Source organism: Aquarana catesbeiana, linkage group LG04, assembly GCF_042186555.1.
Source record: "Aquarana catesbeiana isolate 2022-GZ linkage group LG04, ASM4218655v1, whole genome shotgun sequence".
Lineage (NCBI taxonomy): Eukaryota > Metazoa > Chordata > Amphibia > Anura > Ranidae > Aquarana > Aquarana catesbeiana.
The window spans coordinates 192,748,788-192,892,966 of NC_133327.1; the positions used below are offsets into that span (position 1 = coordinate 192,748,788).

General features: G+C 43.4%; 2 protein-coding genes across 2 annotated transcripts; both read right to left on the minus strand.

Annotated features, from left to right (window-relative positions):
* Window positions 1-7,522: 7,522 nt before the first annotated feature.
* AADAC (arylacetamide deacetylase) lies at window positions 7,523-108,913 on the minus strand. The gene is made up of 5 exons (XM_073626056.1): window positions 108,565-108,913; window positions 79,939-80,161; window positions 30,621-30,690; window positions 27,452-27,623; window positions 7,523-16,110 (listed from the first exon to the last, which is right to left on the minus strand). The coding sequence occupies exons 1-5, from the start codon at window positions 108,700-108,702 to the stop codon at window positions 15,502-15,504; spliced, it is 1,212 nt and encodes a 403-aa protein (XP_073482157.1). The 5' UTR covers window positions 108,703-108,913; the 3' UTR covers window positions 7,523-15,501.
* Window positions 64,100-69,392, minus strand: LOC141139685 (uncharacterized). The gene is made up of 2 exons (XM_073626055.1): window positions 64,520-69,392; window positions 64,100-64,439 (listed from the first exon to the last, which is right to left on the minus strand). Exon 1 carries the CDS (start codon window positions 68,967-68,969, stop codon window positions 67,212-67,214), a length of 1,758 nt encoding a protein of 585 aa, XP_073482156.1. The 5' UTR covers window positions 68,970-69,392; the 3' UTR covers window positions 64,100-64,439; window positions 64,520-67,211.
* Window positions 108,914-144,179: the final 35,266 nt, after the last annotated feature.

The window sequence follows — 144,179 nt, forward strand, 5'->3', positions numbered from 1 at the left end:
GCAGGCAGATCATGGCTGGTGGGAGGGGCCAGGAGGGCACTGTACACTTCTTCTTGAAAATATCACAGCACCCTCAGCCATGATGCATGCAGTGGGCTGGCTCTTGGGAGGAGTTATGCAAATATCAAAATACCTTGATGGGTCTGACTCAGTCTGGTGAAGTGGAAATCCTAGGGAGACTCCATGCATGTGTAGGGATCTTCTGCTCTCTACTGTTTGTATTTGTATATTGCTGTGCTGCTTATCACAGATTTAACTATGTATAGCACTCCCGGTCTATGGGTTGGTGGATTGGAAACTCCAGAAGGAGGAATTTAGGAGAGAGAGAGAAAGTCTGAGACACATGCTGAGACACCTTGCTGTATGTTAGTAGTTGAACCTGTTTATTGCAATGGAGTTTATATGCAGCTCTTGGGTTTTTTAGTTAACCCTGTCCTTTCTGATGTGGGATTCTATAGTTAGTGTCAGGGCTCAATAAGCAGCACAGGCTAGAGCCAGGTTAGGCAGTTGATAGCCGCTTAATAGTTAGAGGTCTGAACACATAACAGAGTAAAAGCTGCTAGAGACTGAGATGTAGAGTACAATGGCTAGAGGGTCTGCTCATCATCGTAGAACTTGTTTTCAGGTCTCTGACGCCACAACAGACCCTGCTTCGTGATCATCCTCAGGGGCCCCTGCAACTGGACTTTGCCGCAACATTCATCTGTTAATAACTATATGTACCCGGGTATATGTGAACAATTCCACTAGGACCCTTGTTGGGCCCTTTGCTGATAATACCTGTTTGTCTATTGGATGCATGTACGATTCCTAGTGTTTTCTAACCTTTTTCTATATATGTAACTTGTACTATTTCCATACTGGTGTGCATCTATATACTATACTTATGGTTAATGTTATATGCTGATTGCAGTAATTCCTTTGCTCCCTATTACTTTGATTAGATTACTAGTTAATTTCCCAAGAAGAGAAGAACCCTCTCTGTTCATAGAGGTCCTGTCCTGGGTGAAGGCACTGCCAACGTTATTATGAATCCCACTCTTCCACTTAGCGAAGGTTCTGTTATTTACCTACAGGTTTAGCACAATATCCTGTTTGGGGAGCACTATTTCTCATAACCCTCCCCCCCCCAAGAGAGGCCTACACATCTTTGCTCCTATTCCTAGTAACTTCCCTGGTGCAGCAATAAACTTTGCACACAAATTGCAGTTGTTATTCACCCTTAATGTGTTACTAAACCAAGGACGCTGCAATCACCATATCAGGTCTCCTACAGTACACAGAACATGGAAATGCAATTATTTTAGTAAATATAAACTGCTAAACACCTTTTCTCATCAGCTGTATATAGCAGTCTTATGACGTCTATCAGTGTCTGCTTAAAGCTTTATAGGAGGAGTTTTCATTCTCCTCTGACTGCCCTATGAGGTTGCAGGACCCCTGATCCTCTATCTGGACAGTGCTGATACACACCAAACTGAGCATGTGCAAAGTGCCCCCAAGGCTCTATACTATCAGCAGATGGATTGGAGACTGTGGAAGAAGAGGAGGATCAGAGAAGACAGGATCAAATGGCCTTTTTACACAATGTGGAGGATTAACCCCTTAGGTTCCACAGTGAGTATAACAAGCATGCTTTACTGCATATACGGAATGATTTTACTGTTGTGGGTGTAGTAACACTTTAATCACGTCAGCCCCAGAAGGATTTACCCCCTTCCTGACCAAGCCCTTTTTTGTGATACGGCACTGCGGTACTTTAACTGACAATTGTTCGGTTGTGTGACTTTGTACCTAAACAAAATTGACTTCCTTTTTTTCACACAAATAGAGCTTTCTTTTGGTGGTATTTGATCACCTCTGCAGTTTTTATTTTTAGCGCTATAAACAAAAAAAGAGCAACAATTTTGAAAAAAAAGCAATATTTTTTACTTTTTGTTATAATAAATATCCGCAAAAAATATATATAAAAAATTTAATTTCTTCCACAGTTTAGGCCAATATGTATTCTTCCACATTTTTTTGGTAAAAAAAATAGCAATAAACGTACATAGCACTGCACTGTTTTTGTTATATTTGCTTTTTGTGCCTACTAAACAAAAAGAAAATAGCGCTGCACTGTTTTTGTTATAAATAAACGTACATTGATTGGTTTGCGCATTGGTTAATGCGCCTTCAAAATAGGGGATAGATTTATGGCATTTTTATTATTATTATTATTATTTTATTAATATTTTTTTTTATTAGTAATGGCAGCGATCTGAGATTTTTATCATGACTGCGACATTGTGGCGGACAGATCGGACACTTTTGACACTATTTTGAGACCATTGGCATTTATACAGCAATCAGTGCTATAAAAATGCACTGATTACTGTGTAAATGTCACTGGCAGGGAAGGGGTTAAACACTAGGGGGCGATCAAGGGGTTAACTGTGTTCCCTCAGCATGTTCTAACTGTAGGAGGGGGGGTGGGCTCACTAGAACATAACAGAAATCACTGCTCCCGATCATTGGGAGCAGTAGATCCCTGTCATGTCTTGATTGCTAATTGAAATCCACCCACACCCTACCCCTATCAGTGTATATATATATATATATATAAGCTTCTCTTGGGGGAAGCATTTGCAGGGGGTACACATTTGCAACTTGGCTCTTTCTCAAAGTGGCAATTTCTATAAGTGGAATGCACTTCTGACTCTGCACTTCAGCGAATGTACAAAGCGAAGGGACACAAGATAAACACTTTGAAAAACAGCACACAGACATCAGGTGAACTTGTTTACTCCTTTAGCTCTTTTTCCTTGTAACATGCATTCTCTACCACTGCTTTTGACAACTCTGTCCTCCATCCTAAAACTATCTCTCCTTCACCCCTCTTCTCCCCCCCACAGCATATATATATCACCCTCACTCCTGTCCTGTCCTTATTACTGCACCCACCAACTCCTGCTAATTCTAAATCCACATACACTAAAAATCTCCAAGACCCTGGGGCATGTCACTTCATATAAATCCCACTCCCATATTACCTCCCTCACCCTCTTGCTTCTCCTAACCTCTGGAGATATATCCCCAAACCCTGGGCCTCCATCATTTAACTGTACCCCATGCACCCATCACCCTGCACCCTCTGGCAGCAGCCGCAATCAACAAAATGTAGTTCCCATTTCTATTCTTCCCAAGACCAGACTCCCTTTCTCTTGTGCCCTTTAGAACTCCCGCTCTGTCTGCAACAAACTCACCTCTCTCCATGACCTCTTTATTGCCAACTCATTTAACCTACTTGCCATTACTGAAACCTGGCTCCACAAATCCGACACTGCATCTTCTGCTGCCCTATCCCATGGTGGTCTTCTCTGGACTCACTCCCCCAGATCCAGCGGACGTAAGGGAGGAGGTGTTGGAATCCTTCTAGCCCCACATAGCACCTTTCAGGTACTTCAGCCACCTCCCTCTCTGTCACTCTCCTCTTTCGAAGCACACTGCATTCGTCTTTTCACTCCAATTTCTCTAAGGATAGCTGTGATCTACAGGCCCCCTGGACCAGTATCAACCTTTCTTGAAGAGTTCTCTGCCTGGCTACCCTACTTTCTTTCTTCTGAAATCCCCACAATCATTCTCGGGGATTTCAACATTCCTATTAATACTAACACTCCTTCCACTTCCAGACTTCTTTGCCTAACATCCTCCTTTGACCTGAAGCAGTGAATACATGCTCCAACTCACTCAGAAGGCAATATCCCTGACCTCGTGTTCTCTGACCTTTGCACTCCATGCAACCTCTCTAACTATCCATTGCCTCTCTCTGATCACCACCTTATTAGTTTCACTCTCTCCCTTTCCTTTACCTCCTCTCCCTCCAACCACCTTAAAGTTACCCGCAGAAACCTACGTAATCTCAACCCTTCTCTTCTCTACTCTGCAATCAACAACCTCTACGACAAAATCTCACCCCTATCCAGCACCAACCTAGCCACTTCTGATACTAGAAGTCTGAAAAAACGTAGTCGTGCTCTTGAGCGCCTGTGGCGTAAGACTAAATCCCAGAGAGATTTCAACCGATATAAATCTGCCCTCCAAAAATACAATTCCAGCCTCCTCTCTGCCAAGCAGACCGATTTTACCACTCTCATTAGCAACTTATCATCCTGTCCCCTGTCAACTCTTCTCCACCTTCAACTCTCTACTTCGTCCTTCACCGCCTCCACCCCCCAACTCACTCACTGCCCAGGAGATCGCCAATCACTTCAAACAGAAGATTGATACTATTCGCGCGGAGATCTCTACTGTGCCGACACCCTCCACGCTTTACACTTCATGCCCACAGGCACAATCATTATTTCCTTTTTTCAACCCCACCACTACAGACGAAGTTGCTAAACTACTTGCTAATGTCCACCTTACCACCTGCCCTCTGGATCCTGTTCCCTCACAAATGCTACGTTCACCCTCTGGCCCTATGCTACACTCTCTAACCCACATCTTCAATCTCTCCCTCTCTTCTGGCATCTTCCCTAACTCTCTAAAACATGCACTTGTCGGACTCATACTTAAAAAGCCCTCACTGGACCCATCCAATCTTAACAACCTACGCCCCATCTCCTTGCTCCCCTTCTTTTCCAAACTCCTCGAACGTCTGGTCTACAACCAACTGAGCGTCCACCTCGCTGATAATGGCCTTCTTGATCCCCTTCAGTCTGGATTTCGTCCTCAACACTCCACAGAAACTGCTCTCCTAAAACTAACAAACGATCTACTAACGGCCAAAACCAATCGACACTATTCTGTACTCCTACTCCTGGACCTCTCTGCTGCCTTTGATACGGTTGACCACCCCCTCCTCCTCAAAAAACTACACGCCTTTGGTCTCCGTGACTGTACACTTCACTGGTTCTCTTCCTACTTATCCAACCGCACCTTTAGCGTTTCTTATAACTCTACTTCCTCCTCTCCTCTTCCTTTCTCTGTTGGGGTCCCTCAGGGTTCTGTTCTTGGACCTCTACTATTTTCAATCTACACCGCCTCCCTGGGTCAACTAATAGCCTCCCATGGCTTCCAATACCACCTCTACGCTGATGACACCCAAATCTATTTCTCTACCCCTCAGCTCACTCCCTCTGTCTCCTCACGAATCACTAATTTACTCTCAGATATATCAGTCTGGATGTCACACCACTTCCTCAAACTCAATCTAGCCAAAACCGAACTTATAATTTTTCCTCCCCCATATGCCTCTTCCCCTGATCTCTCTGTCAAAATCGATGGCACTATAAGCCCATCCCCACATGCCAAGGTTCTAGGTGTAGTCCTAGACTCTGAACTCTCCTTCAAGCAACACATCCAATCACTGCCCAAATCCTGCCGCCTCAACCTCCGCAGCATCTCCAAAATACGCCCCTTTCTAATCAATGACACAAAAAAGCTCTTAATTCACTAGCTGGTCATCTCTCGCCTCGACTACTGCAACTCCCTTCTCATTGGCTTAGCTCTACACAGTCTATCACCTCTTCAATCCATTATGAATGCCGCTGCCAGACTCATCCACCTTACCAATCGCTCTGTGTCTGCCACTCCTCTCTGCCAATCCCTCCACTGGCTTCCATTCGGCCAAAGAATTAAATTCAAAATTCTAACAACTACGTACAAAGCCATCCACAATTTCGCCCCAGCTACATCACTAGCTTAGTCTCTAAATACCAACCTACTCGCTCTCTTCGTTCCTCTCAAGACCTCCTGCTCTCTAGCTCCCTTGTCACCTCCTCCCATGCTCGCCTCCAGGCCTTTTCCAAAGCCTCTCCAATCCTATGGAATGCCCTACCCCAATCTGTCCGCTTATCTCCTACTTTATTAGCTTTCAGACGATCCCTGAAAACCCTTCTCTTCAGAGAAGCCTATCCTACCCACACCTAACAACTGTATTTTCATTTTTTCCATCAGCTCATCCCCCACAGTTATTACCTTTTGTTTCCACTTGACCCTTCCTTCTAGATTGTAAGCTCTAACGAGCAGGGCCCTCTGATCCCTCCTGTATTGATTTGTACTGTAAGTGTACTGTCTGCCCCCATGTTGTAAAGCGCTGTGCAAACTGTTGGCACTATATAAATCCTGTATGATAATAATAATAATAATAATAATGTTGCTAGGCAGAACAGGGAAATGCCTTGTTTACATAGGCATCTCCCCGTTCTGTCTCTCTTTGCCGCGATCGCGGGGCACCAGCAGACATCAAGTTCACTGGACCCGCGGGCACGCTCCCGCAGCAGGCGCATGCCCACTAGCCGTGGATGACACAGCGACATACAGGTACGTTGTTTTGCGCACCCGTGCCACTTTGCCAACCTATATCGGCGTGAGACGGTCAGCAAGTGGTTAAGCAAGCTGTTTCTGTAAACTCAATGCAGTCTGCTCTGATGAAGGATACTGGATCTCCACAACATTGTATACCAAATCTGTCTGTGCACTTCACATTATCATTAGTGTTACTAAGCAGTGTTCTTAGTCTGGACTTTTTTTTGTGCATTCAGATCCACAATATAGCCAATAGATGAGGCAATGGCAGTAAGCTATGTAATGCAGAACAACAGTAACATAGGAGAAATTGGGATCCATGCCTGGAGTCGCTGTGAAGAGGATAATGATAATTTGCCGTGGTGGAGGGCCAGACAATCAACACTGTTTTTTCACCCAACAATCAATCCATTAAAAACAGATTGCTTTTTGCTGTTTGAAAAAAATTACTTTTAGCTAGCTTTTGGTATTAAAGAAGTTCTATGGGCACGGCATTCAATTTAATTTTATAACATCTGCATTGTAATACCAATACAAACAATAGTTATTTTTGACAATCCAATATAAGCTTACTTGAAAATTATCCTTTCAGATTGTGAGTTCTGCCTGTCTGCTGACCATCTCTTTCCACAACTTCCTGGATTCCTTGCATGCTTTGCAGCTTCTCCTCTGTTGGTTACTTTCATTTTCTAAGGATTACATATCCCATGGTTCCGTCCTGCCTGCAAGCTGTGATTCCTGCACTGACTCTGCCTCCTGAAACACCTCATGGCAGCACCTTTGTAGCTCAGAAGGCAGGCTCTGTGAAAGGTGTGACACAGCAGTGCTACTCACAGGACATAGTGAATATGTGGCACAGAATTCAAGTGAGTAAATGTGTGGGGATCTTAACAAAGTTTACAAACATCAACAATGTTTAAATTAATAGGAGTTCTATGTGTTAATGAACATGTATGGTTGTCCTTTATTTATAAATTTGACCATTACTTTACACAGAAGAAATAAAAGCTTACCAAAAGCTTTCGTGGGGGCTTGTGGAACAGTAAATTCTATGCATCAGATGACACAGCTTTCCACAACCACTAGTTACCAAGACTATAGTTATGTGAAGAATGAAACGTTCATCTTTTTATTTACAATAAACACGACCATAAAAAATGCTAAAATTATATTTTAACAAAAGAAATACCGCCAATACTCAAGTCTAAAAGCACAGATAACATACCACAGGTTTTACCAGGATATTTAATTAAAAAATGACATACATTTCAAACATTGACCAGAAACAGCAGTAAAATATTGTAATGCAGTGCACACATAAAAATAGACATTTAATTTGTCAATAAAAATGTGGTTACATTTATATGATTTGCGCAATACTCCTATTTTGAAATCTTGGCAAAGTAAAAGTTATTGCACACACAGGTCCATGCTGGCCTATAGTGAAGACATTTTAATGATCAAATTAAAAAGTAAAAACAATAGATCATAAGAAAATGATAGTCAATATTCTCCACTTCCATTATTCTGAGTACCTACTACAATATCACAGATTACAGGCTCAGCAATAGCCAACAGCATACCTTGGGCTTTGGGCTATACACATTTTACTGCCTTTGCCCCCTTATAAACCAGGTTTAACCATTCTGCAGTGCAATTGTTGGTAAATGAAACCTATACTGAGATAAAAACATCCCCTACCACTTATGTTTTCTCATTCTATAAATACTAGTTGCTTGCCTTTTCATCCTCATCATTTGCTTGAGTACATTCTGAGTCATTGCCTTTGAACAAGTATCCAGATTAGGTACTCTTGACTACAGTTGGGCCTAACTCACTTAATAGCAATGATACACCCAAATCTCTCTACCTTTCACTCCACCAGACTCAGATGTCTGCCCACCACCCAATTTATCCCTGTTTTATGAATTCAGATTAACAGAATTGGGGGCTGCACTGTAGGCTCAAATCCCTTAGCTAAGGATCAGTACAAAGCCTGCTTAGGCTTCTCCTTCTAATGCTTTTCACTCTGCAGTACAGCTTAGACATGCTTCAAAATACAAAAGCCAGAAACAGCCAGGCAACTTGCATTTTCAGGAGAAGGTGAGCAATTGCAGTGAACCTTTACATGCTGGTGCCTAAGAACTGGCATTTTCAAGTGTCAGTTTGTTAGCTACTATATTATAATCTTCCATTGGATTAAAGTGCTAGCAACAACCCAATCTTATGCAGATTTAGTATTTAGTTTGGTGCAAACTGTAGTTTTTGTATAAATCTCTGTTATAACCAATTTGGATTTCCACACGGAATATTTTGGCAGTGGGTACAATAGTTCATTCTTTCTTGCACCTTAATTTTAAAACCATGATCCCACTTAAAAACAAAAAAAATGTTAAGTGGCATTTACCTTCTGAAAGCAGAAATCTAACTTTACTCCAGAGGTTCTGTTCTTAAAGTGGTGTTCCACACAAAAAAAATGCATGAATGTGCCTAAAAAAAATAAAAAAACATTAGGAAACATTTTCTTTTGAACTCACCTCTAAATGGCTGTTGCTAGGGGGTCCCTCGTAGTCTGCCTCCTTCAGTGCCTCGGCTGGTGACATCACTTCCCCTCGGTGCAGGAAGGGCTCAGCTCTGCTCCCTCCCTCTTGTCAATCATCTGGGACACATTACAGGTCCCAGATGACTGAGCGGCCAATCACGACGTGCGGCGCCGCTCGCACATGTGCAGTGGGTGCCCGGCTGTGAAGCCACAGCCGGGCACCCACATTTGCAATGCTGGTGCCGCCAAACGGAGGGGGAGACGAGCGGGGCTTTTATACCCTGCATCGCTGGACTGTGGGACAGGTAAGTGTCCGATTATTAAAAGTCAGCAGCTGCAGTATTTGTAGCTGCTGGCTTTTAATTTATTTTAAAAAATGGGAACTTCTCTTTAAGTGATTGCAACCAACAATAACATCAGCTTGAAGACACCAGCATGGGGATGTCAACAAATGAATAATGCAAATTGCTGTCTACAGGTTGCTTTGATTTTTACATTAAATGGAATTGTCAGCTTTAGTTACAAATAAGTGCCCTGGCCACAGTTGAGGTGATCTGTTTTTAGATTAAGAACAGTTCTTCAAGCCATAGTGATCTCTCTATTTCTAGCAAAATAAAACTACTGTACTTCCTTATGAACACTGCCCCGTATAAGCCACATGCAGAAGATTGGCCCTGTTAGGCTTTGCAACAATTTTTTTCTTTTTCCATGTTGGGGTGGTTAGCCCCAGGAATCAACCCCCAGCCTGAAGATAAAGGGTGCCCTTGTCTGCCTCATTGCTGGAGATCTTCCCGACATAGCTGACCATAGTGATAGTTAAGCTAACTTGTATGGGTCTCAGGACCATTTTGACTGTAAACAACACACCACTACATCAAAGTAGAAATACCCTTTCGGCAAGATATTTATAGAGGTTCTGAGCTGCCATATGCTGCTAGGAAATACAACATTTTATGTAAAAACAGAAATATATTTAGGAATGTTGTTCCAACTATACATACTGTAAACTCATGACTCCACTGAAGCAGAATGCTAAACCATTATTAAAAACAAGAAGTGATTGTATACAGCTACATGAAACTATATTTACACTAAGATAATTAGGCATGCATCAGTTATAGGTCTCACCATCTATGGTATTGACTGAAAGCTTATAACAGTTATAGTTCTCACCATTTATGGTATTGACTGAAAACATATAACAGTTATAGGGTCTCACATCTATGGTATTGACTGAAAACATAAGAGTCATAGGTCTCCCCATCTATGGTATTGAATTAAAGCTTGCACATCTAAGTCAGAAGGCTGTTTGTTCAATATGTATCCTAATGTTTTGCTAAGCCGTTATAAAATAACCTCAGCTATCATGCTAAACATGAACTTGTTGGTAGGTGTTTATATAGTCACCATATTCATGTATGTTTTAAGGCCCGGTATCAGTGGAGTTAATTGCATGAGGTGGTGCATTGACTAGTGGGGAGGTCACTCCCCATTGTGAAGGTATATAGGGGAGTGTTCTATGGAAAAGGTGGGAAGGCTACACATCCTGCAATGTGATTGTTATTGGAGGAGGGAATCCACCCATGACAGGACCTGGAGTTGGGTAGTGTAAAATTACCAGCCATATGTATGGGAAGTATATGAGCCAAAGGTATGCAAACCATTGTACAGCCTGCAACATTGTACCATTGTACAGCTTAAAACAATGCTTAGTCTAAGCTACCTCAAGGAAACTATTGTTATCAGTAATACCTACACTACAGCAAAGTTGTGTGCCCTACCGTCTCTTCAACGAATGGGTTTGTTATTGACTAGTCAGTTGTATTGGGAATGAATGTGAAGACGGCATGTCTGATTGGGAGCATTCTAACCATGTGCTAATATTGTGAATTAATCCTCGGTATACGAGTTCATTTTTGGTCTGGTCACCTAATGAAGGTAAGTGTGCTCTCACAGCTTATGCAACAAGGGGAATGAAGTGTAAATGATTAAGAGTGATTACGAGTTCTTTTGTAACATCGATGGGGATGGTGGTGGCCTGTGGAAAAAGGTTCAGGTCAAAAGGGTTGTTTAGTGTTAGTCTAAATATGCTCTTCTCAGCAGTGAGTCCCTACCTTAAGACTGCTACAGTATGGAGCTTTCCTAGGGGCAGGGCCTGAACCACTAAAGAAGCAAAGCTTTACAAGAGAACAATGTCCCCTTCAACACCAAGGGTTGAAGCAAGACAAGTGTACAGTGCTGAAGAAATGGAGGAGTTAGTGTTCTGCACTGTTAACCTGAAATGACTCTGTTAACTAGTGCTAGCACAGGTAAGAACAGATCAATGTCATAGAAAAGACGCTGTCCTGACGTGAGGCCTGGTGGAGAGGTCTGAAAAATTGTTGTCATAGGGTGTCAACTAACATTTATTATTTTTAATGTAGTGGGGTAGGCGGCATGGTTACCCCTTGTCCGCAGGCAGTGGTGCCCATTCAGTATCTCCCTTCAACATGCTGATGAGTTAGCTAAATACTAATAGACATGCAAATATATGATAAGCCACTTGTGTAATGTTAGTGAGTTTGAATTGCTTAACCAAACATGCTAAGTAGATTCAGTAGGCAGGAAGGAGAAAATGATACCCACCCAGAGATACCAGTTGTAGCAAAGCATTACTAGACTAATCACAACACTTCAATGCTTTGAAGTTCCTTGCTAAATTAGAGTGAAATTTGGGAAATAACTTATAGCATAGCATCTTGTGTAATTGATTGCTCGAAAGTCTTCTTCAGAATGAATATGTTTGTCATTTTTTTTAGTCTTCACCTGAATATGTGTGGTTTAGGTGTTTATGTGGACGCATTTGGTTTAGTCTTTTCTATGACTGTAGAAAAAAGGATGACCTCCTAGATAATAAGTATTTCTATAGGCTTAAAGTCTAGGCACCATGTGATAACATAGATTTTTTTTTTTTTTACTGCCGTTCTTTCATTTCCCACCCACCTGAATATTGCCCTGTCAACAATACAATGAATACAGGTAACAAAAGAAATAAAATATGTAATTATGAAGGAATCTAATAGTCTACCAACCCTTGAGCTACAGTTAGCCATGGTTACTGACTATGGGATGTGATGTTATCTCTAAATAAATATTTTTGCAAAAGATCAGCTCAGGAACTTTAAGAGTTTCCTGTTACCAGCTTGATAAAAAATGCAAGTAAAATCATTGAAACATCAAATATTATTTTTCTTACTTGCAGTGTTTTCCCCTTCAACAAATCATTTTTTTTTACTCACTTGCCTTTAAGCTTACTAGAAAGTTGACTAGTCAAGGAAGAGTCAATTCCCTAGCACAGCCCCTTTTCTCTTCTGTGGGTGTCAATTTACTCTCTGTGCTGACCCAGCTCCTGTGCCCCTCCTTTCATCTCTCTACACTATCTTTATGTACAGTTGTGCTCATAAGTTTACATACCTTGGCAGAATTTATGATTTCTTGGCCATTTTTCAGAGAATATGAATCATAACACAAAAACATTTCTTTCACTCATGGTTAGTGTTTGGCTGAAGCCATTTATTATCAATCAACTGTGTTTACTTTTTTTTAAATCATAATGACAACACAAACTACCTAAACGACCCTGATCAAAAGTTTACATACCCTGGTGATTTTGGCCTGATAACATGAACACAAGTTGATACAAAGGGGTTTATGGCTTCTAAAGGTAACCATCTCAACTGTGATCTGTTTGCTTGTAATTAGTGTGTGTGTGTGTGTGTATAAAAGATCAATGAGTTTCTGGACTCCTGACAGACCCTTGCATCTTTCATCCAGTGCTGCACTGACATTTCTGGATTCTGAGTCATGGGGAAAGCAAAAGAATTGTCAAAGGATCTGCGGGAAAAGGCAGTTGAACTGTATAAAACAGGAAAGGGATATAAAAAGATATCCAAGGAATTGAGAATGCAAATCAACAGTGTTCAAACTCTAATCAAGAAGTGGAAATGAGGGGTTCTGTTGAAACCAAACCATAGTCAGGTAGACCAACTAAAATTTCAGCCACAACTGCCAGGAAAATTGTTCGGGATGCAAAGAAAAACCCACACATAACAGGTGAAATACAGGACCTTCATAAAACGTGGTGTGGCTGTTTCAAGATGCACAATAAGGAGGCACCTGAAGAAAGATGGACTGCATGGTCGAGTCACCTGAAGAAAGCTATTACTACGCAAATGCCACAAAGTACCCCATTTACAATATGCCAAACAGCACAGAGACAAGCCTCAAACCTTCTGGCACAAAGTCATTTAGAGTGATGAGACCAAAATTGAGCTTTTTGGCCAGAACCATAAACGCTACATTTGGAGAGGAGTCAACAAGGCCTATGATGAAAGGTACACCATTCCTAATGTGGAACACGGAGGTGGATTGCTGATGTTTTGGGGATGTGTGAGTTACAAAGGCACGGGAAATTTGGTCAAAATTGATGGCAAGATGAATGCAGTATGTTATCAAAAAATACTGGAGGAACATTTGCATTCATCAGCCAGGAAGCTGTGCATGGGATGTACTTGCACATTACAACATGACAATGATCCAAAACACAAGGCCAAGTCGACCTGTCATGGCTACAGCAGAATAAAGTGAAGGTTCTGGAGTTAACCATCTCAGTCTCCTGACCTCAATATCATTGAGCCACTCTGGGGAGATCTCAAACGTGCAGTTCATGCAAGACAACCCAAGAATTTACAGGAACTGGAGGCTTTTTGCCAAGAGGAATGGGCAGCTTTATCATTTGAGAAGATAGAGAGCCTCATCCACAAACACCACAAAAGACTTCAAGCTGTCATTGATGTTAAAGGGGGCAATACACGGGGTATGCAAACTTTTGATCAGGGTCATTTGGCTAGTTTCTGTTGTCATTATGATTTAAAAAGAGTAAACACAGTTGATTGATAATAAATGGCTTTAGCCAAACACTAACCATGAGTGAAAGAAAAGTTTTTGTGTTATCATTCATATTCTCTGAAAAATGGCCAAGAAATCATAAATTCTGCTAGGGTATGTAAACTTATGAGCGCAACTGTAGCTGCTGGAGAAGGAGTAAAGGGGTGGGCTCTGAATCTGCTGGGCTTTACGATGGCTACAAAAAGGAGGTTTTTACTTATAGGAATATTTTTGTTGAAATTACTGGTCTGGCGATAAGGTGCCTATACTTGCTAGTTATTATCCTAGCCTACATGTTCTTGCATTGGCAATATGCAAATACAGCCTTATCTGTTAATGTGACATAATATTCATCACTTTTAAGTCAAAATCAGGCGCATCAGGTGACAATCTTAAGTCTATGAATACTTAAGGCTCTCTGTTTCAACTTTTTTTTATTAACTCTTTGTTCCCATTCTGCAACAGGCTGGCAAGGGATATGGGACATTTATCTCAATAAAGTGTGTATAGTCTCACTCATGATATCTAGGAATAATCTTGTAGAAGGTGGCTGGGTTCTCTGTGGCAAGTGCCCTGGATGTAAATATATCTCTTTCAACATATAACATTTTAAGCACATCTAAACAACTGGTGATGCTATTTAGATCATGTTTTTTCAATATAACATGTTCCCACTAATCAACCAGCCCATTGCCAGTGTCATTATTAATAGATAACTGGCTCGGGCCTGGAAAAAATAAAAATTTTGGGTATGCCTACAAATGAAACATATTTTTACTTTGTGGGCTTATTTGCACTATGCTTTCATTTATTTATTTAAGGTACTTATATAGCGCTGTCAATTTACGCAGCGCTTTATATATACATTATACATTCACATCAGTCCCTACCCTCAAGGAGCTTACAATCTAAGGTCCCTAACTCACATTCATACATACTAGGGCCAATTTAGACAGGATCCAATTAACCTACCAGCATGTCTTTGAAGTGTGGGAGGAAACCCACGCAGACACAGGGAGAACATGCAAACTCCAGGCAGGTAGTGTCGTGGTTGGGATTCGAACCAGCGACCCTTCTTACTGCTAGGCGAAAGTGCTACCCACTACACCACTGTGCCACCCACTTTCATTCAACTGTAATCCATTAGATGACATGCATGTGTAGAGCTACAGCATATGTGGGTAGGGATAGCATTCCAATGGAAAAAAATAAAAGAGTATTTTGGTGCTGTTGCTTGTGCAGATTATCTTTTAGTAACCACATAAAATGAAGACAGAACAACTTAATAGGTATCAAGTTTAAGGAACAACATGAATTGCTCATAACAAAAAAGATAAAGTAAATCCTAAATATTAGATTGTGGATGGCCATTAGGAAGGTATCTAAGCACTAAAAGATCATTTTTCACCAGATGCACACATATTCCTATATGATTATCAGAGCAGACATGACCTGTATATACAGTAGGTACTATACAGATTTATCATCCATAGTGGTGTTACAGGGTTATATTTGTTTTTTTAACATTCCTTACTGATAACCCATGTTAAAAAATTCCTGAATAATGGCCATCTTATGTTTATAAGAACAATAAACGGCAATATCAAAGGACAGTACAGCAGTATGCATGTATAGGGTTCTCATATTTTAAACCCTGCTTGAAAAGGTAGAACAACAACTCCCTGTTCTAATTGTCACACTTCTGGAGATGGATAAAAATTATAGTACATTTTTTATGCTTTTCACAGATTGTTACCAAGCCAGCCTAAATATTTTGCTATTATGTGGTGAGCTATTTCCAAATCAAAGGGCAATGTATTTAATAAAATAATGCCATGGAAGGTGTTATCATAGTGGTGGTGTATTACTTGTACCCCAGCTTGCCGTAGTCTTGATACATACATAAAGCCATCGTCCCTTAAGACATCATACATGCATGTTATGACATACGTTAACGGCAGACCTTTTAATTTGTCATCTTCTGTTAACAATGGAGATACTCTTGTGTCCAAAATTGCTGGGTATTTTTTAACAAAACTTGGGTCTCCATATTGAGGCTTGTGGTAAATGTGGTGGTTTTTCAGGCTATCGGGCAATAAAGTACTCCAGTTTATAAACTTAAATAAATGAGCTTCTTGAGATGGCATATGTCTGTTAGTGAACATGGCTTCAAATAATTTTTGATCAGTGGTAAAATATTCACTCCAAAAACGCACCATGAGTGTCCTGGACAGTATAGGCATATTGCCATTTTCTCGGTAAGATGGCGTGTTTAGATCAAGGCTCTGCAGAACTGGGTAGATTAATGCCTGAATCTTCAGTTTCACTTTGACTTCAGGGTCATGCAACAGCTGCAAAAGTCAAATCAATGTTATATTAAATAATTAAATCAGAGCTTGAATGTTTGCCCATATTTCACATATTAAGTTTATTTTTGTTGCCAGCATGAGGTGCATTTCATTTTAATGGGATACTGCAAACCTCTTACTTTATCAACTAGTAGAAGAATTGTGTGTGGCAGGAATACTGTATGGGAGTTGCCATGACTGATATTATACAGTAAATAGCTGTCATAAACCTGACCTAACCTGACTTTCCTATCTATTGAGTCACTGATGTATCCCCTTAATATGAGTACCTGCCATGATATGATATAAGGCAACAACTTAAATTCATCAAAAAAGCTCTACATTTTATTTGTTCAAATACTGTTATGCCCTGTACACACAATCTGACTTTCTGACAACAAAACCATGGAATTTTGTTCAAAGATTGTTGGCTCCAACTTGTCTTGGATACACACGGTCACACCAATGTTGGCCAACAATTACGAACGTAATGACGTACAAGACGTACAAGACGTACGGAGAGCCGATAAAAAGGAAGTTCAATAATCATGCGCCACCCTTTGGGCTCCTTCTGCTAATGTTGTGTTTGGTGAGCATTGATTCTGAGCATGCGTGTTTGTACTTTGAACTTTTGTCCGACGGAATGTGTCGGAAAGTCCGACAGCACACATTTGTTGCCGGAAAATTTGAGAGCATTCTAGCCAACATTTGTTGGCAGAAAGTCTAACAACAAATGTCTGATGGAGCATACACACGGTTGGACTTTCTGCCAACAAGCTCACATCCAACATTTATTGTCGGAAAATCCGATCACGTGTACAGGGCATTAGACTTAGATATTCTTCCATTACTTCTCATGATTTCTTAGATCACATTTCATCCTAACCTGCCCAACTTTTATTTTCTGAAATATCTTAAAGCTGAATGCCAAGATATAAAGGACACAAATTAAAGCAGCTACATAATACATCATGAAATGTATTTTGTTTAAATGCAAGAAGTGTGAGTACCTGCATTTGGCTTGTCTACTGTACAGTCTTTAGTGCAGAACACAAATTCATAGGTGAAAGGAGGAGAGTATACAGTAATACAGACCAGAGCTAATTAGAGTTCTGCTTTTCTTTTCACTGTCCAATCGTAGGATGTGTGACCTGTAACTGAAACTGCCGCATATAAACAGCAGCATAGGTGTGCTCAGCCTATTGCATTAGGGTGTGCACCACACATACATATACACACACTATTATAATTGAATGTAAACAAACTTTAACATGTATTAAGACATGGACAATGTCAGTAGAGCAGTAGACACTATCAGTAGGGCAGTGGATGGTGTCATTTTTTTTTCAATTTTTTTACATTCTTTTTTATAATAGTATTATTAATATTTTTTTTACAATTTATTTACAAGCCCTGTTGTGGGACCAAACAGACCCCTGATGTCTCACTTTTGAGATAGAGAAAGGGACTGAGGACAGAGATTCCCCAGTCCCTTTCTCTGTAGCCTCAGCTGCACTGGACAGTGAATGAATGGGAAGTGCTCAGTGTTGAGTGGCTTCCTGTTCCTTCACAAACACAGTTTCCAATGCTACAGTTATGAATGGACACAGGAGTGATCGGTATCGATCACTCACTGTATTCATTCAGTAAATGAAATGACATGGCAAATGACTCTCCATCCTGACACATCCCCTACAGCAGCTGACAGAAGTGGAGAGGAGGAAAGCCAGAAACGCTGTGGGTGGTGGGACAGCAGGGGGAACTGGTGCTGCACAAGGTGATTAGGGTGTGCCCAGGCACACCTGGCACACCCCCTGCGCATACCTATGAACAGCAGATCTCCACCTATGATAGACAGGGCTGTGCTGTGTGTCAGAGATGCTTCAGTTTTAGGGCTTGATAGGCACAAGTACAAACTCTATAGCAAGTAAAATAGCTCCTTTATATATACACTCACCAGCCACTTTATTAGGTACACCTTGCTAGTACCGGGTTGGACCCCCTTTTTGCCTTCAGAACTGTCTTACTTCTTCATGGCATAGATTCAACAAGGTATTGGAAACATTCCTCAGAGATTTTGGTCCATATTGACATGATAGCATCATGCAGTTGCTGCACATTTGTCAGCTGCACATCCATGATGCGAATCTCTTGTTCCACCACATCCCAAAGGTGCTATATGGGATTGTGATCTGGTGACTATGGAGGCCATTGGAGTACAGTGAACTCATTGTCATGTTCAAGAAATCAGTTTGAGATGATTTGAGCTTTGTGACATGGTGCAATATCCTGTTGGAAATAGCTATCAGAAGATGGTACACTATAGTCATAAAGGGGTGGACATGGTCAGCAACAATACTCTGGTAGGCCGTGGCATTTAATTGATGCATAATTGGTACTAAGGGGCCCAAAGTGTGCCAAGAAAATATCCCCCATACCATTACACCACCACCACCAGCCTAAACCTTATTCAAGGCAGAATAGATACATGCTTTCATGTTGTTTACGCCAAATTCTGACCCTACCATCTGAATGTGGCAGCTGAAATTGAGACTGATCAGACCAGGCAATGTTTTTCCAACCTTCTATTGTCCAATTTTGGCTTCAAAGTTCAATGTGCTGTGCACTCAGAGATGGTATTCTGCATACCTTGGTTGTAACGAGTGGCTATTTCAGTTACCATTGCCTTTCTATCATTTCAAACCAGTCTGCCCATTCTCTTTTGACCTCTAACATCAACAAGCCATTTTCCTCCACACAACTGCTGCTCACTGGACATTATCTCTTTTTCGGACCATTCTCTGTAAACTCGAGAGATGGTTGGGCATGAAAATCCTAGTAGATCAGCAGTTTTTGAAATACTCAGACCAGCCTGTCACATTCAAAGACACTTAAATCCCCTTTCTTCCCCATTCTAATGCTCAGTTGGAACTTCAGCAAGTCATCTTCACCGCGTCTAGATGCCTAAATGCATTGAGTTGCTGTCATGTGATTGGCTGATTAGCAATTAGTGTTACCAAGCAATTGAACAGGTGTACCTAATAAAGTGGCCAGTGAGTGTATTTCATCTGTGTACATTTCTCTACATCTTTGGTTACATTACTTACCTGTAATGATGTACATTCCACAATGTGCAGACTGCTAAAAATCTTCACTGCATGGCTGTCCTGTCTGTTAACAGCTTCGGTTCTCTGGACTCAGTTGCACTAAAGATAATCCAACTGGCACACGTCCCTTCTGCCCTCTCCTTCATTGCGAAAAGTTATCTCACTGATTACACTAGCTGTAACATGATTTGTTAATGAAGGAGAGAATCTTGTGACTAATCAGATGCTCCCCCATTCACAGATTGTTTCAGGCAGTGTAATGGAGATGACAAAGGGAGCTGTGAGCTTCAGATGCCATCCATCCATTCAGTGCTTCAGATTGGTGTCTTTCATCCGTCTACACAGTGGGGTTGATTTACTAAAACTGGAGAGTGCAAAATCTGGTGAAGCTGTGCATGATAGCTAATCAGCTTCCAACTTCAGCTTTGATTAAAAAACCTGGAAGCCGATTGGTTTCTATGCAGAGCTGCACCAGATTTAGCACTTTCCAGTTTTAGTAAATCAACCCCAGTGTGGCATGGTGTGTGGATCAGAAGAGTGACTGAATATAAACACAAATATTCAGGAATGTAGAACAAGCAATATATACATTATACTTTTCAAATGTCTGAAGACGTGGTTTGGGCCCAGGTTGACCTAAACTGGACAATTATCTCCCACAGACATATAGTATATAGTAAAAAAAGTGATAAAAAATAAATTCTGTACATCTATTTGTTTTCAGTTCTAAGGATGAACATACACTAAATTACCAACAGTATTGGGACACCTGCCTTTACACGCACATGAACTTTAATGGCGTCCCAGTCTTAGTCCGTAGGGTTCAATATTAAGTTGGCAATTTTTTTTTTATTTGGAGAATCTTGCAAACAAGAAACACATTCCAACTTTTTTTTTTATACAAAAATATAAAAAAATAAATATTATACATATATACATATATATATACATACATACATACACACATACATATATACATACATATATTTCCTTTTTTTTTTTTTTTTTTTTTTTAAATATGCATAACATATTGTATATACGACTAAACAGAATAATAAAGGCTTACTTCAACCTATAATATATGAACAAAAGGGTTTTTTTTTTTCAACCAAGAGGAATATCACTGTATTATATTATACTATATACATATATCACTAAATAGCACAGACATCTTCAACAATTCTACACATTACTCAACTTGATTAACATTCAGACCAAGAAACACAGATTATCATGTGTATGTAGCCTTTCTTCAAAATTATGTTTATCCTTGAAAATCTAAAGGAGTGTCCAGAGAGAAAACAGGGAAAGAACCCAACACCCAGAGATCAACAAACAGCAGCTACAGGCCTGATATTCCTCCACGCCTTTATCCAGACCCTTTGCTGCCATCTGTCTTTCTCGAGACCCCGAATTTTCCCTACCTCACCAAGAATCTCACACACCACCACCGGAACAGGAAGGACTTTCTGCCGAAGGGATACCTGACACCGTGCATTCCAGGTGTAATATCGGACTACTAAGCTGACTAGAAAAAGAGTGTCCAAATCAAATCCCTTGCGATTCTGCAATGCTCCATACACCCACTCAGCATAAGACATGCAAGGCAGGAAAGGAATATTCAGAGCCCTCCCCACCTTTTTATAGACTTCTATATTGAAAGGGCACTGAAGCAAGAAGTGGTCCATGGTTTCCACTTCACCCTGACACTCCACTCTTGGACAACCACGATTGTCCAAAGAGCGGCACTTCACGTTCCCCCTCACATAGAGCCTACCGTGGAAAGCGAGCCAGGCCTGGTCCCTAAATTTCAAGGGAATCCGCTCAGAATTTATTAAACGTAAACCCTCCCTCATAATATGACCTGGGCAATCCCTTAAGGCCAGTGGCGCATGAAAGACAGTACCCACGATCTTCTCCCCCAGGAGTCTCCTAGGAAGGGACCTGATATCCTCCACTGTCACATGCCACCGTTTAAGAATTTTCAGGCACAGGGCAACATAAGCCGGGAGCTTACCATGCTTGATCCTTAGGCTTTTCACTGGCCCGCCACTCTCCCAACAGCCCAGAAAAGGTCTAAACCAGATCTGGAAAATACCTACCCATCCAGGCGGTCTCTCTGCTAGCATGTTACCAAAATTGTGTTTCAAAAACATCAGAGAGAAGAACACAACCGGGTTGACCATCCCTAGGCCACCCTTCCACCTAGATAGGTAAGTCACATTCTGCTTCACAAGATTCAGCCTGTTCCCCATAATAATTGGAAGAAACAACTATAAATCCTGGTATAGCAAGACTCTGGCAAGATGCAAACAAAGCTGACATACAAAAAGGTAGGAATCAGGTAGGTCTTAATCAAGTCCACCCTTTCCCTCAAGGAGAGCCGCCACCCTTTCCAGCATTTCACCTTGACATCAGCATCATTCAGCCTGGCTTCCCAATTTGACTTACTGTAATCATCAGGACCAAACTCGATGCCTAATACTTTGACTTTCTGCTGAGGCCTCGGGAAGGTGTCTGGAAGTGCAAAGCTCTCACCTCCCTCGCTCATCCAAAAAACTTCACTTTTATCACGGTTGACCTTGGAGCCTGATGCCTCGGAATACTGCTCTATAACTGAAACCACCTCCTGTGCCTCCTCTGTCCCAGAGATAAAGACAGAAACGTCATCAGCATAGGGTACAACCCTCAAGGGCGGCTCACCAGTAATGCCCACCGGCACCCCGCACAACGGTCCGCTCTCTAGCCTTCTGATTAAGGGGTCGATTGCGAATACGTATAGCAAAGGGCTCAGCGGACACCCCTGGCGCACCCCCGATCCAACCCCAAAGGGCCGTCCAACCCAACCGTTAACAAGCATGAAGCTCTCTGCCTCTCTGTATAAAGTCTTAAGCCATCCAATAAACCCACCCTCAAGGCCATACTTGTCAAGGAAAAGCCAGAGGTACTCATGATTGACACGATCAAAAGCCTTCGCCTGATCCAGTGCCAGCAAATACTTTCCCCAGCCTTCAGCCCTGCAACGTTCCAGAGCCTCCCGGACAGCTAACACCGCTGAAAAAGTGCTTCTGCCCTGGACCGAACAGTGCTGCTGACGAGAAAGCAATCTGTCTGCTACTGACGACAAGCGCCAGAAAATTATCTTTGCCAGAATCTTTCTATCGACATTAAGAAGGCTAATGGGGCGCCAATTCTCAATCATCGAGGGATCCTTGCCTTTTGACAACAGAATCACAGCAGATTGTCTCATGGAGGGAGGGAGCGAACCCTCCTGCAGACAGCCGTTAAATACCTCCACAAGATAAGTTACCAAGCTGGATTTGAAAATCTTATAAAATTCAGCCGTCAATCCATCTGACCCAGGGGTTTTCTTAATAGCCAGACCATCTATAGCTTTGACTACCTCTTCTGCTGTTATTCCCCCTGTCAAACTTGCAAGCGGAATGTTATTTCCCAGACCTGGTGTAGAATCCAGAAAACTCAACATCTTTGCCCGATCGAGATACTTCTCCCCCAGAAGATCCAGATAAAAAGACCTTGAGACCTCCAGGATCCCTGACCTGGATTTCGTCAAAGAGCCCGTACTATCCCTTAGCCCAACAACCGTCTTAACTGCTGCGCTTTGTTTGCAGTTCTGATAAGGGTCGGGCGAGTGATATTTCCCGTAGTCCCTTTCCAGAACCAAAGAAGCATGCCGGTCATACTGATACTTCCTAAGGAGAAGTTACACCTCAGAGATTGCCCCGGAATCTCCACCACTCGAGACAAAGCGATCAAGTTTTCTCCGCAGCTGCTGGTAGGCAATGTACTTACCAAGCTGTTTCCTTTTTCCTATGGCTTTGAAAAACCCACTAATCCGGCTTTTGGCAAGCTCCCACCACTCCGACTTAATGCTACAGAAATCCAGGATGGTTACCTGAGCCTGAAAAAAATCCTCAAAAGATTGTCTTACCTCCTCGTCATCCAGCAGAGCCGAATTCATCCTCCAAATACCCTTTCCTTTAGGTGGCATATCTGAATCATTGAGAATCACAGACAGCAAAAGGTGATCAGAAAACTCCACCATACGACACTCAGGAGCCGAAAAGGCAGAGTCCCCTTTTAAAAAAAACCTATCTATCCTGCTCTCACAACTGCCTCGCCTAAATGTGTACCCCGTGCTGTCTGGGCAACGCTTAATATGCGCATCTTCCAGACCTGCTTCCCTGGCTATGGTATTAAGAAAAACGCTATCATATCTCAGGCTGTCAGTGGAGCCTTTCCTGTCTTTGGGCCTAGTAACGGTGTTAAAATCACCTCCAAAGACAACTTGCCGAGATGTAAAAAGGAAAGGCTCAATCTTTGTAAAGAGGCATTTCCTCTCCCATCTAGTCTGTGGTCCATAAATATTTATTAAACGCAGATCATGCCCCTTCACAGAGACGTCCAGGACCATTCACCTTCCAATCTCTACCTCGATAACCCGCCGACACGTTACCATGCCAGTAAAAAGTACTGCAACTCCGCTGTACGGCTCAGCCGCAAGAGACCAGAAGGAGGGCCCACGCCTCCACTCCCTCTTTGCCAGGTGGACATCGGCAAGTCTATTTAGCCGGGTCTCTTGCAAAAATAAAATATCAGCATCCATCTCGCTGAGCAAAAATAAGGCCATATTACGAGCCCTTACAGATTTTATGCTGGCAACATTAATCGTTGCCAACTTTATCAGAGTGGGAACTGCCATCAGGATGATTGAGGTAGGCGTTTCTTAGCCTGAGCTCCCTCAACCCTTACTGGAGACCTTGACCTCTTTAGAGAACACTCTACCTCATCTTCCTCCATCTGAGACACGGAAATAGAAGACTCCTCCTCCCCCTCAGATAAGGACCCAAACTTGTTTCCCAGTGGTAGATCATCTACCTCTAAGGATGAAACCGAGGAGGCAGAGGTCAGGACTACCTTATTCCTCCTTCTCCCCACCTTGGTCCACTCTCCCTCCTCCCCTGAAACATTACCCTGAAAGATCTCATCTACATTATTAGCAGTGGCAACTTCCCCCTTCTTCACCTTAGAACCTCCACTAGAGGTTTTACGCTGCCTTAGGGAAGGCCCTGATGAAGCTGCCACCTCAGATCTGCACGAATCTGCCCCTTTGGCAGCCTCAGACAATCTGGATGACTTATTTACTTTTGGAACACTGGGCACTTGAAACACTGGGGAAGAACACACAACAGAAGTAGACACAGGCACAGTAGAGAGCACAGACTGGGGAGCAGACACAGTAGGGATTACACCTTCAGGCTGGGAAACTGACACCTGGGGGGGGTCCTCAGGACTAGCTGAAACAGCTCCACCAACCCCTTGCTGCCCCCCACGTTCCTCCTCCTCCATCCTCAGAAGTTCTTCCACCACCTCTGGCTGATTATGGAGGGCTTCAGGGCAAAGACTATAGGGGTGACCTAACTTGTTACAAAGATTACAACGAATACTATTGCAGTCTTTTGCAACATGCCCTGAGCCCTGACAGAGGGAACATTTCTGCACAGAACATGAGCTTGAAAAATGCCCCTTTTCACCACAGCGATGACACAACTTTGGTTGCCCTGCATAAAAAGTAATAATCCTATCACGACCTATAAAGGCAGACAAAGGGATGTGCTTAACAACATTACCCGTGACATGTAGTTTTACCAACACCGTCCAACCTCCTGTCCAAATCCCCCTATCATCTACAACTTTCCTCAATGGAGCTTGTACATCAGCATATCTCCCCAACCACACCACCAGATCCGCAGCAGGAATGGACTCATTGCGTACTAGAATGGTGACGTTCTTATATAATGGCTGTCGAGAGATTACTTTGGGTGACAAACCTGCCCATTTTGGGGACTCCTTCCACCTCTGCTCATACCTCTCCCAAAAGACATCTAATCCTTCCGCCTTGACAAAGGAGAGGTCATACTCATATGACCCAACTGGGCTGATAAGGGCAAAAACCTCCTCTGCTTTAAAACCCATCCCCAGAATACGGTCCACCACATCTCTCCTATTTGGGGGGGGGCCTTCTCCAGTCCACCTCAATTGAACCACATTGCGGCGTTTAAAGGAGCTACCAGATGGTGTCAGATTGGCCTGACCTTCACTCACATCAGTCCTAGTGACCGCAGAATAACTGGCCCTACTTACCCTTGGGACAGGTGCAGCCACCGCTGCAGCATAGGAAATAACTGCACTCCTTGCAACATCCTGCACATCACTTTTAGTTACAGACCCCTCTTTAGATAAGTTAGAAACAACATTTTCATCAACAGATGGAACAGAGACTTCTGACACAGAAATATCATCTACATTACCCTTGGTAATTCTTACTTCATTACCAGTAACTAAAGGGTTACTAACAGCAGAGATGTCTTTATCAGCACTCTTCACAGCAGAGTCTGCACACCCCTCACTGGCTCTCTGTACACAGGTGGTAGTCTCAGCCAGATGAGCTTGCTCTCCACTGCCCTCTACAGCACCATCTATAGGAACTACATCTCCATTATGTTGTATAGACAAATCTTTAACAAAAACGGCTTTTTCAGCCAACCGATGTTTCAAAGGTTTTGGGGGGACATCACTATCCTCTTCTTCATCCTCAGATGATCCAGAACGGCAAACTTGCGACCATGCAAAGGGGATTCCATTTCTGTGATTAACTTAAGCATTCCTGCTCCCTTCACAGGCTCAGATGGATCATCTTGCTCCATAGCCTCCTGCTGCGGTGACAAGGGCACAGAACTTCCTTGGCCCAGTGGCATACTGGCAGTCAAAACACCTGACTGCTGATCACCCGCTGCCTGTGTGCCAGAGCTTTCTCCACTTTCTGCAGGCATACTGATACTTGGCTCAGAATGTAAAGATTTTCCAGCGTGCTGGCCAGAAACACAGTCCAAGCCCGAAGAAACTTTTTTGCTTTGCACTGACCTTTCTTTCTCGCACTCTGGTGATGCTTCTCCTCCACTGGACTCTATGGTCCCTCTGCGCATTGTATACGGAAGCGATCATCATTGCCATATTTCTCCTTGAAAGCTCCGCTGGTTTCTTTCAATGCAGCCACCAGCAGACTCTGCTTTTCCACTTTAGCCTCCAAAGCCATTAACTCAGGCCGCATCTGTCTTCTCTTAGAACTGTGAAGCCGGTCATTTGCAATTTTTTTATGTTTGAAGTCAAACTTCAACTTCGCCAGTACTTCCTCCTCCTTGGCAATTCTCGCAATCCTAGCACAAACCTTCTTTCTGTAGGCTGACAGGCTTTCACCTTTAGCTGGGCCATTTCCCAGGTCCTCAAACACTGGTATGGGAGGACCGGTACTCTGGCCATCCGGGGGATCCTCCCCGGGGTCCACCCCAGATTCCTGCATCCACTTTGGGTATAGGAAGTAATCAAGCTCCCTGGATCAGTAGGCCTCTCTGGAGCTCAGGAGATCAGCAGTAGTGCAGCCACACCCTTTGCAGCTGTAACAGCTTCAACTTTTCTGGGAAGGCTGTCCACAAGGTTTAGGAGTGTATCTATGGGAATGTTTGACCATTCTTCCAGAAGAGCATTTGTGAGGTCAGGCACTGATGTTAGATGAGCAGGCCTGGCTCAGTCTCTGTTCTAATTCATCCCAAAGGTATTCTATCGGGTTGAGGTCAGGACTCTGTGGAGTCTTGTCCAACATTAGTGCCTGACCTCACAAAATGTGCTTCTGGAAGAATGGTCAAACATTCTCATAGACACATTCCTAAACTTTGTGGATAGCCTTCCCAGAAGAGTTGAAACTGGTAAAGCTTCAAAGGGTGGGCCAACTCAATATTGAACCCTAAAGGACTAAGATTGGGATGCCATTAAAGTTTGTGTGCGTGTAAAGCATGGGTGCTCAACCTGTGGCCCTTCAGTTGTTGCGGAACTACCCATCATCAAGTGCCATCATGCCTCTGCCTTTGGGAGTCATGCTTGTAACTGTCGGCCTTGCAATGCCTCAAGGGACTTGTAGTTCCACAGCAGCTGGAGGACCACAGGTTGAGCACCCATGGTGTAAAGGCAGGCGTCCCAATACTTTTGGTAATATAGTGTACATACATGGGAAAAGATTATAATTTTAAGATTAGGTATCTTTGCATCAATGATAGTAACACATATTTTGCAATCATTTTAATGAATTCTTCCAGTAAGAATTGTTATGTTTTCCATCCTAAAAATGTAAATGAAATAATTTATTAAACTAAAAGTCGTACCTCTTGTGTTACTGCGGCAGCCAAGTTTCCCCCTGCACTGTCACCAGACACAGCTATCCGATTTGCATCAACTGAATATTTTTTAAGGGTACTCTGCTGCAGAAAGAACTTCACTACAATGTACACATCATCAAACTGTGCTGGAAAGTGGAATTTGGGAGCCAGCCGGTAGCTAAGAAAAAAAAAAGGAAATACACTGTAAGAACCATCTTGTGAAAAAGACTGTAATATCTTGGAATACATGTTTTTTATTGAAACTGCAAAGAAAGAAAGTGGATGCACCAGCCTAGTCCATTACCTTTATAAATAATTTTATTGTAGTGTTGAAAATAGATATATTCACAAACAGCTGTATATCACAAGCTCAACAGAATGATACACAATTCATGTTTCCCAATCAGCTCGGGAAGTAGCCATCTAGACCTCAATAGCTTACATGTTTCGAGGGAAGAGCCCCCTCTTCATCAGAGCCAAAAAAGGTTTTTGTTTGAAGCATGGATGAGTGAAGGTCTATTGGAGCCTGAGCATCAAATTTGAGCACAGTAAGTTGTTTGTATCTGCCTAACCACATGTTTTTTATTGTATGGCAGATTTGTGTACACAAAATCATCCAGAGTGTGAAATTTTAACTAGTGGTAGAAGCAAAGCTGGTGTTCTCAGGGTAAATTCACACCAGATGCAGTAGGACTGTGTTGGCCAGCTATTTCAGGACAGTCCCACCGCAAGACAAGGCAAAATGCCCTGTCTCATACATGGCCAGTTCACACCAGTGAGTTGCACTGGTGTGCACTAAAAAGAAGTACGCCAAGCCATATTTTCTCTAGGGCAGCACAACGCAAAGAAATCCACCACCATGCAGCGGTCAATAAAACTTAATGAATTGTTACCATGTAAATTAAATAAATAAATAAATAAAAAGAGAGAAAAGTGTAATGCACTACGATTGGCACATCAGCACTACTGTCATCCCAATTCATCCCTCTGCACACCAACGGCTACATTGTAATTCAGCAGCTGGTGTGAATGCACCCTTAAACAAAGATGTAAGAACTTGTGGGTTATTGAGAAGTTCGGGAATTGAAAAAAAATAAACAATTATACTCATCTAGGTGTATGCAGCATCACTCCGATGCTGCATCTGCTTCTAGACAACTCTAAGACCAAGAACTGAGCAATCAAAGACCACTGATTATTCAGTTTTTGGTCTTCGGTGAGCAGAGCGCTGTGACTGTCAGTCACCAGCTCTCTGCCCCTCCAGTGCTCACTGGAGCACCTGGCTGTGGAGGGGGCGGGAGCAGCTGGCTAAGTGTCCCAGCAGTGCACTAAGGGGCTCAGCCAGCCGCCAGCCCATTTTTTTTAATGTTATGTGAATGGAGACCCGTGAATGAATTGTTTTTCTTTTCTTTTATAAAAGTAAACATTTGGTGATTAAGAGCTTTTTCCATTGTGCTCATATATATTGTTGGATAACCCATATAACAGAGCTTGACTATAGTTCCAAGCCTAGTTTTTTTATTTCTTGTGATGTTGATAGATGTTAAGTAAGGGCTAGTTTACACTTCCTTCAAAAAATGGCTTCGGACAGGCTTTAAAAAGGTTAAAGCTCTCTGAACGCCAGTTTTCAGGGTAAAGTTCTTTGAACGCCAGTCAAAGCTCCTGTCACTAAATAAAATGGTTAGCTTACAGTCCTGTTTACACCTTGTTTTTGCTAGGTGCTTCGATGAGGCTTTGATGAGGCTTCGGTGGGGCTTTGATGAGGCTTTGGTGGAGCTTCGATGGGGCTTTGATGGGGCTTTGGTGAGGCTTCAGTGGGGCTTCAAGCAAGCTTTGCCATAGACTTCTATGGAGGCTTTGAAGATGCTTTGAAGCACCACTAAAGCTACATGGGGTATAATTTTTGAAGCAAAGCAAAAGCAGGTGTAAACAGGATTGTAAGCTAACCATTTTATTTAGTAACAGTAGCTTTGACTAGCATTCAGAGAGCTTTAACAAAACCTGTCTAAAGCCTTGTTTCAAAGCAAGTGTAAACTAGCCGTTAATGTGTGTTGAAGCTGAAGCAAGTGTAAATGAGCTCTCCATAGAGGTCTATGGTGGGTCCGTTCAGGTCCACCTACCCTGTTTCCCGAAAATAAGACCTAGCGTGATTGTCGGTGATGGCTGCAATATAAGCCCCACCCCCCAAATAAGCCCTACCCTGTTTCCACGAAAATAAGCCCTACCCCGAAAATAAGACCTACAAGAACTTTAACTAGGGCTTATTTGGGGGGTAGGGCTTATATTGCAGCCATCACCGACAATCATACTAGGTCTTATTTTCGGAGAAACAGGGTAAAAAACTGACAGGCGGACCTAAATGGATCGTTCATGTGAAAGAGGCCTAAGAGTTTTTTTTCTGAGAAGTAGTTATGAGAACATTAATTTGAAAGCCAGAAGAATTGCAGTATATGCATGGAGATTTGTCCAATCTGCTTAGAATCATAGAATACATGAATCACAATTGACTATTCCTGTGTAGCTCTTTGCAACTATTGTAAATAAAACAAGATGATTCAATGTTTTTCTCTATTTGATTGTGTGGTCCATGACTGTTGGGTTAAGTGCCCTGGTGTAAGCAAACATCAGTGAAGACCAAATTTGGTACAATGTATCTTGCAATGGCACAAAACCAGGTGCCTGTTTTTTTGTTTTTTGTTTTTTTTTTATCTGTCATGCACTGATTGTCTTGAGAACTGGTTATATTACTTGTGAATATCACATTATATAGTCAGCACTCTGGCTTTTATAATTAGAAATCTGAAAAGCAAAATCAAATTTACTTTAACTGGCTGCCAGGCTGGAATTAATTTCACACCTAGTGAAATCTTCACAGACCGGTAACAGTAGCAGAGACTTCATTGAGTGGAAATAATAAAAGCTTGGAGGCCCAGAAATTGATCTGTCTCTGAGAGATTATTGGGTTTTAATCCAGCTTTACCCTGCGCAAATGAACAAAGTTGCTCCAACATTTAAATTGAGTAAATTAAAAGCACATCATTTTCTATTTTTCTATGGTTATCTTAGCCTTGTTTAAAGGCACATTTATGACATACTTGTTTAGAATCTGCTCTAGAATAAAATTTAGTAAACAACTTAATGCATAGCTGTCATATGAAGAACAAACACAACCTACTTGATTGACACTACCAAAGCGTTGAGCTGCTGTGCTGTTTGTCTTGACAGAAGATCATATGGCTTCATGGCTGTAATTAAAAGGATTAGACCGATATATGATATAAGTAATAATCTGCATTCCAATACATATGAAAAAAAAATATGAGTGGGCTCCTTGATTTTTTGTTTTGTGCAGGCACACTAGCAAACATGTCCATATCCTGTGTAAATGTATTTCACAGCACATATAAAAGTTAGGCTTTACCACTGGCCCATTGTTTGGGCAAATTATTTTGACATACAGGAACATATCAGCAAGAACTGGCATATGGTCAATTATTTAGCAAGTGAGCAATGTTATCCCTACTGTGATTTAATACTATTTAGCCGCTATTTATGTCACCACATCCACCTCTTGCCCTGCCTGAAACATTACAGGCACCATTACATAGTATTCTAATAGGCTTATTAAATAAAGGCAAAAGCTATGTAAAAATTCCTAAACCCATACCAACTATGTTCATCTCTTATCTGACTTCAGTAAGGTAAAATTTGGTTTCTATGGGTTATTGCACTTTATGCTTCATCATCACTAGGGATGGGCCGAATGACCCCCTGTTTGGTTTGCACCAGAACTTTCTAACATCGCAAAGGTTTGGAACCGAATAACAAACCCCATTGAAGCCTATGGGACCCGAGCGTGAAAAATCAAAAGTGCCCATTTTGAAGGCTTATATGCAAGTAATTGGGCATACAATTGTTATGGGTTCCAGTTACTGTCCTGGGGGACATGTATCAATTCATTTTTTTTAAATGAGCAGTGATTTATTGATGCTTAAAGTGAAAGCATAAAAATGAAAATTTCCTTTCAATATAGTTTCCGGGGGTCCCCTCAGGCTCGGTTCACACTAGGACGACTTGTCAGGCGACCTAGGTCGGCTGACAAGTAGTGTCCCGTTCAGTACAACGGAACCATTCTAATCGGAGCGACGCAAGTTGCTCCGACTTAGAAAAAGGTTCCTGTACGACTTTGGGGGCGACTTGGGGCGACTTGCATAGACTTCTATACAGAAGTCGTTTTGCAAGTCGCCCGGGCAGTCGTGTGCAGGTCGCCTCGGTGAGGCGACATGCAAGTCGTGCTGCCTCTGGTGTGAACCGAGGCTTAGTCTACTTGTAAAGTAGAGCAGTGTGCTGTGAACAAAAAATATCATCCCTAAACATGCTTTCTGGACCATGTATCAGCAGTAACGTGGACTTTGCGGCTGATTTCCTTGCCCAATGATGCCACAACATTGCCTTCTATGTGATAGTAGAGAGCTGGAATGGCCTTACGTAAAAGTAGACATGTGCGATTAGTTTCGTATGAATCGAAAATTCGTACAAATTTCCGTAAATTCGTACATTCGGGAGGATCCGAAATACGAATTGCTATGCTTCTGAATTTTGTACGGAATGCAAAATTTCGTTTACGAATTTCGGATCCAAATTCCATTGCAACGGAAACGTGACTGGTGTTTTGTTGACCAATCAGAGGTTTTCTTCTGCTGCTGAGTGAGGGTTGGGAAAATTACCTTTTTTAATATGGGAGTGGGAGACTGGTACTGGTAGTCAATGGAAGATTCAGAATCGGACAAAATAAGAATGTTCGTTAATTACGATTATTCGTTATGATGAAGTTAAAAACCCAGGGAGTCAGCACAGCACAGGGATGGTGGGAGCCCCTCATAATGATAAATTCATCATAACGAACGTTCTAAATTTTTGCGAAAAGTTAAGGAACCGAACGAAAATTCGTATCTCGTACGAATCCAAATAGAATTTCGGACACGAATTACGAAATACGAATTAACGGCTAATACGAAACAGAACGAAATGAAACAAATTTATTGACAGTGCACATGTCTAGTAAAAAGAAATAGCGACTAGGAACCTGCCATTGTGGTACAGCACATTCTGTAAATTCACTGAAGGGGCAGAATCCATCAGGTGGAAAGGCAGAAGTTGTAGAGCCAGCAGCTTTCACAAGCTTGCATTTAGATGCTGGGCATGTGAGTGGCTGGGGCTGTATTTTTTTTCCCGCTGCAGCAGATGGGGCAGGGACATTTGTTGGCTATAGTCTACAGCTGGGGGTGTGCTGCTGACAGATGTGCTGCAAGGACCTGGGATACCCTGCGCTATACCATCATCCCTGTCAGTGGAGGCTGCCGAGAGGTATAGCAGGGGCAGATTGAGGTGAGTAAGGAGGAGGGACAGATTAGTGCCCATTTTTTGTGGCTTTTAGGTGATCTTGCCAACAGGCTGAATGGTGGGAGGTTAAAGGCCTTGTCAAGCATGTGGTACCCTAAAAAATAAAAGCAAATATACCGCGCTGTCTCCTTTAAATTTGTTTGGTAGCAGCCAGCACAGCACGGGATAAATTGCAAAGGTGAAATATGTGTAAAATAAGTGCAGCGATAATGGGTGGTCTCAGCATAAACTGAGGCTGAAAAATGTACCAAGTTTACACTGTGATATGCAGCGCAACCAATAAGTAGGTTTACCAAAACGATTGAACTCAAACAGGCATACACCTAATGAGTCAATCAAACTTGTGGTGTAACACACCGGGAAAAACCAGCCACAGCAAACACAACCTCCAGTTTGGGGATGTGCTCCAATGGTCCCTCTCAGTGACTCTCCAGATGTGTAGCCTGCAATAGGGGTTTTTAGAGGGGGGAGCCAGAAGAGAGGTTGCTCCCAATAGTGTGGTTATAAGGAAAGAAGAATGGGGCACATAGTGTAATTCCATTTAAAAAAAGGGTATTTAATGGACAAAAGGAACACTCCAATTTTTGAAGATAAAAAAGTGCTTGATAAAAAAATATGACGCAGTGACATCAGCAGAGCCCGTGCCGACGTGTTTCAGCTGCACATGTACTAAAAAAGGCCCAGACAGCCTTATCCGAGCATGCAGACTAGCAGGCCAGAAAAGAGAGGGGACGAGCAAGCGCATCCCCCCCCCCCCCCCGAACCATGCGGTTTTACCAAAATTATGTAGTAGAATACATATTGGCCTAAACTGATGAAGAATTTTTTTTGTTTTTTTCAATTTGGGGATATTTATTATAGCAAAAAGTAAAAAAATGTTTGTTTTTTTTTCAAAATTGTCGCTCTTTTTTTGTTTATAGCGCAAAAAATAAAAACCACCGTGCAATTGTCAGTTAAAGCAACGCAGTGCTGTATCACAAAAAATGGCCTGGTCATTAAGGGGGAAAATCTTCCAGGGCTGAAGTGGTTGAAAGTGTCCCATGATATCCATCCATCTTCAATCACGCCGCCCGACCAACCCGAAAAAAAGAAAAAAAGAAAAAACTCTGCTTCCATTCGCTTTGACAGCTCTTATATAGGCAAGGGCAGGGACACCCGCTGACGTAACTGGATGACCCCGTCCCCTCTGATGTCACAGAGCCCCCTGCCCCAAAGCACCCACCCCCATGTCGAGGACATGTGGCCTGGTATGGTTAAGGAGGGGGGGCATTCACTTGTCCCCCCCATCCTGACCTCCAGGCTGCATGCTCGGATAAGGGTCTGGTATGGATTTTGGGGGGACCCCACGCTATTTTTTTTTAAATTGGGCATGGAGTTTTTTCATTGATTTTTCATCTACATTGACAGGAGCCGGAAATACATTACAGCCTCGAGCAAGTTTAAATGCCATTTTTTCCTTTAGAAATGTAATTATTGCTGCGGCACTGTTCTACACATTGCACAGATGCGCCACTTTACATGCAGAAGGAATATTAATTTAAAGGAATATTTCATTTTTATTGTTTCACTTTAAGCATTATTAAAATCACTGCTCCTGAAAAAACTATCTTTTTAAAAACTTTTTTTTTTGCCTTGATGCATGTCCCCTAGGGCAGTACACGGGTTTTATGGCAATAAATAACATGCATATAAGCCTTTAAAATGAGAATTTTTTATTTTTCATGTTTGTGTCCCATAGACTTTAATAATAGGGTTCGCATGTTCGCTAGAACTTTTTGCCTGTTCGAGGTGTTTGGCCCATCCCTACTTACTACCTCAGCTATCCCCCGCGGCTTGGGACCATGTCTAAGCGCGGCTCCGCGGCCCATTCGGCACAGCACAGGACCATGCGACCCAAGATGGCAGATTACCTCCTCGACAGGCAAATGAAAAGTACAAGGAGGCCGCTCATACAGTGCCTTGCAAAAGTATTCATCCCCCTTGGCTTTTTACCTATTTTGTTACATTACAGCCTTTAGTTCAATGTTTTTTTAATCTGAATTATATGTGATGGATCAGAACACAATAGTCTAAGTTGGTGAAGTAAAATTAGAAAATACATAAAACTATTTTTCAGAAATAAAAAACTGATAATTGGCATGTGCGTATCTATTCACCCCCTTTGTTATGAAGCCCATAAAAAGCTCTGGTGCAACCAATTACCTTCAGAAGTCACATAATTTGTGAAATTATGTCCACCTGTGTGCAATCTAAGTGTCACATGATCTGTCATTACATATACACACCTTTTTGAAAAGCTCCAGAGGCTGCAACACCTAAGCAAGAGGCACCACTAACCAAACACTGCCATGAAGACCAAGGAACTCTCCAAACAAGTAAGGGACAATGTTGTTGAGAAGTACAAGTCAGGGTTAGGTTATAAAAAAATATCCAAATCTTTGTTGATCTCTAGGAGCACCATCAAATCTATCATAACCAAATGGAAAGAACATGGCATAACAGCAAACCTGCTAAATGACACCAAAACTCACGGACTGGTCAAGGAGGACATTAATTAGAGAGGTAGCACAGAGACCTAAGGTATCCCTGGAGGAGCTGCAGAGTTCCACAGCAGAGATTGGAGTATCCGTACATAGGACGACAATAAGCCGTACGCTCCATAGGGTTGGGCTTTATGGCATAGTGGCCAGAAGAAAGCCATTACTTTCAGCAAAAAACAAAATGGCATGTTTTGAGTTTGCGAAAAGGCAAGTGGGAGACTCCCAAAGTGTATGGAGGAAGGTGCTCTGGATTGATGAGACTAAAATTGAACTTTTTGGCCATCAAAGAAAACGTTATGTCTGGCGCAAACCCAACACATCTATCACTCAAAGAACACCATCCCCACAGTGAAACATGGTGGTGGCAGCATCATGCTGTGGGAATGTTTTTCAGCAGTCGGGACTGGGAAACTGGTCAGAGTTGAGGGAAAGATGGATGGTGCTAAATACAGGGATATTCTTGAGCAAAACCTGTACCACTCTGTGTGATTTGAGGCTAGGACGGAGGTTGACCTTCCAGCAGGACAATGACCCTAAACACACTGCTAAACCAACACTTGAGTGGTTTAAGGGGAAACATGTAAATGTGTTGGAATGGCCTAGTCAAAGCCCAGACCTCAATCCAATAGAAAATCTGTGGTCGGACTAAAAGATTGCTGTTCACAAGTGCAAAACATCCAACTTGAAGGAGCTGGAGCTGTTTTGCAAGGAGGAATGGGCAAAAATCCCAGTGGTAAGATGTGGCAAGCTCATAGAGACTTATCCAAAGTGACTTGGAGCTGTAATAGCTGCAAAAGGTGGCTCTACAAAGTATTGACTTTAGGGGAGTGAATAGTTATGCACATTGACTTTTTCCATTATTTTGTCCTATTTGTTGTTTGATTCACAATTAAAAAAAAAATCTTCAAAGTTGTGGGCATGTTCTGTGAATTAAATGATGCAAATCCTCAAACAATCCATGTTAATTCCAGGTTGTGAGGCAACAAAACACGAAAAATGCCAAGGGGGTGAATACTTTTGCAAGGCACTCTAAGTTCTTTGCCAAACCTGCTGCTAGACAGACTTGCCTACAGACCGCTTCTGCCAGTGATGGCAGCGGGGAACAGTCAAATGCGGATGCTACAGCTCCCCTGGATGACTCTATCCCCTATCTGACTGGGACACTGTAAGTACTGCATGCTACACCAGCCCAAGCCTCAGATGGACCAGAGCCCACACTCAGAGATATTCTGTCAGTGGTCACTGCTTGCAATGTTTCTATTGCTTCTTTGGCTTTGGATGTTAAAGGAGTTAAGGCTCAAGTTTATTTTATCCACCAAGATATGCAGAAACTCAGGGACCGTACTACTGCCCTGGAAGGCTGGGTTAGCACTCTGGAAGATGACATGACGTCTATGCAACGTGATCTTGCTTATACCTACAATGCAGTTAATAAACATGCTGCAAGACTGGAAGATCTCGAGAATAGACTTAGGAGGAATAATGTCAGAGCAATTGGGATCTCTGAGAAGGCTGAGGGGAAAAACCCAGTCACATTAATTGAAAAATGGCTTCTTTCTGTGTTTGGGAACGATGCCTTTTCCCCTATATTCTCTGTGGAAAGGGCACATAGAGTCCCTGGGAGCCCACTGCCACCGGGTGCTCCTCCTCGCCCTTTCCTCTTCAAGCTCCTGAACTGTAAAGATAGAGATGCCATTTTGTTCAGTGCGAGAACCCTGGGTGTGGCCCTAGTGATGGATAAGTCTCTCTATTTCCTGAATTCTCTGCGGATGTACAGGAGCAGAGGGCTCAATTCACTGATGTTAAGAAAACCTTGGATATACAATATGATATGCTTTATCCAGCCAGGTTATGAGTAGTGGCTAAGGGTGAAGTAAATTTCTTTGAAAACCATCATTGGCAGCACAGTGGCTTGATTGTGAGGAAACCGCTCTCCAGGAGTATGCTGCAAACCGTTGCCTACCTACCTGAGGATTATACCTTTTAAAGTTCCGCATTACTTTTTGGTTTGTGCCCCAGGCTCCTTTGTCGAGGCGGACATCTGCAGGAGCCTGGTGATTTTTCTGGAATTAAACATTATCCTATACTCCGTACATGTGAGGCCTCGCATACGGAGTGGGCTAGCTGATATGTTATCCCCCAATGTTGTCCTACCTGGACATCACCTTGTGACTTATTTGAGATAGGGGACCCAGTTGGTCCATTTGTTCTGTTTGTACCAAGTCCTGTCTACCTGCGCTCTACCATACAGCATTATTGTACTCTCTTGGCAGTGGATTTGTAAAGTCTCTATACTTACCTTGGTCATTGCTGTTCACAATAGACTTCCACTCGTTCTAACGACTGCCTACACTCTTCATCGTGGGGTTCACCTGCCCATGGAACCGGTTGACCCTGGTTGCATAAGGCTCATCTGGATAAATATGTTTTATCATGAACTCTATGGCTAAATGTTCTGTGATTCTTGGAATGTGAGAGGTTTGGGCATCCGGGTGAAGCGATTGGCTGTCCAGCGCTCTGCAAAACATCTTGGGTCTGCAGTGGTCTGCCTCCAGGAGACACATTTATTCCCTGGGAGTGATCCTCCATTCTCCCAGAGACTGTATAGCCACCTGTTTCATTCCACTTACTTCTCCTATGCCAGGGGGGTCAGTGTGTTGATTCCCCATGGTGTTCAATTTACAGTGCCTTGCAAAAGTATTCACCCCCCTTGGCATTTTTCGTGTTTTGTTGCTTCACAAGCTGGAATTAATATGGATTGTTTAAGGATTTGAATCATTTAATTCACAGAACATGCCCACAACTTTGAAGGTTTTTTTTTTATTGTGAACCAAACAACAAATAGGACAAAATAACAGAAAAAGTCAATGTGCATAACTATTCACCTCTAAAGTCAATACTTTGTAGAGACTAGTGATGGATTTGTGAGGAAAGACTGCACTACAACATAAATTAAATGACATAAAAAAAGGAAAAAAAAACAAAGCTGCCAACACTCAAACATACAAGTTTCTATGTGAATATTAAAGTGACAGTGTGGCGCTAATAGAAAAGTATGCGTGTATCCTGGATGTGTGTAACGAGCCCCTGCTCGCTCGATTCCACTCTCCTGACACTCCTCTGTGGCTATAGAATCAGATTGCAGATCGCAACATCTGATTGTTCGGGCATCCGATGCTCCGGGATTAGAACTACAGCTATGTGCCGTTCGAATCCAGTTGTGATAGCTCAGAACAAAGACCAGGCATGCTGTATGTAAGTTCAAACAGGAATCTCACTTTTATTGGATGCACACAACACACTTTTATAAACAGCAGTTTGAACACCCCGCCCCCAACAACCACTTTCCTATTGGTCAATTGTAAAGTACACTTTAGTCTTCAATTAGGTCCTCTTGGCCATGCAAATGAGGACTTGAAACAGGGTCAGCAGGGATTGGTCCAATAGCTTGAATAGGAGGACTGATATGTGTAATGACACAGAGAAGCCCCAGGGGGTAATTAAAGTACATAAACAAACAGTCAAACACAGAACAATGCTTTCCTTCCAGACCATGGAGCTGTCTGGAGGGGGTTAGCCTTAAAACAGGGCAGAAGACCCCCCCACTGTGTAAAAGAATCAAAGGAGAAATACTTCAGTATTCCAAGCTTCATGACAATGTGATACAACTGAAAACAAATGTATTGTGCCAATACACCATAACAAAATCAAAAACTAAAATAGGCTGTGCTCAGCACAGTGGGTGTATAAAACTTAAAGCAAAAAGTCCACAAAATGTAAAGGGATGTGTTCTTCCCGTGAGAGTATCTTCAATCACATGGGTGTAATAAATTGCTTGTCTGTAGTCACTTTCAATAACACTTCGAAGGTAAATAAATACTCTTACCAGCTGTGGTGGACCCTGAATGTCATACGACAAATGGGTCATACAGGCTTCAGATCCTATGAGGTATGGATCAGGTGTTGCTCAGGTAGGAGGGTCAAACGGGTCTGATGTGGTGTCCCCAACTCTCGGTCCGTGGATTCCAGAAGTACTCTGCAATCCAAGCGATCGTTTCGCAAAGCACTTCCTCATAGGCTCCAAAAAATGAACATATAGAAAAAGGGGAAGGAGGACTCCAATAGTGCAGGTCAAACCGGGTGGTTTTATTGATAAAGGTCATGTACCAAAAAATGGTACAATAAAAGTGATCACAAAAAAGTTATAAAAAAGGATAAAAGCAATGTGGGGTACAAGGAATGCTGGGCCAACGCATTTCGACACTAGAAGGCCTTCAACTGGGGCAAAACTGTGTCCCCTCACATTGCCATTTGATAGATAAACTTCCTAACCAATAATCCGTCCTCTAAGGGGATTCAAGAATTAATTGGGGAATTAATTATTTAAAAGGTTAGACTCCGTAATGTGGTTAAAAATGGAGACCGGGTGTGTAGTAGTGCACTCCAAGCCTCGACTTGAATCGCCGTCACGTGACATTGGCTGGCCAATAGGACGTGGTCTCAGAGGTCACGTTACCTATAGTGGGAGTGCACGGAGCCCGGAGCAGCACCTAATATGTGCGCATGCTCAATAAAGTCAAGCCGCGCAATGCCACGATCACAACAACTGGGCGGTGCATGGGCAACATCACTTCCTTAGGCAGACACGCCAATAAAACGGCGAATCCTAGTACCAGGGTCATGTGATGCCCAAATCTCATACAGCATAGGCTAACGTCTCAGGGCCAAAGCACTACCATGATTGAATCATAGGGTCACGTGATATTATCCAAGATGGTCGCGTAATGATAGATATCTATGATCCCCTCAGTGTAAACAATCACATGACATAGACACACCACGTCACGTGACGTGAAGGGACTGTCAAAGGTCAATGTATTGTTTCATAATAATATTCCCTAAATGAGTGACCACATCATAGCCAATTCTCTAGCCGGAGGGTGCAGTCTCGCACTCGCCAGCAGATGGGGCCCGCGGGTCAACTTAAATAGAAACTATCAATAAAATAAATGCATAATAAAATAGCTGAGCATGACAATTAAAATACAAATGAGGTGCTACTCCTGTCTTCTGATGGTAGAATTGTCCTGCGACACTGGGGGCTAAATTTGCCCCCAGTGTCGCAGGACTTTTCATGTCCCAATGGGAAGAGGAAGTGGTTTTTTGGATCCTCCCAAAGAACTACGGTTGTTCAAAAGGTATATCGACGATATTTTTATTATATGGGAAGGTGATCATGATCTTTTAACTTCATTTTTTCTCAAATTAAACAATAATGCCAAAAGCATTGTATTAACCTGGCAGATTGAGGAACAGTCTATTCCATTTCTTGATCTAGAGATCTCACATATCAACAACCAATTCATCACCAAGACCTTCTTCAAAAACGTCGACCGTAATAGTTACCTACCTTTAAGAAGTTGCCACCATAGAAACTGGCTATTTAACATCCCCAAAGGCCAGATAATGCAACTAAGACGCAACTGTACTCTAGAAGAAGATTTCTATACGCAGGCCAAGTTGATTGGAAAAAGATTTATAAATAAAGGCTATGATCAAGAGTTCATAAGAGACAAAATAGTGGAAGTAGGACAGATGCAAAGACAAGAATTGCTTGAGGATAAAAAAAATCCATTCGCCAGCAGGATCAGGTGCCCCTGGTCCTTGACTACAACTTTCAACATAAAAAGATCGAAAGCATTATATCTCACCACTGGCATATTCTGAAATCGGATAGAGGCCTTAGAGAGATACTACCAGAAAAACCCAAATTTATCTATAAAAGGGCACCCACCCTTAGAGACCGGCTAGTTAAAAGCGTGATTGATCCCCCAAAAAAACAATTTTCTTTCTTTACTGGTAAAGGATTTTACCCCTGCAAACGATGCTATGCCTGTACTCGTACTAAACATCCGAACCAAAAAGTGTTCTCTTTTCAATCAAACAGCAATGGTACCAAATATGATGTCAACATGTTCATTGGGTGTAATACTGAGGGAGCGGTCTACGTATTGGAGTGCAGTTGCAGCCTCCAGTACGTAGACCGCACCAAAAGATTATTAAGAATTCGCATTAAGGAGCATGTTCAAAACATCCAAAAGGGTTTCGACAAACACAATGTCTCTTGGCATTTTGATAAATATCATAATAGAGACCCCAGTCATCTGAAGTTTTGGGGTATTGAACCCTACACCAGACCATGGCGTGGGGGACACAAAGTGAGGATTCTAAGTCAACGCGAGTCCAAATGGATATTCTCTATGGACACCCTTGCGCCTAAGGGACGTAATATCGAGTTTGATTTAAACTGCTTTCTGAGCGACTTTTAGTTTATCATCTTCCCCCTCACATTTTTCTGCGATTCCCCTTTGACATTTCGGTCATTCCCTCTTTTTAGTCCATCTGCCTTTAGTCATTCAGGTTAGCTTTACATTGTTTGTATTTGTTTACTGGACTATCATATTCGTATTTTGCTATTTTTATAGTGAGTCTGGGACAGTTTCCGAGCTCCAGCTTCCGCTTTATTATCTTTTTCGTTTTTTTCATTTTTTTTAAACATTTTTTTTTCTTTTTTTTCTTTTTTTTGTAATATCCCCATTCCCCCTCCCCTTCTCCGTTTTTTACTTTACGTATTTAACATTGTATTTTTATATTTTTTATCATCCTCCCTTTTTTGTGTGTAATGTATTTTCAGTATATTAATACCTTTGATAATATGCCTTAGTGAGTCATTTTAATCATTTGAGATCATGTTTTGTTTTGCCTCTCAGCCAGCCTTACGCTGATTATGCTTATGACCAGCATTATCCCTTCTAATCTGGCCCGTCTGAGAGACTCTGGCAATAGGCCAATGCCCTTGCGTGCTATTTTGCATAAGGGCGGGCTTCGGGAAAATGGCCGCCGGGCGCCTACCAATACAATGGCGTGCTTCGGGAAAATGGCCGCCGTGCGCCCATTACACAGGGACTATTTATAAGCGTTGGCGTGACGCAACGATACGCGTTAGGATTGGAGCACGGGACGCTGCCACAGACCAGCAGTAGGGGACGAGCTTGGCGCTCGTGGATGCTTTACATTTTAGCCGTGTTTAAATGTAAGTTTATTGGATTGGTTTTTACATAATAAATTGACTTTATATATGGGATCACGCTATGTGCGCTCTCTCCTTTTACATCATACACACTTACTCTACCTGACGAGCATTGAGGACCTGGGAGCGGGGACAGACTGAAGACTGAAGGCATTTTTTGAGGCATACAAGCTCGGCGCTTGTGGATTGATGCCCACACTCATTTTTAAAAAGTGAGTGCAACTCCCCCTCCTCTGTGTCTTGCTACCCCTCCACTCTGGTCGTCACGGAATTATACTATATGCTGTCCTTTTTGTATCGTTTTATATCCCGCCTTGCATATCTACCATCGTCATCATCTGTATAACTGGATTTCCATGCCTGTTGGCGGCTTGCGAACACGGAGGTGTCCTCACTGAAGAACCCCCCCTCTCCCTCCATCATTGGAACTGTTTTGGACTTGTCACTTACAGCTCGTTTGAGCTGCCACTTATGTGCTAGTGTGATACTAGCCCATACTCACTGGGGCTCATTCAATGTTTTATTATTTGTATTATTTATATTTTTTTTGTGTTACTGTCTTGCAGCATCTTTCACTTATGCTAGCACTTTCATTCATCTAATATTTATGAGCTTAATGCTTGCTTGGCTTATGTACCCACTTGATATTGCCTTATTATTGTTATACACACTTATTTTGAGTCTCTTGTTTGCACTTCTCATTGATGCCAGCATTTTTATATTTTTATTTATTATTATTAATATTTTTTTCTAGTATTCAAGAGCCTTTAAATGTGTTTGGCTCATGTATTTAGGTCATCTGTTTTATTTCTTTATGCACTTTATTTAGTCCCATCCACTCCCCTTCCACCTCTTTTCCTTTGTCACAGCGCAATCACCACCTCCTATATCTATGCTTAATCTGTCTGTTTGGATCAGTCATACAGGTGTTGCAGCAGTGTCCTTTTAGCATAGGCCTTTTCTGACAGCGCAGGAGTTATCACTTTCAATTTTTTCTCAGATCAATCCCCAGGCCATTGATATCTGGTCTGGACCTGGTGATCGGACCTGACGAATGAGATCCTTCCCCTGTCATGTAACTGTAAACACTGACAGGGGAAGTGATGTCATCTCTCCTCGTGTCGAAGTTGCAAAACACTACACTGACACCAGGTCATGTAGGCACACAATTAACCCCCGGATCACCCCCCAGTTAACACCTCTACCGAGTTAGCCCCCCCATATCAAAATCTTGAAAAAATCTTATACAGTTTGTTAGATCAGGTTAGATCAACCGTTGTTTGCGTTAGATCTCACACAGAAGAAGCAATATTAACAGTTATTTGCTGGGGGGGCTAACCCGTCATCAGCCCCCCCTTATCAAAAAAATGACCAAACAGTTAGCTATTTTGGAAGCTATTTGTTAGATCCGGTAAGATCAAGTGGTTTTAACGTTAGCTCTCACATAATTAGAGACTTATTAAGTGATTAATGAGGGGGGGGGCAGCCCCCCCTTACCAAATTTTTTGGCCAAAAATAATTCAGGCTAATAGATGTTTGTTAGATCCGGTAAGATCAAGTGGTTTTAACATTAGATCTCACATAATTTCAGAGATATTCCACATAAAAATAGAGATATTAGGTGGTACATAAGGACGGCTTAGCCCCCCCACATGCAATTTTCTGGGCAAAAAAATCATTCAGGATAATAGATATTCGTTAGATCCGGTAAGATCAAGTAGTTTTAACGTTAGATCTCACATAATTTCAGAGATATTCCACATAAAAATTGAGATATTAGATGGTACATAAGGACGGGTTGGCCCCCCACATGCAATTTTCTGGCCAAAAAATCATTCAGGCTAATAGATATTAATTAGATCTGGTAAGATCAAGTGGTTTTAACGTTAGATCTCACATAATTTCAGAGTTATTCCACATAAGAATAGAGATATTAGGTTGTGGTACATAAGGATTAGATCTCACATAATTAGAGACTTATTAAGTGATTAATGAGGGGGGCTGGCCCCCTCTTATCAAATTTTCTGGCCAAAAATCATCCTAGCTAATTGATATTCATTAGATCCGGTAAGATCAAGTGGTTTTAATGTTTGATTATACATAATTACAGAGATATTATGGATATTTGGTAGCGATGCACAGATAATGATAATGATAATGATCATTTTCACATGTACCAGTGAGGAGTGCCATTGAGCATACAGAGTTATGCTGAAATTATGTGGGACATTAATCGACAGGTGTGTCCAAGCCCAGTGAAGCCTAAAGCACAGTGCCAGAAGCCAGAGGGAAACTTCGGAGGGCCCTGGTGAAGGAGCCAACCGGGTGCCCAACTACAGTAACTGGCTCCAAAACCAATGACGCGAAGAGACAGCAGCGGAAGTCCAAACCCTTGCAGAGGGCCCCCCCCCGTTGTTGCCTCCAAGCAACCCAGTGTCCCGTTTCTTTTGACACATAGTGCCTGGTGTTGGAGAGTCAATGCACACCAGACTCCCAGAACTTAGCGTAGACTTAAGCCCAACAAGAATCTCTGCAAGAGAGGAGTGCGGATACAAACCACAGAACAGGCCAGGGCCACCACTTCCTCCATGCTCCCTGGCAAGCTGGTGAGACCTTCTCCTGTTGTTCCCATCCAAGTAAAGGGAGTCTACACCAAGGCCCTTCTAGATACTGGAGCTTAAGTGACCCTTCTCTACAGAGACTTCTATGACAGGTACCTCAAGCACCTGCCATTGCAGAAGTTGGAAGAGCTGGAAATATGGGGCATTTTGACTCAGAACTTCCCCTATGATGGCTATCTACTGGTCAAGCTGACCTTCGATCCCTGTGTGGCTGGGAAAGCCGAGACTTTTGACACTCTGGCATTGGTCTGTCCTCACCCACCAGGGGCCAGTAAGAGATCTCTCATCATAGGGACCAATACTGAACTTGTCAGAAGGCTGTTGACACCTCTTGTTCTGGAGCCAGGCAGTTTAACTTCAAGTGTCCACCCCATGCTGAGACAAGCCTACCAGTGCCTGGTATAAGAACAGAAGGCCCCAGCTAAAGGAGTGGGAAAGATCTGGCACTTGGACCGGTGTGAGAAAGTGTTACAGCCTGGTAAAGTGCCTGTTTACTAGCATCTGTCAAGCTAAATTGGAAGCAACCAGGCCCTTTCATTGTCCTTGAAGCGGACGGACAGAGAGAAGACATGGGAGTCGAGATAATTCCTGAGGTGGTTTCAACCAAAGGGTTGCAAAGAAGTCACGGGAAAATCTTGGTTAGTGTCCGCAACATAACAGCCTCGCCAGTGAAGATGCCGGCTCAGATGTTGCTGGGACAAGTGAATTCAGCCACCCCAGCCCTGCCGTCTGATTTGGTTGGGGGATCAAAGGATGGGATCTCTGTGGAGGAGTTCAATCCGAAGAATAATCCTCTTGAGCCTGAATGGAAAGAAAGGGCCAAGACTCAGCCCCTGAGATGGCAGACTATATTCTCCAAGAGTAAATTTGTTGTGGGGTGTGCAAAAAGTACCCGATACTGGATCCATCTCTTCTAGTGCATAAGCCGTTCAGGGAAAGCGATAGATGAATTCCTTTAGGGGACTTGGAGGATCTGTGTTGAACAGCTGGCAGAGCTGAAGAGGGCAGGTATCGTCCGAAAGTCCCAGAGTCCATACGCTTCCCCAATAGTGGTGGTACGGAAGAAGAATGGGCCACTGAGGCTGTGTATTGACTACTGAACGCTGAACCAATGGACCATTCCCCACCAATATACCACTCCAAGGATAGAAGATGCCTTGCAGAGCCTGTCAGAAGCGATATGGTTCAGCATGCAGGATTTGAAGAGTCGGTATTACCAAATCCCCATGCACCCTGAGGATCGGGAGAAGACCATTTTCTTTACCCTGGAGGGGATCTTTGAATTCAGCCGTATACATCAAGGCCTGTCTGGTGCCCCAGCCACCTTCCAAAAGCTAATGGAGAAGACCGTGGGTGACATGAAACTGATTGAGGTGTTAGTGTATTTAGACGACATCATCGTTTTCGGCAAGACCCTGGAAGAACACGAAGAGCATCTGGAGAAGGTTCTGAAGAGACTGCGTGATAAGGGGGTTGAAGCTGTCTCGGGAAAAGCGCCAGTTTTATCAACTCTCTGCCACTTCGGCCACCAACCCCCAGAAGCTGGAAGCTGTCACCTCCTGGCCGAGGCCTACCAAGGTGACTGAGCTTTGGTCATTTCAGGGATTCTGCTCTTATTAAAGAAGATTTGTCAAGGGATTCGCTAAGACGCTGACCCTGATCTGAAGCCTGTCAGACCAGCTGGAGGGCCCAGAAAACCCAGAGAGTCCATTCAGGAACAATGGACTTCGAAGTGTGAAGAGGTTTTAGGCAGCTGAAGTAAAGCCTAACAACCGCTCCAGTCCTGGCCTATGCAGATCCAACCAAGCCATATGAGCTACACTTTGATGCCAGTCGAGATGGGTTAGGTGGGGTGCTATATCAAGAGCATGACAGCCACCTAATGCTGCGTACACACGATTGGAAATTCAGCCAGCAAAAGACCGATGAGAGCTTTTCGTCGGAAAATGTGATGTATGCCCCATCAAACTTTTGCTGGCCAGCGAAAGATTGAGAGCATGTTCTCAATTTTTCGGTCAGAAAAAAGTTCCTATCCGAAAATGCGATCATCTGTAGCAATTCCGACGCGCAAAATTCCTACGCATGTTTGGAAACAATTTGACGCATGCTTGGAAGCATTGAACTTAATTTTCTCGGCTCGTCGTAGTGTTGTACTTCACCACGTTCTTAACGGTGGAAAGTTTAGCGAACTTTTGTGTGACCTTGTGTATGCAAGCTTGAGCGGAATCCCGTCGAAAAGCCAGCATATCTTTTTCCGATGAGAAGTCCGATCGTGTGTACGCGGCAATAGGCCTGTTGCCTACATGAGTCGGAACTTGGCCCCCCCGCCGAGAAGAACTACCCCATGCACAAGCTTGAGTTCCTGGCTTTGAAGTCGGCGGTGGTGGATAAACTGAGGGATTACCTGTATGGAGCGACAACAATCCTCTCACCTACATCCTCACTACCACCAAGTTGGACGCCATGGGTCACAGTTGGTTGGCTACTCTATCAGGGTTTATGTTCAGCCTGAAACAAGACACGGATGCTTTGTCAAGAAGGCCCCATTGTTCCAGAGACCCTCCAGAAGAATAGGCTCAGCTGACACCTGAAGGGGTACGAGCCTTATATCAAGGAGCAGAACATCAAGCTGGAGGAGGAGAAGATGTTGGAGTGCCAGCTGCAGGTGTCCCTAGATGTTATTGCAATGTCACCCAAGTCGGGGATGAAGGTCTGCCCAAGCTGTCAAAGAAAGACCTGTGGAGGGACCAGTTGGAGGACCCTCCCTATAGCTTGCCATTGAAGGCCTTGGAGAGCCAACGCCCTGACTTGCTCCACACTGACTCCCTGAAGGAAACCCATCTGCTGCACCGAGAGCGGGATCGGTTTCAGGTGCACCAAGGGTTGGTCTACCGAAGGGGCCCCTCTGATGATTCTGAAGAAAAATGGCAGCTATTCCTACCTGAAAAACATAGGGAAACAGTATTAGCTGCCCTACACGACAACCATGGCCACCTAGGGCCCAAGAGGACTTTTCACCAGGTGAGGGACCGGTTCTACTGGCCCTGCATGCGGGCTGAAGTTGAGGACTATTGCCACTCCTGCATCAGATGTATCCAAAGGAAGACTTTGCCTCACCGAGCTGCCCCAATGGGTCATCTTCAGAGTCAGGGACCCATGGAGCTGGTGTGGAGCCTGATCTGAGCGGGCAGGGAAAAATCCTGGTAGTGACTGACTATTTCACTTGGTATGCCCAGGCGTTTTCCACGAGGGACCAACAAGCATCCACGGTAGCCAAGATCTTCATGGAGAAATTCTTTATGCCCTATGGTCTGTCCCAATGCATCCACTCTGATCAAGGGAGAGATTTTGAGAGCAGTCTCATCAAGGGACTTTTAGACCTGTTGGGCATCAGGAAGTCTAAAACCACCCCGTATCATCCTCAAGCAGAGAGATTCAACCCGAACCCTCCTTAATATGCTCGGAACTCTAATTTCAGAACAAAAGCAGCACTGGAGCAAGCATATAGTGGCTATTATGCATGCTTATAACAGCACCGCCAATGATGCCACAGGTTACTCTCTCTATAGTTTGATGTTCAGACAGTAGGCCCGGCTGCCAGTAGAGTTGGCCTTTGGCACATCCCTCGACTATACCTCAGCAACTTCCCACAGAGGGTATGTAGATCACTTGCAGAGACGTCTGAAGACTGCCTATGATAAGGCTCAAGCTGCCTCATATGCCCGAGGACAGAGAATCAAAATAAACTTTGACCTCAGGGTATGAGTGCAGGACCTACAGTCGGATGACAAGGTACTGCTGAGAAACCTGGGTGCCCCTGGAAAGCACAAGTTGGCTGACCGCTGGAAGTTGCAGCCCTATGTCATTTGCAAGCATCTGCCAGGACTCCCAGTATATCAAAGCTGTCCAGAGGGACGCACAGGCCCACTGAAGACTTTGTATCACAATCATCTGTTGCCTCTGTCAGAAGCAGTTCATATGCCACCAAAGCCAGATTTACAGTCCACATCCATGGCCTCTCAATGATCCCAGCCAGTAACTAGATCTCAGTCTGTACCCCTTGCTGAACATGAAAACAGCGAGGCAGGACAACCTCCCCTCCTATGCTAATTGGTGGGATGTTCCTCTGCCAGGGTTTTATGCGGATGTAAATTGTATGGTTTCCTGTGCACACTAACCTGTTTTTTTTTAGTGTGTATATCAAAAGCAGGTAACAGGTCATAGACTCTTTACCTCCTTTGGCAGACCAAAGGTTCTTTGGTGGGGGGAAGTGTGTAGTGGGGGCTGCTCTGTCATCCATGGTCCCGCACCTCCCGCCATCCCCACCAGTGACCGTCAGACTGAAAAGACACTGACACAAGCACTCACTGAGGGAGAGCACGCCTGTCAGTCCCTGCGGGAAATTTCTCCCCCTGCCTCTCCTCTTCCTTGAGTGACGAGCGGCGCTCACTCACAGGCATCTGCCGGTTCTGCTCTCTTCTCTGTGTCCCTATTGGCAGGGAGAGGGAGCCAATCTAGCAGCAGAGGACCACGGGACTTGAAGTCTCATCACAATGTGCATGCCTCTATTGAAGACTTATTGGTCGAAACGCGTAGGGTTTTTTAGGCTTATCACTCTCCACATTGCCCAGTTTTTATTTTTGTGATCACTTTTATACTTGTATGCTGGTTTTTAGAAATAAAATACCATCTTTTTTGATCTACACCATGTGGAAGCATTTTCTTTTTCCACATAATGCTTCGCTGAGAGTGGCTCCGGAGTCCTGTTGATCCTACCATCAAGATCCATTTTGATGCACCAAGGATTGGAGGTACATTTGGAGGTTTTCCGTCTCTTTTCTGGATCCCGCCCTGGAAGTCCTGGGCCCTGCTGAGCTCCATACTTTGGCCATTTGTGGCACCATGTCTGTATGACTCCATGTCCCTGACATAGGAGTCCACCCGTTCCAGTAAGGGCACACACACTTCTTTATTATTGATGATGCAATATCTTTGATGTCCACCATATCTAACAGTGTTCGGGTCTTCACCACTCTTCACTAGATGATCAGCCTTGATTGGACTATAACCCACACACCTGTATATATATTTTTTCACATTTTCCAGGGCCCCCTGGTGTTTGGTTATTCATTCACTTATTTTTTTCCTTTTTTTGAACACTTTGTATTTCTGATTTGTTGCATTATTTTTCTCCACCACCCCTTTCATTTATGTATTTGCTTGGTTAGCGCTGCAATATTTACCTTTCTGATTCTACATATGTTTGTCACATTTTTATGCAGCTGCTTGACATCCGAACCACTTTTGGATTTAGCGCAGTAATTATCCCCACTCCATCATCACAAAACTGCCCCATTGATTTCTACAGATGCGGAACAACCAAGCCCAGCCTGCTTTGCGAGAAAGGGGGGGCTAGCTAAAGACTTAAGCTTGTTGATCTGAGGAGAGATCACCATGAGGCAGGGAGGTGAATGGAGGTGTGAGGAGAGACTACAGGCACCCACTAAAGAACCATCCAAAGACAGTTCCAGAGACCATCCAGAGATGGGTGAAGATGGAATATGTGAGATCTAATGTTAAAACCACTTGATCTTACCGGATCTAATGAATATCTATTAGCCTAGATGATTTTTGGCCAGAAAATTGCATGTGGGGGGAGCAACCCGTCCTTATGTACCACCTAATATCTCTACTTTTATGTGGAATATCTCTGAAATTATGTGAGATCTAACGTTAATACCACTTGATCTTACCGGATCTAATGAATATCTATTAGCCTGAATGATTATTGGCCAGAAAATTGCATGTGGGGGGCCAACCTGTCCTTATGTACCACCTAATATCTCTACTTGTATGTGGAATATCTCTGAAATTATGTGAGATCTAATGTTAACACCACTTGACCTTACCGGTTCTAACAAATATCTATTAGCCTGAATAATTTTTGGCCAGAAAATTGCTTGTGGAGGGCTAACCCGTCCTTATGTACCACCTAATATCTCTACTTTTATGTGGAATATCTCTGAAATGATGTGAGATCTAATGTTAAAACCACTTGATCTTACAGGAACTAATGAATATCTATTAGCCTGAATGATTTTTGGACAGAAAATTGCATGTGGGGGGGGCTAACCCATCCTTATGTACCATCTAATATCTCTATCTTTATGTGGAATATCTCTGAAATTATGTGAAATCTAACGTTAAAACCACTTGATCGTACCGGATCTAACGAATATTTATTAGCCTGAATGATTTTTGGCCAGAAAATTGCATGTGGGGGGGCTAACCTGTCCTTATGTACCACCTAATATCTCTATTTTTATGAGGAATAACTCTGAAATGATGTGAGATCTAACGTTAAAACCAACTAAACTAACCAGATCTAACGAATATCTATTAGCCTGAATGTTTTTTGGTCAGAAAATTGCACGTGGGGGGGGGCTGAGCTGTCCTTATGTACCACCTAATATCTCTATTTTTATGTGGACTATCTCTGAAATTATGTGAGATCTAACGTTAACACCATTTGATCTTACCGGATCTAACAAATATCTATTGGCCTGAATGATTTTTGGCCAGAAAATTTGATAAGGGGAGGGCCAGCCCCCCCTCATTAATTACTTAATAAGTCTCTAATTATGTGAGATCTAACGTTAAAACCACTTGATCTTACTGGACCTAACAAATAGCTCCCACAATAGCTAACTGTTTGGTCAATTTTTTGATAAGGGGGGCTAGTATTACTGGCACGACACCCAAAATTTACTGGCAAAGCCAAATTTTTACTGGCATTTTACAAAAGTTACAAAATTACAGTTTTAAGTGCAAATTTCAGTATTTAAGCTACAAACAAGTACACTCTCAATAGCAATGCAATTTAAGCTAGATATTAAAGGTAAAAACCACTACCAGCTCCTCCTGTCACCTCCTGCCCCAACCAGCTCCTGCCACCAACGTCACCTCCTGCCACCACCAGCTCCTCCTGCCACCGTCACCTCCTGCCACCACTAGCTCCTTCCCCAACCACCAGCCCCCTCCAGCTCCTACCACCATCACCAGCTCCTGCCACAAGCTCCTCCTGCCCCAACCAGCTCCTGCCACCACCTTCACCTCCTGCCACCACCAGCTCCTGCCCCAACCACCAGCCCCTCCAGCTCCTACCACCATCACCAGCTCCTGCCACAAGCTCCTCCTGCCCCCACCAGCTCCTGCCCCACCCAGCTCCTGCCACCACTGTCACCTCCTGCCACCACCAGCTCCTGCCCCATCACCTCCTGCCACCACCAGCTCCCGTCCCCATCACCTCTTGCCCCAACTACCAGCCCCCTATAGCTCCTACCACCATCACCAGCTCCTGCCACGAGCTCCTCCTGCCCCCACCAGCTCCTGCCCCAACCAGCTCCTCCTGCCACCTCCAGCTCCTGCCCCCTCCAGCTCCTGCCCCAACCACCAGCCCCCTCCAGCTCCTGCCCCAACCACCAGCCCCCTCCAGCTCCTACCATCATCACCAGCTCCTGCCACAAGCTCCTCCTGCCCCAACCAGCTCCTGCCACCACCGTCACCTCCTGCCACCACCAGCTCATGCCCCCATCACCTCCTGCCACCACCAGCTCCTGCCCCGATCACCTCCTGCCCCAACCACCAGCCCCCTCCAGCTCCTATCACCAGCTCCTGCCAGAAGCTCCTCCTGCCCCAACCAGCTCCTGTCACCACCGTCACTTCCTGCCACCATCAGCTCCTCCTGCCACCGTCACCTCCTGCCGCCACCAGCTCCTGCCCATCACCTCCTGCCCCCAGCACCAGCCCCCTCCAGCTCCTACCACCATCACCAGCTCCTGCCACAAGCTCCTACTGCCACCACCGTCACCTCCTTCCACCACCAGCTCCTCCTGCCACCACCAGCTCCTGCCCCCATCACCCCCTGCCCCAACAACCAGCCCCCTCCAGCTCCTACCACCATCACCAGCTCCTGCCACAAGCTCCTCCTGCCCCCCCCAGCTCCTGCCACCATCACCAGCTTCTCCTACCCCCACCAGCTCCTGCCACCATCACCAACTCCTCCTGCCACCATCACCAGCTCCTCCTGCCACCACCAGCTCCTCCTGCCCCCACCAGCTCCTGCCACCATCACCAGCTTCTCCTGCCCCCACCAGCTCCTGCCACCATCACCAGCTCCTCTTGCCACCACCAGCTCCTGCCACCATCTGTCACGAATTACGCCCTCCCACGGCGACTAGCTACCCGCGACGTGCGTTCCGTGACCAGGGGATATGAGGAACTAAGGAAATAAGGGGGAACTTATACTGCACATGTAAGATTAGCTGTGGTACATTCACAGCCTGCACTACCTTTGGCCAGCACTAGAGGGAGACTCCACTCCAATCCAGCTAGCTGACCACACACAGGCAGATATGAATCTTACATACAATCTGGTGCACTCTAAGGGTTGAGGAGCAGTCTAGCAATTACTACATGCTTCTAGGGTTCCTCCAGCTATCCTGCAAGCTTGAACCCCGGAGTTAATCACTCTTCCCACTGTCCCCACACCCACACACCAAACACACAATAAATGATAGCCTACCACCACCCAACAGTTTGTCCACAGACTGGTCTGCTGAGCCACCACACACACAGATCTCCATCTGGCAGATCTGTTAGCTTACAATCTGCATGCAATCTGCCAACACACAGTGCAATTGCATACCGATTGGCACGTAACTTAGATCCAGTACTTAGGCACTAAAATACAACAACCTCTCCAGAGATATGAGTCCTAGCTTAGTACACAGAAGTCACTTATTAATTTTATCTTTTAATATCCCGAAAGTGGGCAGTGCATATAAGATATACAAAGAAAAAGGATTTACCAAAAAAGATACAAAAAATGCAGAAAGACACACAAATTGGCAATTTGCTATGTTAATAAAAAGGGATAAAAACAGAAATAAACTCTACCAAAGTCTATCCATTAGTAAAAGCATACTGGAACATGTGGGAACTCCCCAGTTTCGAACTGGCTTCGTTGAAGAACAATGTACATATCTCAGGCTACCCAATTTATTGAAATATGGATGCGGGCTGGACTTTAGCCCTTGGCCAATCAACCCTGGGGGGTGTTCCTGTCTCAGCCCACAGAAGGTTTTGTGTTCTGAATTTACCAGAGTGGAATTGGCCCAGAATGGCGCTGATTGCTGGGTCATGAATAGGATTTCCGATACCAGCGCATCATGCCGATCGCAACAGTACCAATCACTGCCTGCCTGCTGCAATCAGGCGCCATATAACGGTTTTGTGTGGTTCTCTAGGATTCCGCACCTGCTAAACTTACAGAGTTACATGTACACGTAACCCATCAGGTGTACGATCAAAAGGAATTATTTTCATCTCTCTGACGCTAATATTTTAGCTTTTATGAGAGATAAACTAGGTTCCTTAGATCTGTTGGTATTAATCAAAGTTTACAGACTGTCCAGAGCCTGACGAATGCCCCCTGCGGATCAATGTAGCCAAAATGACTAGCAGTTTTCTTTGAAGCCTCAGGATGATGGAAATCTGTTTACTCTAATGAAAACTTTTATTGGCATCTAGGTGTCACTTCGATCCTAGAAAAAACTATCTCTGTCCTTTTCAAATGCTAATGAAAGAACATATGTGCATGACTGACATAGAATACTATATTTTTAATAACCCAGAATTAAACTACATCTACAATTACACTACTTCTACAGATCACACCACATCTTGTTAAGGCAAAACTATCCTACGCTTACATTTATGTCACACCATCACCAGCTCCTCCTGCCACCGCCAGCTCCTCCTGCCCCCACCAGCTCCTGCCACCATCACCAGTTTCTCCTGCCCCCACCAGCTCCTCCTGCCACCACCACCAGCTCCTGCCATCATCACCAGCTCCTGCCCCCATCACCTCCTGCCCCAACAACCAGCCCCCTCCAGCTCCTACCACCATCACCAGCTCCTGCCACAAGCTCCTCCTGCCCTCACCAGCTCCTGCCACCATCACCAGCTTCTCCTGCCCCCACCAGCTCCTGCCCCCACCAGCTCCTGCCACCATCAACAACTCCTCCTGCCACCGCCAGCTCCTGCCACCATCACCAGCTCCTCCTGCCCCCACCAGCTCCTGCCACCATCACCAGCTCCTCCTGCCACCACCAGCTCCTCCTGCCCCCACCAGCTTCTCCTGCCCCCACCAGCTCCTACCACCATCACCAGCTCCTCCTGCCCCCACCAGCTCCTGCCACCATCACCAGCTCCTCCTGCCACTGCCAACTCCTCCTGCCCCCGCCAGCTCTTGCCACCATCACCAGCTCCTCCTGCCACCGCCAGCTCCTGCCACCATCACCAGCTCCTCCTGCCCCCACCAGCTCCTGCCACCATCACCAGCTCCTCCTGCCACCACCAGCTCCTCCTGCCCCCACCAGCTTCTCCTGCCCCCACCAGCTCCTACCACCATCACCAGCTCCTCCTGCCCCCACCAGCTCCTGCCACCATCACCAGCTCCTCCTGCCACTGCCAACTCCTCCTGCCCCCGCCAGCTCCTGCCACCATCACCAGCTCCTCCTGCCCCCACCAGCTCCTGCCACCATCACCAGCTCCTCCTGCCACTGCCAACTCCTCCTGCCCCCGCCAGCTCCTGCCACCATCACCAGCTCCTCCTGCCCCCACCAGCTCCTGCCACCATCACTAGCTCCTCCTGCCACCACCAGCTCCTGCCCCCATCACCTCCCACCCCAACAACCAGCCTCCTCCAGCTCCTTCCACCATCACCAGCTCCTCCTGCCACCACCAGCTCCTCCTGCCCCCACCAGCTTCTCCTGCCCCCACCAGCTCCTGCCACCATCACCAGCTCCTCCTGCCCCCACCAGCTCCTGCCACCATCACCAGCTCCTCCTGCCACTGCCAACTCCTCCTGCCCCCGCCAGCTCCTGCCACCATCACCAGCTCCTCCTGCCCCCACCAGCTCCTGCCACCATCACTAGCTCCTCCTGCCACCACCAGCTCCTGCCCCCATCACCTCCCACCCCAACAACCAGCCTCCTCCAGCTCCTGCCACCATCACCAGCTCCTCCTGCCACTGCCAACTCCTCCTGCCCCCGCCAGCTCCTGCCACCATCACCAGCTTCTCCTGCCTTCACCAGCTCCTGCCACCATCACCAGCTCCTCCTGCCCCCACCAGCTCCTGCCACCATCACCAGCTTCTCCTGCCCCCACCAGCTCCTGCCCCCACCAGCTCCTGCCACCATCACCAGCTCCTCCTGCCACCGCCAGCTCCTGCCACCATCACCAGCTCCTCCTGCCCCCACCAGCTCCTGCCACCATCACCAGCTCCTCCTGCCACCACCAGCTCCTCCTGCCCCCAACCAGCTTCTCCTGCCCCCACCAGCTCCTAGCACCATCACCAGCTCCTCCTGCCCCCACCAGCTTCTGCCACCATCACCAGCTCCTCCTGCCACTGCCAACTCCTCCTGCCCCCGCCAGCTCCTGCCACCATCACCAGCTCCTCCTGCCCCCACCAGCTCCTGCCACCATCACCAGCTTCTCCTGCCTTCACCAGCTCCTGCCACCATCACCAGCTCCTCCTGCTCCCACCAGCTCCTGCCACCATCACTAGCTCCTCCTGCCACCACCAGCTCCTGCCCCCATCACCTCCCACCCCAACAACCAGCCTCCTCCAGCTCCTACCACCATCACCAGCTCCTGCCACAAGCTCCTCCTGCCCCCACCAGCTCCTGCCACCATAACCAGCTCCTCCTGCCCCCACCAGCTGCTGCCACCATCACCAGCTCCTCCTGCCACCGCCAGCTCCTCCTGCCACCTCCTGCCCCCACCAACTCCTGCCACCATCACCAGCTCCTCCTGCCACTGCCAGCTCCTCCAGCCACCTCCTGCCCCCACCAACTCCTGAGTCCTGCCGCCAGCTCCTCCTGTCACCGCCTGCCCCCACCACCATCACCAACTCCTGTCACCGCCAGCTTCTTCTGTCACTGCCAGCTCCTGCCCCCACCACCATCACATCACCTGCTGTAATAGTATCCAATCCAGTATCCAGTCAATCCACTCTAGAGACCAGAGTCCCCTGCACCGCGTGATGCGTCTCCTCTCCCCGACCCGCCGCTCAGATGTCTGCTCTCCAGTTCATGAGGCTCCACTCGGTCTGCTCGCTCTGCTCCGCCTCCTGCCTGTTGATATAGGTTCAAGGTTGGCGGGGAAAAATGCACTGATATTATTGGCTGCACGGGCCACGGCGGTGGAGGCTCTGCAGGAAACTCGCTTGGTGGTTCAAGATCGGATCTTCTCTGGGATTTCTAGAATTGCGCATGCGCAGTTCTGACCCGAGCCGCCATTTGACCACAATGCGATTGTATGTGTGATTTACCTGCAGTTTTAGTTGTGCTCCTGATGAATTCTATTGGACTGTGTGTTTTCTGATTGCGCATCAAAGATGCAGAATGCAAGACTGTGATTTGCTTTCATGAAAACAGTCTAATAGCATTGAATGGGAGCGCACCTAAAACTGTGGATAAACTGCATACAATCATGCTGTAGCCAAACTACAGCACACCAGCGTGAACCTGCTATTAGCCCCTGTTCACATTGACTGTGGCTTTAAAATTGTGGGACTTCACCTGAAATCGCACAATTTTAAAGCCGCATCTCAGTGCGACTTTGGGTTGTGACTTTGAATACATCTGTGTGGCTTCATGCACAGATGTCTATTGAAGTCGCACCCTAAATCGCAAAAGTAGTGCATGTACTACTTTTTCAAATTGATGTGGCACCACAAAGTTGGCATCACATTGGTTTGAACACTGCCATTGCAGGCAATAGTATGTGACTTGTCAAATTGCATGACAAATTGCTCCAATTTGAATGGGGGCTAAGAGATAAGAAAAGAGAATCGGTGAGGAGGTTGGGGTGGTAAAAGTATGTGCTAATGAAGAGCAAAGTGATGGAGTGCAGAGACTGTGCTAGGCTGCATGATGGGGACAGGACAATTACGAGAGCTAAAAGAAAACTGGGATGGAAAGGGTGTAAGATCTGTGTGTGGAATGCTGAGCTGAGACAGGAGGCTGCATGATATGTGTAGTGAAGATTTATGGAGAGGACAGCAAATAAGAGAAGGAGAAGGGGAAACAATGAACAAGGCAGAGGAGCGAGGAGGATCAGTGCTGACTTACTGTGTGATTACGCAGGAAAGGTAGAGAGAGGTGTAGACGGGGTGGAGCGGAGATAAGCCGGACTATAGTAAGCGTAACAGTGAAGAAGGTGAAGTGACCCGGGAAGGAGAGCAAGTTGAGGGCGGGAGTGTGGCTTGCTGGAGTAGAGAGTGATTATTACCAGCAGTAATTAGCAGAGATAAGGCAGAGTGACTGTGTATTCACCGCATATCTACTGATTACCAGACTCCTCCACTGTGAAGGAGTCTGGTAATCAGTAGATATGCAGTGAATACGCAGTCACTCCTGTCAGTGAGGCAGGAGCAGCTACTGAAGCTCCCAGTGCACCCCCCCTCAGATCAAGACACCGCCCAGGGCAGTCGCCCCTCCTGCCCACCCCTTGTACCGGCCCTGGCTGTCCTTGAGGTGCAAGAACCGCGTTCCCTCATATGGAGGAGAGAGCCAGTACTAGCGCCGCTCATCCTTCTGGTGAACTGGCAAGCACCAGTGGCCTAGTACATCCTGGTCGTACATCCAGCACTGCAGTAATACTTGGTGATGTCCCATAAGTGCAGTTCAAGCTGGCGAGGTGGCAAGCACTAGTAGTGTCCCGCTGCCACCAAGAAGAAGACAAAGACAGGCCCGTCGAGCCCATAATGCTCTTCCTGCTGCATTCGTCAATCCTAATTGGGAACCCACTACTTTTGCAGCACCCGTACTTCCCCCATTCACTGGCCAACCCGGAATTCAGGTGGAAACAGTTGATTTTACGTCACTTGATTTTTATTCACTGCTTTTCACCGAAGATCTCTATAGATCTATTGTGAACCAAAGCAATTTATATGTTGGTCAATTCATCGCCGCTAATCCCCAGCTGACCCTTGCCAGAGATTGGAGACCAATTACGGTCTCTGAATTTAAGACCTTCCTGGGCCTATCCCTCCTCATGGGCGTAACTAATAAGAGTGAGTTGCGGTCATATTGGTCCACTGACCCAATTAACCATATGCCGTGTTCTCTGCCTCCATAACCAGGGCACGATACGAGCAGATCTTGCGGTTCATGCATTTCAACGATAATGAACTCTGTCATCCTCGGGGTGACCCTGAATTTGATCGGCTCTACAAAATTTGACCCCTCGTAAACCACTTCAACCAACGTTTTGCAGCCTTGTTTACTCCCCATCAAGTTGTCTGCGTTGATGAGTCCCTGATTACGTTTTCTGGCCGCTTGTCATTCAAACAGTATCTTCCCAGCAAGCGTGCCAGATACAGGGTCAAGATGTATAAGCTCTGTGACAGGACCACAGGCTATACATATAGTTTTATGGTTTACAAGGGAAGAGATGGTTACGTAGAGCCGGAGAACTGCCCTGACTACATAGGGAGCGCTGGTAATATTGCGTGGGACTTGGTGTCACCCTTATTCGGAAAGGGATACCACTTGTATGTGGACAATTATTACTTGTGCCACTTTTTAGTCACTTGTTTCATCATCAAATTGGCGCATGTGGCACCGTGTAATCTAATCGCCGGGGCTTACCCCAGCGGCTTGTAGATTCCCATCTTAGGCTGGGGGAGAGAGCCTGCTTGAGAAATAATAATTTGCTTGCTGTGAAGCGGAGGGATAATAAGAATGTTTTCCTTCTGTCCTCCCTTCATGCAGACCCGACGGTCCAAATTCTTACGGCGACTGGTGTTGTGGAGAAACCCCTCTGTGTCCACGAATATAACCTTAATATGGGAGGGGTGGACCTCAATGACCAGTTGTTGGCGCCATACCTAATTGCCCGTAAGGCCAGACGTTGGTACAAAAAAGTGTCTATTTATTTGTTTCAATTGGCTTTGCTGAATGCTTTTGTGCTATACAAAGCTTCAGGACGAACTGGATCCTTCCTTAAATTCCAGGAAGAGATCATCAGAGCCCTTCTGTTTCCAGTCGGTGCTCTAGCCCAACTTCCCAATCCAAATGCAGTAAGCCGGCTGCATGAAAGGGCATTTTCCGCATGTCCTCTCTGGTACCCATACCCAAAGAAACCCCCAAAAGAAGATGTCTGTAGAAAGCGCAGATTTAGGCGTGACACCCGCTTTTATTGTCCCTCCTGTCGGTGACTGTTTTAAACGCTATCACACACTAGTTGAGTATTAGCATAGGGTACAGCGCCACACAGTCATAGGCACACGTACACAGGGTCTCGAAAGATGTGATGGCCATCACATTTTGAGAGACCCTAATCTGCAACGTTCAGTTTATAGTTTTTTTTACAGTTTTTATAAAAGTAAAAAAAGTGGAAAAAAAAACACACACACACAAAAAAATAAAAAAGCAAAAAATAGTTGTGGTTGTATTTTTCTTCTCTCTCTTTATTGTTCTCTCTCTTATGTTCGCTCTCTACTGTCCGCTCACTATTGTTCTATATCTATTGTTCTCTCTCTGTTTTATTTTTACTATGTTTTATTGTATTTGCTTTGCAGGTATGGTATGTTATACTGTAATGTTTGTTTTATTGTTAACCATCATTTGCTTAGCAGGTACGCCATTCAGCTGCAGCATGGGTTTATTTATCTTGACAGCAACAGCGTTTGCTCCCACGATACATAAAGCCGTGACTCCAGCGCTGTCGGAGCTGATTTAACCACCACAGTTTAAAAAAAGAGCATATATGCTGAAGCATGGGGGCAAGGGTTGAGGAGCAATTTGCTCCTAACATTAGGGGCGTATGCCCCCATGCTTCAGCATATATTTTTTATGCACAGATTGCATTAAAAAATGTTTTATTTTTACTATGTTTTATTGTATTTGCTTTGCAGGTATGGTAAGTCTTATGTTGCGTACACACGATCGGACATCGGACATTCCGACAACAAAGTCCATGAATTTTTTCTGACGGATGTTGGCTTAAACTTGTCTTGCATACAAACGGTCACACAAATCTTTTTGGAAATTCCGAACGTCAAAAACGCGGTTACTCCAGCGTGACCAATTCTCGCACATGCCTTTGTTGCGGGAGATCCAGGAGAATAATCCTGATGATTTCAGGAATTATCTCCGGATGACGGACCCCGTTGTTCACCGTCTGTTGGCTTTGCTGTCCCCTTATATTACCAAGCAGGACACCTGCATGTGGCAAGCCATCACTCCCGAACAGAGGCTAGTCGCCACGTTGCAGTACCTGGCGATGGGGAGAAGTCTGCAGGACATCAAGTTCTCCACAGACATCTCCCCACAGACTCTGGGGATCATTACTCCAGAGACCTGTTCTGCCATCATTCAGGTCCTGCAGAAGGACTATATTAAGGTAAGATTTCTCATTTAACATCACATTCTATGTATTTAATGTTTGCTAATGTATTGTATTTCTTTCATCATTCCCTAGTTACCATGATTGTAATATGCTGTGAATGTCCTCTTTGTCCTCATGCATGCTGGAAGTTTTTAACTTCCTTTTTTGTCCTTAATGCATATTTGCCTTCACTAACCTTCCAGCGTGCTATCCTGGGCCCATACACACCTAGCCTAGTCACTTAACAATGTATTTTGTCAGCTCCATAGTACTGCTTTACCCTAAACACCCACTAAATGTGTTTAAATGTTATTTGTGTGCTTAAATTCATGCAGAGTGCAAGAAGCTTTTTTTTGGGGTCCCAAAATCATTTGAAACCCTCCCTCCCCCCAACCGCTAAGTCAACCGATACCAATCCTCTATCTGCTGACTTTGCCAAACCCATACACACTATCCCTACCTCTTTTGTGTTCATATTTATGGATGAATTCACCAAAGCATGTAGTGAAAGGGCCTGCCTGAATACTTTCAAATGGTACTGTTTCAAGTTTTGTTCTCCTATTATCTTGATAGGTAATTGCAGAATGTCAAAAAGTGCTTCAATTTGGACAGTGTGGAAGATTTTTATTTTATGACTCTTCTTCAAAGTAACACACATTATTTATGAAGTGGAGAGGGTTACCTGTCCAAAACATCCCCCCCCCCCCCTAAAATTTTTACAATGGGCCATCAGAGGGGGTGAGGAATCTGATAAATGGACCTTATACTTTTGTCTTTAAATACTCCTTAAAATAAATGTTAATACTGATGTTGGCCAAGAAGTTTGTGTCTAATCTGCTTGCAATGTTATGTGCAAAATTACTATTTTTTTTTTCTTGTTTGACTCGACAGTTTCCTTCAACTCCACAGGAATGGCAGACTGTGGCTTCCCAATTTGCCCAGCGATGAGACTTTCCCAACTGCGGAGAGGCAATTGATGGGAAACACGTCCACATAGTCCCACCCCCCAACTCAGGGCCATACTATTACAACTATAGGGGGTTTAATAGTATTGTGATGTTGGCGGTGGTTTCAGTGACATATGAGTTTCTCTATGTGGACATGGGGAACAATGGCCGGATGTCGGATGGTGGAGTCATCGTCCAGACCGAATTTTACAGACTGCTCCAGAATGGCGGCTTGGCATTGCCACCTGCTGAAGAGAACCTGGAAGGACTCCCGTTCATCTTTGTCGCTGATGAAGCGTTGGGACTGGGTGATCACCTGATGCGGCCGTTCCCGATGAGGACCTTCACCCCGGACCAGAGGGTTTTTAACTACCTGCTGGCCAGAGCCAGAAGAGTGGTGGAGAACGCTTTCGGGATAATGGCCAGCCGGTTCCGCCTATTCCTCACTGCAATAAACATGGCGGAATATAAAATCAATCACATCGTTCTTGCATGCTGCATATTACACAACTTTTTGAGAAAAAAATGCATCAAACTATGTGGCCTCAGTTGGGACTGAGGCCGGCTTATTACTGGATCCAACACATCTGACGGCTCTTGAAGCTGGCCGTCCTGGCTTGCCCCTCCAAAGCGCCTGCGAAATTCGTAAAAAGTATCTAGAGTACTTTGTGGGTAAAGGGGGCCATTGACATGCCAGACAATATTTAAGATACATTTTAAAAATATTTTTTTTAGTTAAATTGAAATAATATTTCCTTTGATTTAATGCTTGTGTTTCTTTTAGCTGTCCCCTAGGTTCTCCAATGGGCTTTTCTTTTCTTTCTTCAATAGTGCAAACGTAATTTATTTGATACATTAGGTGACAATCTCTTCTTCAGCAAAATATTATGTTGTGGGTCTGCTACACACATACCTTGTTTTTGTTGTTAATGTATGTAATGCATTAATGATAAAAAGATTCATCATTTTCAGCACCATGACTGAATTTTGGGGAGTCACGAAAATGGCCTGATTGTGGCAAATTATAAAGCACCGTGGGAGTTATTTACTAAAGGAAAATCCACTTTGCACTCCAAGTGCACTGCAAAAGTGCACTTGGAGTGCAAAGTGAATTTGCTTTTAGGAAATAACCCCCATTGTCACTGTAAACAACAACTTACTCCAAAAACTGCTATTGAGCATTGAAAGAAGAAGCCACACATTGTTGAGTCTTAAAATTTTTACTCTGTGCACATTCACATGTGCGTTAGAAAAGGGTTTTTGAATAAACCAACATATTTTAGGAATAACATTTTTGCTATAGACAGTACAAATAGCCTTTTTTGTGTTAAATAGGCATGTTTAAAACCATAAAACAATACCCAACTCAGGAACTTTCAAAGTTCAACTTTGAAAAAATGAACGCAAGATCAGACATTAGTATGTCCAAACTGTGTTGATCTTGCCTTCATCTGATGGGGTGATGTCACCCCTATGAAAGCCAAATTTTGAAGATGCACACAAATTGAGAGTCAAAATGGGTATTTCCCTCCTGATCCTATGCCTAATGTCAACATGTGCTAGCTCCCATCATGGGGGATCAATGGTGCAACCCCTTCCTCTCAGCTACTTTAGTTGCGAGGAAGAGGTTGCACCCACCAAACACGTACATTGATATCCCGTGATGGTAGATAGCACATGTTGACAGCATCTTCAAAATTTGGCTTTCAGGATACTTAAAAAATTGGTGAAAAATAACAAAAAAAAGTAAGACTTTAGGTGTTTTTTAGATTCGGCCTAAAACATCAATGATGTTTTTGAGTCTTTTTTCAATATCATTGATGTCTTCCTTGATCTTTTGTAAATCACGATTGCACACCATGATCTCCCCGATGAGGACGTGTGCACTCGTACTTGTGAAATGCGAATCTTCTTCCACAACATCCACATCACCTAAAATAAAAAAACACACCATGTATTATAAATATGCAGGTGTCCATTTATTACCTGAAGCTGTGGTCTCAGACACTCACCTGTTGTGGTCACTATTTCGCCCACTTCATAAACCTCTCCTTCCTCTACATCTTCTGGTTGTGGTGTGGGGATTTGCTTTTCTTTTGGAGGTGGGGGATCCCTGGTGTCCTCGGATGTCCCGAGTCTTTTCTCCCCTATGTGAATTAAAAAAAAAGGTATACTTAGCACACAGATATTTGAGGCCAGAAATAGTAATATGAAACATTTCTTTGAAGTGTCGTACAATTGTCTTCTTTGGCAGAGTTCCAAGCTGAAGACATTATTTTTTTCCCTTTCTAAAGCTGGAATACTTACCTTTTTTGTACAATTTTCACACATGGAGACACCCATAGTATCCACTGGAGCACCTGTATGGGACACCCTAAAAAGTTTGTTTTGGTGTCCCACACTAGTGCTCCTGTATCCAGATGTGTAAACAGCTGCTGAGTGTCCTCTCCTTACACTGAATCAAGTTTGCATTTCATTCTAGTACAAACCCATCTAGACAACAATGTCATAAACTTCTTTTAATACACATAGGCCTGATCAAATGTAGTTAACCTGTATCTGTCAAAAACATTGTATTAGTGGGCGAACGAATGATGTTCACTAAGAACGATTACTGCGCCCACGAACCTGAAAGTTGCCATTTTAAACTGTACAACAGTAAAGAAAAGCACATGGAGCAGCATGCAAGTAATAATAATAAAAGGAACACACGACAACAACTTACTTTTTTGAATAACTCACTTGATTCTTCTGTACTGATCATGCTCCCTCAATTTCAGGATTGACCAGCGTTTCCTCAGTTGATCCTTGGATTGCCATACCCCAAAATTCCTGTGCAGACTTCCACCATCTCTACAAAGGACATATTTGAGGCCTTAAATCTCCTCCGGGATGGGGACGTTCGTGGCTCTGGGCTTTCGTTGTTGCTGCTGCTGTCTGTATGCACTTGCTCTTTCTCCGCCATGTGCTCTCCCACTATGCCGAAAGACAAAGGGTAGGGAATAGACTAGAAAGAACGTCAGGTGTGGGCGGAGTTTCAGGCATGCGCAGTGTTTATAAAGCGTAACACGTGTGTGTCATACGTACGATCTGTGAGAGGAGGAAGCGCCAATCGTTAGAACGAAGGTACAATTTGAACTTAGGGCATCAGTGGTCTATACTGCTTATAGATTGAGGCCTATATTGGGACAAGATTAGGAGAGTTTAGCCTGACATTAGGGTTTGTCTTGTGTTGTGTCTTGCAGAGAAAATGGATGGCTTCAATGATCACAACTTCCTCCCCCTATTCATAGACAAGTACAGGGAGCTGCCCTGTCTGTGGCAGGTGAAACATTTGCATTATAATCATAAACAAAAGAGGCAGGCAGCGCTGGAGAAACTGCTGGAGTTGGTGAAGCCGGTGGTCCCCACTGCAACCATCCCCTATTTAAAAGCCAAAATTGGTGGCCTGAGGAGCACTTATAATAGGGAGCGCAATAAGATCCAGGATTCCAGGAAATCAGGAGCTGCAGCAGATGCCATTTATGTCCCCAGGCTGTGGTACTATGACAGACCGCGGTTTCTGTCAGACCAGACTGAAGTCAGGCAATCACTCTCCACTCTTCCTTCCACTCTTCCTTCCATACTTCCTTCCAACCCAGCTGAGGCTTCCAACGTCCAACCTGGGCCTTTCAAGCCAGGAAGAAGAAGTGGAGGAGCCCGGCTTGAGTCAGGAATAGCATTGTTCAACATATTTCTGGTCATAAAATTAATGATGTTAACTAGATGTTATTATTGATCATTAATTTCTGATTTAATAAAGTGTTTTACATATCAATAGACAGTAGTGGCCACAAATGATTGGGACAAGAAGGAAAAATGCTGGGCTCAGAATGATAGTCTTTTCTATTTGTTAACATTCAATTTGCAACAGTCATGAGCTGAAAATTGTGTGTGAGTGAACAAAAAACTAAAACTATGTTTTTTTTTCATACACAGGAAAGACTCAGCCAGGAGGAGGGCATGGAATCTGTGAGCCAGGAGGAGGCTGTGGAATGAGGCAGCCAGGAGGTGGCGGGGGTAAGTGGCAGCCAGGAGGTGGCCAGGCCCAGTAGTAGCCTGACAGAATCCCAGGTCCCTCCCCTCCGCCTTCCAACCAAAAGGCCCACGAAGGGGAGTAATGTGCAGGAGGCAGCGCTTGGGCTGATTCGGGAGGCTAAGGAGGCCCTCAGAGCCACCCCCACTCCTCAAGAGGCCTTTGGCTGCATGACTGCCAGCAAAATGCAGGAAATGGAGGAGGGCCTCACTTGTGTGAGGAAAATTGCAAGTTAGACTTACCGGTAACTTGTTTTCCAATAGGCTTTCAGGACAGCACCCGAGAGATCATGGCTCCTCCTCCCACAGGAAACACCTCATCAATTAAGTCTTTAAATTGGAATCCTCCACGTTGCCTCATCAGTTGTTTGTAGAGAACTCCAGCCCCAGCTGCAACACATAAGCGACAGTTATATCATAGTATTACAGCATTAGCATAAACAAAGGGCGGGTTACTGCTGTCCTGAAAGCCTATTGGAAAACAAGTTACCGGTAAGTCTAACTTGCAATTTTCCAAAACGTCTTTCAGGACAGCACCCGAGAGGATAATCGAGACTTACTCCATTTAGGGTGGGACAACAGCCTGTAAGACTTTCCTTCCAAAAGCCTGGTCCCCAGCTGTCATGAGATCTAACCTATAATGAAGGCAAAGGTTGTCAGACTTGTCCAAGTAGCTGCCTTACAGATTTGTTCGGGGGTGGCGCCAGCTTTTTCTGCCCAACTCACCGCCGAAGCTCTTGTAGAATGAGCCCGGACATTTAATGGACTCTCTTGACCTGTAAGGGAATAGGCTTCTGAGATAGCCATTCTCAACCATCTGGCAATGGTTCCTCTAGAAGCTTGTCTTCCTTTTTTATTACCGGAAAATAAAACAAACAGAGCATCTGAACATTTAAAGTCTTTAGTGTTTTCCAAGTAACTCAAGACTGCTCTTTTAACATCCAGGGTATGGAATTCTTCTTCCTTCTTACCCGATGGATTAGAACAAAAGGTAGGAAGTATTATTTCCTGAGTTCGATTCTGGATCGAAGCGACCTTCGGCAAAAAATTAGGATCCGTCTTCAGAACAATTCGGTCTGAAAAAATGGAAAAGAAAGGCTCCCTGATTGATAAAGCTTGCAGCTCACTAACTCTTCGAGCTGTTGTAACAGCCACTAAAAACACTGTTTTCAAAGTAATCAATTTCAGGGAGGCTAAATTAATGGGTTCAAAAGGTTCCTTGGTCAGGGCCTGTAGAACAACCGATAAGTCCCATGCTGGACAGCTTTTGATTACCACTGATCTAGACCGGGTAAGAGCTTTGAAGAATCTTATTACTAGGGGTTCTGATGAAATGGATTTTTCCAGGAATACCCCCAGCGCAGCAACTTGAACTTTGAGGGTGCTGACCGCTAAGCCCTTGTCCGCCCCTTCTTGCAGAAACTCAAGCACAGAAGAAATTTGTCTTGGAGATCTGTCAGATCCTGTGCACCAGGAGTTGAAGATTTTCCAGACTTTGGAATAGATTGCTCTTGTAACCTTCTTTCTACTGGATAGGAGGGTAGCTACCAACCTATCCCAGAAACCTTTCCTCTTCAAGAGCTGCTCCTCAGTAGCCAGGCCGTGAGCTTTAGTTTTGCTACTTCCTGGTAAAACAGAGGACCTTGTAACAGAAGGTCTTTTCTTAACGGAAGGTGCCAGTAAGTTTCTTGTTGCATCTGAAGAAGGGATGAAAACCAAGGCCTTTTTGGCCAGAAAGGAGTGATGAGGATCACTGTTGTCTCCTCCTTCCTGATTTTTGCTATGACCCGAGGGATAAGCTGAAACGGGGGGAATGCGTAACAGAGGTGAAACTTCCAATCTTGAGCCAGAGCATCCACTCCCAGTGATGCCTCGTTCCTGTTCAGGGAGAAGAAGCGAGACATTTGCGAGTTTTCCTGGGTGGCAAAGAGATCCACTCTTGGGCGCCCCCATTTCTGCACTATTAACTGGAAGACTTCTGGATTCAATTGCCACTCTGCCTCTAAGATCTGGTTCCTGCTTAGGAAGTCCGCTTCTCTGTTTAGGGTCCCTTTTAAATGGACCGCGGATAAGGATAGAGTATGGAGCTCTGCCCAACTCAGAATGCCTTTTGCCAAGCTCTGCAGAACTTTGCTTCTGGTTCCCCCCTGTCTGTTTATGTAAGCCACCGCCGTGGCGTTGTCTGACAGGATCTGAGTATGTTGCCCCTGGACTTCTTTCGCAAAGGTCAGTAAGGCCATTTCTATAGCTTTTAGTTCCCTCCAATTTGAGGACCTCAGCGCATCTCTTGTGTCCCACGAGCCCTGGGCCCACCGGCCGCTCATATGAGCCCCCCAACCCCAGGAACTGGCATCTGTTGTCAGCCTCACCTGAGTTGGGAAGGACCATAACAGCCCCTCTGAGTACCTTGTCTGGTTCTTCCACCACCACAGACTTCTTTTTACTGAAGTAGGGATCTTCACTAATGAATCTAGTGAATCCTGCTGGTGATTCCAGGTTTTTAACAGGAAACTTTGCAGAGGTCTGAAATGGAGCTTTGCCCACTGGATGGCCGGAATGGAAGAGGTCAGGGTTCCCAATGCTGACATAACCTTCCTGATGGACAGAACTTGATTGGACTGTAGCAATGACACCACTTGTACCAATTTTTTCTGTTTTTCCTCTGGAAGAAAAATTTTTTGTTCTAAAGAGTTGATACGGAAACCCAGGAACAACACTTCCTGTGAGGGAATCAGATTTGATTTTTGAAGGTTTAAAATCCACCCCATGGATTCTAGATGAACCCGGGCTCTGAGCAAGTTTTCTTGAAGACCTTCTCTGGGTTGGGCAAAAAACAGCAGGTCGTCCAGATAAGGAATAACTGAGATCCCCTCTAGACGCAGAGGCGCCAGAGCTTCGGCCATTATTTTCGTGAAGACCCTTGGGGATGATGACAGACCAAACGGGAGTGCTCTGAATTGCAGATGTACCACCTTCTTCCCTTCTTTCAGTGCTAACCTCAGATATTTCTGCGACCTGGCGGCAATAGGAATGTGGAGGTAGGCATCTTGTAAATCTATTGATGCCATATAGCACCCTTGATACAGGAGGTTTCTTACTGAAAATATTAATCCATCCGAAACCTTCTGTATTCTACCGATTTGTTCAGCATTTTGAGATTCAGGATAAGACGGAACTTTCCTGAAGGTTTCTGAACCAGAAAGACATGTGAGTAGAACCCCTTGGAAGAACTCCCCCGCTGAGACCGGAACAATGACTCTCTGATTTTTCAGTTCCTGAATTAGGGACTTCATGGCAAGAGCCTTGACTGCGTCCCTTGGGACGTTTGTCACCAGGAATCTTCTTGGCGGTTCTTCCGTAAATTCTATCACATACCCCTGGGAGAGCATCTTTACAACAAATTGATTTGGGGAAATGGCTCTCCACTGAGGAAGAAACTCCTGGAGTCTTCCCCCGACCTTGACGGAGTCATTGTGGTTTTGCGGAGGCCGCAGGAGGATTGAAGAGCACTCCACCCCTACCTTTGGGCTTCTGAGAAGACCATGACTTCCTCTTGCCCTGCGTTTTTTCTTCCTGCTGACTTTTTTGGGGCCGAAAGAAACGCTTACGGGTTTGCACCTGTTTCTTCTTAACCAGAAACGACTTTTTCTTATCTGCCGTGCGGTCAAGAATGGACTCTAGCTCTGAACCGAATAGCAGATCACCTGCAAACGGAATACCACACAATCTATTTTTAGATGCAGCATCCCCTGGCCATGTCTTCAGCCATAAGGCCCTTCTGGCAGAATTTGTTAAAGCTGCTGACCTTGCTGACATGCGGATAGATTCCGCAGACGCATCCGCAATATATGATATTGCTGCCGACAGGGTTGAAAAAGAGTCTAGAATCTCCTGTTTTGAGGAATCTGCTATGACATGGGCTTTCAACTGGTTAACCCAGTGATCTAAGTTCCTTGCAACACAGGTTGTTGCCATTGCTGGTTTCACATTGTGCATTACTGACTGCCAGGTTCTTTTAAGAAGCAGGTCCATCCTTTTGTCCATGGGCTCCTTCAGAGTGCCCATATCCTCAAAGGCGAGGTCCGTAGACTTAGAGACCTGAGAAAAGGCAGAGTCCAATTTTGGAACCTTATTCCATATAGAATCTGGATTTTCTTCAAATGGAAATCTTTTCTTGTGAGCCCGGGAAAAGAAATGCTTTTTCTCAGGTTCCAGCCACTCTTTTTTAATCATATCAGTGATAACTGAATGGACTGGAAAAGAACGGCCTTTTGAATCTCCTAAACCAGCATACATGCGGTCATGCAGGGAGAGTTCCTTCTTTTCCTCTTCTATCCCCAAAGTGGCATGGATTACTTTCAGGAGTCCTCCCACCTCTTCTAGTGACAATTTATATTTAGAAGCGGTATCTGATTCATTTTCCTCCTCCTCAGAATCTGTATCATCTGGAGCGAGGGAAACGGACCCTTGAGAAGCGTCCTGGGATATCGGACCCCCAAAAATTATTTGAGAACCACTCTGGGGTTCTGAAGATGGCTGCGGAACCAGAGGATCCCTAGAGGGACCTGGCTCCTCTCTTAGGTTTGACCTAAAAGCTTGAAAGGTGGCCCGGAGCTCATCCTTTATTGTTGACACTAAGTCGCCACAAACGGATGGAGTCTCCTCTCTGACCAAATTTGTAATGCACTCTGCACAAAGCGTTTTGGTCCAAGCATCGCTTAATTTTTCTTTGCAGACAGGGCACCTTTTCTTGACTGGTTGGGCAGAACCTTTGGCCTGGACAAACAGAAAAGAGACATGGAAACACGCTTAAAAGGCTGTAATACAGCGCAAATAATACACCCAGGTGCACTAAGGAAGAAACATCTCATTTTCCATGTGCCCAGCAAGCCACCACCACCTAATCCCCTGTTGTAGGGCAGATATACTAAATCTAGCCACTGCAACATACCTTCTGAAGAGGGGGTAAGAAGCAGGTCCATCCTGGGGGGGGAGGGTGGGTGGTGGGGGAAGGGGGGGAAAAGGGTGAGTAACCCCCCCACAGGAGAAAACGGCCCAGGGTAATAGAGGACACAGTCCCTTACCTTAGCCTTGCTGGCGCCTTGGCTTGCCCCCTTATCCGCTGCATCGCTATCCATAGCTGTCTGCGGTGCGTGGTGAAACGACCGGTTCCAGATTCGAAAACGCCGCTGCGCTGACCTGGAACTGGAAATAAAGGCACCAGGTGACCCTGCCCTCTCCCACTGCGCTTTGCGCCCGGAAATGACGCACGCGCCGTCCCGGAAGTGCTGCCTCCTCCCTTACAGGACGTGGCTGAAGCGCTCTTCTGCCACCAGCAAAATGGCGGCCGCCACCGCTCATCCCTCATGTAGAAGGGAACATAGGACGGCCGCCCGTCAGGCCAAAAAATTTTGGAGGCAGCACCCCCGGACGTACAGGCTCTCCCCGAGCACGGAAGAGGGAGAGGGAGCCCACGGGACCGTCCATGTAAGAGGCAAGTGGGAGGCTCACTCTCCTAGCCTAAAAAAAGACTTAACAGGTGAGAACCTGTGTCTCCCAGGATAAACCTGAGAGATCATGGCTCCCACCAGAGGTGTTCCTCCAGCTGGAGGAAACACAAAAAACTGATGAGGCAACGTGGAGGATTCCAATTTAAAGACTTAATTGATGAGGTGTTTCCTGTGGGAGGAGGAGCCATGATCTCTCGGGTGCTGTCCTGAAAGACGTTTTGGAAATTATGTATATGACCCTAAATAAGGGGTTGAGGGGCCAACTCAAAACCAAAACACACCTGTGTGAGTTGGACCATCCTCCTCCTCCACCTCCTGCCACACCTCCAACACCATAGCTACAGCCTGGAAGCAAGCAGGTAAGGAACAGTGGAAGTAAGACAAGAAAGTGATGGCCTGGGTTCAGTCTGGTCTGACAAAAGACGCAGGCTGTTGTATGACCACAGCCTGGGGACATATATGTCATCTGCTGCTGTTCCTGATCTCTTGTAGTCCGGGACCGGATTGTGCTCACTATTATATGGACTCCTCAGGCTACCAATTTTGGGTGTAAAATAGTTGATGTGTGCCCTGGGGTACAAAGGCTTTGCCAACTTCACATTTTTCTCCAGCGTTGCCTTCCTCTTTATTTTATTATGACCCATAATAAATGTCTATTTTGTATTCACAAATACTTGCCTATGTGTTTTACTTCAAAAAGGACAGTTTATTTATGAGTAGGCAAGTACATTTCCAAAATACAAGGTCAAATTAACAAGGGACACCAACACCAAACAACCTCCTTGAGGTTGAAAAAATACAGGATAATAATTGTGTTGTGGTAACTTGACACACAAAACTAAAAACAATATTATGGAGAGCACTAGAAAAAAAAACAAGGAGATCTTGATTAAAAAAAACACTATAAACAAAAATTAAATACATTATTATGGAGATCTGACGAAAACAAAAAAATAAAATATTCAGGAGATCACGAGGAATAATAAAGAAATCATTTTTTCTGAACATTGTGTGAATATCAGCAGCGAAACAACGTAATTATTCTAGCATTCTAAAGAAGAAAAGAATGCGCTGCATTAAAAGATTTAAAAAATTCCAGCGTGACAAATGTGATATCTCCATTATGAACGCTAGTTTTACCAGACTGAGCAATTCCATCTCATAATTGATTCTGAGCATGCGTGGAACTTTGTGCGCTGGAATTGTGTACACACGATCGGGAATTTACGAGAACGGATTTTGTTGTTGGAAAATTTGAGATCCAGATCTCAAATTTTGAGTGGCGGAAATTCCGATGGAAATCGTCCGATGGAGCCTACATATGGTCGGAATTTCCGACAACAAGCTCCCGTCGAACATTTTCCGCCGGAAAATCCAACCGTGTGTACGGGGCATTACTGTTATACTGTAATGTTACTTTGTTTTATTGTTAACCATCATTTGCTTAGCAGGTACGCCATTCAGCTGCAGCACTTATTTATTTATCAACAGCGTTTGCTCCCACGATACGTAAATCAGCGACTCCAGAGCTGTAGGAGGTGATTTCACGACCACAGTTAAAAGAAAATGGTGCATGTATGCCCATCATTAGAAGTGGGTAGATGAAGGGCGGTATTCTAATGGTGGGCATACCCACCGATCAGTCTCTTTTTGTTCAGCCCACAGGTTGCATGAAAAAAATAAAATTTCAATGTATGCCCAACAAGGACCAGCCACGTACTGGTATGTTGCTGGACTTTGAGTGGTTATTCCAGAATGATGCCTGCAGGTTTAGGTATCATCTTGGTATCATTCTTTTCAGCCAGCGGTTGGCTTTAATGTAAAAGCAATCCTAGCAGCTAATTAGCCTCTAGACTGCTTTTATAAGCAGTGGAAGGGAATGTCCCCCCCTCCCTCCATCTTCCATGGTTTTCTCGGGCTCTCCTGTTCCAACAGGGAACCCAAGAATGCAGCCGGTGGTTCTGCCAGCTGACCATAGAGCCGATCAGAGACCAGAATGGCTCCAATCATCTCTATGGCCTAAGAAACCGGAAGCTATGAACATTTTGTGACTTCGGTTTTGCCGGATATAAACAGCACCATTGGGAAATTAGCAAAGCATTTTATCACACCGATCTTGGTGTGGTCAGATGCTTTGAGGGCAGAGGAAAGATCAAGGGTCTAATAGACCCCAATTTTTTCAAAAAAGAGTACCTGTCACTACCTATTGCTATCATAGGGGATATTTACATTCCCTGAGATAACAATAAAAATTATTTAAAAAAAACTGAAAGGAACAGTTTAACAGACCTCCTCTGTAAATCTAAAATGGTAACCTGTAAAGGCTTTTAAAGGCTTTTAAAATGTATGTTGTTTGTCACTGCTGCACGTTTGTGCGCAATTTTAAAGCATGTCATGTTTGGTATCCATGTACTCAGCATAAGATCATCTTTTTTTATCTCATCAAACATTTGGGCAATAAAGTGTGTTTTAGTGCATTAAAATTTTAAAAAGTGCGGTTTTTCCAAAAAAATTGCGTTTAAAAAATAGCTGCGCAAATACTGTGTGAAAAAAAAAATTGCAACACCCACCATTTTAATCTGTAGGGCCTTTGCTTTAAAAAAATATATAATTTTGGGGGGTTCAAAGTAATTTTCTTGCAAAAACAAAATATTTTTTCATGTAAACAAAAAGTGTCAGAAAGGGCTTTTTCTTCAAGTGGTTAGAAGAGTGGGTGATGTGTGACATAAGCTTCTAAATGTTGTGCATAAAATGCCAGGACAGTTCAACCCCCCCCCAAATGACCCCTTTTTGGAAAGTAAACACCCCAAACTATTTTTTGATAGGCATGTTGAGTCCATGAAATATTTTATATTTTGTCATAAGTTTCGGGAAAATTACACTTTTTTCTTTTTGCACAAAGTTGTCACTAAATGATATATTGTTCAAACATGGCGTGGTTATATGTGGAATTACACCCCAAAATACATCCTGCTGCTTCTCCTGAGTACGAGGATACCACATGTGTGAGACTTTTTGGGAGCCTAGCCGTGTACGAGACCCCGAAAACCAAGCACTGCCTTCAGGATTTCTAAGGGCATAAATTTTTGATTTCACTCCTCAATACCTATCACAGTTTTGAAGGCCATAAAATGCCAAGATAGCACAACCCCCAAATGACCCCATTTTGGAAAGTAGACACCCCAAGCTATTTGATGAGAGGCATGTTGAATCCATGGAATATTTTATATTTTGCCACAAGTTGCGGGAAAATTCCAATTTTTTTTTTTTTACACAAAGTTGTCACTAAATGATTTATTGTTCAAACATGGCATGGTTATATGTGGAATTACACCCCAAAATACATTCTGCTGCTTCTCCTGTGTTTGGGGATACCACATGTGTGTGACTTTTTGGGAGTCTAGCCGCGTACAGGACCCCAAAAACCAATCACTGCCTTCAGGATTTCTAAAGGCGTAAAATTATGATTTTACTCCTCACTACCTATCACAGTTACAGAGGCTCTGAAATATCCAGATAGCACACCCCCCCCCCCCATGACCCCAATTTGGAAAGTAGACACCCCAAGCTATTTGCTAAGAGGCATGGTGAGTATTTTGCAGATCTCATTTATTTTTGAAAATGAAGAAAGAAAAGAAAAATGTTTTTTTTTTTCTTTTTTCAATTTTCAAAACTTTGTGACAAAAAGTGAGATCTGCAAAATACTCAACATGCCTCTCAGCAGATAGCTTGGGGTGTCTGCTTTCCAAAATGGGGTCATTTTGGGGGGGGGGGTTGTGCTATCTGGGCATTTCATGGCCTCCAAAACTGTGATAGGCAGTGAGGAGTGAAAAAAAAATGTACGCCCTTAGAAAACCTGAAGGCAGTGATTGGTTTTCAGGGTCCTGTACGCGGTTAGACTGCCAAAAAGTTCCACACATGTGGTATCCCCGTACTCAGGAGAAGCAGCAGAATGTATTTTGGGGTGTAATTCCACATATAACCATGCCATGTTTGAACAATATATCATTAAGTGACAATATTGTGTTAAAAAAAAAAAAACAAACTATAACTTTCCCGAAACTTGTGGCAAAATATAAAATATTCCATGGACTCAACATGCCTATCAGCAAAAAGCTTGGGGTGTCTACTTTCCAAAATGGGGTCATTTGGGAGGGGGGGGGGGTTGTGCTATCTTGTCATTTCATGGCCCCTGAAACTGTGATAGGTAGTGAGGAAGTGAAATCACCATTTTACGCCCTTAGAAAGCCTGAACGAGGTGATTGGTTTTCGGGGTCCTGTACACAGCTAGGCTCCCAAAAAGTCTCACACATGTGGTATCCTCGTACTCAGGAGAAGCAGCAGAATGTATTTTGGGGTGTCATTCCACATATGCCCATGGCATGTTTGAGCAATATATTATTTAGTGACAACTTTGTGCCAAAAAAAAAAAATTATTTTCCCGCAACTTGTGGCAAAATATAAAATATTCTATGGACTCAACATGCCTATCAGCAAATAGTTTGGGGTGTCTACTTTCCAAAAGGGGGTCATTTGGGGGGTTTTGTGCTTTCTTGGCACTTTATGGCCTTCGAAACTGTGATGGGTAGTGAGGAGTGAAATCAAAAATTATGCCCTTAGAAAGCCTGAAGGCGGTGCTTTTGGGGTCCTGTACGCAGCTAGGCTCCCATAAGGTCTCACACATGTGGTATCCCCATACTCAGGAGAAGCAGCAGAATGCATTTTGGGGTGTAATTCCACATATAACAATGGCATGTGTGAGCAATATATCATTTAGTGACAACTTTGTGTAATTTTTTTTTTTTTTTTTTGTCATTTTTCAATCACTTGTGACAAAAAAATTAAATACTCAATGGCCTCAAGAAATGAGATAGGTAGTCATAAACTAAAAGCTGCGTATATTCCAGAAAATGTACCCTAGTTTGTAGACACTATAACTTTTGCACAAACTAATAAATATATGCTTATTGACATTTTTTTTTACCAAAGACATGTGGCTGAATACATTTTGGCCTAAATGTATGACTAAAATTGAGTTTATTTTTTTTTTATAACAAAAAGTAGAAAATCATTTTTTTTCTAAATTTTCGGTCTTTTTCCGTATATATCGCAAAAAAATTTAAAAAATAAAAATCGTAGAGACAATCAAATACCAGTTAAAGCAACTCAGTGCCAAATTGTAAAAAGTCCTCCGGTCATTGAGCTGCCAAATCCTCCGGGGCTGAAGTGGTTAAATAGGTGCTTACAGCGCACCACACTGTATACAGCATACATAGTTTCCCCTCCTCTACGCGTTATGCCACATGGTCAAGTGGCTTCCTCAGGGGGATTCTGTTATATGAAAACAGATCACCGCGCTAGGTGATAACAAACATGAAAGTAAAAGTCCTTTACAGTCCCAGTATATTTGTGTTTTCAGAAGTGCTCGTGCACAATAATAAACATCCCTGTTCCATAAACTTGTGTTCAGACTGGGTGCCCCACATGGATATGCACTTACCCCTGGGTGTTGACCAATTATCTCTAGTATGGTTGTCCAAGCATGTGGGGAAACCCCTGGAAGAATCCGTTGCTGGCAGCTCTTGCACTGGATATACCTCATATGTAAATAACAGAGAAACCTCATTGCGTAAAACATTGAAAAATGTATTAAAAAAATGTATTAAGTAAAAACAAATATAGGGTTACACTCACGTGTTATGGTGCCTATCATTCTGGCACCTGGTGTACCTAATACGTTTTTCAACGGTTTTATGCAATGAGGTTTCTCTGTTATTTACATCCATTCATATGAGGTATATCCAGTGCAAGAGCCGCCAGCAACGGATTCTTCCAGGGGTTTCCCCACACGCTTGAACGACCATACTGGAGATAGTTGGTCAACACCCAGGGGTGAGTGCACATCCATGTGGGGCACCCAGTCTGAGTACAAGTTTTTGGAGCACGGATGTTTATTATTGTGCACAAGCACTTATGAAAACACAAATATACTGGGACTATAAAGGACTTTTATATTCATGTTTGTTATCACCTAGCGCGGTGATCTGTTTTCTTTTTTCATTTGTATTTGCTATTTAGCAAGTTCTTACTGCAGCTGATGGAATTATTATATTTTTTGTTCATGTATTCAATTATTAATTTGTATATTATCATACATTAGTTAATTCACAATTTCTTTGGCACTAAGGTATTTTTCTATTGGATTCTGTTATATATTTTACATTAAGTAATACTACAGAACCACATTCATTTTTGTTTTTTTATATTTCAGGGAAATACAAAAACACTGCGCTCTAGTGGAAAAGCCAAATTATATAGATAACAGCTGCTGCATACATTGTGACAAACAATAAATAACCAATAAAAGAAGAAATGCAGCGCTAAAAAAAAGTGAAATGTTTGGTGTGGCCAAACCTTATAAATGAATAGTGCACTTAGTAATGAAACATAAATTCACAAATCCAAATACAAAATATGTAGCAAATGTGTAATAAGTCCACATTAAAACGGGAAATTAATCCAAAGTACACATTAAGAAGCCTGCATAAAAAGGTGTGGATGATGTGAATCCACAGATGGTGAAGCAAAGTCAATGGTGGACACTGTAGATCCGTGACCCGGAACTGACATCAAGGTGTGAGACATCAAGGTGTAAAACATCAAACAGTAGAGAAGAATGGGTACTCTTACCGGATGGCGTGGACTCCCCTGTCTTATGACATGGTGTCAATCAAACATTGAGCCCCACTGGGGCTGGAAACGAGCTCCGGAAGGTTGGAACCTCTGCCGCTCTCCTCAACTTCCTGGAAGCAGTGAAGGGATATCCAGAGGGCTAGGAACGACCAGATAGGTGTCATCCAATGGACGTCAAGTTGTCATCCAGAAGAAACATGAAGGCAAGCTGGATCCAAATCTCCTGGTAGGAGTGGTTAGTGGGGTGCAGTCTCTCTCATCAGAATAGTATGCAAAGAGAAAATAAAAACTTCCGCATAGTGCAGATAAACCAGGGATTTTTATTGCTAAAAAACACCGTAACAAAGTAAAAAGTGATCACTGTAAAAACAAAGGCAGCGTAAGGAAGGGGAAGTCGCTCGACGCGTTTCGACCAAGGGGGTCTTCAACAGGGGCATGTCGAGGAGAGTGGCAGAGGTTCCAACCTTCCGGAGCTCGTTTCCAGCCCCAGTGGGGCTCAATGTTTGATTGACTCCATGTCATAAGACAGGGGAGTCCACGCCATCCGGTAAGAGTACCCATTCTTCTCTACTGTTTGATGTTTTACACCTTGATGTCTCACACCTTGATGTCAGTTCCGGGTCACGGATCTACAGTGTCCACCATTGACTTTGCTTCACCATCTGTGGATTCACATCATCCACACCTTTTTATGCAGGCTTTTTAATGTTCACTTTGGATTAATTTCCCGTTTTAATGTGGACTTATTACACATTTGCTACATATTTTGTATTTGGATTTGTGGATTTATGTTTAATTACTAAGGGCACTATTCATTTATAAGGTTTGGCCACACCAAACATTTCACTTTTTTTTTAAGCGCTGCATTTCTTCTTTTATTGTTTTTTTATATTTACCTGGAGTTTAACTTTAAAAATGATGGCTAGAATCAAATTAGTTGCTTTGGGAACATACTTATACAGTACCTATATACAGTATACAGACAGCTTTAGTCATGTGTTACCGGTAATTAACTTTTGTCACCATTAACCAGAAATGTTTAAAAAGCTATAAAGGCTTCTTTTTACAGCAACATTTTTTGTCTTCTTCAGTATGTCTTTAGGGCATCATATTAGATAACAATGCCACACAAGTTATTAATTACAGCTACTTACCTGCACTTCCTAAACACCATCCACCACCATGAATGAAGATAACGGCTCTCCTTAGTGCTTCTGATTGTTGTTTAGGCACATATAATCTTACAGGAACATTGTTGAACGATGTGTCTGTGACAGTAACATGTTCATCTGAAATGGGTTCTGTGTGCTCCAGCTTTGTTAAAAGCATCATGACATCCATGTAGTGTTTCATGCCAAGCAACTCAGCTAAAGAACCCTGTAATTCAAATACAAACAGTACATAAATCATTTAAAACATAGGTAGGATTGAAAACTTAGTCAAAGCAACCATTCAAGTCGTATCTTTTTTATTATCTGTGAAAATTAAAGGAATCTAGTTGGCAACTATGAACAGTTCTTAAAGCGGTATTAAACCCCAAACCAAAAATGTAATATATTGCAGCTCACCAATCATTAGTTGTGGTAGCTGCATTTGCTTTCCTTTTTTAGACTTTCTCCCCTCTGTTTTCACCTGGTGATCTGGCCAGTAACACACCTGCTGTATTAGAGTGATCCCACTCTGGATGAAGGAGCACAGGGGCACCTTTTGACAGCAGCATTGTCAGTCTTGGGGGAGGGAAGTGTTAGATATACTAGCAGATACACTAACAAATTAAAGCTAATTTCCAGCTCTTACTTCAGTTACAAAAGCAGCTTTTTCCTTTTGTGATAAAGGTTTTACATGAACAAATAAAAGCTGATCATTGTAAGCATCGGTCTGTGGTAAATGGCTTGTCTCAGTCCTCTAAATGCTACATTTGCAGGACCATAAAAAACATATAATATGTATGCAATCAGGGAGGCCCTTGCACTACATTGTTTTGGTAAATCTGAAGACAAAAATCTGCAGAAAATCTAATAGTGTGTATGGGGTCTTACTGGCAGGATCACCAGGTGAAAATAAAAGAGAGAAATACTAACAAGAAAATGAATGCAGCCTTCACACCTAAGACTTGGTAAGCTGCAACATAATAAATGATTGCTTTTGAGTGTAATACTGCTTTAACTTTTATGAAGAATTTTTGTCTTGTTTTTGCCAATAAGAACTATATCATGTAATTAGGGCCTTATCATTTGCATGCCAAATATTATTTTGGACAAAATTCATCAAGAAAAAGCAATTAATGCAGAGCCTCAGCCAAAGATAACTAGATACAAATCAAATCATTCATTTACAAAGAGGAAAAAAAAACAGCTTTTGCTGTGGTATTCATCTTCACTCCAGAGTTCTCTCCCACGTGACTTCTGCTAAAGGTCCACAGTGGGATGTCCAGCATCATTCAACCAACTTCTTCAGAGCCTTGGTTGTACTGGACCCACCCCCAGCCTGTGACTGGACAGTAAAAGTAGAAGCAGCACAATAATGAGCACATCTCTCTGTCACTCTACTTTCTCCTGAACTGATTGCTTCTTGTACTGCTACTTCTTTCTACACTCCAGCTCTGATATACACACATTTTTAAAGAGGCTGATACCATCTCAATTCAAGTACTTATACTAATTAAAAAAATGACTTTAATGATGTATAAATGATTACTGAGCTGAAATAATGTGTATATTTGCCTTGAGTTCAGCTTTAAAGTGTTGTAAAATGTAGATGTAAAAGAAAGCTATTGTGGATTAATTGACAAATGTAACAAAAAAGGATACATTAAACATTTTTAAAACAAAATGGGCTAACAATCTAAAAACACAGAATACATTTTTTTAATTAATTATTTATTTATTCATTATCAACCCAATGGGCATCATAGGGCTCCATTATATGGAAGCATAGTACAGAGATATCAACATAGAAGACACGGAGGAGATTTATCTTGCAGCAGTGCACCTGAATATGTACATGGTGCAGTGCATGAAGGACAGGTCATGCAAATTTTATTGACTGCTATAAAAAAGGAATACATGGACAAAAAGATTATGAGTGTCTTACAGGACAAGGAATCGCATTTTGAAAAAAATTGGCCCCCCTGGCTTAGCTTTTTGCAGGTACCAGACTCACAAAGTTGACTACCAGGCTCGAGAAAGTCAGATCCCTGGGCGGAACCACTTTCTTCTTCTCCTTAGATCTACTATTCTCTTTTCCATTCTGCTCCAGTATCTTTCTATCCTTTAATTTTCCAATTTCTTTTTAAATGTACTCCTGATACTAGTAAAGGACCCAAATACCTGGTCAAGCAGATGTTTGGACCTGGCCCTAGGATGTTACTGGTTATGTTTTTATATAGAGCTTTTCATAGATGTTCATTATTAATGGTGTCCTAGGTTTTAAGGGCTTTTATATTTCCTACTTGGAAAGGCAAGGTTTCCCTCCAAAACAGGGTCCCTCACATCATAGAGCTGGTGTGAGCCAGCCTATACCAACTACCTGAACTCTCAATTGAAATAATGGGCAATCCAACTTTGTCGCTTGTTGGCTTATGCGTATCAATGTTGCTGTGTATGTAACATTAGCAAACTACTGTTCTTGCTATATTTTGTACTTTTTCTTATGTCTTGGAAAGAAAAATGTAACAAAAACGATTGAAACAGAAAAAAGTTTTACATGGTACAATTTAGTTTAAATAAACCCACTCTAAGCTGCAAAACTTAACAAATATTTAAAGCCCAGTTGAAGACACAAAAAAGATATTCAACCAGATAATTATTGTACCAACAGCCAGCTGGGGATGGAGAGGAGGGCGGGGGACTGGGAAATTGCCCATAGACCCCATCTCAAGGGTCCCAGTTAACTGTCACCATCTAAAATCAGGCTCAGAGTCTAGTAGCTGAAACAGTAGATGTGTTTGTAGTTTAAAAAAAAAAGACCGGGTTTGACACACAAGTAGTGGCTCAAAAAAACAGGTGCAATAAACAGTAGTTTTCTCTGCAAAGCATTGATCTGCTCTTGTTGAAACGCCAAACTATTGTAATTCTGCACTTTGATGTCTGGCAGGGGCCAAAGCAGCTGCTACAGTGAATTCCATATTCTGGCCAGATTATTATGTTGCAATCTGGGATCAGGCTCAGAGTCCAGTAGCTGAGACAACAAACAAGTTCGTGATTACTGAAAAACCACCCAAGTTCTGCGCTTAGTGAATTGAAACCAAAATCAAAGCAGCTTGTAGAAGTTTGTGATTATAAACAAGCTTGGCTTGGTACTCAAGTAGCAGTAGCAGTATGGGAGCGACACAGAAGCATGCATACTCCTACTGACACCAATGACTGTGGAACAAGCTTCCCACTGGCACCAACGCTGGGGTATTTTTTCTAACAATGACTAATGACTCCATAGCATTTTTTTCTTAAACTTAACACCGATCCTGGGAATTTTTTCCTCCTATTTACCACCTTACCACAATGCTAGGGCATATTGTCTGACCACTGACGTTGTTTAATTGTCACTACCCAATGACCTCTTTCTTCCCAGTGTCCATTGACATTGGCCAATTTTTTCCTCTCACTGACCAGTAATGTAAGAGTCATTACTTTACATACTCCTGTTCACTGCACTCTACACACTGTGTTTTGGGTTACATACTCTTGATAGCTGATCTGTATACACTATGTGGTACACAGTCCTCATGACTATCAGGACAGTCAGGAGTATGTAAAATACACATTCTCCTGACGGCTACACTCTGTGTGCTGTGTGTAGCACATACCCCCAAAGAAGCCTGAAGTTTGGTTTCCCTTGTTCCTAGTGTTAATGATCCACTAGGCAGTACCACACTCTCTGACACATGTAGGCTGAAAACAAATTATTTATTTGGGCAACATGCCCAGCAGAGTAAGCCTACAGTAACAATATCAATAAACAGTGGCAAAACAGGAGCAATAAGAAGTAAATAAAACAGGAGTGCATACAGTATCACAACCTAAATTATTCAATAAAAAAATTCGGTACATGCTTCTATGAGTAAGACTGTAATGGCCGAAACATGTCAGCATGGATCCTGTGTAAATGGTGTAGCCAAATAAAGGATAATACTAAGGAGTTATCAAGTTTCTGGCTGAATTTCTGCTTTGGATGTTCGTATAGGGGAGTGAAGACCCCCCTCAGCCTGAGCACCGAATCTCAGCAAGTATTTCCCAATTGTGCCATTAAGCTTGAGTATTTTCTGCTTGTATAAAATATACAGTATACAATATTAGAATCATGAATAATGGGCACCCAACAACTTGGCTCAAGGGCCTTGTTCCAAATTAGAGCCCCCAGGCCCTGACTTTAATGTTACTGAAGGTATTTTTTAATTAAAATAATAAACATTTTATACTCACTGCCTCAATCCTCCTCTTCTGGGGTCCCCCACCAGCGATTTTGACTCCTCCTCTTCTCTTTGTGCCCCCATAGCAAGCCACTTGCTATGTGAGCCCACGTGCGTGTTCGCTCCCAAATGACAGCATCAGGAGCCAATTATTCCTGCTGCTGCCTGAGTCCCTGTGTTAAGAGGAAGAGAAGAGAGACGAGATCTCATGCACAGCGTTGGATCCATTTAGGACTTAGGTAAATATTTATGGATGTGGGGTATAAACAGAAAACTGTAAAACATTTTTTACCTAATTCAGGGAATGCATTACAGTAAAAAAAATGTTGCCTTTAGAACCACTTTAAGGAGGCCAACACTGGGGCCCAAAGACTAGATTGGAGTTCTTTAAGCAGAGTTTTGTAATCCAGAAAGAAAGGGGAAACACTCCAAAGAACAAAGCCTGGTGGTCCCAGAAAGAGGGTAGTGCTGTCCCTTGAAGTAGGAATGTAACTAAAATGGTGACTAAAGGTCATTCACCACTCTGGAATCCTATATGAACATTCCTCCCCTTCCTGGTGCTTCTGGATCACTGTCACAGGATACAAAGGACAGGCATTATTTGTGGCCTATAGGGTAGGGTTTGTTGCCAGCAGTTTAGACATTAATGGCTGTGTGTTGAGTTATTTTGAGGGGGCAGCAAATTTACACTGTTATACAAGCTGTACACTCACTACTTTACATTGTAGCAAAGTGTCATTTCTTCCATGTTGTCACATGAAAAGATTTAATGAAATATTTACAAAAATGTGAGGGGTGTACTCACTTTTGTGAGATACTGGAGAGAGAGAGAGAGAGAGAGAGAGGGAGAGAGAGAGGGAGGGAGGAGAAAAAGAGAGTGGGTGAGAGAGAGAGTAAGGGGGGTGAGAGAGAGAGTGGGTGAGAGAGAGAGGGTGATTGGGGGTGAGAGAGAGAGGGAGGGTGTTCAATATGCCTGCTACTCACAATCATGGCCCCAGGCTGGTCTCACCTAGGCTCAGGCAGTCAGTATCTACAGCTGCTGTGTATATTTAAATCTGCCACCTTCATTACAAGAATTTTCACAGCAGCATGTGCAAGTCAGGGGGTGGAGTGTGAGGTGGAGCAGACTCATTGAGCCCATTGAGATTGAGCCTCCTCTGTCCCGTCTATACACACAGTATTTACCACTGCCGATCAGGGCGGGACTGCACAGTGCACCATCCCCAGCTCACAGGCACCCTATTCCCTTCCCAGCCGGTAAGGGAGATGATGCAGCAAGGGTAAAAATAGTATGCTGCAGATATAAAATACTATGGATTACTCGGAGTGTGTAGTGTGTGACAGGGCACAGTGGGGCCTCTGTGTACACTAGATAATACACTGGATGGCACTGGCACAGGGGGTGATTAGGGTGTGCCCAGGCACATACGGCACCCCCCCCCCGTACAGGCCTATGCATATGTTACATACAACCCTGTCTACAGAGTGAAGGATTCAACATTACTCCCCCATCACCTATTTAGCCACCCTCTCCTTCACCCCCAATCTCACCCTGTAAGCAAAAATTCCCCCTCACTTCCTTCCCTGAAATCAATAATTCCCCCTCCCTTCCCCTCTAATCAGCAAATGACGAAAGAAGAGCAAATGTATTACTGTATATGTAGCCTGACTGCAAAAAGAGAGGCTTCATTTGGGCTTTGGAAGAAGCAGGCTCAGTTTAATAAATACTGGTGGAATGGAAAAGTGGAGGTGTTGACAGGATAATAATTTCATCTGTCAGTTCTGTAGAGAAGATTGGTAAATGAAAACTAACATCTGAAAGTTCATTAGGCATACAAGTATTTCCCCCTAATCTGTTATTTTTCTCTTTAACAAATCATCTGTGCAACAAGGATCTGTGTAAATAATACAGTGTACATAATAGAAACTGTTTGTTTTTATCACTGATTTCCTACATTTTTGCAGCAGCGTTTCTTTGGTATGTGAACATTTTATTTAAATTTTAGTTGCACAGTATGCGTCTGAATTGGCTTATCAAAAATGATTCTTTGTGCACCAACGTAATGTTTAAGTCTTGCACAGGAACCACCCTGATACTTGTATGTTTGCCCAGTGCAATCTACAACCATGTAATTAAATCTATAATACTGATTTATTTGTTAGGGAGATACTATTTGCCAAGATCTTTGTTTCTAACTTAACCTTGAAAGACATTGTTTTGTATCATGACTGAGACCTGTGTGCTTAACGCCTTCCAAAACTTTGCTGGCTAGGTTTCAATTTTGCAAAGCAAAGTTTTGCTCATGAATGAGAAAACCCTGATTAATTCATGTATGTTTGCCCAGTGTTTATACACGATGTTGTTTCAGTATGAGTACTTTCTTTCTAAAGCCTCGTAACACTCTTATGGGGCATACACACGGTCGGACTTTTCGGCTACAAAAGTCAGACAGCCCGTCCGCCAAACTTTCGACGGACTTTTGGCAGACTTGCGGCGGACTTTCTAACGAACGGACTTGTCTATATACGATCACACAAAAGTCCGACGGATTCGTACGTGATGACGTATACCGGACTAAAATAAGGAAGTTGATAGCCAGTAGCCAATAGCTGCCCTAGAGTGGGTTTTTGTCCGTCGGACTAGCATACAGACGAGCGGATTTCTGGGTCCGGCGGAGTTACGATGTAAAGATTTGAAGCATGTTCCAAATCTAAAGTCCGTCAGATTTGCGACTGGAAATGTCCGCTGAAAGTCGGGGGAAGCCCACACACGATCGAATTGTCCGCCAGATTTGGTCCGTCGGCGTCCGTCGGACTTTTGTAGCCAAAAAGTCCGACCGTGTGTACGCCCCATTAGATTTTCGGACAACCGAATGTCCATTTTTTGTGGCATGCTAGTCTCATGTCGAAAGTGAAGAGGTTACTCGCAATACGAAAATTTTTGTACGACAGAATACAATGTCAGAAGTGACGTAATGTGTTGAATAGTTTTGTATGTATTCTTTTGTTTCTGAGCATGCATAGTCTTGCTCTTACGATTTTTTTTTTCATACGTAAATGGTACTAATGAAACAAAAATCGGATGTTGAGTTCACATCCGACAAAAATGTTATAGTCTGTAGGGGCAAAATCAGACTTGGACACCTTTCCCACCGAAAATCCTCTGGGTTACTGGGTCTTGTGGATGGATCACTGGCCAGAGCTTGCACAGTATGCAATTGAGCTACTCGCCCGTCCTGCATCCAGCGTTCTTTCGGAATGCACATTCAGTGCTGCTGGAGGCTTTGTAACCGATCACTGGGCACGCCTGTCCACCGACTCGGTTGATCGACTGACCTTCATAAAAATGAATCAGTCTTGGATCACCACGAGCTACCAAGCACCTGATGCTGATATAACCGAATATTTTTTTTTGAAATGTCAGATCCCTTCAAGACTGCCTATGCTGATGCTGAGTGACTATCCTCTTCCTCCTCAATGATCATGCTGATAGCTTGTAAGAACATTTTTGGTTCTGGGCGCCGCCACCAGTGGCTAAGGCCAAATTTTTCAGCCCCTGTTTAACAGGGGAGTGTAATTACAATTTTTGATGCAATACTTTGCAGCAGGGCTCATTCCTGGCCTCCAACTAGAGTATCTGTGAGGGGTTGCAGTGTTGTGGGACCAGCACCAGTGCCTAAGGCCCAGTTTTTCAGCCCCTGTTTAACAGGGGCGTCTAATTACAATTTTTGATGCAATATTTTGCAGGAGGGTTCGTTGCTGCGCTCATTTACAGTATCTGTGAGGGGTTGCAGTGTTGTGACACCAGCACCAGTGCCTAAGGCCCAATTTTTCAGCCCCTGTTTAACAGGGGCGTGTAATTACAATTTTTTATTCAATACTTTGCAGCAGGGCTCATTCCTGCGTTCCAACTAGAGTATCTGTGAGGGGTTGCAGTGTTGTGGGACCAGCACCAGTGCCTAAGGCCTAATTTTTCTGCCCATGTACATGTCAGGGACATGTAATTACAATTCTTGATCTAATATTTCACTGCAGGGCCCATTCCTGTGCCCACCAAGAGTAACTGTGAGGGCTTACAGTATTTTGGCAACACCACCACCAAAGGCCCATTTTTTCTGCCCCTGTTCAACAGGTGCATGTAATTACAATTCTTGATATAATATTTCACAGCAGGGCCCGTTCCAGCGCCCACCAAGATTAACTGTGAGGACTTACAGTGTTGTGGCACCAGCACCACCACCAAAGGCCCAATATTTCTACCACTGTTCAACAATGACATGTAATTACAGTTCTTGATATAATAGTTCACAGCAGGGCCCATTCCTGTGTCCACCAAGAGTAACTGTGAGGGCTTACAGTGTTGTGACAGTGTTTCCAACCTCCAACTTACAAACCACTCCTACTTGCAAACGGAAGGAGACAACAGGAAGTGAGATGAAATTCTATCCTGTAAGAGTTAATATGGGAAAACGTGTCTCCACTGATGCTTTATCACCAATCCTTGTTTCACTAAAAACCCCAAATTTTCAAAAAACATTTGTCATTGGGACAGAAAGTAAGGTGAAATCTTCTGAAGAGGTGCACAGACAGCAAAACAAATGTTACATGGTATATGACTCCGGATATTCTTCATGCCATATATCCATCTAGCTCAGATCGCTGCTGGCGATGTCAAAAAGACAGAGGGACCCTCCTCCACATATATTGGGACTGCTCACTGATTATCCCCTTCTGGGACAAGGTCCAACAACTATTGGCTCGCTTATTAGAGACACGGATCCCCATGGTCCCCAAATTCTTCCTCTTAGGAATCTCATAATTAAAGATCCCCATAGCCCAAAAAAAACTCACACGCCACATTCTCACAGCAGCACGTTGTCTTCTTGCTTTACACTGGAAAAAACCCTCCCCCCCACTCCCGAAGCCTTATATGCTAGAATCAAAGATGTGGAGTTGATGGAGAAGATGACAGCCCGAATACAGGACAGGCTGGAGGCACATAATAAAGTATGGGAGTTGTGGCATCTTCGAGAGGACCCACCATGATCAAGTAAACGAATTATAATAACATTCTTCTTCCCCTTTCTTCTCATTTCTTCCTTTCCCCCCCCTCTTTCTCTATCCCTCTACTTTATTTTGAATGTTCCAGTGACTTGCTTAGTTATAAGCAAACTAGAAGAAACAAACAAAATAGGAGTTGGAAAAAAATACTTAGCATATGTATATTTTATGTCATGTATTCTTCCCTCTTATTGTCTCTCATATATTATGTACTTTTGTACCGCAAATACTATAATAAAAATGTTATTTGATTAAAAAAAAACAAATGTTACAGGGGTGATAACCCTTCCCTATGTTTTCCAAAAAGCTTAAAAATAGATTTTTTGGCTGGAGCTACACTTTAAAAATGTACCAGTTCAAAATTACAAACAGATTCTACTTAACAACAAACCTACAGTCCCTATCTTGTTTGCACCGCCTGTTTACTGCTGTTCAGCGTATATAGGGCCTGGGGGCCCCATGCCTTTCCTTTTTTTAATTTGGGTGCGGGGTTCGCCTTAATATCCATACAAGACCCAAAGGGGCTGGTAATGGGCTGGGGGGGTACCCATGCTATTTTTCTTAATGATTTTCATCCATATTGCCGGAACCAGACATTACATTAAAGCCGCAAGCAGTTTTAAATGACTTTTTTTCCTTTACAAATGTCATTTTGTGCAGGGACAGTTCTAAACACGGGAAACATGTGGCATTTCACAGGCATACTATAGACACCCCCCAGGTACGATATTTAAATGAATATTTCACTTTTTTTTCACTTTAAGCATCATTAAAATCACTGCTCCCGAAAAATCGTCAGTTTTTAAAACTTTTTTTTGCATTGATACATGTCCCCTGGGGCAGGACTCGAGTCCCCAAACCCTTTTTAGGACAATAACTTGCATATTAGCCTTTAAAATTAGCACTTATGATTTCGAATGTTCGAGTCCGGGGTTCTAAAATTCGCACAAACTTTCTGTTCGTTCGCAGGTTGTGGTGCGAACCAAACCGGGGGGGGGAGGGTGTTCGGTACAGTGCATTGACTTTAAAGAGAATGTGTGTAGGAAAAAGGACTCTTGGAAGATGTAGTTCTTGGTGCATTCTGACATCAGTAGGAACTGAGCTCTCAGGAGCTTTCCCTGCAAAGACATTTAGAAGCTTGATGATGTCACAGTGAGTAATAAAAACTGTTTCTTGCTGCAGGAATAAGGTAAAAGAAAATGAATTCTGGGACCTGATCTAGCGGGATGAGGGAGGTTAGATAAAAATCCTTTAAAGAATAATTGCACCTTTGCTCCTTTATATATATCTACGTTAATTACAAATAATTGTAATATTGTAATATAGAGCTACAGAAGTCCATTGAGAGTAAGCACGCCTGCAAAAGTTAAAGAGGAGGTCTGCCCACCCCTTTAAAAATTAAAAGTCAGCAGCTACACATACTGTAGCTGCTGACTTTCAACATTAGGACGCTTACCTGTTCTGGAGTCCAGCAATGAGGGCACCGCAGGTGACTTGGTTAAATTGATGATAGGCAACTCCTATCCTCATATTGATTAGTGGTTCCAAATTAATAATAACTACTGCAGTAGGGAACAAACACAAAAGATACGCTCAGCATCTTTCCAAATAACTGTTCTGCCTTATTATGACGCAATTGAAGGTTTTTATGCACATGATTACGTAGGTATCACATTAATATTACAATTGTATGTTTATGGTAACAAGGGGCGTTACATAGGCAGGCTAATTCTAATCAGGACTCGAAAGAATGTAAACATTTACTGAAAACATTATTAGTGCTGTGTGCACAGTGAGGGCAGTGTGCAATACATACAAAATAGAATACAATTATATGCAGAACTTACAAATTTCCATTACAGTCTCCCCTCTTTTGATCAATATTTTGATCACTAACCATACCTGCTATCACCTTTAACCTGGAACCTCCACATACTTAGGTGAAGGTAGTCCTGGCCAAAGAGGCAAAAATCCATTGTGGAGAAAATAATAGCTGAGCAACTTTTTCATAACCAAATGACTTTTCATTGTGAAAAACAAATGAATCATAAGACATATTTACAGAGTACTGTCTGTACACTCCTGTTGCCAGAATGGCCTTCTAGCTGAATTGTTGGCATGCTGACTTATAGCATATGTAAACACAGACAATTCTACATAAAATGGAAGACGTACAAAAGACAAATATGACTTCAACATGGCTGAACTACTTTTCAAATATATATATATTATATATATATCCCTTACAATTAAAGTAACTGAATCAAAAAGTACCCTAGACTGTGATCACAAGAGGGAAACAAATCAAACACAGAGATTTCTTTAATTTAGTCATTTTTGCAGTGTCTGGTGTGGATCCAGGTGACTTTTCCTTCAAGTTTTGCAAAAACTGTACATGAAATAAATGCTGTATTGAGTCTCCAAACATTTCCTTATATATAAATGTCTCTTAACAATCCACAAGTCACCTGGCTTTAGTTTTAGATCCTTCCAAACTTTTAGGATCTGGAATTGGGGAGAAAACACATAAATGAGTTTGTCAAAAAACCTTAAAAGATCAGCAACATTCTCTGTGAGATCCGAATGGAGGACTTCAGCTGCTGAGACAAAATATAAGCAAGTGAGTAACACACTCCCAAACCAAATCCCATAGGGAGAGAGTCCAACATCACCCTTAGGGGCTTCATAAAATATAAGAAAACATTCAGGCAAAAGTTTACTCTACTTTGTCCACTACATTGTAGACAGTAGGGGGTGTAAAAATAAAACCTCAAAACTTCTAGTAAGGACTCTCTTATAAAAAATGATTTCCTCTGTTACTCTCTGTACTTTCTGGCACTCTGTACTTACAAACTACTTCTGATAACACTTTTTACTGTGGCCTTTGCAGTAGCATTTGCCACTGGACATCCAAAAAACATGTCCATACAGACAAAATGCATACTCATAAGATTTGGGCATCTGGATATATCTTTTTGTAATCTCTGGAAGGGATGTTCAGCTTTTGGTAACACCTTTGGTAACAGGTAAAACAAGAAGTGGTATGTTATAAAAACAACTGTGGAGAACCCTGGCCCTATCCCACGCTCATTTACTAAGGCAGCCATAACTGCTTGTGACTGATGACACGGTCCATGTGTCAAGCTGGAGGGAAAAGAGTGTCTGGCAGACATAAATTATCACCTTTTCCAGAGTCCTGTTTCATAAGAAGTTGCCCCCTGTGGACCACTTGTTCTTCTCGTTCTGGGTTCCTTAAAGTTGAATTATTAATCCCAGCTATACTGGGCCAGAACTAGGGTGGAATCTGTGAGTTGCACAGACCCATCAAGTGTCCGGGGCTGTAAATGCAGCATCCTTAGTCACCTGGTCTGCTTCCATGTGTGAAAGTTAATATGGCTACCTTAGCAAGAACCTGGAAGACTGAAAACAGCCAATCAAATTAACTTGGCATGCTTTATTGGTTTACCTGCCGAAGTAAAAACAAACTTCTGGCCCTTTAAATGGAACCAAAGGCTCTCTATATCTCGACTATCTATATAAATATACACTTTTTTTATAGCTCACAGGCTTTGCTAAAACATGGAGCTCTGCTTCTTGAGCTGGGATCCAATGACTTTGAATACAGAGTATCCTTCTGGGTGATAAACTGCATACTCAAATCTACAAAAAATTTAATATCTGGGTCTTCAGGGAGTGTGTCCTGCACTGGGCTCACAGCAGCTGATTCCTATGTCATCAATTTAACACATGTGTCTTCCTTTGTCCCCAGCCTCCTCCAATAGAGGCAATAAGGTGTCTGGATTCAAATGTGCGCATTTTTCATTGTTAGATTTGTACATAAACAAACTCATATTTTAAACCTTTCATTAGACAAACATTTAGTTAGCTGTATATTCGCTGCGCAGAATGTCGGACCATTAAAAATTAAATGTTTGACCAAAACAATATCTAACTTTGTCTAATAGCACCTTTGCATAAAAGCTACAGCTCTGATATATCGGGGTGAACCATTTATTACTGGGTCCAGCTTGCATACATATATTACAATGGCTTGTTTTCTATCATGCTATTTGTGTAAGAACTCCAGTTTCATGTTTCAAAAGACAATTTCTTCCTGGCAATATTATAATAAATGATAACAATACCCTGCGGTCATGCAGAGATGCCCATAAATCCAAAATAATCTTCTGCTTATACCACTGTACTTACAAGGAAAAGGGGCACATCATTTCCCAATCCACACATTCTGCTTTGGATTTCAAAAATAAAAATAAATAAAAGGACCAATCTGTATGATGGAAAAGAAAGCATCAAAAACTAAAAAACAACTTGCTGCAGGTGGCATCTATCCTAACAGGGTGTGTGGACTTGATGTGATGGGTCTGTTATAGTTACATTTTATTTATTATTACTCTTACATCATGGACCGCACATCAAGTTATCATCAAAAACCTTACAATATCATTTTTGTAGAAAAACTTCTTATGTATCCCATCCATCTTCGTTTTGGTAAATATTATGGCAGCTGTATTCCAAATAACAACCTCATCTTAATCTTTTTTTCTCTCAATAAGGGCTTATTGTATAAATGTAAAATTACAAAATTGTTATCTTAATCTAAACTAATCCCATTTTTACAAATTTCCCCAATAACATGGATTTCATTTCCAACCAAAGGTTGTCTAAACCAGTTTCAATATATCTATATTAATAAAATTGTTAAACTCATATTTGAAATGAATACTCATTATTACTTAATTTTACTTAATTTCCCTTTTTTAAATGCACTGTTTCCACTATCAAAGGATATTCAATTTGTGTAATACACGGTTAAATGTAACCTTCATTTTAACATGTCTGGAAAACAGATTAAAAATAATTGTGATCACATTGTTTACCATTAGATTCGTTAACCCGGCACATTTTGTTATAAATGTTTTGTCTAAAAAACTGGAATTGGCATGGTCTCCTTCCAGCTTATCACATCTCAGCATTCGTTCATGAGAGCACAAAGGAGGGGGTCACATCTGCATACATGACACACACAAGCAATAGAACTAAAGGTCCCAGTATTCGCACACACATACACCAATATCTCTCTAAAATCGCTTACATTTTTCCCATTTGTACATAAAACACATGCATATCATTCTCTCACTTTCTTTTAACTCTTTAATATTTCTCTGCCTTAAATTCTGCATTCCTTATTTTGTTCAGATATCTTTTATATTTAGCGTCTATGATCAGACGGGCAGCCAGAGTGCTCATCCCATCTTCCCTCTCTGACAACATATAAAGTATTCTGTTTTACCTCTCATTTCTCTGTTTTGACTTTACTAGTTGTTTACTCTGCATGATTCTTAGTCCCTATGGCCTTTGGTAACCCAGTTACCCATTGTGGACCCATGTCCACTCTAACCATTAATCTAGGGGCTCAGTATAGGCGGAACCGCACCTTTGGTTCATGTATAGCGCTCCTCTTGCGCTGGGCATTTTTGGGGGTCTCTTACCTTTCATTCCCTTACTTAATTCAATGCCCATAATGACTGGCCAGTCTTCTCTCTTCTCTACGTGTGCCTATACCCTCTTGCCTCTAAACTACTTTTCTAGCAGATTTACTACATATACCTGTGAACAGCACTATTCTTCCCTTTCTTATCTATAACACTCCAATGGACAATAGACAGGGACAACATAACATATAACCACCAATCAATACAGTTTGATTAAGGGGAGTAAAATAGGTACCCTTTGTCCCGAAAATGCCTTACCAATCAAGGAAGTCTGATAACTCAAATGTAAGCAAAAGTCTTACCTCAGCCGGCTGATTATCAGAAATCCCCGGATCGTCTCAAGCTCCTCATTTCGGATACTCAGGGTCACCTGAAATCCCCTCCTGGCTGGCTCGCCATGCTGACTTGGTTAAATTGATGATAGGCAACTCCTATCCTCATATTGATTAGTGGTTCCAAATTAATAATAACTACTGCAGTAGGGAACAGACACAAAAGATACGTTCAGCATCTTTCCAAATAACGGTTCTGCCTTATTATGACGAAATTGAAGGTTTTTATGCACATGATTACGTAGGTATCATATTAATATTACAATTGTACTTTTATGGTAACAAGGGGCGTTACATAGGCAGGCTAATTCTAATCAGGACTCGAAAGAATGTAAACATTTACTGAAAACATTATTAGTGCTGTGTGCACAGTGAGGGCAGTGTGCAATACATACAAAATAGAATACAATTATATGCAGAACTTACAAATTTCCATTACACAGGTGATCTTCGGATCGGCTGGTCGGGTGCTGCTGCGGCCATTGCTACTAAGGGAACCCGGCAGTGTAGCCTTTCAGCTACACGGCCGGGCCCCTACAGTGCATGCGCGAAGCGCGCTGCGCACTTTCACTGGCTGGCAGAAGAGGAGGGAGGAGGGGGACCGAGTTGCTGACGTAGAGCACCGCGGCCTGGTCTCCCGGAAGTGGGACAGGATACCTGTCAAAGACAGGTATCCGCCCCCCCCAAAAGGTGCCAAATGTGGCACTGGAGGGGGGGAAATCAGATGAGCGGAAGTTCCACATTTGGGTGGAAATCTGCTTTAAGGGCCTCACTGCTGAAAGTCTAAATTTCCCACTGGTCATTTGTTGAAAGCAGTAGATAGACCATGCTGATTTGTGCCTGCCACAGAGTTCCCTTTTACAGCCATTTCATCAATGTATCTGTACTTATTTGTACTGATATTGCTTGAGCCAGTGTATAGTATTATATTTAACACTGTTACTGATGATATTGTTTGAACTAAACTTCTATTGTAGGGATTTATTCGCCTTTCAAAGTCCATTGTATGCTACTGGTGTGTAGATGACTGTTAAGTTCAGTTTAGGGCAGGTCACCACTGAGGTACAGCAGGACCCATCTGTCCAGCAGCTCCATAGGGTAAAATCCTAGTCCAGTCTGAATAATGCAATAATGCCACATCCCTAATAGTGAATAGAGAAGTATTTGTGTCACTGAATGGGATTTTTTAGTTATTGAAAATATATAATTCCATACAGTTACATCATAATAAAATGAAGCACCATTTATTAAAACATCTTTAACCACTTCAATACTGGGCACTTTCACCCCCTTTCCTGCCTAGGTCAGTTCACACTTTGAATGACAATTGCACGGTCATGCAACAATGTACCCATATGACATTTTTTATTTTTTGAGACAGATAGAGCTTTCTTTTGGTGGTATTTATTCACCACTGGGTTTTTTATTTTTCATTAAACAAACCAAAAAAAGGCCAAAAAGTTTGACGAAAAAAAATTTTTTTTTTAGTTTTCAAAAAAGTAATTTTTCTTCTTCACTAATGTGCATTGATAAGGCTGCACTGATGTACACAGATGAGGCTGCACTGATGGGGCACTACTGATAGGCACTAATGAGGCTGCACTGACAAGGCTGCACTAATGGGCATTCATAGGCAGGACCGATGGGCACAACTGATGAGCACTGATAAGCTGCACTGATGGGCACTGATGAAGCTGCACTGATGGGCATTTGTGAGGTAGCATTGATGGGCACTAATAGGCGACACTAATAAGCTGTACTGATGGGCACTGATTGGCACTGATGGGGCTGCACTGATCATCAGGGCACCGATGATTAGTGTAATGTGCCCTGTCAGCCTTGCCTGTTATCGGCTCTCCTTTCGTCACACAGTGACAGCGCATGAGGAAAGGAATGCCTATAACTGGCAAGTCTGTTTACATGTGATCAGCTGTGATTGGACACAGCTGATCACATGGTAAGGGGCCACTGTGATTGTCACTTTACCTCGATCTGTGATCAGCTGTGTCCAAAGGACACAGCGGTCACAAGCATGCACGATGAGCGCTCCAGGAGGGGTGTTCTGGGAGGACGTTCATGGACGCCTTCCCAGAATTAAAGAGCCATGCTGTAGCTGTGTTTCGGCTATGGCACGGTATTGAGGTGGTTAAAAAAATATATTCAACTATTTAAAGTGATTCTAAAGGCTGTATTTTTTTATTTTAACCACTTGACGACCGCCTCGCGCCGATTTACGTCGGCAAGGTGGCACGGACAGGCAAAATCACGTACATATACGTGATTTGCCTTCCGCGGGTGGGGGGTCCGATTGGACCCCCCCCCCCGGTGCCCGAGGCGGTCGTCTTTTGTCCCACGGCGATCGGAGATGAGGGGGAGGCCATCCGTTCGTGGCCCCCCCCTCGCGATCGCCGCCGGCCAATCACATCATTCCTTTGCTGCTGTATGCTAAACAGCAGCAAAGGAAATGATGTCATCTCTCCTTGGCTCGGTAATTTCCGTTCCGGCCCGAGGAGAGAAGACAGGTATGTGAGTGCACAACACTACACACACACAGTAGAACATGCCAGGCACACAAAACACCCCGATCCCCCCCCCCCCCCGATCGCCCCCGATCCCCCCCCAATCACCCCCCCCCCCCTGTCACAAACTGACACCAGCAGTTTTTTTTTTTTTTTTTTTTGATTACTGCATTGGTGTCAGTTTGTGACAGTTACAGTGTTGGGACAGTTAGTATTACCCCCCTGTAGGTCTAGGATACCCCCCTAACCCCCCTAATAAAGTTTTAACCCCTTGATCACCCCCTGTCACCAGTGTCGCTAAGCGATCATTTTTCTGATCGCTGTATTAGTGTCGCTGGTGACGCTAGTTAGGGACCTAAATATTTAGGTTCACCGTCAGCGTTTTATAGTGACAGGGACCCCCATATACTACCAAATAAATGTTTAAACCCCTTGATGGCCCCCTAGTTAACCCTTTCACCACTGATCACCGTATAACTGTTACGGGTGGCGCAGGTTAGTTTGTTTATTTTTTATAGTGTCAGGGCACCCGCCGTTTATTACCGAATAAAGGTTTAGCCCCCTGATCGCCCGGCGGTGATATGCGTCGCCCCAGGCAGCGTCAGATTAGCGCCAGTACCGCTAACACCCACGCACGGAGCATACGCCTCCCTTAGTGGTATAGTATCTGATCGGATCAATATCTGATCCGATCAGATCTATACTAGCGTCCCCAGCAGTTTAGGGTTCCCAAAAACGCAGTGTTAGCGGGATCAGCCCAGATACCTGCTAGCACCTGCGTTTTGCCCCTCCGCCCGGCCCAACCCAGCCCACCCAAGTGCAGTATCGATCGATCACTGTCACTTACAAAACACTAAACGCATAACTGCAGCGTTCGCAGAGTCAGGCCTGATCCCTGCGATCGCTAACAGTTTTTTTGGTAGCATTTTGGTGAACTGGCAAGCACCAGCCCCAGGCAGCGTCAGATTAGCGCCAGTAGCGCTAACACCCACGCACGCACCGTACAGCTCCCTTGGTGGTATAGTATCTGATCGGATCAATATCTGATCCGATCAGATCTATACTAGCGTCCCCAGCAGTTTAGGGTTCCCAAAAACGCAGTGTTAGCGGGATCAGCCCAGATACCTGCTAGCACCTGCATTTTGCCCCTCCGCCCGGCCCAGCCCACCCAAGTGCAGTATCGATCGATCACTGTCACTTACAAAACACTTAACGCATAACTGCAGCATTCGCAGAGTCAGGCCTGATCCCTATGATCGCTAACAGTTTTTTTGGTAGCTTTTTATTGAACTGGCAAGCGCCAGCGGCCTAGTACACCCCGGTCGTAGTCAAACCAGCACTGCAGTAACACTTGGTGACGTGGCGAGTCCCATAAGTGCAGTTCAAGCTGGTGAGGTGGCAAGCACAAGTAGTGTCCCACTGCCACCAAGAAGACAAACACAGGCCCGTCGTGCCCATAGTGCCCTTCCTGCTGCATTCGCCAATCCTAATTGGGAACCCACCGCTTCTGCAGCGCCCGTACTTCCCCCATTCACATCCCCAACCAAATGCAGTCGGCTGCATGAGAGGCATTTTCTTTATGTCCTCCCGAGTACCCCTACCCAACGAACCCCCAAAAAAGATGTCGTGTCTGCAGCAAGCGCGGATATAGGCGTGACACCCTCTATTATTGTCCCTCCTGTCCTGACAATCCTGGTCTTTGCATTGGTGAATGTTTTGAACGCTACCATTCATTAGTTGAGTATTAGCGTAGGGTACAGCATTGCACAGACTAGGCACACTTTCACAGGGTCTCCCAAGATGCCATCGCATTTTGAGAGACCCGAACCTGGAACCGGTTACCGTTATAAAAGTTAGTTACAAAAAAAGTGTAACAAAAAAAAAAAAATATATAAAATAAAAAAAAATAGTTGTCGTTTTATTGTTCTCTCTCTCTCTATTCTCTCTCTCTTGTTCTGCTCTTTTTTACTGTATTCTATTCTGCAATGTTTTATTGTTATTATGTTTTATAATGTTTGCTTTTCAGGTATGCAATTTTTTATACTTTACCGTTTACTGTGCTTTATTGTTAACCATTTTTTTGTCTTCAGGTACGCCATTCACGACTTTGAATGGTTATACCAGAATGATGCCTGCAGGTTTAGGTATCATCTTGGTATCATTCTTTTCAGCCAGCGGTCGGCTTTCATGTAAAAGCAATCCTAGTGGCTAATTAGCCTCTAGACTGCTTTTACAAGCCGTGGGAGGGAATGCCCCCCCCCACCGTCTTCCGTGTTTTTCTCTGGCTCTCCTGTCTCAACAGGGAACCTGAGAATGCAGCCAGTGATTCAGCCAGCTGACCATAGAGCTGATCAGAGACCAGAGTGGCTCCAAACATCTCTATGGCCTAAGAAACCGGAAGCTACGAGCATTTTATGACTTAGATTTCGCCGGATGTAAATAGCGCCATTGGGAAATTGGGGAAGCATTGGTGTCATCAGATGCTTTGAGGGCAGAGGAGAGATCTAGGGTCTAATAGACCCCAATTTTTTCAAAAAAAGAGTACCTGTCACTACCTATTGCTATCATAGGGGATATTTACATTCCCCGAGATAACAATAAAAATGATTAAAAAAGAAAAAAAAATGAAAGGAACAGTTTTAAAATAAGATAAAAAAGCAAAAAAATAATAAAAAAAAAAAAAAAGCACCCCCGTCGCCCCCTGCTCTCGCGCTAAGGCGAACGCAAGCGGCGGTCTGTCGTCAAACGTAAACAGCAATTGCACCATGCATGTGAGGTATCGCCGCGAAGGTCAGATGGAGGGCAGTAATTTTTGCAGTAGACCTCCTCTGTAAATCTAAAGTGGTAACCTGTAAAGGCTTTTAAAGGCTTTTAAAAATGTATTTATTTTGTTGCCACTGCACGTTTGTGCGCAATTTTAAAGCATGTCATGTTTGATCTCCATGTACTCGGCCTAAGATCATCTTTTTTATTTCATCAAACATTTGGGCAATATAGTGTGTTTTAGTGCATTAAAATTTAAAAAAGTGTGTTTTTTCCCCAAAAAATGCGTTTGAAAAATCGCTGCGCAAATACTGTGTGAAAAAAAAAAATGAAACACCCACCATTTTAATCTGTAGGGCATTTGCTTTAAAAAAATATATAATGTTTGGGGGTTCAAAGTAATTTTTTTGCAAAAAAAAATAACTTTTTCATGTAAACAATGAGTGTCAGAAAGGGCTTTGTTTTCAAGTGGTTAGAAGAGTTGGTGATGTGTGACATAAGCTTCTAAATGTTGTGCATAAAATGCCAGGCATGTCGAGTCCATGGAATATTTTATATTGTGACACAAGTTGCGGGAAAGAGACAAATTTTTTTTTTTTTTTTTTTTTTGCACAAAGTTGTCACTAAATGATATATTGCTCAAACATGCCATGGGAATATGTAAAATTACACCCCAAAACACATTCTGCTGCTTCTCCTGAGTACGGGGATACCACATGTGTGAGACTTTTTGGGAGCCTAGCCGCGTACGGGACCCCGAAAACCAAGCACCGCCTTCAGGCTTTCTAAGGGCGTGAATTTTTGATTTCACTCTTCACTGCCTATCACAGTTTCGGAGGCCATGGAAAGCCCAGGTGGCACAAAACCCCCCCAAATGACCCCATTTTGGAAAGTAGACACCCAAAGCTATTTGCTGAGAGGTATAGTGAGTATTTTGCAGACCTCACTTTTTGTCACAAAGTTTTGAAAATTGAAAAAAGAAAAAAAAAAAGTTTTTTCTTGTCTTTCTTCATTTTCAAAAACAAATGAGAGCTGCAAAATACTCACCATGCCTCTCAGCAAATAGCTTGGGGTGTCTACTTTCCAAAATGGGGTCATTTGGGGGAGTTTTGTGCCACCTGGGCATTCCATGGCCTCCGAAACTGTGATAGGCAGTGAAGAGTGAAATCAAAAATTTTCACCCTTAGAAATCCTGAAGGCGGTGCTTGGTTTTCGGGGCCCCGTACGCGGCTAGGCTCCCAAAAAGTCCCACACATGTGGTATCCCCATACTCAGGAGAAGCAGCTAAATGTATTTTGGGGTGCAATTCCAAATATGCCCATGGCCTGTGTGAGCAATATATCATTTAGTGACAACTTTGTGCAAAAAAAAAAAAAAAAAAAAAGTGTCACTTTCCCGCAACTTGTGTCAAAATATAAAATATTCCATGGACTCAATATGCCTCTCAGCAAATAGCTTGGGGTGTCTACTTTCCAAAATGGGGTCATTTGGGGGGGTTTTGTGCCACCTGGGCATTCCATAGCCTCCGAAACTGTGATAGGCAGTGAAGAGTGAAATCAAAAATTTACACCCTTAGAAATCCTGAAGGCGGTGCTTGGTTTTTGAGGCCCCGTACGCGGCTAAGCTCCCAAAAAGTCCCACACATGTGGTATCCCCATACTCAGGAGAAGCAACTGAATGTATTTTGGGGTGCAATTCCACATAGGCCCATGGCCTGTGTGAGCAATATATCATTTAGTGACAACTTTTTGTAAATATTTTTTTTTTTTTTTTGTCATTATTCAATCACTTGGGACAAAAAAAATAAACATTCAATGGGTTCAACATGCCTCTCAGCAATTTCCTTGGGGTGTCTACTTTCCAAAATGGGGTCATTTGGGGGGGTTTTGTACTGCCCTGCCATTTTAGCACCTCAAGAATTGACATAGGCAGTCATAAACTAAAAGCTGTGTAAATTACAGAAAATGTACCCTAGTTTGTAGACGCTATAACTTTTGCGCAAACCAATAAATATATGCTTATTGACATTTTTTTTACCAAAGACATGTGGCCGAATACATTTTGGCCTAAATGTATGACTAAAATTTAGTTTATTGGATTTTTTTTATAACAAAAAGTAGAAAATATCATTTTTTTTCAAAATTTTCGGTCTTTTTCCATTTATAGCGCAAAAAATAAAAACTGCAGAGGTGATCAAATACCATCAAAAGAAAGCTCTATTTGTGGGAAGAAAAGGACGCAAATTTCGTTTGGGTACAGCATTGCATGACCGCGCAATTAGCAGTTAAAGCGACGCAGTGCCAAATTGGAAAAAGACCTCTGGTCCTTAGGCAGCATAATGGTCCGGGGCTCAAGTGGTTAATAGCAAACATATTATACTTGCCTGCTTTGTGCAATGGTTTTGCACAGAGCAGCTCCGATACTCTTCTTTTTGGGTCCCCCGCAGGTCCTGGCTCCTACCCCCCTGCCGAATTCCCCCAATAGCAAGCCTCTTGGTATGGGCACACTCGAGCAGGCTCGCTCCTGTGAATGGACATTGTCTATTCACACACAGAGTGTGGCTCGGCCCTGCCCCTTGCTCTCACTCCTGCTGTTGTATGAGTCAATGAGGAGAAAGAAACCCCGGAGAGCTGTTATTCTCATGCACATTGCTGGATCAAGATAAGGCACGCAAGAGTAGGAAACAACTTAGCTGTTTTGGGATCTGAAAGTGCCAATATCTATTGATATATTTTTTTACCACATCATGATGACTATTGTATGTGGTAATGATACGTAAAGGCCCATCAACCTTCTGCTTTATTGGTGTCTTTGTACTCACTTAACCCTACACTGTTATGCCCCATACACACGGTCGGACTCTAATCGGACATTCCGGCAACAAAATCCATGGATTTTTTCCGATGGATGTTGGCTCAAACTTGTCTTGCATACACACGGTCACACAAAGTTGTCGGAAAATCCGATCATTCTGAACGCGGTGATGTAAAACACGTACGTCGGGTCTATAAACGGGGCAGTAGCCAATAGCTTTCATCTCTTAATTTATTCTGAGCATGCGTGGCACTTTGTCCGTCGGATTTGTGTACACACGATCGGAATTTCCGACAAAGGATTTTGTTGTCGGAAAATTTTATATCCTGCTCTCAAACTTTGTGTGTCAGAAATTCCGATGGAAAATGTGTGATGGAGCCTACACAGGGTCGGAATTTCCGACAACAAGGTCCTATCACACATTTTCCGTCGGAAAATCCGACCGTGTGTACGGGGCATTAGACCTGCACTGGAGAACACACTTTCTCTAGCCATTGATGTTGTGAATATGAGTTTTGTTATAATGTGTTACATGAGAGTCTTATGTACTATTGTTGATATTGTTTTCACAACAATTTTGACATATGTACACTCATAGGTGTGCGCAGCCTACTGCATTAGGGTGTTCACCCAAAGCTCAAACACACATGCCTTTCTCTGCAGCCTCAGCTGCACAGGGGCAGGGAATGAATTGGTCTGTGCTGAGTGGCTTCCTGTTCATTCACAAACTGAAGCATATTAACCACTTCAACCCCGGAAGGATTTGCCCCCTTAATGACCAGACCATTTTTGCGATACGGCACTGCGTCGTTTAACTGACAATTGCGCAGTCGTGCGACACTGTACCCAAACAAAATTGACATACTTTTTTTCCCACAAATAGAGCTGTTTTTATTTTTTGCGCTATAAACAAAGAGCGACAATTTTGAAAAAAAAAAAAATTTGTTAACTTTTTGCTATAATCCATATCCAAAAAGAAATTATAAAAAAAACAAATTTATTCATCCGTTTTATAAATATATATATATATATATATATATATATATATATATATATATATATATATATATATATTTATATATTTATATAAATTCTTCTAAATATTTTTGGTAAAAAAAAATCCCAATAGGCGTATATTGATTGGTTTGCGAAAAAGTTATCTACAAACTATGGGATAGATTGGGGCTTTTGTTTTTTTTTTATTGTTTTTACTAGTAATGGCAGAGATCTGCGCTTTTTAGCGGGACTTGGACATTGCGGAGGACAAATCTGACCCCAAATGACACTTTTTGTGGACCAAGTGCTTCGGGTTGCAAATCCAAAGGCAACTCGAAGCACTTATATCCTTTTTAATACTGTAATGTATTACGTGACTAAAACAGAGAATTTTACACAATGTATTTCTAATTTAAGCTCATTTAAGTTGTTTTTAGTTGAATTGTTTGTCTTTAACCTTTGCCATAAAAAGCAAAGCCTTCTATGCTGTACGGTTTGTTGCTTTTAAGATAAAAGGTCACAAAGTCCAAACTCAAACTCAGTAGATAATCTGTTTGTTGTGAACTGTGCAGTCTACTGATTACATATTTTCTCTTTGCAGCATCTCTCAAGCTTATTCTCATATAACTGAATCCTTCCTGGGGCTGAAACAGAACTTCATTAAAGCGGTGTTCACACATACTGCAGCTGTTGGCTTTTAACAATAGGACACTTACCTGTCCTGGAGTCCAGCGATGTCGGCACCACAGCTAATGTTTCCATCATCTGTCAGGTGCTTCCGCCGCCATTGCGGGTAAGGGTACCTTCACGCTGGGAAGCCTACTGCGCATGCGCAAGGCCTCGCTCCTCACTTAAGGTTGCATTGGTAAAAAGATCAAACCTGCAACCTCTAACCTCTAACCTGTGTTACTTTATTCCATACAAAAAGAAAACCTGTTTGGTGACCACTAAACATTTTGCAACCCTTCTCACTATTAGAGGCGCGTGCCACATCTCCAGTTACGGCTCACAGGATTGTTTGAGCAAATTTTGCTGAAAGAAACCACTGTGCAGGTTATGTTGTCTCGGATATTTTAGTGCCTAAAACAACGGGTGATGCAAGACCGGTAGCCACAAACTCTCTAGTACAAGGGTGATAATGGTGAATGTTCTGAATCATGAATGCTGCTGCCAGACTCAGTGTCTGCTACCCCTCTCTGCCAATCCCTCCATTGGCTACCACTCGCCCAACGAATTCAATTAAAAATACTAACAATAAGTTACAAAGCCATCCACAACTCTGCCCCCAGCTACATCACTAACCTAGTCTCAAAATACCAACCTAATCGCCATCTCCGTTCCTCCCAAGACCTCCTGCTCTCTAGCTCCCTCATCACCTGCTCCCATATCCTCCTCCAGGACTTCTCACGAGCCTCGTCCATCCTCTGGAATTCCCTACCCCAATCTGTCAGACTGTCTCCAAATGTATCCACTTTTAGGCGTTCCCTCTTCAGAGAAGCCTATCCTGCCTCCATCTAACAACTGCACTATTTTCTCCATTAGCTCATCCCCCACAGCTATTACCCTTTTGTATAACTTGACCCTCCCTCCTAGATTGTGAGCTCTAACGAGCAGGGCCCTCTGATTCCTCCTGTATTGAATTGTATTTACTTGTACTGTCTGCCCTAATGTTGTAAAGCGCTGCGTAAACTGTCGGCGCTATATAAATCCTGTATAATAATAATAATATTAATAATGTTCTTCCTTTTTTAAATTATATGTTGAAAATCAGTTTTGGGAAGTTGATCACAGTTTAATTTACCTACATGCTTACTATATCTTTGAGGAACATCTGAGGCACCCAAGTTTCCAAGTTCAACAAATCTGCCTTTGTAAAAGGGCCTCAATCTCACCTTGTTAAGATACTTTCTTTTTTGTACATTACAGAAAATGCTTCCATGCTGAGGTGAGACTTTAAGACCTTGGGAAGAAAAGGGGTGCTCAGCTACACTGGGTTGATCTTGCTGCGGCATTCCATTGGAAAAACAAGCCAGTAACTGATCTAGACCATTGTCATCCTTCCATGACTTATATGACTGATGTATCAGTTTTATTCCGACTAACCTTTCATTTCTGATTTAAAATGTTGAAGAGGAGCTCCAGTCTCCCCCCAAAAAAATTAAAAGTCAGCAGCTACAAATACCATAGCTGCTGACTTTAAATATAAGGACAATTACCTGCCCCTGGATTCAGAGCTAACGTCACCCAAGCCGATTCTTCAATCGGTCTTCGGGAGCAGGCGCTGGCATCTTCGCTAAGGGAAACTGGCAGTGAAGCCTTGCGGCTTCACAACCAGCTTCCAACTGCACACGCGTGAGCCATGCTGCACTTTTTGATTGGACCCGCAGTCTTCTGTGGTGTGTCCCAGAAGGCTGCATGGGAAGGGGGGGGGGAAACTTCCTGACTGTAAGTGGGGAAGCAGGTACCTGTCAAAATCAGGTACCCACTCCCCCCCCAAAAAAAAGTGCCAAATGTAAAGGAGGAGGGATGAACTTCATGTCAATGGTATGGTAAAGTATGAGTATCTACGGAGCTTTGCTGGGAAAAGGAGGATTGGAGCAATGCGGTGTAATTCCATTGCACAGGGCAGGCGAGTATAAACTTGTTTGTTATTTAGAAAAAAATAAAATGTTAGACTTTACGATCACTTTATGCCCAAATTTATGTGAGAGATAAGGTAGGGAAGGTCAATGTGTAACAATGTTTACAATTAGGTAACCCATTTAACTCTATAATGCAATAGGTATTCGGCGAAGAGTGACACTTAGTAGCAACTCATTCTCACAACACTCTTCTATCAGGGACGGATTGACAGAAGGGCCCCCTCCCCTCCAAAAATTATATAAAACAATATTTAAAAAAGTATATGTAAAATTATAAAAAATAAATAATAAAATATAAAATGTATAATAAAAAAAAACATTTTTTTTATTAAATGTATCTTGGAAAGTAATATTTTGCTGGCCATCATCTGTAAAACTCTGGACTGGTATGTTGTATTGTTTTTCAAAAATGAATTTTGGCGTCTCAAGCAAACCACACATAGGACACTATGACAGCGTATGTGTGGGCAAGTGTCACCTCAGAATGGTGTTGTGTCATGCATTTTAAAAATGTGTGACTGTCATTGAGAAGGTAAACAAACTCTGTGTATATTCTTGATTCTCATGATGACCAAATGGCTTTTGCAAGTAACAAGGCTGTTTGTATTTGTACACTTCCAATACATCAGCCCCAATGAGACTTTGTAGATAAGACTTTGTAGATAAGTACATATTCCCTACCATCCTCAATAATTGTACACAAAACTAACATGGAGTAATTGCAGATTATACTGATAATGCTTGGTAATTATACATAGTACATAGTTCATGTGTGCAGGGATGCATTTGCTCTCAATATAGTCATCACTGCTGAGTTTTTGCAGAATTCGCCCAGTAAAGGTAACTGACAACCACGTAAATATGAAGATGTATACATTTACATTTCCTTTGTGAATTGCTGTTAGAAGTTATTGTAGTCATATTTTTATTCATTAACTATTAAGTGCATAAGATTCCTGTTTGACTCTGCATCATTTCAAATTGTGTTTGTGAAAAGCAAACACGTTGTTCTAGTTCCAGAGTAAACATAAATGTATAATTAAGACTTGGTATAATACTTTTTCAGTAAAATTGTCTACATGCAAATCAGCTACAAATTACCAGCGTGATTTTTTTTCCCCCTGATCTGCAGTTATAAACATTGACTTTATACAGATTCTAAAAGCCCAGCATGCTGGAAGATTTCTGGTAAGGTACTTGCTCTTGGCTGCTGCTAATTATTGTTCAGAAATAATGGCAGGAGTTTTTGCAGGGTGTTAGATGTGGAACACAGTAGAAACAATAGACAATTGGACACTGACCAAAGAAGCAGAGCTTCTCACAATGGTAAGCTCACAAATAATAGAACAGTTAACCCCAAAACTACCACTAGCACTACTCAGATCTGTGTCATTGCTAACAGAAATGTGGTAATGATTAGCCAATTAAAGATTCTATTCCTTAAGTGTTAGCAAACTCAACTTCCATGGAAGTGCAGCTATAAATCTGGTTAGTAAAATCCTGTAGTCATCTTTTACTGGAATGACTTCAGAAACAGATCTCTTAGCACCTATCCATACTACAATTCAGCAGGATTTTCTAAATCCTGATTACAGAATTACATTGCTCGTGTGCAGTTTGTCTTTAATGCGTATTTAAAAGCTGTTGAAAATGATAAAAGGATCAAGTCATTAGAAAAGCAAGCCAGGATTTAAGAGAACCGTATACGTATAATACAATAAGGCTAAACTTACCGCATGTCCTAGAGTTCTAAAAGTTGCATCCATCAACATCACTTTGAATTTCTCTTCCACATTGTCTGGCAGAGGCTTGTAAATGTAGTATGCTAGCAGCACAGTCACAAGCAAAAAGCACACTGATTTTGATGCCATGTCCAACTCCAGTGCCCACGTCTGTTAAGTGAGTAAAGCCTCTTCTCACCGACTGTGTTGCAAGTCAGCAGCAGAACTGATAGGGCAAGTTAATCTGCTGGACCTAAGCCCATTCGTCATCTGATCTCCACTGCAGCCTACAGAAATGCTGTGGAAGGCAGTTGGGTAGATCATTACTAGGAGGCTCTATCACAGTAGTAGCACAGATCATATTGCTTAGGTTACGCACCCAAATTAATGCATTGTGCATTAAATGATTTTTTTGTCGACTGTAGATAAACAGGCATGAGCACTCCAGCTGAGCGTACAGTTTTTGCTCTGTACAGATAACTCAAGCCTTAAAGTAAACCTGTTACAAACCTGGGTAAAACAAACTGACCAAATGCAGTAAAAAAATGCATTGACAGGGGTTACCGTGTGCAAATACCGCATGATAAAATGAGTAGATTTAGAAAAAAAGAAGGCAAATTGATATGTATAGCTTGACTTTTCTTCAAGTCGAGCTTGGCCCCACTCCCTCTCTTTCAGGATTTCGATTGGTTGACCTAGCGATGAGCATTTGCTGACCAACTGAAGTAATTGGGAGGTGAGAGGGGTGGAGCCAAATTCAGTTTTTTTTTTTTTTTTTGCTGTTTTTTTTTTTTATAGGAAAAGTGAATTATGTTTATCTGCCTGTACCTCTGCTCTGGATGTACTAATGGATTTTATGTGCATTTTCTTAATGAAGTTATTCATACTCTTTTTTTTTTTAAGCAAAGTTTGAATTATATTTTGACAGATTTACTGATGAGTGATAATAACACTTATTATCCTTAAAGTGACAAAAATAATACAAATCACATAAACATGTCCATCACATAAGTCCCTTCAATTGTGCCTTCTCCAAAGTGGTGAAAAATTCTTCCTCTTTAAAGTGATTGCAAAGAATCCTTTTTAAAAAAAATAAAAATAAATAATAAACATGTCATACTTACCTCCATTGTGCAGCTCATTTTGCACAGAGTGGCCCCGATCCTCCTCTTCTGGGGTCCTCCAGCAGCTTTTGTGGCTCCTCCCCGCATCAGATAACCCCCTAGGAGAAGTGCTCTTTAGAGGGGGTTACCTTGCAGGCTCACTCCCGAATCCAGCATTTGCGTCCACAGAAAGGAATGCCGGACTCGGCCCCGCCCCCCGATGTCCGCGTCATTGGATTTGATTGACAGCAGTGGGAGCAAATGGCTGCGCTGCTATCAATCTATCCAATCAAGAGCCGGGATCCCGTTTTGAGAGGGACAGCGCGTCCCCGCCGAACTGGTGAAGGGGCTCAGGTAAGTAAAATGGGGGGGTTGAGGGGCCGGTCACTGCCAGGTGTATTTTCACCTTAATGCATAGGATGCATTAAGGTGAAAAAACACGAGGGTTTACAACCAATTTAATCCTTTACGTGCATCTACAGCACAAGTGAGTCCCACCACAATTCCTCATGTGCTGTTACCTGAACATGTGGACCTATTTGTGTAAGCTATAGGTCACATGCACCTTCCCCTTTAAGGGGTTTATTCTCTCCACTCTCTCCTTACTGGGGATCTGTCCATTGGCTCCTGTGTGAATCACCACCAATATGCACCCTCCACTTGCTTCTCCACTTAAATAAGAAGGAAAAAGTGTAGGGTACATTTGACCTATTGCTTACACTAATAGGTCCACAAGTTCAGGTGAGAGCACATGATAAATGGTGGTGTTGATGTATGTGAAGGATTAACCCTTTCACTGCCAGGTCTTGTTCTCCATTTTGTACACGCAGGTGGCTAGACCATTTTTGCTAATTTTCCTTTGCTTTTTTATTTTTCATCTATAGCTTTCAGAGTTTGTAAAATACCCCCCAAACCATATATTTTCTGAAAGCACAGTAGAATAAAAAAGAAGGTCCTACTAATTTTAAAGGTCCCATGATATTTGCCCAAATGTTTATCAAAACAATATTTTTGCTAAGCATTCACTAAAATTATTAAATCAAAAATTCCCACTAAATATAAAAGCTTAGTATTGAGTTAATAAATAACAAATATTTTTAACTTTTAACTTGCGCCTTTTTGCGAAATGTTGAAAATCGGACAGACACAAAAGTGTAAATATCTAAATTTCTCTTTTATTTTTCCCTTACAGCTTTCAGAATTTGTGAAAGACCCCCAAAACCATAAATTTTCTGAAAGCATGTGACCTCTAGAACAAAAAGAAGGTGCTACTGAATTTTTAGGCCACATGGTATTTGCGCAAATGTTTATCAAAACAATATATTCGCAAAAAATACACTAAAACCATTATTAGCAGATAAAAACACAGCTAATTTTACAAAATTCCTGCTAAATCCCTACTAAATATAAAAGCTTAACCTTTATGGAGTTAATAAATAACAAAACAATTACATTTTTACATTGTGACTTTTTGCAAAATGGTGAAAATCAAACGTACGCAGAAAAGTATCCAAATTTCTCAAAAAATCTGAAGGCTTTCATCTTTCCCTTACAGCTTTCAGAAATTTTGAAAGACCCCCTCCCCCAAAACCATATATTTCCTGAAAGCATATGATCTCTAGATTAAAAAAAAGTGCTACTGATTTTTAAGGCCCCACAGTATTTGCGCAAATGTTTATCATAACAATATTGTCTCTAAAAATACATTAAAACCATTATTAGCAGATAAAAACACACAATTTTACAAAATGTCTGCTAAATTCCTGCTAAATATAAAAGATTATCCTGTGTTGAATATAACAAATATTTGTAAATTTTAAATTGCACCTTTTTGCGAAATGGCGAAAATCAAACGTACGCAAAAATGTCTCTAAAATTTTGGATGTTTTCATTTCACTTATAGCATTCAGATTTTGAAAAAGACCGCCCCCCCCGCCAACCATACATTTTCTGAAAGCACATGACCTGTAGAATAAAAATAAGGTGCTACTGATTTTTTTAGTCCCACAATGCTTGCGCAAATGTTAATTAGATCGCTGTTTTCACAGAAAAAAACGCAAAAAAAAAATCCTTATTTGCACATAAAACTAGAACATCATTTACAAAATTTCTGCTAAATTCCTGCTAAGGCCTCACTCAATGGGGTGTGCTACATCGTACACCCATGGAGGGCTGTGTTTACCTGCACACACACGGAACACCTGTGCATTCCTATGCAGCCGCTGTGTCCCAATTGACATCAATAGGATTGCCTGCATTGGATGCATGGAACACCCTTGCATCCCTGTGCAGCTAAACATGGCCTTGCTGTAGTTTACCCTGCATGAACAAGGCCTTTGGTCTTGTTTATACTTGCAGTTGGGGTTACAAAAATGCGTGGTTAAGCTGCGTTTTTGCTGCCTGCCAAATGCCCTCTACCCCTAAAGTCTCCCCCCAGCAAATTCAGCAGCTATACAAATACTGTAGGTGCTGACGTTTAATTAAGGACACTTAACTGTCCAGGGATCCAGTGATGTCAGCACCTGAACTGATTCTTTAATTGGCTTTGGGTGCGGGGGCCAGCATCTTGACTAAGGGAAACCGGGCAGTGAAGCCTTTTGGCTTCACAGCCGGTTTCCTTCTGCGCATGAGTGAGTCGTGCTGTGCTTTGTGAGTGGTCCCACATTCTCCTGTGTGTATCTCAGAAGGCTGCAGGGAGAAGGTGGAGGGTCCAAACAGCTTTGTAGATTGCTGTGGCGATCTTACCCGAAAGTGGGAGTGGGTACCTGTCAAAACCAGGTACCTGCTCCCCCCAAAAGGTGCCAAATGTGGCAGTGGAGTGGGGAAGGGTGCAGATAAGTGGAGCTTCCCCTTTTGGGTGGAGGTCTGCTTTAAGCTGTAATAGGCACTGGACAGGGTGCTGATGCCGCTTTGCACCCGTGGCAAACTTGACCCAACCGCAAACTCCCCGCAACCTTGTGCAATGCATGCGGTTGCGGTGCATTTCTTCGTAAAATGGTGCTAAATTTGGAGGTGAGGAGGCATCACCGCCTGTCAGTAGCCTCTGAAGCTCGATCCAAATGTGAATTTGGCTTCAGAAACAAGGGAGCTTAAACCCCTTTCACACTGGGGCGCTTGTCAGGTGTTTTAGTGCTAAAAATAGCACCTGTAAAGCACCTGAAAAGTGCCTCTCAAGCTACCCCAGTGTGAAAGCCCGAGTGCTTTCACACTGGGGCGCTGCACTTGCAGGACGTTAAAAAAAGGCCTGCAAGCAGCATCTTTGGGGCAATGGAGGAGCGGTGTATACACTGCTCCTCCACTGCCCCTGCCCATTGAAATGAATGGGCAGCGCCGCAGAAGCGCCTTCAAATCGCTTTGGCAGCGTCGCAACATGGACGCTATTAACCCTTTCTTCGGCAGCTAGCGGGGGTTAAAAGCACCCCTCTAGTGGCTGAATAGCACTGCTATAACAGCTGTAAAGCTTGCGGCGCTTTACTGCTAACGCCCGCACCGCCCCAGTGTGAAAGGGCTCTTAGACACCTGTCTAAGTCTACCCTTATTTTTTTTTATTTATTTTTTTTTTTTTTACAAATTTTTTTTTTTTTAATACTTTTTGAGAGACATCAAGGGTCTAAACAGACCTCTAATGTCTCTTTTTTGAAACCTGAGCTGCACTGTATATGAATGAATAAGGAGTCTGTATAGACTCCTATTGATTCAAAAAAGAAACATTGTTTCATTCACAAACTGACAATAGTAAACACAGTTTACTATCTGTCAGTGATGAAAGAATGCAGGAGCGATCTGAAATGATCACTGGGCTGCATTCTTTCAGGAAAGGAAGGGGGCTGGTAAAACACATGCCCTCCATGCTGACCGCAATCTGTCAGCGGCTGCAGCTGGCTGGAGGGAAGGAGGGGAGAGCCAGCTAGCAGCATGGAGGGGGTGCCTGGACATCGGGGAGGTGGAGAGGGGGTCGGCGCAGCGTGGGGGGGTAGTTTTTTAGAAAAAACGATCCCTCTTTGCCTGTCCTGCAGGGGGAGAGCTGGCTAGCAGCTGCAGGGCAGGCCGCATCTGGGCATTAGGCAAGTGAGGGGGCACTGGAGGGGGGGTTGGAGCAGCATTGGGGGGTATCTTTTTTTACAGTTCGATCCCTCTGTGGCTGCCCTGCAACACAAATAGCGTGCAGTAGGACAAAGGAGCAAATCTGACAGCTGCAGGACAGCCACAGAGGGATTGGAGTTTGCAAGGGGGGGATTAGAGCAGGAAGGGTAAGTCAGTGTAAAGGAGAATTAGAGTGAGGGTGGGGGGCACATTAGATGTCAGCATAGGCAGGTGCTATAAGATGTCAACATAGGCATTATGCTATAAGTTCATGGTCACTGAAGTGACTGAGCTTATAGCAGAAGGAGAAATGAGATCCGTACGGCGCACGGACCTGGCCACCTAGGGGCAGTGTTGTAGGTCCGTACGGCAGTGAAAGAGTTAAAGAAGAAGTATTTTTCATCACTTTGTAGAAAGCACAATTGAAGGGACTTATGTGATGGACATGTTTATGTGATTTATATTATTTTTGTTACTTTAAGAATAAGTGTTATTCTCACTCATCAATGTAAATGGGTGCTTGTATCATTATTTGATTAATGCAACAGTGAGATTGGTTGTTTTGAGCATTTTTGTTAAGTAGTATTATTTGCTTATTATTTAATTTATTATTGGAGTACAATAGCCAAGTAGGGGTAATAACTTTGAGACACAAATGTGTTGCAAAGCAATTTTTATTATATGTTTAGTTCATATTGATGTGGGAACACATTATAGTGTGAGCAGCAACAACTTTACAGAGGTCAAGTTTTTATTATCAGGCGTGCGCAGAGAATAGGAAAAAGAAAAAACAAACTGCGCTAGATAAAAAAATAATGCAGCAATTCTCCTGCATAACATAAATACAGTGCACAAAAATTAGAAAACCTAGAATCGCGCTAAGCGTGCACAGAGAATAATTTCACTTATAATAGCCCTGGACTGACCTGGAACAATCTTGCTTCTCATTGCTTTGAGGGCCTAAACTGGGCAAAGATACCACCACACTCTCCAGTGCAATATCTGATCCATAGGTGTGCGCAGCCTATTGAATCAGGGTGTGCACCCAAAAACTCAAACACACGCCCTTTGTCAGCAGCCTCATCTGCATTGGACAGTGAATAAATGGGAAGTGCTCTGTGCTGAGCGGCTTCCTGTTCATTCACAAACTCAAGCATATATATATGCTTCAGTTATGACCGAACACAGTGAGTGAGTGTGTTCACTGTGTTCATTTAGAAAAGGAAGTCGCTGGTAAATGACATATTTACTAGCCCCTTCCCTCACTCTTCATCCTGAAACATCCCCACAGTAGCTGGGGGGATAGGAGGGAAGCCAGCAGCACTGCAGTGCCAACATGGGGGAAGCCCAGGGAATCGGCACTGCACGTAGTGATTAGGGTGTGCCTATGATCTGATCATCCACTTACAGGTGCTAACATCTCTGTAGTCAGGACTCTTTTCAAAACTACAAGGCTTTCTCCAGCTCCTAGCCCTTTGATACCAGTCTTGAGCACTCTACAGTGGAATTCCCCTACAATGTATCTGACACTCAGTTTCACACCCTAATTACATGTGACCTATGTTGAGCTATCCACTTCTCCCATTGAAATAAGATGATGTCGGAAGTGGACATTTAGGCCATTCAGATCAGTTCCACTGCAACTAAAGCCTACTTCCACTCACTCTTCTTGAACAGCTATGTCTATACAAAACCCCATTGAGACATACTCTCTTTGTCTTACTTTATTCTGACCTCAGATACGCAACAACGTGACCATTCCTTCTTATGGCAATAGGAAGGGGACCTACAAAGATCATTCACACAATCCCAAAAAGACCGGATACTCATCTTCGCCCGCAAAGCCTCCATATTAAATACATTGTACTTATCAGTAGAATGGATACATATTTATGATGCATTGGTACAAGACTCCACAAATCCTACATAAAATTGGTCCAAGAATATCTCTTTGTTGGAGATGTCACCAAGTAGAAGGCACACTGCTCTGCATATTCTGGGAATGCCCTTCTCTACAGAATTACTGGACTGCAGTAAACCCCATGATCCATAGGGTGATGGGTGTGTCCCTTCCAGATGATCCGATGGCTTGCCTTCTGCACACTACCCTGATGTCAATAAAGTACTACCAAAACCCTGTCTTTAAACACCTTCTTAGTGCAGCTAAGGCCTGTATACCAGCTATGTGAAAGAAATCCTCTCCACCTACTTTTGAACAATGGCTGGGCCAAGTAGCTGACATATAGTTAATGGAGCAATTAACAGCCAATTTCAGTGAACAAACAGAAAAACATCTCAAAATCTGGATCCGTTGGTTCATTTACAGAGGCTCTGAAACCATGGAAGGTGCTGCATAGATTGCATCTCTGGGTGATAGAGTGTGGGGGCTGTCCCTGGATTTCCCAGCATGGAAACAGATGTCAATAAAATCCTTATGAAGGTTCTACCCCTTTCAAGTGCTGCTAAAACAAAAATAAATGTTTTGGCTATAAATGTGATATGAAATTGATGTTATTTAAATGGTAATATTACTGTAGAAGTTGCCTAAAGGTTCATACAGTAAATGTGCTTTGGCTATGTTCCAAAGCCCAGGATGATTTGTAATGTCAGTTATGGAAGCCATATTGAACCCACCCCCTTCCATACCTCATTATGCTTCTATGATGTTGTCCATTATATTGCAGACCAGAGACGGGAGTGAGGTGGAAGGGGGTGGGCTGAAAGTTTTTTAAGGAATTACAGTATACTCATAATTTGGGGGTTCAGGGTATTGGAAGAACAACAGCCGAGTAGCGTTATATACTGTGAACTGTACATATGCATTATTCTTGTCTATACCAGCAGGTGGCGCTGCAGTATTATAGTGTATATCTATGATATGATGTAATGGGGGGAAGTACTGTTTTTCCTCTGTGTGTACTTGTTTGTCTTCAGTTCCTGTTTCTGTTTCTCATGTTATAAGACGTGTTCTGCTATTTCTTCATGAAAGTAAAGTATTCTCTGCATCCAAGAAGCTTCCAGTGCATTATTTCAATACTCTGCACAGCACAGGGAAGATTTGGCAGATATCCAAAGAAAAAATAATTTTAGGCACTTCATTACAGTATTATTGAATGTCGCTACTATTTGTCTGATGAAATATCGTTCTTCTTAAAGATTATTCAATGATTATGTATGCTTTAAAAATATATAGATGCATTGTAAAAGAGGGGGGGGGGGTGAGGCCATCAGGTTATCTCAGGGCAATTATAATACTAGTATCTGGAAAGGAAAACATTAAGACTGGCTCATAAATTATTTGGTCACTTAAGATGTGTCTGTGGGAGTCAAAGTAGAGTCTCCACTAAAATATTATTTTTTCCAATCTGATGGCCATCTTTTTTTCTCATAGCAGAGGTGGAGATGGGGCAAGGGGGATTCTACCTTAGTTCAGTTATCTTATGAATCTGCATGACATGTACTTACTTTATTTTAAAAACCCTTTAATCGCAACACTAATATCTCAATTTGCACAATCCACATACTTGTAAGTTATACTAGTTGTGTAAGGTAATGGGAAAGTGCATGGCAAGTGGCCAGGAACTATTTGGCTTTTTGCCAAGAGAAATGGGCTGCCTTACCATCTGAGAAGATAAAGAGCCTCATCCACAAATACCACAAAAGACTTCAAGCTGTCATTGATGTTAAAGGGGGCAATACACGGTATTAAGAACTGGGGTATTTAAACTTTTGATCATGGTCATTTGGGTAGTTTCTGTTATCATTATGATTTAAAAAGAGTAAACACAGTTGATTGATAATAAATGGCTTTAGCCAAACACTAACCATGAGTGAAAGAAAAGCTTTTGTGTTATCATTCATATTCTCTGAAAAATGGTCTAGAAATCATAAATTCTGCCAGTGTATGTAAACTTATGAGCACAACTGTGGATGCAGACAGAGATGCTGACCATTCGCTCCCAGGGCCAGGGGTATGTGCCTTGCTAAAACAGCTGTCTATTCTCATACTGCTCTTACAAAATGTTAATATATCTCCTTAATAACTTGAATCAGCCCAAAACAAAATATTTGTCATAGTTATGCAAGTTTTGTACACCAGTTATAAGTCATTTGCCAAATACACAGGTCCCTCGCTAACTTTGTGGGTTTTGCTCTAAGGCAGGGCTTTTATCAGATCTTTCAATGCTTCATTTCGCCCTGGAAAACAGCCAGGGCACGCCAACCCACTTCAGTAATCACCCAGTGTTATGCCAAAGTGCCCCACACGTGTTTGAGCTGGTGGATAGCACGAATACAATATGAGAGTAGGCACCATGAGTCACTCCCGACAGCTTCATAGCTTCATGCTCCTACACTAAGTGGCACCTCCTTCCAGAGTCAACACTCTTTTTAAACATATCATTGACCTTGTTCTGACCCTGCAGAAAGAGTTCAAAATAAACCCCTTGTTCTGAGAGATTTTTTGCAAGGCGGTGTATGCACCATTCTAAATTGGCTGCTTCTGAAATATGTGAAAGGCTTGCCAAAGCTGGAGCGACCACAATGGTATCTTTTCATTAGCAATAAAGGTCTGCACACCGCTCTTAACTACACCATTCAGCAACCAACAATATATTATTATTTAGAGTGTTTAAACCTCTCCACAGTGTATCAATCTGTTAATACAAACGTTTTGAATATATAGAGTAAGCACACCACATAGCCAAACTGCTTTAGCAAAAAGTTTGTATTAGGCACATATAGTACATACAATTATACAACAGGTACAAATAACCAAGTATGTCATCTAACATCAAGCATAATACAACAAAGATATACACTCCAAAGTTGAATCGTAGCAAAAAACATGCATGCATATGGGTGCAATGAGCTACCCTTCAATTGCGTAAGAGCTGATGTTCAGAAACATCCTATCTAAATAGGAGGTTCTTGAGAAAGGTGATTTTTACATCCCCCAAAACATTGGTTTTTCCTCCTCCTCTCTCTTTTCACCAGGGTCTTTTCACCAGCTTTCCTTTTCATTACACTATCAAGGGTACTGGATTCCTGTATGCATTTCTGAACATCAGCTCTTATACGTTTTACGTGTAGCTCATTGCACTCTTATGCATGGATATCTTTTGTTATGATTCAACCTTGGAGTGTATATCTTTGTTGTATTATGCTTGATGTTAGACGACATACATTACTTGGTTATCTGTATCTGTTGTATAATTGTATGTACTGTATATGCCTAATACAAACTTATTGCTAAAGCAGTTTGTGGTGTGCTTACTCTATATATTCAACACAATGGTATCTTTAATCAGTTAAAAAACATAAATAGCAAAGTGAAAAAAAAATGACTATTCCACAAAGTAAATGAAAGATGAACAGTAAAGCATAATGATCACAACATATACTTTCATTTATAATAACACCAGCATTATAATAACAATACAGTACAAACAAAAGCTATGTTTGGCAGTTTAATGTAAAATCTCCTTTCATGCTGTGAGTTCTGCCTGTCTGCTGGCCATCTCTTTCTACAACTTCCTGGATTCCCTGCATGTCCTATTGTACCTTGATGCCTGCCAGTAGTAATTCCTGTACTGACTCCACCTCCTGATACTCCTCTTCTCAGCACTTCTGTAGTTCAGAAGGCAGGCTCTGTGAAATGTGTGACTACTCACAGGGCATAGTAAATACTTGTTATAGAATCCAAGGAAGTAAATTTGTGGGAGTCTTCACAAAGAAAATTTACAAACTTAAAGATCATTCAGAATAATAGGAGTAGACTAGAAATAAATGAAAAACAGTGTAGAAATAATAATAATAATAACAATACTAATAATTATTATTATTATTATTATTATTATCATTATTAAAGTGATTGTAAAGGTTTGTTTTTTTGTTTGTTTTTTAAAATAACAAACATATCATATTTAACTCCACTGTGCAGCTCGTTTTGCACAGAGTAGCCCGAACCTCGTCTTCTGGGGTCCCCCGGCGGCTCTTGCGGCTCCTCCCCACATCAGATAACCCCCTAGGAGAAACGCTCTCCTGGGGGGTTACCTTGCGGGCACGCTCCCGAGTCCAGCATTTGCATCCATAGACACATCATTGGATTTGATTGACAGCAACGGGAGGCAATGGCTGCGCTGCTATCAATCTATCCAATCAAGAGCCCGGACCCCGTGGAGAGAGGAAGAGCGTGTCTCCACCGACAGAAATATGGGGCTCAGGTAACTAAAACTGGGGGGTGGGGGGGAGGGGCTGGTGGGCCGGTCACTGCTAGGTGTTTTTTCACCTTAATGCACAGGATGCATTAAGGTGAAAAAACACGAGGGTTTACAACCCCTTTAATTAAAGTCATCCTAAAAAGCAAAAATTTTGCCCACAGGGACACAGACAATACAAATATGTGTTGGTGGAGTGGGGAAGGAGTAATATCTCTAAGGTTTCTACTGCTTCATACATACACACACACAGACGTACTAACCTATCTCCACTCACTTAAAAAAAAAAATCAAGTTTTGGTTAGGATTACAAATGAAAGCATCCCATGCAGAGCACTCACAGCTGCATTTCATCTCTTAAGGCTCCATGCACAATGGCTTTAAAATCGCTGCTTCTACAGGAGTTTTGTGTTCTGCTTGTAGAAGCAGCTCAATGTTATCCTATGCGTCCATGCACATTTGGACGATTACAGCATATTTTGAGCTCAGTGTTTAGAGACAGAAAAAAAAACCCTTCTGTTTTGCATTTGATTGGAGCTTTCTGGCAGAAAAAAAGAGCTAAACACTCCAAAACATGCCTAAACGTGCACAAAAATGCTCTATGATGGTTTTTTTCTGCCAAGGGAACTGCCTTTTTTTAAAGTCCAGTGTGCATGAAGCCTTAAACCATTTAATAAACATCATTATGGCAAATACAGTAGGTACAGTTTTAGTAAGTTATTTACATTTGAGGTATCTGCTTTCTCTTTCATATTTACATCTTCTCTTCTTTTTAAAACTTGTCCTGGAAGTTTGCAATGCCTATTGTGGCTGTATAAGCCCGTGCCACTGTTTAATATAGTGGTCAGGACCAAGTTTTTTCTGGAAACAAGCACACTAATGGCAAAGGTAAAAGATTTGTTTTACCTTAAAATGGTTGTAAAACCCATTCATGAAATCAGAACTGGGCACATATATCTATAGTGTTTACTTATCTCTCTCCAAAGCTCTGAATCCTGTGTCTTTCTGCTGCTCCATTCTTCTGTTATCAGCATAACTTATGACAAGTTTTCTGACACAGGAGATAAAAGCAACTGGAAATTTTTGTCGGGGAGTTAAAGAGTTAACTTAGAGATAGATAAGCAGAGAGATTGTCTACTCAGACTGCAGCTCTGCAAGTTTCTTCATTCCTCTGCCTATGGGGAGGGGGGTGTGCCTTTCCTCCAATCAGCTCTCACACAGTGTATGCCAAGGCTCCTCTCCCACTGCTGAAACAGGAAGAAAGATTTCTTTTAGCATAAAACAGGAAGAGAACTGGAACAAGGAGCATACAAGTACATGTAAGACAATAAGGATGGTACATCCTCTGATTACCTTACAATAGAATATTATAACACTGCAGTGCCACCTGCTACATATAAAGGTATAGTGCATATATATAGTTCAATTTATATAATTTGCTGTTGCTTTTCCAACACCCCTTCTAAACAGCATGTGCTTTGTCAAATTATATTCAGCTTCTTCTGGAAATAACTATGATGTTCCTCCAACAAAGGCTTGGTGAGTGCATCAGCAGTCATCTGCTCTGATGGGCAGTATTGAATATCAATAACACCTTGCACTTGATTGTCCCTCAATACTTGACGTCAAAGTGTTTGGTCCTAGGATTGACCCTTTCTCATTGTGTAAGCTTTATACATCCCTGGTTGTCTTCAAAAATGGGATTTGGTTTTGACATGTCTATCCCAATGTCCACAAAAAGTTGATGAATACATATCGCTTGTTGACATGCGTGTGCTGCTGCAATGTACTCTGCTTCAGTTGAAGAAGCACATGGTTCCTTTGAGGTATTGCATCACTCTTTTCACTGCGTCCCAGTCACACTGACAGGGAGCTGAGACTTTCCTGCATAGTATGCCTACTATTGCAGCTATGTCTGGTCTTGTCACAGTGGCAACATATAGCAGCTTACAGATTGCTCTGCCATGCCTATCACTGTTGAGTAGCAAGTTTTCTGCTTCATTGCTCTTTAGTTGGTTCCATAGGTGTTTTCACTTCCTTTGCATCTTGCATATGGAGTTGTTCCAAGATTTCTCAAATTTTCTCGGATTGGTTGAGAAGATAACTTCCATCTTCTTCTCTCTCTATTTGGATTCCCAGATAGTAGCTAATGTTCCCTAGCTCTTTAATTTAAAAATTTTCTTTCAGCTTGTGAACTGATCTGATTATAATCCCCTTCTTGTTCAAAACAGGTTTTAATGTCATCAACATAGATAAGGATGTATATCCATCTGTCTTCTTGATTTCTGGAGACAGAGGTCTGCTTTACTTCTTGAGAATCTCTCTTTGGTAAGTACTTTGTTCACTTTCTCATTCCACATCCTTGCAGATTGCTTAAGAAATAGATGCTCTTCTGAAGTTTACACACAAGGTTGTCTCCTTGCCCAAACCCTGGTGGTTGCTCCATGTAGAGATCTTCCTTACTGTCTCCATATAGGAAAGCAGTTTTAACGTCTAGGAGTTTGACTTGCATGCCCTCCCCGGCTGCAACGCTAAGAAGCGCTCTGATAGTGGAGTGTTTTACGATGGGAGCGAATGTTTCATTGTAATCTTCACCGAATTTCTGGGAATAACCCTTGGCAACTAGTCTAGCCTTGTATTTGTGGATTTTCCTTTCTGCGTCTGACTTTACTTTGAAGGTCCACTTACTTCCTATAGTTTAGTGTCCAGGTTTTATATTCTTGAAGTGCCTTTAATTCTTCTTCTTATGCCTTTCTCCATTTATTGACTTCATATTTTGGCAGTTTTTCTATGTCTTCCCAGGATGTTGGTTCGAGTATGCTGTGTGTTTTGACAGTGTATGACAGCTTGCGGGGTGGTATCCCCTTTGTAGTCTGAGTGCATCTTATGCTTCAAGCAGTTCAGCAGAATCTGGTGGGGAACTTGATTTAGGCATTGTGAGTTCCACCTCCTGTTTTGATTCCTGCACAGGTACGCTTTGATTGACCTTTTCTTCTGGTTTGCTTGCCATATTCACGTCACAGATTTCAGATTACAGATTCTGTGTTTCTGATGATGGGCTCTCATCAAAATAAACACTACGGCTTATTGTCACTTTGTTAGTCTTTGGATGTAGGATTCTGTAACCCTTTGTTTGCTCACCGTAGCCTACTAGAATGCCCTCTATGGCTCTGTTCTCTAGCTTGGATCGCTTTTCACTTGGAATATAGACAAATGCTTTACATCCAAACACTCTGATGTGCCCTTTGCTAGGCTTTGATCCATGCCACATTTCAAATGGAGTACTTTTAATGGCTCTTGAGGGTATTCTGTTCTGTAGGTAGGTTGCAGTCATGACTGCTTCTCCCCAGAACTTGTGAGGTAGGTTGACATCCAACAACATGCACCTGGCCATTACTATAGGAGTTTGGTTTTTCCTTTCTGCTACCCCATTTTGTTCAGGAGTGTATGGTATAGTTGTCTGGTGTACTATTCCTTGTCTCTTCAGGTATGAGGCCATGTGTTCTGCTTATACATACTCCTCCATTGTTAGTGTGTATTTTTCCTGGTTTCCATTGAAATGTGTTGCTAGACATGGCAACAAACTCTTGAAGTTTCTTTGATGTTTCATTCTTATGTTTCATCAGATAAGTGGTTGTGTACCTGGAATAATCATCAATGAAAGTCAGTAGATATCTGTTCCCGCCTGACGTGGGAGTTTTCATTGGACCGCTAAGTCACTGTGTATGAGCTGTAGGAGGTGGGTAGCTTTTCTGTTAGATGCCTGTGCAAGGGTAGCATGTGTTTCTTTTGCTTCAATAGAGCACTTGCATTTCATGAGCACTTTGCAAGGCGCTATTGTCAAATCTTCTGATAAACCTCTCTGTACAATGTCCTGTATAGCTTTTGGACTTCTGTGCCCCAGCCGCCTTTGCCATAACTTTGCCATAAGTGAATAAATTTGCTGTGTAGTAGGGATGAGCCGAACAGCCCCCGGTTCGGTTCGCACCAGAACCTGTGAACGGACCGAAAATTTGCACGAACGTTAGAACCCCATTGATGTCTATGGGACTCGAACGTTCAAAATCAAAAGTGCTCATTTTAAAGGCTAATTTGCATGGTATTGTCCTAAAAAGGGTTTGGGGACCTGGGTCCTGCCACAGGGGACATGTATCAATGCAAAAAAAACTTTTAAAAACGGCCGTTTTTTCGGGAGCAGTGATTTTAATGATGCTTAAAGTTAAAAAAAAGTGAAATATTCCTGGTGGGCGCAGAAATGGGCCCTGCTGTGAAATATTAGATCAAGAATTGTAATTACATGCCCCTGTTGAACAGGGGCTGAAAAATTGGGCCTTAGGCACTGGTACTGGTGCCACAACACTGCAACTCCTCACAGATACTCTAGTTGGAACGCAGAAACGAGCCCTGCTGCAAAGTATTGCATCAAAAATTGTAATTACACGCCCCTGTTAAACAGGGGCTGAAAAATTGGGCCTTAGGCACTGGTGATGGTGCCACAACACTGCAACCCCTCACAGATACTCTAGTTGGAACGCAGGAACGAGCCCTGCTGCAAAGTATTGCATCAAAAATTGTAATTACACGCCCCTGTTAAACAGAGGCTGAAAAATTGGGCCTTAGGCACTGGTGGTGGTGCCCAGAACCAAAAATGTTCTTACAAGCTATCAGCGTGATCATTGAGGAGGAAGAGGATAATTACTCAGGATAGTCACTCAGCATCAGCATAGGCAGTCTTTGAAGGGATCTGAGATTTCAAAAAAAATTATTCGGTTACATCAACATCAGGTGCTTGGTAGCTGGTGGTGATCCAAGACTGATTCATTTTTATGAAGGTCAGTCGATCGACCGAGTCGGTGGTCAGACGCACCCAGTGATCGGTTACAAAGCCTCCAGCAGCACTGAATGTGCGTTCTGAAAGAACGGTGGATGCAGGACAGGCCAGTAGCTCAATTGCATACTGTGCAAGCTTTGGCCAGTGATCCATCCTCAAGACCCAGTAACCCAGAAGATTTTCGGTGGGAAAGGTGTCCAAATCAGATCTTGCCCCTAGGTATTCCTGCACCATGTAAAACAGACGCTGGCGATGGTTGCTGGAACCGATCATACCTTGGGGCTGCGGACCAAAAAATTATCTGAACGCATCGGTCAGACGGCCACCTTCTCCACCGCTCCTTCTTTGACTGACCGAAGCCTCAGCAACACGTTGTCCAGAAACAGGAGTTTGTAACCTCCCAGTCTCTGGGAACACGTTGCACAGACCTTTCTGCAAGGCCTCAAGAAGATGTTTCATCCTCTGCTCCCTCTGCGATGACAAGATAAGGTCCGCAACCTTAGTCTTGTAACGTGGATCAAGGAGGGTTGCCAGCCAGTATTGGTCCTTCTCCTTGATCACGAATACGAGGATCCTTACGCAGGCTTTGCAGGATCAAGGAGGCCATGCAGCATAGGTTTGCTGAGCCATTCGGTCCCGAGTCCTCTGGGTCACTAAGGACGACATAGTCCGCAGCCACCTCCTCCCAGCCACGTACAAGTCCATGTGTTTCTTGGGACTGATCCCTTAAAGACTGCTGCTGATGCTGAGTGCCAGGCTCCACCTCCATACTGACACAATCCTCCTCCTCCTCCTCTTCCTGTGTGATCGGCGGGCACGCAGGAACACTGTCTGGATAAAGGGGGCCTTGAGAGCTAAGGAAGTCCTCCTCTTCCTGCCTCTGTTCTGCCTCAAGTGCCCTGTCCATTATTCCACGCAACGTGTGCTCCAACAGGTGGACAAGGGGGACAGTGTCACTGATGCATGCACTGTCACTGCTCACCATCCTCGTGGCCTCCTCAAATGGTGACAGGACAGTGCATGCATCCCTGATCATGGCCCACTGGCGTGGGGAAAAAAAAACAAGCTCCCCTGACCCTGTCCTGGTGCCATAGTCGCACAGGTACTCATTGATGGCCCTCTGCTGCGTGTGCAGCCGCTGCAGCATGGCCAACGTTGAGTTCCACCTGCTGGGCATGTCACAGATTAGGCGATTCTTGGGCAGGTTAAACTCCTTTTGGAGGTCTGCCAGCCGAGCACTGGCATTACCAAGTTAAGGACGTGAGCCAAACAGGGCACATGGGTCATTTGTCCCTGTCGGAGGGAAGAGAGGAGGTTGGTGCCATTGTCGCAAACCACCATTCCTGCCTTAAGATGGCGTGGCATCAACCACCTCTGAATCTGCCCCTGCAGAGCTGACAGAACCTCTGCCCCAGTGTGGCTCCTGTCCCCCAAGCACACCAGCTCAAGCACCGCATGGCATCTTTTTGCCTGCACACTTGCGTAGCCCCTTGAACGGCTACAGAGCACCGCTGGTTCCGAGGACAAAGCACAGAAAGAGGCCATTGAGGAAGAAGAAGAGGAGGGGGTGGAGGAGAGAGGTGTGTCACAATCATTAGTAGTGGCATTTTGGAGGCGTGGTGGTGGAACAACCTCCAACACTACTGCACCTTGTCCTGCACCCTTCCCAGCTGCCAGCAGAGTCAACAAATGCACGGTGAAACTTAGGTAAACTGCCTGTCCATGCCTGCTGGACCATGAGTCAGCGGTAATATGCACCTTACCACTGACTGCCCTGTCCAGCGAGGCCAAGACATTGCCTTCCACATGCCGGTAGAGAGCCGGAATCGCCTTCCGTGAGAAAAAGTGGTGTTTGGGTACCTGCCACTGAGGAACCGCTTATTCCACAAACTCATGGAAGGGGACAGAGTCTACCAACTGAAAAGGCAGCAGTTGAAGTGCTAGCAATTTTGCCAAGCTAGCATTCAACCGCTGGGCATGTGGATGGCTGGGAGCAAACTTCTTTCGGCGGTGCAGCAGCTGGGGCAGGGAAATTTGCCTGGTACAATCTGACGTCAGTGTACCAAAAGCAGATTGCCCACAAGTACTTGGCTGTGACACACCTAATTCTACACCTTCATTCCTCTCAGTGCAGGTCTCAGAGAGGACTGAAGGTATAGTGGGGTTGGAGATCTCAGCTGATGAGGAGCAAGGAGAGGTCCTCTTTGTTCTTTGGTGTGGGTCTTTTAAATACGCTTGCCAACGAACTGCATGGCAGGTCAACATATGTCTGGCCAAGCATGTGGTGCCCAAGCGGGAGATGTTTTGGCCACGCGAGATACGCTTGAGACATATATTGCAAATAGCAGCGGTGCAATCTGATGCACTCGTCTCAAAAAAGGCCCACACCAAAGAACTTTTTGAATAACGTGCAGAGACTGCAGGGCCCTGCACATGCGGAGGTTTGTGGTGTGATGCAGTCAGTGTGCTGCCCTTAGGCTGGCCCCTGGAGGGCATCCTGCCTCGTTGGTGATGTGCTGCCTCCTCCTCCTCCTCTCTCCTATCAGGCACCCACGTTGAGTCAGTGACCTCATCATCCCCTCCCTCCTCATCACTGGAGCAAACCTGGCAGTATGCTGCAGCAGGGGGAGCATGACTGCCAGATTGCTGTCCTTCTTGGGCACCCCCTCTGTCCGTGCTCACGTTACTGCCTTCATCTAGCTCAGTATCATCATCAGAGCCTTCCAAACGCTGGGCATCCTCCTGGAGCATGTACCCAATACTGTAATCAAACAGTTCGAGGGACTCCTCAGGAGGACATGGTGGGGCTAGGGAAGGAGTCACTGATGACATTGAGCTGAGGGAAGAGGCCGCTGCTTTGCCAGACACTGAGCATGGGTGAGAGAGGATGAGGAGGATGAGGACGGCTTGGTCATCCACTCGACCAAGTCTTCCGCATGTGCGGCTCAACACTGCCAGCTGCCGAAAAAAAGGCCAATCGTGTCCCACGGCCACGTGCTGATGAGGATGCACCGTCTCCACGACCAGCACTGTTGGCTCTAGACACAGAGCCTGCTTGCCCTCTTTTATTGGCTTGTGACTGTCTGCCTCTCCTTGTTGGCCTTCCAGACATACTAATGGCCTGTAGCTGCACTAAGCTGGGATATATATATATATATATATATATATATATATATAATATACTGATACTGCAGCTAGCAAAATCAACTGCTTGCCTGTAGTATGAGAACACCACCAACCTTCTACAGGTAGCTTTAGCTGAACACTGTGCAGAGCTCGCAAAAAACTAACTTGTAGCTTATTTAGCTGCCTGCGGTAGTTTTAAGATCAGGAAAACACCACCAACCTTCGACAGGTAGCTTTAGGTGAACACTGTGCAGAGCTCGCCAAAAAATAACTTGTAGCTTATTTAGCTGCCTGCGGTAGTGATAGGATCAGGAAAACACCACCAACCTTCTACAGGTAGCTTTAGGTGAACACTGTGCAGAGCTCGCACTACACTAACTTGTAGCTTATTTAGCTGCCTGCGGTAGTGATAGGATCAGGAAAACACCACCAACCTTCGACATGTAGCTTTAGGTGAACACTGTGCAGAGCTCGACAAAAAATAACTTGTAGGTTTAGCTGAACACTGTGAGGAGGACGCACTACACTAACTTGTAGCTTTAGCTGAACACTGTGCAGAGGTCACACTACACTAACTTGTAGTTTTAGCTGAACACTGTGAGGAGGACGCACTACACTAACTTGTAGCTTTAGCTGAACACTGTGTAGTGGTCTCACAACACTAACTTGTAGCTTTAGCTGAACACTGTGAGGAGGTCGCACTACACTAACTTGTAGTTTTAGCTGAACACTGTGAGCAGGACGCACTACACTAACTTGTTGCTTTAGCTGAACACTGTGCAGAGGTCTCACTACACTAACTTGTAGCTTTAGCTGAACACTGTGAGGAGGATGCATTACCCTAACTTGTAGCTTTAGCTGAACACTGTGCAGAGGTCACACTAAACTAACTTGTAGCTTTAGCTGAACACTGTGAGGAGGATGCACTACACTAACTTGTAGCTTTAGCTGTATACTGTGCAGAGGTCTCACTACACTAACTTGAAGTTTTAGCTGAACACTGTGAGGAGGACGCACTGCACTAACTTGAAGCTTTAGCTGAACACTGTGCAGAGGTCGCACTACACTAACTTGTAGTTTTCGCTGAACACTGTGAGCAGGACACACTACACCAACTTGTAGCTTTAGCTGAACACTGTGAGGAGGACGCACTACACTAACTTGTAGCTTTAGCTGAACACTGTGCAGAGGTCTCACTACACTAACTTGTAGTTTTAGCTGAACACTGTGAGCAGAACGCACTACACTAACTTGTAGCTTTAGCTGAACACTGTGCAGAGTTCGCACTACACTGACTTGTAGTTTTAGCTGAACACTGTGAGCAGGATGCACTACACTAAATTGTAGCTTTAGCTGAACACTGTGCAGAGGTCTCAGTACACTAACTTGTAGCTTTAGCTGAACACTGTGCAGAGGTCTCACTACACTAACTTGTAGTTTTAGCTGAACACTGTGAGGAGGACGCACTACACTAACTTGTAGCTTTAGTTGAAAACTGTGCAGAGGTCCCACTACACTAACTTGTAGTTTTAGCTGAACACCGTGAGGAGGACGCACTACCCTAACTTGTAGCTTCAGCTGAACACTGTGCACAGGTCACACTAAACTAACTTGTAGCTTTAGCTGAACACTGTGAGGAGGACGCACTACACTAACTTGTAGCATTAGCTGAACACTGTGCAGAGGTCGCACTACACTAACTTGTAGTTTTAGCTGAACACTGTGAGGAGGACGCACTACACTAACTTGTAGCTTTAGCTGAACACTGTGCAGAGGTCGCACGACACTGACTTGTAGTTTTAGCTGAACACTGTGAGCAGGATGCACTACACTAAATTGTAGCTTTAGCTGAACACTGTGCAGAGGTCTCACTACACTAACTTGTAGTTTTAGCTGAACACTGTGAGGAGGACGCACTACACTAACTTGTAGCTTTAGCTGAAAACTGTGCAGAGGTCCCACTACATTAACTTGTAGTTTTAGCTGAACACTGTGAGGAGGACGCACTACCCTAACTTGTAGCTTCAGCTGAACACTGTGCACAGGTCACACTAAACTAACTTGTAGCTTTAGCTGAACACTGTGAGGAGGACGCACTACACTAACTTGTAGCTTTAGCTGAACACTATGCAGAGGTCGCACTACACTAACTTGTAGTTTTAGCTGAACACTGTGCAGAGGTCGCACTACACTAACTTGTAGTTTTAGCTGAACACTGTGAGGAGGACGCACTACACTAACTTGTAGCTTTAGCTGAATATTGTGCAGAGGTCTCACTACACTAACTTGTAGTTTTAGCTGAACACTGTGAGGAGGACGCACTACACTAACTTGTAGCTTTAGCTGAAAACTGTGCAGAGGTCCCACTACACTAACTTGTAGTTTTAGCTGAACACTGTGAGGAGGACGCACTACCCTAACTTGTAGCTTCAGCTGAACACTGTGCACAGGTCACACTAAACTAACTTGTAGCTTTAGCTGAACACTGTGAGGAGGACGCACTACACTAACTTGTAGCTTTAGCTGAACACTATGCAGAGGTCGCAATACACTAACTTGTAGTTTTAGCTGAACACTGTGAGGAGGACGCACTACACTAACTTGTAGCTTTAGCTGAACGCTGTGCAGAGGTCGCACTACACTAACTTGTAGTTTTAGCTGAACACTGTGAGCAGGACGCACTACACTAACTTGTAGCTTTAGCTGAACACTGTGCAGAGGTCTCACTACACTAACTTGTAGCTTTAGCTGAACACTGTGCAGAGGTCGCACTACACTAACTTGTAGTTTTAGCTGAACACTGTGAGCAGGACGCACTACACTAACTTGTAGCTTTAGCTGAACACTGTAGAGAGGTCTCACTACACTAACTTGTAGTTTTAGCTGAACACTGTGAGGAGGACGCACTACACTAACTGTAAATAGTCTAGCTGCCTGACTGTGGTACTAATAGGATCAAAAGAACACCAGCAATTTTCTTCAGGTAGCTGTAAATACTGTAACAAGACAAGCCTGCCTGTCAGTAGGAAGATAACAGGAACGTATCTAGCTAAACTGAATACAGTGTATATATATATATATATATATATATATGCAACACCTGGTATGCATATATATACACAATACACTGTAAGTGCAGCTAACTCACTGACTGTCCTGCCTAATCTAGCTAACTCAAATGAAATGACACTGTCTCTCTCTCTATCTCTCAGCACGCCGGAACACACTACACAGGGCCGCCGTGCAGGCGGCCTTATATAGTGTGGGGCATGTTCTAAACCCCCTGAGCCATAATTGGCCAAAGCCACCCTGGCTTTGGCCAATTACAGCTCTCTCTACCGACGGCGCTGTGATTGGCCAAACATGCGGGTCATAGTGCATGCTTGGCCAATCATCAGCCAGCAATGCACTGCGATGCCGCAGTGAATTATGGGCCGTAACGCGCCACACGAATTTGGCGCGAACGGCCCATAAAGTTTGCAATTCGGCGAACGATTGAACAGCCGATGTTCGAGTCGAACATGGGTTCGACTCGAATGTGAAGCTCATCCCTACTGTGTAGGTCATTAGACTATATTGGCTTGTTGGTCTTTGGTGATGAGCCTGTATAGGTGATCATCCAGTTTTCCATTTGCAAGGAATTGCTTATTATTGTGAATGCATTACCCTGAAATTTAGGGTGAAAACAACTGTGAGACCGTTGTTTGCAAGACTTTTCACTGATAGAAGGCTGCCTTCTAGTTCTGGAACACACAGCATTTTCTTCACAAGGATACTCTGCTTGCCTTGATGGTGTAATACAGTTCAGGAAGCCTTGGCCTTTACCCTATGTGATGCTTTTCCCGTTTGCTAGAAAAACTTTGTTTTTTGCACTGTAAATGTGTTACTTTAAAGGTGCTACTCCATGATATGTCTTCAGTTTCCTTTGTGACAGCTTTGACTCTTTCTTTTGTGGACAGCTTTAGCTTTTGCTGCTTTGCTTTCCAGATAGAACAGTCCTTCTTTAAGTGACCAGTCCTTTTACAGCGAAAACAGGCTCTTTGTTGTGCTTTGTGCCTTTGTACATCTTAAGAGCTTTGTCATCACTTCGCGCATTTACTTTCCATCTGACATATTCATCCATTTATTTGCCTTTGACATATTCTAGTGTTAGTTTCTGCTTGTTATTACAATAATAAGAACAGTATATGTCTCTGGAAGGCTACAGAGGAGCATGGTAAAAATATGGTTATCTTTGATGTCCTCTCCGATAGCGCGTAGTTGCTCTATGATCTCTAGCATAGCTTTTACGTGGTTACACATTTGCTGGCCTTCTTCTAGTCTCATCTTGTACAATTTTTTTAGTAAAAGTAACTTACTGTTGAAGCTTGAAAGCTCATGCACTTTTTGTAATGAAGTCCACATGCCTTTGGCCATTTTCTCTGTTATTATGTGGATAAGCTGGTCATCTTCCACTAATAAGCTTATAATTGCTTTTGCTTGTCTATCCTTCCTATCCCATTCCTCCGTCTCTCCATTTGTGGGCCTGTCTGTATTCAGCACTTGCCACAAGTCATCCTTGCTAAGAAACATTTGTAGTTTAAACTTCCATAGCTGGTAATTGGCATTATTCAGCTGCTTTGCAATAGCACAATTCACATCTGAACCACTTGCCATGTTTCAGTAGCTTGTATACAGTATTCACTGACTTGCTGTACTTACTGAGTATTCTTTCCAGTGCCTCTGGGTGCTGCTGAGTGTCTGCTCGGTGCACTGGGATTGCTGGGTACGCTAGGAGTGCTGAGACCCATAACCTATTAGCTGAGTATTGAATTATTCACTGGAAGCTTCTAGTATACAGCAATATGGCTTTACTTTCATGGAGAAATACATTACATTGAACAAGGAGCATACAAGTACATATAACACAATAAGGATGGTACTTCCTCTGATTACCTTACCATAGAATACATGTTATAACTGCAGTTCCACCCGCTGGATAGAAAGTTAGAATGCATATATATAGTTCAGTTTATATAACTTGCTGTTACTTTTCCAACATACGAGAGGGTTTACATCCACTTTAAAGGGGATGTAAACCCTCTCCTATACCCAGTGAAGTGAATAGCCTCAGATTATACACAGAGATTAAACAAAACTCCCTACATATGTTTTACATGTATATATCTGCAGTCTTTCCTTTCTACATTCTTTAGAAAGTGCAGATCATGTTAGAAATCTCTCTTCCTCATTCAGCAGTGGGTGTGGAGTCTGGGCAAACACTGTGTGAGAGCTGATTGGAGGAAAGTCACACCCCCCCCTCCACATAGACATAGGAACAAATGAACATGCAGAGCTGTACAGTGAATAGACAAACTCTCTGCTCTAATCTACCTCTAAGCTCCCTCGCATAAATTTCCAGCTGCTGTTATCTCATATGTCTGAGAATATGTCAGAAGTGACTCTGCTGATAACGGAGGAATGGAGCAGCAGAAAGACACGGCACTCAGAGCTTTGGGGGGAGATACGTAAACACTATAGGTATATGTGCCGAGATCAGATTTCATGAATGGGGTTTACAACCACTTTAATGCATTCTATGCATTAAAGTGATTGTAAAACAACCCATTCAGTTTAAAATAGAAATAAAAGGCAAACCATTTTTTTAAAGATATATAAAAAAAATGTTAAATACATTTTTCCCTTTTTATAAGTGATCACATTCCCTCTGTTCTAAGCTGTTTAAGTGCTAGGGGGGATCAGAAGCAGCAGGACACTGATCTTCCCAGTGAATGGCTATGCAGGAGGGGTGTGTCAGGAGTCCAATTACTGGAGGAGAGTAGGCTGAGTTCCCAGCACAGCTAGAGAACTGATGTGTGTGTTCTCCTGCTAAGTGTGGCCAGTGTTTAATAGGAAAGCAGAGGGACTGGCAGGAAAACCAGGGATTTCACACAAATCAAAAGCAATACAAAGGGAACAGGATGTTTTCTCATACAGCAGGCACATACTGTATCAGAAATATAAAATGTTGGGGTAACAAATGCTTTAAGGTAGAAAACCTTCTCTGTATAGGCCCCCCACCCCACCCTTACACTTACCTGAACCTGATCTTTATGCAGGGCTGTGCATGAGAGCAGCGGCTATCCCTCTCCTCACTGGACAGAGAGGTAGCAGTGGGAGCCACTGGTTCCTGCTGCTGTCAATTACAGCCAGTGATGAGGGTGCAGGGGCAGGACAAGCCAAGCTCTGTGTGTCAATGGACCAAGCCTGCACAAGTGCCCCCCCTAGCAAGCGGCTCGTTATGGGGACACTTTGCAGGAGGGAGGAGTAGAGAGGGAAGGCGGGGACCCCAGAAGAGAAAGATTGGGGCTATTCTGTGCAACATCATGACATAGCGCAGGTAAGTATAACATGTTTGTTTTGTTGGGTTTTTTTTTGTTTTTGTTTTATTATCCTTTAGAAACACTTTTATATATGATTTTACATTTTGACCATATATTTTGCAACAGCTGCAAAGTATCTTGTTTTCCTTTTGGAAAAGAATTCAGAGATTCAAAGTGTAATTTGTAAATGCATCCAACACATTGGTGGACCTCAAGTTCATGTCAAGTACAACCTTTCACTTAGCAACTATATTTCATGAAGTTGCTTTATACATCAGACAGAGGACCACTATAAACAATTTGCAGAAGAAGAACCTATGCAGCTGCTGTGGAACAAATGTAGCCAAATTAAGTTTAATGAATTCAATATGAAGAATAAAGTGGAGGCTTAGTAAATACATTCCATCCATTCATGTAAATCACATAAGGACCCCAAATAAACCCAGCATGGCCAACTCCCTCTTCTTGTCTTTCCCTCTCTGGTTATCTCTGCTCTCTTCTCCTCCAGCACTCCTCCTCCCACCCATTGTATGTCCCCATAGGAGCGAGGAGAGAGAAGTACCAGACACTGTTGCACTCTCTTCTCCAGCATTCTTCCTCCCACCCATTCTGTGTCATGATAGAAGAAAAGTGAGAGCAGAATCCAACACCTTCCTGCTCTTTTCCTCTAGCACTTTTCCTCCCACCAATTCGCTGCAACAATAGGAGAAAGGAAAGAGCAGTACCCAACACCCTCCTACTCTCTTCTCCTCCAGCACTTCTCCTCCCACTGATTGTCGGCCTTTGTAGGAGTGAGAGCAGAACCTCACAAGTCCTTGCTGTGTTCTCCTTAAGCATTCCTTCCCCATTTTATGTCACTATAAGTGCAAAGGTAGCAAAACCCAACACCTCCCCGCTCCTCCAGCCCTCCAGGGAACTGGCATTTTTTAAAATCCAGCGTGCATGAAGCTTAAACCATTTAATAAATGTTATTGTGACAAACACAGTAAGCACAGTTTTAGTAAGTTATTTTCATTTTCATGTGAGGTATCTGCTCCCTCTTCATTCATGTTTACACTTATCTTCTTTTTAAAACTTGTCCTGGAAGTTTGCAATGCCTATTGTGGCAAGTCGAGCCTGTGCTACTGTTTAATTTGGCAGTCTGAGCCAGGTTTTCTAGAAAACAAGCACATTAATGGTACAAGTGTGTGCTAGCTTTATGTTAGAAGCTGAATTAGAGGTCAGTGCCCCACTCTCCCAAAGGGAACAGTGTGTAAAGGGAGCAGTGAAAGGTGCATATCTGCATTGTACTGTCCAGGTCAGGACAGACAAAGGTCAGAGCCTCAGAGAGAGAGAGAGAGAGAGAGAGAGAGAGAGAGAGAGAGAGAGAGAGAGAGAGAGAGAGATACACAGTCTATGAGAGACAGAGTAGCTGGAAAGCTGCAGGAAAGCCAAGCTGAGAGGTACAGCGTTTTGTGCACCAGTACTAGGAAGTGTGTTTGATGATCAGGAGGACTGAGGCACAAGGCCTGAGCCGCAGGGCTGATAAAGAGCCAGGAGGCTGAATCCTATGTTTTGTTGGATTTTTTGGTGAAAACCCCTTCTGTGGGAAGATATTTATTTGTGAACTTTTGCTTTGTTTTAAATAAAAGTGGGCAGAAAAAGCTCTGCAAAATGTACTTCTGGCATGAATTAAACTTACTGTTTGGCACTATCAATGAGCTACAAAACCCCCAACTTGTCACACTATATACTAAAAATTATATATTTTTTTTACTAGTTGCTTAAATTAATAATAGGTTCAGTAGCAAGGATTACAGGGCTACGGGATATAAAAAACATTTGCATAAGGAGCCATATAACCTAAGATTGACCCTTCTTCCCAAAAATTCCTATGGTTGCTCAGGTCAAACAATCAACAGAATTAAAGTAGACTGATTCATACAAAGCCAGTCAGCTGCTAGTCATGTTTTACTACATTTGCTGGCTTTGTAAGTTCAATGAAAAATTAAGCCAAGAGAAGACAATAATCATTAACATTGCCGAATTGCACATATTTTTACACTAACACTGCAGCTAAGCTAATATTGTGTTCGCCCTAAATTAGCCTTCTTCAAAGTAGGTCTAATTTGGCCAATTATAGCAATGGAACCACATTTCCCTAAACTAACCAAGTCATTGCAAGGTCCAAACTAAATTAAGTCCATGCTTTGTTCTGCAGTGATGTAAGAGGTACCATAGTGTATGGTAGGAGATGCAGGTATTTACATACCCAGCAGTAATGAATACTTGCAGCCAATCAGCAATGCAACAGTGTTTGTAAATATGGGCTGCCAGGAAGGTAAGTATACAGCATTTTCCTTTGGGCTTAGTTTAGTTTGGACATGTAGTGAGAGGGTCAATGTATGGTTGGCTTAAGGCCTAGACACATCTACTGTAATGCACGATAATTCATGGTGTGTTGCAGTGTCATTTATTTAGAATGGTATCCCAACTCACAAATATGGTATGTGCTGCACTTCAGCTCACCACAGGGCACATGCCATGCATTGTGGGAAACTGCAAAAAAATAGAAAAAAGTGGAGGTGTAGTTTTCCAACTGTTGCTTTGGTAGCCCATTCTAAATGGGTGGGCTGCCCTAACACAACACATGTTAATGTGTATGTAGTAGTGCAGTGCAACAGAATGTATGAGTGTGAAAGGGGACTAAAGGTATATGCAAGCTAAAGGATTATTATTATAAAAAATTGATGTGTTTACAATGGTTAATACATATTATAGTATTCAGCATATTGTTTTAATTATGTGTGCCTACATTTACATACAGAAGAAAACAGAGTAGGGCTAAGCGCCAAGGAGCTAGTCGAACCAACAAGTATCAGATGCAGCTGTATGAACCTCCTGGGAGTTGAAGCAAAGTATTACAAACCAAGAACAAAAATGAAAACAGAGCACTGAAATTGAGCAATAGTTAGTAGCCAATGATGTAGGAAAATCCTGTCCAAGAAGAGGTTAAAAACCAGTGCAATGCTGTCCAATATTGAAGAATAAAAGTAAATCTTTAATAGTTACAAAAGTGTGTATCAATATATAAAACAACAGCCAAATGGTGGTATAGTCTCATGGGTATATCAAAATATTCTCACCGAACCCATGGTGATATCTCCTGATGGGATGTAGATTGCTTACTCGTTGGTCCCAGAATGAGCACCAGGGTAGTCCTAGTAATCGACCCGCAGGGTTCTCCGGTCAAAGCCGCTATTGTATGCGGACGATGTCCACAAGGTAACCGACAGGTAACCAACAGTTTGGCTGCTCTCTAGGGCTGTGATGTCCAGGACTGGAAGTGATGTCACCACTCGGCCGCATGTGATGTCCACGGGACCACAGTGTAGATGGTGGCTGTAAGGACCCAACCTGATGGATAACGTGTTTCAAAGCAAAAGCTTCTTTATCAAATCCAAACAATGAACAAAGGAAAATAAAAACCAATTCCTTTAATAAATGTTCTTTGAACTGTACATCAAGACATACACATAGCTCACAGCTGATCAGTAGATGTGTTTCATACTCCTGTGCTTACTCATTACTAATCGCCCCAGGTGCAAGTTCCCATATATGACCACAAATCGACAGGTGAGATCAACCAATGAAAAATCACTGAAAAAGCAACAACATCTCCACCTGATCACAACCCATCCAGCTGTGGTCCATCATGAAATCATTAATCCTGCCAGTAAAATCACTATAAGAAAAACATATACTGTATATCTACACGAATATAAACACATATATATAACCGCAGGACAAAACAAATGATGTTCCCCATACATGTTAAAGGCTGTGAAAATGTCAAATGAAAACATACAAATGAGAACTAAAGAAAAAATGGGAAAAACAAAAATTGTAAAAGAACAAAAAACAAGGGAAAGACAAGGGAAAGAAAACAGACAATATATTAAAACCACTACATATGATAGGTAAATCATTGTCAACTCACATACAATTAACACCGAATAGATGTTCAACATTATATAACATAGGAAAAAATGTCCATATAATGCGTGGCTCATCCATGGATACCCCGGTGGGATACCAACATGCCATACTCTGCATTGATATCCATTGATATCAAACAACCAATGTAGAAAACATCATCATTCAATATATGTATGCACTAATGTACAAAATACCTAAATTTCAAATAAATGCTTGCATACCCCAATGTGATATGTATTTAGTGTATCCACATCCATATGTGTAATAAAGCTTTTACCACACACGCACACTAAACGACCACACTAAACTGGAAAGAAACCCTCAACCTATCTATTGTTTAATTATGTAAATTAACTTATGGGTCCAAAGGACTTGCAACATTATTGTATAGACAGGGTGTTTCCATAATCCTCTAATTAAAGCGGGATTCCAGCCAGCTAATTTTTTTTTTTTTACAAGCACTGTAGCTGCTGACTTTAAATAAGTAGACTTACCTGTCCAGGGTGCCCGCGATGTTGGCCGCCCGAGGCCGACCCGTCCCTCGGCTCTCGGGTCCCGGCACCGTCATCCTAAGTAAGGGAAACAGGCAGTGGAGCCTTGCAGCTTCACTGCCAGTTTCCTACTGCGCACGTGTGAGCGGCGCGGCGCTTTGTGAATGGGACCCGATGTGTTGTGGGAGACACACATTTCCCATAACACACCACGCCCCATTCCCCAGAAGACAACGCAGAGAGCAGAAGACTGAAGATCACCATGGTGTAGGATGTGGCAGATTAGGAAGACTGCTTAGCAACATTTCACGTAAGTAAAAATTTTTTTTTCCCTCCATTTTTTTAGGTATTTTTTTGTGCAATTTTTTTTTTCAGGGTGGATCTCCACTTTAAGTGCATAAATCTATAAAGATTCGTGCAGGGCCATATACACCAGACCAAATAAACGATACATTTACAATCTAAGTACCATATTGAATTAATGCCCCATGTCTCTTAAATATTGTGCAGAAATTGATATTATTAATTATAAGTATACACAAAAAGGAAAAGGAGAAGGGGAAAAAGGAAGGGAAGGGGAGAAGAAAAAGGGAAGGGAAGGAAAAAAACGGCATATTTTGAAGGACACACATGAATGACCATATGTTAAGACGTCTAGGAGGGAGGTGCAACATCACTCATAATAATATGACATAGTGTAGGAGATGGTCAAAGACTGAGTCCCCCGGCCACACTTCACTTGTCAACTTCAATTATTACTGTCCTGTCCCCCAGTCACAGTGCCCGGCCTGACTTGTTTCACCTTCAATTCCAGTTATCCATCTTATTCCATTTCCTCACCTGAGTGGTGGTGGTCCAGGGTCCCTCAACAACAGGCGGGTGGGCCGTGGGCAGGAGGAGAAGTCAGGCACTGCCGCTGCAGGCACGGGCAGCCGTGGAATCAGGTGGATCTCTGAGCCAGACTAATCAATGCCACCAGGCAGTGGGCGGGGGCCATGGGCGCCGGAGAAGGAGGTGGGTGGAGACTGAAGAAGATAAGTCCCTCCCTGCCCTGCTACCTGCAAGTCACTGGGCTCCACGGCCGGAGAAGGAGGAGGTGGGTGGAGAGAGTGAGACAGTCACAGGACGCAGTACAGGGTGCAGCACTAGACGCAGGCCTCGCTCCACTCGGCCTCACTGAGACTCTGATTCTGATGTCACTGGTTACTAGACACCAGGCGGGGTGGCCCTAGCAACTAGTGCTGAACTTCCGGAAATCAGTTAGTAGGACTAACACTATGCACTATGACCCGCATGCTTGGCCAATCACAGCGCCGTCAGTGGAGAGAGCTGTAATTGGCCAAAGCCAGGGTGGCTTTGGCCAATTATGGCTCAGGGGGTTTAGAACACGCCCCACACTATATAAGGCCGCCTGCACAGCGGCCCTGTGTAGTGTGTTCCGGCGTGCTTAGAGAGAGAGAGAGACAGTGTCATTTCATTTGAGTTAGCTAGATTAGGCAGGACAGTCAGTGAGTTAGCTGCACTTACAGTGTATTGTGTATATATATGCATCCCAGGTGTTTTATATGTATATATATATATACACTGTATTCAGTTTAGCTAGATCCGTTCCTGTTATCTTCCTACTGACAGGCAGGCTTGTCTTGTTACAGTATTTACAGCTACCTGAAGAAAATTGCTGGTGTTCTTTTGATCCTATTAGTACCACAGTCAGGCAGCTAGACTATTTACAGTTAGTGCAGTGCGTCCTCCTCACCGTGTTCAGTTAAAGCTACAAGTAGTTTAGTGTTACCTTTGCACAGTGTTCAGATAAAACTACAAGTTAGTGTAGTGCGTCCTCCTCACAGTGTTCAGCTAAAGCTACAAGTTAGTTTAATGTGACCTCTGCACAGTGTTCAGCTAAAGCTACAAGTTAGTGTAGTGCGTCCTCTAAACAGTGTTCAGCTAAAACTACAAGTTAGTGTAGTGCGACCTCTGCACAGTGTTCAGCTAAAGCTACAAGTTAGTGTAGTGCGTCCTCCTCACAGTGTTCAGCTAAAACTACAAGTTAGTGTAGTGCGACCTCTGCACAGTGTTCAGCTAAAGCTACAAGTTAGTGTAGTGCATCCTCCTCACAGTGTTTGGCTAAAACTACAAGTTAGTGTAGTGCGACCTCTGCACAGTATTCAGCTAAAGCTACAAGTTAGTGTAGTGCGTCCTCCTCACAGTGTTTGGCTAAAACTACAAGTTAGTGTAGTGTGACCTCTGCACAGTGTTCAGCTAAAGCTACAAGTTAGTGTAGTGCGTCCTCCTCACAGTGTTCAGCTAAAACTACAAGTTAGTGTAGTGCGACCTCTGCACAGTGTTCAGCTAAAGCTACAAGTTAGTGTAGTGCCTCTTCCTCATAGTGTTCAGCTAAAGCTACAAGTTAGTTTAGTGTGACCTCTGCACAGTGTTCAGCTAAAGCTACAAGTTAGGGTAGTGGGTCCTCCTCACAGTGTTCAGCTAAAGCTACAAGTTAGTGTAGTGCATCCTCCTCACAGTGTTCAGCTAAAACTACAAGTTAGTGTAGTGTGACCTCTGCACAGTGTTCAGCTAAAGCTACAAGTTAGTGTAGTGCGTCCTCTGAACAGTGTTCAGCTAAAGCTACAAGTTAGTGTAGTGCGTCCTCCTCACAGTGTTCAGCTAAAACTGCAAGTTAGTTTTTTGCGAGCTCTGCACAGTGTTCAGCTAAAGCTACCTGTAGAAGGTTGGTGGTGTTTTCCTGATCCTACCACTACCACAGGCAGCTAAATAAGCTACAAGTTAGTTTTTTGCGAGCTCTGCACAGTGTTCAGCAAAAACTACAAGTTAGTGTAGTGCGTCCTCCTCACAGTGTTCAGCTAAAACTACAAGTTAGTGTAGTGCGACCTCTGCACAGTGTTCAGATAAAGCTACAAGTTAGTGTAGTGCGTCCTCCTCACAGTGTTCAGCTAAAACTACAAGTTAGTGCAGTGCGACCTCTGCACAGTGTTCAGCTAAAGCTACAAGTTAGTGCAGTGCGTCCTCCTCACAGTGTTCAGCTAAAACTACAAGTTAGTGTAGTGCTCCGCAGCCGTTCAAGGGGCTACGCAAGTATGCAGGCCAAAAGATGCCATGCGGTGCTTGAGCTGGTGTGCTTGGGGGACAGGAGCCACACTGGGGCAGAGGTTCTGTCAGCTCTGCAGGGGCAGGTTCAGAGGTGGTTGACGCCACGCCAACTTAAGGCAGGAATGGTGGTTTGCGACAATGGCACCAACCTCCTCTCTGCCCTCCGACAGGAACAAATGACCCATGTGCCCTGTTTGGCTTACGTCTTTAACTTGGTGGTGCAGCGGTTCTTGGGCAGGTACCCGGGCTTACAGGATGTCCTGAGGCAGGCCAGGAAAGTCTGTGTGCATTTCCGCCGGTCATATAATGCCAGTGCTCGGCTGGCAGACCTCCAAAAGGAGTTTAACCTGCCCAAGAACCGCCTAATCTGTGACATGCCCAGCAGGTGGAACTCAACGTTGGCCATGCTGCAGCGGCTGCACACGCAGCAGAGGGCCATCAATGAGTACCTGTGCGACTATGGCACCAGGACAGGGTCAGGGGAGCTTGTTTTTTTTCCCCACGCCAGTGGGCCATGATCAGGGATGCATGCACTGTCCTGTCACCATTTGAGGAGGCCACGAGGATGGTGAGCAGTGACACTGCATGCATCAGTGACACTGTCCCCCTTGTCCACCTGTTGGAGCACACGCTGCGTGGAATAATGGACAGGGAACTTGAGGCAGAACAGAGGCAGGAAGAGGAGGACTTCCTTAGCTCTCAAGGCCCTCTTTATCCAGACAGTGTACCTGCATGCCCGACGATTACACAGGAAGAGGACGAGGAGGAGGAGGATTGTGTCAGTATGGAGGTGGAGCCTGGCACTCAGCATCAGCAGCGGTCTTTAAGGGATCAGTCCCAAGAAACACATGGACTTGTACGTGGCTGGAGGAGGTGGCTGTGGACCATGTTGTCCTTAGTGACCCAGAGGACTCCGGACCGAATGCCTCAGCAAACCTACGCTGCATGGCCTCCCTGATCCTGCAAAGCCTGCATAAGGATCCTCGTATTCGTGGTATCAAGGAGAAGGACCAATACTGGCTGGCAACCCTCCTTGATCCACGTTACAAGGGTAAGGTTGCGGACCTTATCTTGCCATCGCAGAGGGAGCAGAGGATGAAACATCTTCGGGAGGCCTTGCAGAAAGGTCTGTGCAACGCATTCCCAGAGACTGGGAGGTTACAAACTCCTGTTTCTGGACAACGTGTTGCTGAGGCTTCGGTCAGTCAAAGGAAGAGCAGTGGAGAAGGTGCGTTCAGACAATTTTTTGGTCCGAAGCCCCTAGGTATGATCGGTTCCAGCAACCATCGCCAGCGTCTGTTTTACATGGTGCAGGAATACCTAGGGGCAAGATCTGACTTGGACACCTTTCCCTCCGCAAATCCTCTGGGTTACTGGGTCTTGAGGATGAATCACTGGCCAGAGCTTGCACAGTATGCAATTGAGCCACTGGCCTGTGCTACGTCCAGCGTTCTTTCAGAACGCACATTCAGTGCTGCTGGAGGCTTTGTAACCGATCACAGGGTGCGTCTATCCACCGACTCGGTCGATCGACTGACCTTCATAAAAATGAATCAGTCTTGGATCACCACCAGCTACCAAGCACCTGATGCTGATGTAACCGAATAATTTTTTTGAAATCTCAGATCCCTTCAAAGACTGCCTATGCTGATGCTGAGTGACTATCCTGAGTAATTATCCTCTTCCTCCTCAATGATCACGCTGATAGCTTGTAAGAACATTTTTGGTTCTGGGTGCCGCCACCAGTGCCTAAGGCCCAATTTTTCAGCCCCTGTTTAACAGGGGCGTGTAATTACAATTTTTGATGCAATACTTTGCAGCAGGGCTCGTTCCTGCGTTCCAACTAGAGTATCTGTGAGGGGTTGCAGTGTTGTGGCACCAGCACCAGTGCCGAAGGCCAAACTTTTCAGCCCCTATCTAACAGGGGCGTGTAATTACAATTTTTGATGCAATACTTTTCAGCAGGGCTCGTTCCTGCATTCCAACTAGATTATTTGTGAGGGGTTGCAGTGTTGTGGCACCAGCACCAGTGCCTAAGGCCCAATTTTTCAGCCCCTGTTCAACAGGGGCATGAAATTACAATTCTTGATCTAATATTTCACAGCAGGGCCCATTTCTGCACCCACCAAGAGCAGGTGAGGACTTGCAGTGTTGTGGCACCAGCACCACCACCACCACCAAAAACCAAATTTTTCTGCCCCTGTTGGGCATGTAATTACAATATTTCACAGCACCACCACCACCACCAAAGGCCCAATTTTTCTGCCCCTGTTGGGCATGTAATTACAATATTTCACAGCAGGGCCCTGTGAGTGCTTACAGTGTTG

Bases quoted from the DNA above. Each gene is read 5' to 3' on its own strand.
- LOC141139685 (XM_073626055.1), bottom strand. From the start codon at position 68,969: ATGGTCCTTCCCAACTCAGGTGAGGCTGACAACAGATGCCAGTTCCTG.
- AADAC (XM_073626056.1), bottom strand. From the start codon at position 108,702: ATGGCATCAAAATCAGTGTGCTTTTTGCTTGTGACTGTGCTGCTAGCA. The intron at 30,691-79,938 runs GTAAGTAGCTGT...TTTTAATTACAG, and splicing joins ATGGTGTTTAGGAAGTGCAG to CCATGAAGCCATATGATCTT. The intron at 16,111-27,451 runs GTACGACTTTTA...TGACTTTTGCAG, and splicing joins CTGCCGCAGTAACACAAGAG to CTGTTGCATGACCCTGAAGT.